Source organism: Magnolia sinica, chromosome 13, assembly GCF_029962835.1.
Source record: "Magnolia sinica isolate HGM2019 chromosome 13, MsV1, whole genome shotgun sequence".
In the NCBI taxonomy this organism is placed as follows: domain Eukaryota; kingdom Viridiplantae; phylum Streptophyta; class Magnoliopsida; order Magnoliales; family Magnoliaceae; genus Magnolia; species Magnolia sinica.
Window position 1 is genome coordinate 75,186,730 of NC_080585.1, and position 144,179 is coordinate 75,330,908.

General features: G+C 39.9%; 2 protein-coding genes and 1 non-coding gene across 5 annotated transcripts in view; 1 reads left to right on the forward strand and 2 right to left on the reverse strand.

Moving 5' to 3' along the window:
* The first annotated feature begins 3,283 nt into the window (after nucleotides 1-3,283).
* Nucleotides 3,284-3,390, forward strand: LOC131224452 (small nucleolar RNA R71). Its single transcript, XR_009160936.1, has one exon. It is a non-coding gene; the product is annotated as a small nucleolar RNA R71 (small nucleolar RNA).
* Nucleotides 3,391-34,079: 30,689 nt separating this feature from the next.
* On the reverse strand, nucleotides 34,080-115,781 carry LOC131223864 (ATP-dependent RNA helicase DBP2-like). 3 transcript variants are annotated; one of them, XM_058219393.1, is made up of 15 exons: nucleotides 107,799-108,397; nucleotides 107,524-107,616; nucleotides 106,852-107,016; nucleotides 106,602-106,697; nucleotides 103,122-103,196; nucleotides 102,256-102,417; nucleotides 78,561-78,641; nucleotides 75,836-75,934; nucleotides 74,644-74,739; nucleotides 73,447-73,578; nucleotides 73,249-73,323; nucleotides 66,899-66,988; nucleotides 66,716-66,790; nucleotides 47,888-48,142; nucleotides 34,080-34,535 (listed from the first exon to the last, which is right to left on the reverse strand). In XM_058219393.1, the coding sequence occupies exons 1-14, from the start codon at nucleotides 107,856-107,858 to the stop codon at nucleotides 47,966-47,968; spliced, it is 1,476 nt and encodes a 491-aa protein (XP_058075376.1). In that variant the 5' UTR covers nucleotides 107,859-108,397; the 3' UTR covers nucleotides 34,080-34,535; nucleotides 47,888-47,965. The 3 variants fall into 3 exon arrangements, with proteins under 3 accessions (XP_058075376.1, XP_058075374.1, XP_058075375.1); XM_058219391.1 differs by lacking the exon at nucleotides 107,799-108,397 and adding an exon at nucleotides 115,401-115,781 and having other exon boundaries at nucleotides 34,369-34,535; XM_058219392.1 differs by lacking the exons at nucleotides 34,080-34,535; nucleotides 107,799-108,397 and adding exons at nucleotides 47,712-47,801; nucleotides 115,401-115,781.
* A 23,949-nt stretch (nucleotides 115,782-139,730) lies between these two features.
* The window catches only part of LOC131223866 (trans-cinnamate 4-monooxygenase-like), an 8,157-nt gene continuing 3,708 nt past the window's right edge, over nucleotides 139,731-144,179 (reverse strand). The window contains exons 2-4 of the mRNA XM_058219394.1: nucleotides 143,606-144,056; nucleotides 141,505-141,641; nucleotides 139,731-140,886 (exon numbers count right to left, since the gene is read on the reverse strand). Coding sequence (XP_058075377.1) covers nucleotides 140,288-140,886; nucleotides 141,505-141,641; nucleotides 143,606-144,056 — 1,187 coding nt within the window. The 3' untranslated portion in view covers nucleotides 139,731-140,287. The remainder of the gene's footprint in view (nucleotides 140,887-141,504; nucleotides 141,642-143,605; nucleotides 144,057-144,179) is intronic.

Below are 144,179 nucleotides of genomic sequence, written 5' to 3' on the forward strand. Positions count from 1 at the left end.
GTTATGTTTACATTGCTTTCCTGATATGCATGTGCTATATTGAGATTTGTGTATTCTAAGTGTATTTATAAAGTACCGTATACGTATAAAATACGTACCTATGTTTGCCATGATTTTTGGTCATGTATGTATGCTAGATGCATGTATGACAACTCCTTGGAAGAAGGAATTGTCTAAGTGCACGTATTTCAACATGCGTCATGTATGTTGTTCCATGGATGCTAAGTGTTTGTAGAAATGCATGAATGATCTACGTGTAACTGATTACACTAAATGCAGGCGTTGAGAAGTGATTCTCAATACTTCTATGGATGCGCATGATTTCCCTTATGCATTTATATTCTAAGTTATTTAAATTCAAGCATTTCTATGCTTACATTTATGTTAAATTGATATTCTTCAGATGTGTATGCACCATGATTTGAGTGGTTGTTCCATTACTGTTTTACATTCCATATGAATATCTGTCGTAGTGTAGGATGTTTGGGACTATGCCTTAGTCCAAGAAATCGGTAATTGACCCTTTGGTCGTGGTTGAGATTGCTTTCGCCACGTGAGACGCATTAGACGAACCCGAGTCGTATTAGAGTTGGCGGCAGTGGTTTGGCCACGCGGAGTGTTTGCGCACTCTATGTCGTTCAATTCAACGTGCGCTCATGCTAGTCGAGTTCGTCAACTAACCCGATTGTCCAGTGTATGTTAACCATGTATGGACGCTACTGCTTGAATCTAGGGTACCGAACTTACCAGTGAAATCCTAATAACCATGGTACCTGATCCGCTAAGACTCATGAGCCGGACATGGTGGTATGGGACACCGTGGTCGAGCTGTCGGCCTACGCTGGGGTGACGAGCCTCCCCGTAGTGACCAGTGAGCAACTAAACTCGTGAGCCGATTATGGTGGTATGGGACACTATATTCGTGTTGTCGGCCTACATTGATTGGTGACGAGCCCTTTGTAGTGACCTCGAGCATACCCGGATACCGCAAGGAGGTGACGAGCCGATCGTGGTAGTAAGGGCATGAAAGGCGTGCATTGTTTGGTTACGAGCCCTTTGCTCCGACCTAAACTATATGATCGTATGAGTTTTCTTGGTTTGACGACCCTAGTATGGATCACTGTTGGATGGTGATATGAGGAAGGTATCTTAGCTTCCCAATCCTGCTGTATGAATTGGACTAATAACAACTTGGTAATCATATCCATGCACCGCATTTGCATGTGCTTTGTAGATGTGGCGCACTTTGAGGCGATGTCATGCGTAACGTAAGATGAAGACGCCGAGGGTGTACGCGTGAGGGCACGCATCATATTGCATTCATACCGCATTAACAAGAGTACTTAGGATTTATTTAATTGTCCTCCTTTATCATTACTGTTTGATTGACTGATAACATGTTAACCGGTGCCTTATTGTTCCACCGAGTTGATCACTCACTCCCACGTTTATGGGGCGGTGTTACAACCCACCAGACTCTGTCTTAGGCCCCGATGTTGCAGATGTGGATGCAACGTCTGAGGCAAGGGAGCTGGATGACGACGAGGCCGCCTTCTCCTATATGCAGCAGTTTTGAGACGGGTTCTAGCGAGCCTCGGTGCTGCGCGGGATCTATGGGATGATTATTTTGGGAACTGAAATGATGTAACTTGTACTTATAATTTTGATAAATAACACTTTTACACGATCTGGTTGTATGTGTAATTCAGGGACTTACACTTGTACACATATTTTACTATAAGTCTTCCGCTTGCTTTATTCACTTACCCATGAATCATATCTGCGTTTTGGCTTAATCTATCCCATGTTTATGCACTAATACAGTCAACATACATCTCTCATTAATTATGTTGCATAAGTGATGTTTTGGAACTCGGGAGCCGAGTTATGCTCGACCCCCGAATTTGTCAACCTAGACCAACACATCCTTAATCATCCCCCTCAGTACACAAACTGAGTAATCAGCAAGTTGTAATGTGGTCCATGTAGGTTTTAATTCTCCTAGACCCAGTTGTTCATAGACCGAGTAAGGGATCAGATTTATGCTTGCCCCTAATTAAGAAGTGCGTTCTCAATTTGGTGATTCCCAATTACACAAGTGATAGTTATGCTACTAAGATCTTTGTATTTTGTAGCACACTTTGCTTGAGGATGGCACTCACTTTCTTTATCAGGAAAATTTTCTTTTTGATACTTTACCGCCTCTTGGTTGTGCATAAGTCTTTTAGAAATTTGCCCTATGAAGGAATTTGTTTCACAGCATCCAGAAGAGGGATGTTAACATTCACTCATTTCAACACCTCTAGAATATCCTGAGAGTTAACTAGAGGTTTTGGTGCAATCAACCACTGGGGGAAATGGAGCGATCGGCTTATGTAGAGGTTCTGGTTCTAATCCATGTGGAGTAGTGCTAGGTCTATCATCTGTGTGTTCTTCCAGGTCCTTAGACTTTTCAGCCCTTACCGGAATAGATTTGTCATTTATTTTTTCATTCCTAAGAGTGATGATAGACTTGGCTTACTCCATTAGATTTGAAGAGCTTAGATCACTAACTCCGTATTGCGGTTTAGGATTGGGGATAGTTTGAGCTTGAAGGATCCCTTTCTTCATAACTGTAACACGTTAGTCTATCTTTTGTATAGCCATAGTGAGTTCTTATAAGACTTGGAGAGTACTTTGCTAGATAAGCTCTTGAGTTTGTGTGGGATTTTAAACCAATTTCTCTTGAAGTTTCCCTTGATTTAAGAATTAATTAGGGATTCCTTGAGGAGTAGCAGTTTGTCCATTCCTCCGACTGAAGTTTGGATGATTTCTCCAACTTAAATTGTATGTGTTTGAAGTGAGTCCTTTGAAAGACCTTTGGTACTTGTTTACGGCATTCGATTGCTTATTCAATATTTCTTGAAAAGAAACTATTGTTGGACAATTTTCAGTTGTATGAACATTGTAAGTACAAATACCGCAAACAGATTCCTTAGCCTTATCCTTCTTGAGCTTCATGGCCTCAAGTTTCCTTGTCAAACTAGCTACTTTAGCATTTATATCGTCTTCCTCTTTCAACAAGTATATTCCACCCCTCTCCTTTGATTGAGTAGGCTTAGACGTGGTGTTTGGTCTTGGGGAGATGTCCCATGATTGTGTGTTTTCAGTAAGTTTGTTAAAATAATCCCACACATCATTGACATCTTTATTCATGAATTCCCCATTGCACATTGTCTCAACCATTTGGCTCATGGAAGATGTCAGTCCATCGTAGAAGAAACTTGTTATGCACCACATTTCCAAACTGTGTTGTGGACATGAACTGACAAGATCCTTAAACCACTCCCAACATTGGAAGAATGTTTCATCTTTCTTTTGGGCGAAGTTCATGATCAACTTTCTAAGGGTGTTCGTTTTATGATATGGGAAGAATTTCTTTATGAACTCCCTTGTCATGTCATTCCATTTGCCAACAGATCGTGGACGTAGTGAGTGCAACCACGTCCTAACTTTTTCTTTTAAGGAGAAGGGCAAAAGTTTCAGCCTGACTGTGTCCTCAGACACATTAGGAAATATAAAGTGGCTATTATCTCATCAAACTCTTTCATGTGTAAATATGGACTTTCGTATTCAAATCCATGTAACTTTGGAAGGAGTTGGATCACTCCAGGCTTGATATCAATGTTTCCTGTATTTTCTAGAAAAACCATACAAGAGGGTGTGCTCACCCCCGCCGGTTGTAAATAATCTCATAAAGTATGAAGCGGGGGTGCTTAATGCACCTCATTCTCATCCTAAATTTCCTCAACCGGAGGTTGAGTTTGAATTACAGGTTGATTGGCAGCCATCACTTCAATTGTCTCTTAGGATCTCAAGTGGTGTCTAATCATCTGATGGATAAATAACCCCTCAATTAATCCTCATTCACTCAAGAGACGTGGAGTGTTATCACGGACCCACTTGGGCATGAAACACTCTCAGCCCTCAATTTCAAAAATTTTAACTTAAGATCCAAGAATTGAAAACTACAACAAATAGGAAGTAAGAAAGAGAGAGTTAGAACGAAGTTACCAGATAGGAGTTGCTAGGTCAGGATCCTACAAAACATAGAATCAAAGTTAGTTTCTAAAAACAAAGCAGAAAAATTTCTAACCTAAAAATAAAACATAAAGTTAACCCTAATCTTAATCTAATTCTAAAACTAATTAATTTCAGAAAAACACAACTATTAATCCCTAGCAACAGCGCAAAAAACTTTTTCACAACCACAAGTATAGGGTCGCGATGTAGTAATAATCTAAGTAAGACCGAGGTCAAATCCACAGGGACTAAACCTGAACATTTTCTAAAAGTAACTAGAACTAACTAGATTAAGATCTAATGCAAAAAATCTGAATTTAAAGGAGTATTTGTGAATAAGGTTTAAACTATCAATTGGAAGTGGGAACTAGGGTGCCAAGGATCCATTTATAGCTCTTAGGATGCTACCTTACTTGATTCAAGAGATCCAACTGGAATCAGAGTCCTATCTTATCCAATTAAAAGTGGAGATTATCAAATCTCTGAACTTCTCATTGATCCAATCTTAACAGAAGAGAATTATGAACACTTGGAAGGAATTCTGTCACCCGACCATGCCCTGAAGACGATTGCGAATAACAGGATTTACCAATCCATCAATCTCAAATAAGAAAAGAAGATACTCAAAGCTATCGCAGATCCACTATAATTTGAGTCACAACAAACCATTGAAAACTGAAAGTATTCCTTAAAATTAACTAGAAATCAATGAAGTTTAACATAAACATGAATCAAATCAAAGTAAACATATCAATCACGCTATAAGCTTCACCTCTTAGCCCTAGCTAAGAGGTTTAGCCAACCATAAACATGATTGAACTAAGAACTCTTAAGAAAAGCATAAAAATAACTAAGGAAGAAGAAGAAAAACTCTTGGTGGCAGCTCCCCACCCTTTTTCTCCACTCCTTAAACCCTATATGATGCCTAGGAACGTCTTAGGGACTCCTATTTATAGTTGTGAAGTTCTACTTATGTACCGACTTGGAATTTTTGCAATCCGTTGTGAAACCACCTCAATTTACGCAGTCCACAGCTTTTCCGCCTCACACTTCGGTTGGTCCGAATTTGGGTTCTGTCGGACCAAATTAAGATTGAAAATTGCACTTTCTCACTGGATAATTCTATACAATTTCGGTCGCACCGAAATTACCTTCGGATGCACCGAAATCGCATCTGAAGTTTATGTGCAGAGTACTTAGGTGGGACCAAAATTAGCTTAGGTGGGACCGAAGTTGCCTTCGATCGCACCGAAGTTGGCTTAGGTGGGACCGAATTAAGCCTAAAATTCTTGATTTCTTACTAGACTATTTTGTGCGATTTTGGTCGGACTGAAGTTAGCTTAGATGGGACCGAATTGTCTGATTTTTCTTCTATTTAACTTGTGCTTTTGCCAGTCTTTTCTCCATCCTTTGTACTTGGTTTCCTTGGATCTATAAATGTAAATTCTTTATTCTTGTTCTCCTAAGATCCATCTTTTGCCTTGGTGATTCTTGAGCATTAAATCCATGCTCGTAGCATTCCTTTCAATCCAAGCTCTCAGATTCACCTTGCAACATAAACATGTATAAAATATAACATTAAGCAGTATCATGTTTACAAAACCAAGATATAGGTAGGGGAAAATATGTAATATTTGACACTCAACAGCACCCTCTTTCAATTGAGTCTTCTCAGGGATCGAGAGAGGTGATGTCCATTGTTTGGTATTTTCCCTTTAGTGTCATCAAATCGCATTGTCAAGCTTCTTGTTGGTCTCCCCTAACTAGTCTGGTACCATATTTGGTGGGGAATTTCATCTCGAGGTGGTACTTCCGACGGCCCGAAGAGTGTTGAGTGAAGCTCGTCCAAGAATGACGTTGTAGATGGAGGGGCAGTCTACCACCAAGAAGTCAATCATGGTTGTTATCTAGTTCTACCCTTCTCCAGCTGTAACTGAGAGTTGAATTGATCCTTCTGATGTAACCTTGTCCCCTACAAATCCAAACAAGGGTGTTTTGATGGCTCGGAGTCGAAGTCGTCCAACTCCCATTTTGTCAAATACTTCAGCGAAGAGGATGTCTACTAAGCCACAGGTGTCCATTAGGAAATGAAATACTTTGCAGTTAGCTATAGCCATTGTTGCCACAAGTGCGTCATCATGGGGGTGGTGAACACCTCGGGCATCCTCTTCAGTGAAGGTTGGATCACAAGGTGTTATTTTCTACTCTTTCAGGAGTCTTTTCAGGGGTCTGTTAGTGACGAGGACCTAATGCACTAAGCAACTGATACTTCTGGCGTGGGCTTTCCGAGCTCGGTTTGAGTCGCCTCCCCTGACAAGCCTGCTGAAGATTGTGCGAATTTCTCCGGTTGGTTCATTGTTGATGGGTTGCTCATTCTTTGGGTCTGCTCGTGCTTCCTTTCTATTCACATATTTATGTAGGTGCCTGTTAAGGATGGGAGCCTCAATTTCTTCTTTCAGGTTGAAACAGTCACTAGTTGAATGGTCGTGGTCTCGGTGGAAGTGACAATATTTTCGTTTGTCTCGTATGTCTGCATCGAATTTCATCTTGTTGGCCATTTGAGGAGTCGCTTATCTCGAACATCCATAAAGAACTGTTCGAGCGTCGAACTGAACCTACTGTCAAGTCGCCTACTCAGACGATGGCTCCTTAGGAGCTCTTTGTCTTTCCTTCTCTTACTATCATTGGTTGAGACGGATTCTTCTTTAGGTCTCCTTTCTCTAACCGAGCTCCCTTTATTTCGAACAGCTTTCCACAGAGTAGTGATTTCCTCGGCGTTAGAGTATTTCTAGGCTCTATTGAGGAGGTCAACCATCATCATGGGAGGATTTTTGTCAAGCAAAAAAAGGAACTTTCCTTCCCTGAGGCCTCCCATCATAGAAATTAAAGAAATTTCTTCTAAGTGTGTATGTACTTGTAAGGGTTTATAGGTTGAAACGTTTGATGTAATCCTTTAGCAGCTCGCCCCTTTAGCAGCTCGCCCTCTTTCTGAACTATATTGAGGAGGTGGGAAGGGGGCTTAAGGCTTTCCTTCCCTCCAATGAAATTGGTGATGAAGGCTTTATCAAGCAACGTGAAAGAGTCGATTGATTGCAGCTTCAATTGTCGAAATCACTTCCAAGCTACTCCAGTCAAGGTCAGTGAAAATGTGCGGCACATGACAACGGTTGATGCACCGTGCAATTCTATCCAAGCCCTGAAGGATTCCAAGTGCTTGACTGGGTCGGTGGTTCCGGAGTATGGGGCGATCTAAAGCATATAAAACCTTGGCGGGAGCTGCGCATGCATAATATCAGTGGTGAATGAAGGCTTGGTTTCCTCCAGTGTTGCTTCCTCTGAGGTTGGGACGTTCGAACGGTTGGCTTGCCATATGTCATCGATCTAACCTCACAGGTCATTGAACTCGGCTTCCCAAGGGTCGCCGCTTTCAGCCATAACTAGAGTTGTGGCTTCAGGTATTTTGTCATGCTTCTTTCTATCCAACTCATGGCATAGGTTGGAAGCGGCCAGTGCAGCGGTTCCAGAGACGTGAGAAGGTGTTAGCCTGGACGATCTGAGTTGCTGGCTCCCGCAGGAGACAGCAAGCACATCAGATGGCTCTGAGAGCTCTCGAACCGTTGGTCCTGCCATAGGGTTGTAGCTATTCCAATAGTTGTTTCATGGAGCTCATGTTGTTGTTTAACATCTCAACTTATTGCTCGAGGGAGACAAATCATCCTCCCCTACTGCGAGATCATTGCATCGGACCTGCAGGCACGGAGTCATCCTGTAGCTAGGAGGAGAAATCCCAGTGGCTGGCAAACTACTCCTATAGTGTGAGATCGGGCACAACAAATGAGGCCGGTGCTTTCTTCTTCCTTGTCACCGTTTTTAAACTATAGTGTGATGAGAATGGCTTTCGATGTCATTCCCACAGATAGCACCAAACTGTTGATTCAAAAATCTAGTTAGCCCCCTTTAGACCTTCATGTACCTACACAAGGAACGGAAAAGGAAGACCCTGCCTCGTGCAAGGGACCCTCCGATGCTTGAGTCAAGAAAGGAATCCGGGTCTAGTCAAGTATTGATGGATTGGGGCTAAAAAATGTACGTACCTTTCACCATTAGAAGTATCTCTATTTATAGTTTGGGAGAGGTGGTGACGTAGAGGAAATCTTCTTACTTCGTAGGTGCGTATTGTAGAGGGATTTGGATCCTGAATGCGTGGTGAATCTCCCGAGATCCTCGGCAAAGATCTCGAGATCCCGAGCGTGTCGCGGATATCCTCCAAAGACCTTGGATGGATCTCTATTGCAATGGATTCCCCAGATCTTCAGCTTAAGATCTCGGGTGGATGTGGTTAAACGTTGATGGGAGGTAGGCTGAGCCGACATGAAGTGTCCCAACCTGGGACATGCTGACCTGGGCTAAGTCGACCTGGGTCATACCGTCCTAGGTCATGCCGTCTTGGGTGATGTCGACCTGGGTGATGCTGACCCGGGTGAGGCCGACCTGGGTGATGCCGACTTGCGTAATGCCGACCTATCTCCTTAGTCGAGCTAAGGGACGAAGCACTCCTAACTAACTCTGAAGATCTTGCAATCAACGGAGGTAATGCTCTTTTAGATGTTTGGGCAGGTCGGTAGGTGTTCCAACCTGGTGACGGGATGCCGAGCTCGATCTTACTTCTTGCTTAGGCTTAAAGTAGGGGATCGAACCTGCTGTCGTGTTTGACCTAGCGAAGTGTGCAAGGTCTCGACATAACCTTTCATCATTAGGTGGCATATTTTCCCTACAACAATTTTTCTCAGGAATTTCTCCAGAGATTTTCAAATTTTAAGTTTTTTCTCGGAATGTTGTAGTGAAAATCTTTATAAAATAAAAACTAAGAATAATCATAATAATTTAATAGACAATTAACAATTTTAATATATTGTTATTAATGAATTATTTAAATTTTAAATAATTTTCATATAAATATTGAGATATTTCCAATGATAAAATCATGAAAAATTAATAACTAGTAATATTTTGAAAAGATTGCAATATTCTATATTGATAATATCATTTAAAAAAATTCGATGCGAGCATATGGCAACATTTTCAAAATTTGGCCATATTGATTACACTCGCTTAGATATATGGTTTGCATGTGGCACTTACATGAAAGGAATCTCATTCACGGCTAACAAATGGCTGGCTAAAAGAAAACTAGCAACTGTTCCAAATTTGAAGGGAGAAATACATGGTTGACATTTTCCCATAGCTACATCCCCAATCAAATCTTTTTGGCCATCAATTCATGGTGCACGCGACAGTAGTTAGGCCATTCATCCGGTGGATGCCCTTGAACATGCCATAGTCCAATCTTGTCAGTCTACATCCAATTGGCTGAACCTTTGAGCACACTAACGTCTGTTTTTAAGTATTTGCATGGCCAAGAGCGTATTTAGTTGCACCGAATTTCAAGAATATTCAGGAAATTTATTGAAATTATGTTTTCCGCAAATAATATTGTTCTACTTTGTGACCCAGATGGCCACATAAAAGCATTTTTATTTATCATTCTAAATACAAGTTTGTAATAATTTTACCTTCTAATCATGTTAATTTTTATTTTCTGATATTTTATATAATCATGTAACACACGCTTTCTCTCTAACAATTGTTGGGCCCACGTGATGGATGGTCAAAGTTCACGTGGGTTTCAGTTTGGATACCAATAATAAGGGGGCTTAACATGATTGTGGTACCTAGCCTTTTGTAAAACATTAATCTAACAAAGACAGTTTTGAAAATCCACCGTTTGATTGGACAGAGATGTTGAAGTAGAAAGATTTGATGTTAGCCAGTGGTGTGATTGTGTAATACCCTTTAGTGAATTTGGGTACAAAACTTTTTCATAAATTCAACCAATTATCAATGTTGGTGGTTAAGTATTCACATATCTGCCTCTTAAAATTAAGACGCACCTCTTAATTCATGCACTTAGTTAATAACCATATCTATTCATATTGGTGTACGGTCTCTACTTCGTATAGTTTGTTGGGATTTGGTCTGCAGAATCACATAGATATAAATCTAAAACTAGCAATCCAAGATCACCAAGCAAACATAAGATAACACAAAGATTTAACATAAAAAACTCTTGCAGGAAAAAACCACAGCACAAAGTGACAGATATCCACAATGAAAGCACAGATTACAAAGAGAGAAGACTTACACGATTCAAACAACCTTGAATCTCACCCTTGTTACACCATTTGCAAACCCTAAAACCCTTTTAGAAACCGTTGGGATACCTTTAGAATCCTTAGCATTATTTTAGAAAGGCCGTAGGGACTCCTATTTATAGTTTAGGAAACTCCATGTTCACTGACTTGGAATAGTCCGAAAACCGCCTCAAATTTACGTAGTCTGCATAACCTTCGACTAGTCGAGCCAGAGCTTCGACTGGTCGAAGGACCCCTTCGATTGGTCAAGCATCCCGAAAATTCCAAATACATTATTGCTAGACTTTGAGCTTAACTTTCTTCGACTAGTCGAACTTTTTCAAAACTTTTCAGATTTAAGACATCTGTTAACAACAATCTCCACCATGTCTTCAATCTTCAAATGTGTAGCTTTTTAACCTCTTCTCTTATCTCTGCCTTGCATCATGGCTTCAATCAATGTTCCTCATGCATACTTCATCCTTCTTTTATGTCATCGCCAAGCCTAGAGAAGTTACACAGAACTTGAACTTCTCTGTAGGAACGACCTTGGTAAGCATGTCTGCCTGATTCATGCTGGTATGAATCTTCTCCAGTGTTACGTCTCCTTCCTCAAGCACTTGTCGGATAAAGTGGTGATGAACATCAATGTGTTTAATACGAGAATGGTAAACAAAATTTTTAGCCAAATTTATAGCGCTTTTACTGTCACAATTAACCAGCACGGCTTCTTACTGAAGCTCCAACTGATATATCATGCCTCTCAAGCAAATATCTTCCTTAAACGCTTCCATCGCTACCATATACTTTGCCTCGGTCGTAGAAAGAGCCATCACAAACTGAAGCTTTGACATTTAACTAATTGCCCCACCCACTAGTACAAACGAGTAACCTGAAGTCGACTTTCTGGAATCCACGCTATCTGTATAGTCTGAATCCCATAGCCTACCAATTTTATCCCTGTCTTTCCAAAAGTTAAGACGTAGTTTTTTATACCTCGAATGTATCGAAGTAGCCATTTCACTGCTTCCCAATGTTGTTTGCCGGGGTTTGACATGTATCTGGTCACAACACCGACTGCCTGAGAAATATCTGATCTCGTACAGACCATGGCATATATTAAAATGTCAACCGCATTCGAATAAGGCACATGAGACATAACTTGTTTTTTCTCATTTGATTTAGGACATTGTTCTAAGAAAAACTTGAAGTAAGCCGTGTGGGGAACGCTCATCAGCTTTACCTGGTATTCTGCATGTGATAACCAAAGCCTGCTCTTTTTCCCGTCTCTATGAATATCTATGTCGAGACCCCTCTTTGCGACCCCTGGATCTTTCATCATGAATATCCCTGATAATTGAGTCTTCTATACGTTGATTTTAGACATACAATGACTAGCAATCAATATATCATTAACATATAATACTAGGATGATGAATTTTCCATCACTCAGTGTCTCGTAATAGACACAGTGATCGTATTCAATCCGAGTAAATTTCTGACTCACCATAAAAGAATCAAATTTTTTATACCACTATCTAGGCGACTGTTTCAAGCCGTACAACAACCTCATTAACCTGCAAACTTTTTTCTGTACCCCTTTAACTTCGTAGCTCTCTGGTTGCTTCATGTAAATCTGTTCTTCCAATGCTCCGTGCAGGAATGCAGTCTTAATATCCATTTATTCCATCTCGAGATCGTATTGGGCAACCAGCGCCAACACAAATCTGATAAACACCTGCTTAACCACGGGCACGATTATCTCTGTGAAGTCGATTCCTTCTCTCTGGGCATAGCCCTTCGCTACCAGCCTTACTTTGTATCTATCATATTTCCTTTTGAATAACCACTTGCATCAATCGCTTTTCGGCTCACTGGCAGCTCCACCAGCTCCCATGTGTGGTTTTTGTGCAATGAGTTCATCTCATCGTCCATAGCCGCATTCTACTTTTCTACATCAAGCTCATCAAGAGCCTTCTGGATAGTAAATCGGTATCCCTCATCTGTAATGAGGGCATATGTAATATTAGAGTCATTCATGTACCTTGCTGGTAACCTGCGATCACAAGGTGGGTTTCTTCTCACAGGTGGCTGCTCTACCTAATTTTGTGCCTCTGTATGCGCATATGTCTTTGCCTGAGTATCATTTTTGTTAGTTTGGATGTCTAAGGTCAACATTTTTGGCTCCTTTTACTCCTCTTGATCATTCTTGTGGAATAAGGAGCTTTCATCAAATTTGACGTCACGGCTAGTGATGATCTTACGTGTGACCCTATTATATAACCTGTAACCTTTCACATCAACGCCATAGCCAAAATATATGTACTTTTTAGATCTATGGTCTAACTTATCTCTCTCATGACGGTATATGAGAGTAAGCATCACAATCAAATATGCGCAAATCTTATGACCACTCTATACTCCCTCTGAGATTTTACATTCAATTGCCGTTGAAGGAGATCGGTTCACCAAATAACAAGCCATGTTAACAGCATTTGTCCATAGGTCCTTACCCAACACAGCATTACTTAACATATATCTGGTCCTCTCCAAGAGTGTCCGATTCATTCGCTCAGCCACACCGTTTTGTTTGGGCGTGTGGTGCACTGTGTTGTGCTTGATGATCCCTTCATCATTGCAATATTCATTAAACTTAGTGGAAATAAATTCTCCACCATTATCAGTCCTTAAAACCTTTATTTCTCACCCTAACTGTTTTTTCACCATTGTCTTCCATTGTTTGAATATGGTGAAAACTTTGGATTCACGTTTCATGAAGTAAACCCAAACTTTCTTAGAGTAGTCGTCAATGAATGAAACAAACAATGACGACCTGCCAATGGAAATCTCTGGTGATGGCCCTCATACTTCAGAGTACACATAATCAAGCACTCCCTTACATACATTTTTTCCAAATTTAAAAGATAATCTAGATTATTTACCATATATACAATGCTCGCATATATCTAAATCAAAATTCTTAAAAGCTGGAATCAAACAACGATCAGATAGTACCTTCATGCCCCGCTCGCTCATGTGGCCTAAACGAGCATGCCAAATATGTACAAAAGTGGAATTTGCAATAGCTACTACCACTCCACTTACTGAAGTGTTTCCGATCAACCTGTAAAGGTTTTCGTGCCCTTACACTCTCAAAACCACGAGTACCCCCTTTGAAACTTTAAGAACACTATTAAGACCGGTGAACTTGCACCCTATAGTCTAAAGTGCACCGAGAGAAATCAAACTTTTCTTCATGTCAGGAACGTGTCTGAGATTAGTCAAGGTACGCTCCATCCCATTAAACATCTTGATGTTCACTGTACCAATAGCCATAATATTACAGGCATTGTCATTACCCATAAAAATTTATCCACCATCGCATTTGAAATGGCCAAGCTATATGTCCTAGAGGAGGGGTGAATAGGACTATGCCAAATTTAAAATAAATACAGTGAAAATAAAGAAAGAGAGATAGCCAAATAAATAAATCAATACACAATGCTGAATGCAATCTCAAAATATTGATTGTTATAAGGACAACCATGCACCATAAAAATGGCAGGGCAACCTTACTAAAACAAATAGAGAAACTGAAGCTCAAACTAATAAAGAGATAGTAAGAGATAAATTGTAGAAATATAAATCTAAACTATAACATTCCTCACTGATCTTGAAATAAAATGATAACAACATTCGCATCCACATATACATCCCACAAATGAATAATTAAAGATATGAAATATAAACCACACAACCACAAAACACGAGGGATTATAGTGCTTCGCCTGTGTGTACACCAACTATTAATAAACAGCCACACAGCTACTCCACTCCTAATATCCTCACACAGGGGATATCAGCGTTCACTATCAAAGATAGGTTTTCCAGGTTCACCCAAAACCTTCACAATTGTGTCTTTCTCTGTGGGCTTACACAATTAAAAAAATTCCTCTTCTGAGTTTTCCTGGGTCTCCTCAGATAACCAATACAATGAGATTTTTCTGGCAAATCCCAAAAGAAAACCAAATGAAAGTAAATTACATAAATGTAAAATACTTGAATTTCTCTTTCGTTGTAGCAGCCCAGAAGAACCAAGTCAGAGTAGAGATTTGAATGTCAAAGTTCTATGTCCAATACTCACTTTATAATGGTTCTAGGTTCTAATAGATTTTAAATTAAACCAAATGGGGCTAGCTCTAATTGATTTTGATTCCAGAAAAAGGAAAAATGAAACTTCCTCTTTTTCAGATCAGATTGGAATACAAGAAACAAAATCAATTTTAAAAGCTAAAGAAAGAGAATATTAAACATGCACACTTAGCTTAAATGGAGCACAGACTTATCTCTCAGAAGGCTAAATTAAATTAGCTTGAATTTCCTATTTTATTTTAAGATTCGTGCTCTATTCATAGGTGAGCAAATCACGTCTTCGACTGGTCTAAAGATCTCTACGACTGGTCGTAGAACCAACAGATATTTGAAAATTCAGGCGCGATAAGATCTCGCGATTTCATGACTGGTCATAGGTGGTCTACGACTGGTCGTAGGTCTCCTTCGACTGGTCATAGGTTGCTCACGACTAGTCGAAGCTAGCCGAATTTCAACACTGTACTTTGAGTCGTAGGACTACGACTAGTCGAAGAAATAGTCGACACTGTTCATACGACTAGCCGAACAGTCCCTAAGACTAGTCGAAGCCTAATAGAAAATTTTTAAATTTTGTAACAAACTTACGAATGATCCAGGAAATTCTTAGACTGGTAGAAGCAGTATTAGGACTAGTCGAACAAAGTCCAGGACTAGTCTTAGAACAAACTAAACTCACTTATATAAAACATATGAATTATGTATCCAAAATGGCCTACTCTAAAGGTCAACCTAAGGTCAATCATACCTCAATAGTGAGGTAAGGACATTAAAACTTAGAGACGAGTGACCTTTGAAAATAATGAAGCTTGAAGTCTTGATGTAGCTCAAACTTGAAAGCTTCTTGAGATCTTGAGGTTGAACTTGAAAGCTTCTTGAGATCTTGCATTATCCTTATCTTGAATTAAGTCGAACAATCTCACTTTCTCGAGTCTTGACTTGTGAACAGTACTTGTCAATTAAAGCTGATCTTGAGTAGAGCTTTGTTCTTCACATATGCAAGCTTCATAACAATGTCTTTGGCACCACAAATTTGATAACAAAAAGGGGCTATAAACTATAGCACTTACAATCTTCGTCTTTGTCAAATTAGTGACAAAACACACTTCCAAGATATGTTACATAACGCAGAATATCTGATTAAAGAATCATGCACTAGTTGTTATCAACCGGCATACTAACATGATCCTGCAAACCTGTAAATCAATATTCAACATAACATACAGTCCGCCTCTGTACATACTCCCCCTGAGTAACATACATCAAAAATGCAATGCAATGTTACTCCCTCCTCAATGCTACTCCCTCCTCATAACATAATCATTAGACACATCCATATCCATTCTTCCCCTTTTTGTCACAATAGGACAAAGGAAGCACAGAACAGATGGCTGAGGAGAAATAAGTAAAGAGATATATGAGAGGTAACAAGACAAGATATGAGTAACCAGCATAAACAACCCACATAATTCATAAACTGAGCTAAGTCAACTATAACTACAATCTCAAAACCAGTTAAGCTAGTGCAAGAGTAATAAAGTTATAACAGACTAGTAAACTTATAAGAACTAATCTGAACCAGATGAAGGATCAAGGATGGAAGGATCAAGTTGATGCATGCCCTTGATCAAGCGCCTAAGATATTTGCGCATATACTTGAATTGTAAATCATAGGCAACAGACATGTTTTCCATCTTAACATTCATATTCTCAACCTTATCTTTCAATGTACGCAAACGTACATCAAACTCAGAAGGCTCATAATCTAGATCATTTGCAGAATCAAATTCAAGTTCGTCAAAAATATCATCCATGTTAATATCATCAGGAGGAAGATCACTAGCTTCTTCCTCATGTTCAGCTTCAGCATTGCCAACACCAGCACTTTGGCCAGGAAGGAAATCAAGCTTCATCTTATTGATATTAGAATTGTTAAACATCAGATGATGGATAGGAATGCCCTTATCATTCACAGAAATTTCCATAAGAGCTGAAATCAAATGACGATCAACGTCAAATGGTCCTTCTCTTATGGCTACTTAAAAGATAAATTTTTCAATGAAAAAGTACTTATGCATGCGAACATGGACTGGGCAATGGACCGGTATGCTGGCCCACCCAATGCAATAAGTTATCCTAACATACTTCTTGGAGCATAGGAAGGATATCAAAAGGAGCAACATGACTAATATCAACAGGATGTTCAACAATAACGTTACGCAATCTGATGTCCCGAACATAAGATGGATCGTCCTCGGGAGCCCAAAGACGACGCTTAGTGATAGGGGCCGATCTAGAGGAAGAAGATGGACCACGGGATGTTGTCTTTCTCCCTTTAGATGCCATTTGCAACAAGGATTTTAAGAAAATAAAGAGTTGCAAAGGATTGAGAAGAGGGTTTTCTCAAATCAGATTTTACAAAAGAAATACCCCAAATCTCAACAAAAATTGAAATAGATAACTTCAAGAGTAAAATAGAAGTAATCTAGACACAAATCTACAAGAAAAATACAAATGGAGTACTAACCTTGAAGATTTTGAAGGAGGGGTTCGACTAGTCGGGCATCGGCTCGTTGGAGAGTGAAGAGGAAATGAAGAAGATGAAGCATTTTTCTCAATTTTAAGTGATTCATGCGATTCACGACCGGTCATGGATGTACATGACCGGTCGTAACACGACTGGTCGTGTATACTCATGACTGGTCGAGTACCGGCTAAAAATCTGATTTCCAGCATTATATACAAAAATTAAAATCTAATCAAGCAATTATATACAATATGATACAAATAGGCATAAATACTCATTTTAAAATGCACATGTCAAGATCAAATTTCATTTTGTTAAACCTGCTTTTGTCGAACGGTTCAGTGAAAATGTCAGCACATTGATTCTCGGTAGGGATATATTCCAAAGATATAACCTTTTCTTCTACTAATTCTCGAATATAATGAAATCTAATGTCAATGTGCCAGTACGAGAATGCTGAATTGAATTTTTCAAAATATTTATGGCACTGGAATTATCACAATATAATAACATAGAATCCTGTTTAATTCCATAATCACTTAGCATACGTTTCATTCAAACAAGTTGTGTACACGCATTACCAGCTGCGATATATTCAGCTTCAGCTATTGAAAATGATATAGAACTTTATTTCTTACTAAACCAAGAAACTAAACAGTTTCCAATATAAAAGCAACCACCACTGGTTGATTTTCTATCATCATGATTACTAGCCCAGTCAGCATCTGAGTACCTAGCTAATTGAATATTAGTCTCATGTGGATACCAGAGACCGAGATTAACAATACTTGTGACATATCGCCTAATCCGCTTGACAGCAGTCAAGTACGACTTTTTAGGATCAGACTGATATCTAGCGCAAATACCAACACTTAGAGCGATATTGGGTCTACTAGCAGTTAAATACAGTAAACTACTAATCATACTCCGATATAATTTCGGATCCACATTTTTATTTGTAGAATCTTTTAAGAGTTTCAAAGTTGTACTCATAGGAGTATCAAAATTCTTACCATTCTCAAATCCAAATCTCTTAATCAAATTCATAGCACATTTAGATTGAGAAATGAACATTCCATTAGGTTTTTGTTTTACTTGCAACCCAAGGAAAGAATTCAATTCCCCAACCATGCTCATTTCAAACTGAGATTTCATCAAATCTGCAAACTCAATAGTCATGTCAGTACAGGTAGATCCATAAATGATATCATCAACATAAATCTATACTATTAAAATGTGATCATTATATTTTTTAATAAATAGAGTCTTATCAACACATCCCATTTGAAAATTATGGCTTAATAGAAACTTTGTTAGTTTCTCGTACCATGCCCTAGGAGCTTGTTTTAAACCGTAAAGTGCCTTTTTAAGGCGATACACATGATCAGCATTTTTGGGGTCTTCAAAACTCATCAGTTGTTCAACATAGACTTCCTCATGCAGATCGCCATTTAAAAATGTACTTTTCACATCCATTTGATAAATCTTAAACTTTCTAAAACACGCAATGGATATAAAGAGTCTAATTGATTCAAGACGTGCTACTGGTGCGAAGGTTTCATCATAATCAATACCTTCAATTTGAGTGAAACCTTATACTACTAGCCTAGCCTTGTTTCTAATTATATTACCAAACTCGTCAGACTTGTTTTTGAAAATCCATTTGGTTCCAATGATGTGTTTATCATTAGGTCTAGGTACGAGATACCAAACATCATTTCTTACAAATTGGTTAAGTTCTTCTTACATCATAAGAATCCAGTTTTCATCAGCAAGAGCTTCTTTTACGTTAGATGGTTCTATCCGGGATGTAAAACATACGTAATTACATATATCCTCAAGTTGTCTATAGATACAAATACCAGTGAGAGGGTTTCCAAGAATCTGTGTGGTTGGATGATCTTTAACAGTCCTCAGTTCAGAATCAGTCTGATTAGATAAAGTATCAGATTTATCAATTACTAAAACTTCATCATTATCTGAACTTGAGATTAGTGTGTTTAAGTGATCATCAATGACTACATTGATAGACTCTTGAATCACACCGGTCTTTTTGTTCAGAACCCTATAAGCTCGACTGTTTATAGAGTATCCTAAAAAGATCCCTTCATCACTCTTCGTATCAAACTTTCTCAGATATTCACGATCTAGTAAAATATAGCACATGCTGCCAAAAACTCGAAAGTATTTGATAGTAGGCTTTTTATCGAACCACATTTCGTAAGCCGTTTTATTATTACTTTTACTAGTGTAAACCCGGTTAATGATATAGCAAGCTGTATTGATTGCTTCAGCCCAAAGATTCTTAGAGAGCTTCGTACTATTCAACATGACATTAGCTATTTCTTAAAGCACTCTATTTTTCCTTTCAACTATGCCATTTTGTTGTGGATTTTTGGGCGCTGAGAATTCATGAAATATTCCCTGGTCGCTACAGAACTTCTCAAAACCGCTATTCTCAAATTCAGATCTATGATCACAATGAATCTTACTGACTTGAGAACCTTTTTCAGTTTGAATCCTTTTGAGAACCTTTTTCACTTCTTCAAGGGCTTCTGATTTGTCCCTTAAGAAGACAACCCATGTATATCTGATAAAGTCATCTATTATTACCAAGATATATCTTTTGCCACCTCGACTTTCCGTCCTGGTAGGTCCTACAAGATCCATATGGAGAAGCTCGGATGGTCTTGATATGGTATTGGAATTCACCTTTTTGTGTGAGTTCCTCGTTTGTTTTCCAATCTAGCATTCACCACATATTTTATCTAATTTTTATATTTTGGGTAGACCTCTTATAAGTTCTCGTTTGCTCAGTCTATATAGATTTCAGTAATGTACATGTCCAAGACGTTTGTGCCACAAATCAATCTCGTCTGTATGGACCATGTAACATGATGATTAGATGAGCTAGATTCGCTAACAATATAGCAGTTTTCAGACGTTCTACGTCCAGTTAGTATTATTGAACCCTTGTTGTTTAGAATCTCACAGCTTTGATTAGAAAACCGTACACTATGGTTATTATCACAAATTTGAGATATGCTTAAAAGATTATGCTTCAGTCCTTCAACATACAAAACATTTTTAAACAAAGGAGGTTATAGAGTTGAACCATACCTTGGCCCATAATCTTGCAGTTGCTGCCATCACCAAATGTGATTGAACCATCAGTCATGTCTTTGAAATCGGTGAATAAACCTTTATCACCAATCATATGCCTTAAGCATCCGCTGTCTAGGTACCACTTAGAATGGCTTGTTGCTTTAAAAGTAGTGCGAGCAACCAAACAAGTGACCTTTGGAACCCATTTCATAACCATTTTGGATTTAGGTTGATAGTTGGTCTTCTTTCGTTTGTAAGAATTATAAGTATGACCTATTGAGTTAGACTTTAGAAGCTCCTTAAGTAAATCAACTATCTTTTCAGCCAAAAGATTTTGATTTTGCTTTTTATAGTTGATATAATTACTTTTAGGTTTTTGAAAAGATTTAGAGATTTTAGAAAACATTTGATCTTTCCTTTTTGAGTTTAAGGTCTCTCCCTTTACAAACTTGGGAGGAGTATTCTTTGGTTTAGGAGAAACATTCTTACCATAACCCAGACCAGATCAATCGCCACATTTTCTCGATCCTGATAAGAGTTTTTCTAATTTATGATCACCTTGGGCATATTTTCAGGTTTTCTTTAAACTCAAGAGAGGGAGACTTCATGTTTTAGTTGTTCATTTTCAGATTTAAGATTTTCAATTTGGGAGGTTTTAAAATCCAAGTCTTGTCTTTTCAAAACAGTCTGAAATGTGAGACTTTTCTAAAACAAGAGATTCATAAATTTCTGAGTTTAGAAATTTTCTCTTTTTAAAGTTTCAATTTCACAGCAATTTTACAACTTTCCTTGTATGGGGCATTGTAAGACCCGTGTCCTAGTTCGTACCATTCCGTCAGCTTCTGCGGTCCTTCCGGTCAAATTTCGGCAACCTTCGCACCTTATCCGACGTTTGCGTGTGATCTTAAGCCAGGTCCCGCACACCGACGTCGGCTCGATCCAAAACCTATGTCTTAGCGACCGCGTCGTCACCGCGGTTCCAACGCCGTGACTCACTCACTGAACCGATACTCAGGCAAGAAGATGTCGATCTGTGTTTATTCCGAAGAAACACCGCGCGTTGCGGATTTCGAGGGAATCTCTACAATTAGTCCCATCAATCAACCATAAATGCATCCCATACCTCAAGTACTACAACCCATTCCCTCCTTTTTCAAAAGTCCACCCTCTTACCACTTCACCACTCCTCTTTTTCCAAATTTCAACCTCAACCATACCACTTTTACAAATTTTCAACCCAACCCATCACCCATCACACCTCACCCATCCATATCATCTCTCTCTCTCTCTCTCTCATTTCTTAAATCTCTCAAGCAACCCAAGCCTCACACGTCCAAGCTTCCCTCTCCCTCCCAAGTGTGGTCCACCTCCTCATCTCTCATCTACACCCTCTCATCTCTCATCCATACCATTAATCTCCCATCATCCACCGTCCAAGGCAAAGGCAAGGAGCATTTGAAGCCAAGGGAGCAAGGAGGAGGCTTAAAGGTGGGTGATCCACCGTTGAAATCTTGATCTTTAGGGCCCACTTGTTGTGGGACCCATTTTGATGTATGTATTGTATCAATGGAGAGCCCATAGTGGCGGGGTCCCTCCTCTCTATCTCACCGTATATTTCTCTCTCTTTCGTTGTGATGGTGTGGATCCCACCAATATGTGTTACATCTACCCCGTCCATCTACATCAGACGGTGTGGCCCACTCTATTACTGGTGATGATCCACACCATCCACTGTTTGGATGGGCCCAATGCATCTTTATATATATATATATATATATATATATATATATATATATCTGTGTGTTACATTTTATATAATATATATATAATATATATAATATAATATGTATTTATATATATATATATAATATAAGATATATATTATATGTATATGCATATATATTGGTGGGCCACATCCACGTGGGACCCACCACAATGATGTGATTATGTAAGTCGTCCAGCGTCCCTGGACGCTGGACGTTGGCAAACAGAGAAGTGTTAACTGGCATGGGTGTGTACCAAAAAAAGAGAGAGAGAGAGAGAGAAAGAAGTGGTAGGCCTCTCATGCAAGCCCCACCCTGATGTATAAGTAAAATCCAAGCCGTCCATCCTCTTCCTCAGATCATTTTAGGCGTTGAGCCGAAAAATGATCTCAATCTGAGCTTATGGTGGGCCATAGCATAGCGAACAAGTTTTCTACCATTGAAATACATCCCGATGCTGCTGTACATTAGAAAACTATTCAATATTGGTCTCGATAGATCTGTATCGAGCCACAGGAGCCAATGAATGGTGTAGATCTTGCTGATGTGGGCCCCGCCTGTGGAAAACCACAGAAAAATGTTAATTTAAAAAAAAAAAAAAAAAACAAAAGACAACAGCAGCAACTGTTGCCGCCACTGACAGCAGGCGCAGGCAGCGCCTGCGCTGGACCGTCTGACGGACAGACGGGCTGGGGCTTACGGCCCCAGCTGTGGGCCCCACCTTGATGCCTTTCGACCATCAAAACCGTGCATTTAACGGGTCCCCACGGACCAACCGTCCATACCAAAAATTAGCCTTATACAGAACTCATGTGGGCCACACCATTTAAAATCATGTGAAGACATGCCAAAACATATAAAATCACTTGGTGGGTCCTACCTAAGTTTTGGATGTTGCTGAAACTTGGTTGGACTGTCAGCCAGATGGGACCCACATAATGGGTGGGCTAGATTTGTGAACCACATTTCGGTGGGTCCCACGTCCACCCCAAGGTCCAATGACCTTATCAACAGGTTGGACGTCGAAGAGCGTCACGGTGGGCTCCCTGCCCACGTGACCTCATCAACAGGTTGTATGGAAAATAAACATTACGGTGGGCCCCTCCCTGACCACGTGGCCCTGTGAACGGGTTGGGTGCAAATAAACATTTCCAGTGGGCCCCAGTCCAATGGGCCCTACCCCAGGTCCACGTGACCCTTTGAAGGGGTGGTGTGGCAAATAAATATGCAGTGGGCCCTACCTGGCCCAAGTGACCTTATGAATGGTTGGATGGCAACTAAACATTACATTGGGCTCAGGTCAGGTGGAAAATAAACATTGTGGTAGGCCCCACTTGGGACCCACTTAAGTATATATTGTGATCCACACCCTCCATTAGTATGGGTCCTACCATGATGCATATATTTCATCCAACCGTCCAATCATTTTAAGGCCGTGTGATAAGGCCCATCTTAGTGTACTTGTGGGCGGCCTGTTGAGGCCCACCTTGATGTATTGGTGGTCCTTGTTGAGGCCTACTTTGATTTGTATAAGGCCCATATTATGGGGCCCATTGTGATGTATGCAAGGCCCATGTGACTAGGCCCATGTTGACGCAATTGTGGCTCGTCATTAAGGCCCACCTTAATATGTATATATGAGACCCATGTATGGGGCCCATTTGATGTACTGGAGGCCCATAGGTCAAGGCCCAATAGGACATACATAAGGCCCACTGATAGGCCCATGCTTGTAGTGTAATTCCACCATGGTATATGTGTTGATTTTGTAACGGGCCACACCTAAGGAGCAATGCTGGTTTGACGTCCACATTGAATGGGTAATGTTGGTTAAATGTCCGCATTATAACTCTCCCTAAGGCCCACTGATAGGCCCATACTTGTGGTAAGTAGGCCGTCTAGGCCCATTTTCGTTACGCACAGAGCCCATCTCTTTACATATGTTTAGTATAGATCCATGATTTGTGATCATTCGCATCATATGTATGCCTGATGTGAGGAGTGACCGATCTTAGCATATGCCTTCGGGCAGACTGTTTATGGGCTCCCTGATAGGCGAAGTTGCCCCATATAAATGCATGGTACACGCAGGACTGTTGCATGACTGATAGAGTGATTCATGCACTTGCATTTGTGTGATTGTAGTTACTGTATGCCCTAGCGACATCAGGGCCATAGCCTCCACAGACACATCGTGGATGGCTGGTTTGGATACCGAAAATGTTTGGTTCTAGCATACGGGCACCATAGATGTCCCTGGGTGAAAATTTCTAAACCCGATGGTACCAGAGGATGACTCCAATGTCGAGACCGAGTGGATATATGAGCGCATGAGGGCCGAATACTAGGAGGCTGCGTCTCCCACTGTGTCGTGGTCGGTTGGGGAGTGTGGCCTTACTTGCCCGACCCGAGGGTAGGGGGCAATACTAGGCTGAGTTTGACCAGCTCGCGAATGGGTCCGCTATCGACGTGCTGGATAGGTATTGGCAGACTATTGGCCAGGTGGATAGTGAGGTTTCTTACGCTCACTTGGACTGTGCGGCTAGGAGAGCGACAATGCCATTTGGAGTGTATTGAACCCCAGTAATTATTCAGAACGAGAACTGTACTGATATATGATGAGGATTGGCATGCTTGAGTTGCATCTCGCATCGCATGGCCATGTTATGGCCGATGACATTCATATCTTGCACCACATAGCCTTAGTACAGCTGATTGCATTCATGTGCTCATCACCATGATTCCGCATTACTCTGACCTTGCATTTTGAGCACGTTTATATTACGCACACACTTACACCACCCTCTAAGCTTTCTATAAGCTTATGCACGATTGATGCGTGCAGGTAACGCCAAGACGCAGTCGCAGCTATAGTCTCGCCGTAGTTGGAGCGTGCAGCCGAGCTTCTGGAGTTTTGTTTCTTTTGTTACAATTGTATTTTCCCTTTCAATCGCATTGTACTCAAAAGTTTTTGATCATAGTGGATTTTTTGGTGGTGTTCTTGTGGTTATTGTTCGTGGGTTATGCTTTTTGTTATGCTCATTATGATTCAGACTAATAATTATAAATCCTCCTTGTAGTATCACAGGATCGGAATCTGGTGAATGGGTGTCGGGATTCGGGAATGGGGTTTTACGGAGGCTGTCGGTGCCGGATTCGGCGATCGAAAATTTTGTGAGCCCGGTTTTCGAGTTCGGGGCGTGACAAGCATTGTATGCATCTTGAAGATCATCTTCATTTTCACATTCACTATTCAGATTTTCTTCACTAGTCGAGTCATCATTATTTGAAAAAGTGAATTTGGCTAGAGTCATAAGGGCCTTAACATCACAACCCGACTCAGTTTCAGAATCTTCTAATTCAGAGGAGGCTTCAGAATTAGAGGACTCGTCCCAAGTAGTCATCATACTTTTCTTTCTTGACTTGCCCTTATTAGGACATTTGTTAGCCAAATGCCCATACTCATGGCAGTTGTAACATTGACTGTCTTTAATGATTTTCTTGATTTAGGTTTAGTTTTCTTTTTATCAAATGCCTTTTGAAGATCAATCCTCTTTTTACTTTTAAAAATTTTATAAAACCTTTTTACCAAAAGAGTCATATCATCTTCAGAGTTTTCTAAATTAGAGTTTAAATCATTTTCTTGAAAACCATTTTTAGAAGTTTTTAAGGCAATAGATTTACCTTTTGGAGCTTTAAAGGTTAACTCATAAGTCTGTAATGAGCCAACTAATTCCTCAACCTTCATATTGTCTGTATCACGAAGTTCCTGGATTGCGGTTACTTTAGAATTGAACCGTTCAGGAAGTGAGTGTAGTATTTTAGCACAAATCTTGCTTTCAGGGATTTTATCACCTAGACCCCACGTAGAGTTTACAATCTCATTCAATCTAGTATAGAAGTCCATAAACATTTCATTTTCTTCCATACGTATTTCCCCAAATTTAGTTGTGAGGATTTGTATCTTAGATTTCTTAACAATTGAAGTACCCTCGTGTGTCATTTCCAATATATCCCAAGCTTGTTTTGCAGAATCACAGGATATTATCCAGTGATAGTGCACAAGTAATTGCATTTAGTGCTTTAGCAGTTGCACTACTCTCATTTTTCTGAAGTGTGGTCCAAGAGAAATATGGTATAACTTTCATAGATTTTGAACCATCAATCCCGGTTACTTCAGTGGTAGGGGGATCCATTCATTCACTGTGGATAGCCACACACTTTCATCCATGGATTTAAGGAAGATCCTCATCCTGGCTTTCCAATAGGCATAATTGGTACCATCGAAAGGTGGAGGCCTAGTGACTGAAAGGCTATCAAAATTTGACATCTTATATAAAGCTTAGATCGTTATTATGCTTTGATACCACTTGAAATGGCCAAGCTATATGTCCTAGAAGGGGGGGTGAATAGGACTATGCCAAATTTAAACTAAATACAGTGAAAATAAAGAAAGAGGGACAACTAAATAAATAAATTAATGCACAATGCTGAATGCAATCTCAAAATATTGATTGTTCTAAGGACAACCATGCACCATAAAAATGGCAGGGTAACCTTACTAGAACAAATAGAGAAACTGAAGCTCAAACTAATAAAGAGATAGTAAGAGATAAATTGTAGAAATATAAATCTAAACTATTACAACATTTCCCACTGATCTTGAAATAAAATGATTACAACATTCGCATCCACATATACATCCCATAAATGAATAATTAAAGATATGAAATATAAACCACGCAACCACAAAACACAAGGGATTATAGTGGTTCGCCTGTGTGTACACCAACTGTTAATAAACAGCCACACAGCTACTCCACTCCTAATATCCTCACACAGGGGATATCAGCATTCACTATCAAAGATAGGTTTTCCAGGTTCACCCAAAACCTTCACAATTGTGTCTTTCTCTGTGGGCTTACACAATTAAAAAAACTCATCTTCTAAGTTTCATGGGTCTCCTCAGATAACCAATACAATGAGATTTTTTTGGCAAATCACAAAAGAAAACCAAATGAAAGTAAATTACATAAACGTAAAATACCTAAATTTCTCCTTCGTTGTAGCAGCCCAGAAGAACCAAGTCGGAGTAGAGATTTGAATGTCAAAGTTCTATGTCCAATACTCACTTTATAATGGTTCTAGGTTCTAATAGATTTTAAATTAAACCAAATGGGGCTAGCTCTAATTGATTTTGATTCCAGAAAAAGGAAAAATGAAACTTCCTCTTTTTCAGATCAGATTGGAATACAAGAAACAAAATCAATTTTAAAAGCTAAAGAAAAAGAATATTAAACATACACACTTAGCTTAAATGGAGCACAGACTTATCTCTCAGAAGGCTGAATTAAATTAGCTTGAATTTCCTATTTTATTCTGAGATTCGTGCTCTATTCATAGGTGAGCAAATCACGTCTTCGACTGGTCTAAAGATCTCTACGACTGGTCGTAAAACCAACAGATATTTGAAAATTTAAGTGCGATAAGATCTCGCGGTTTCACGACTGGTCGTAGGTCTCCTTCAACTGGTCATAGGTTGCTCACGACTAGTTAAAGCTAGCCGAATTTCAACACTGTACTTTGAGTCGTAGGACCACGACTAGTCGAAGAAATAGTCAACACTATTCATACGACTAGTCGAATAGTCCCTAAGACTAGTCGAAGCCTAACAAAAAAATTTTGAATTTTGCAACAAACTTACGACTAATCCTGAAAATTCTTAGACAGGTCGAAGCAGTGTTAGGACTAGTCGAACAAAGTCCAAGACTAGTCTTAGAACAAATTAAACTCACTTATATAAAACATATGAATTATGTATCCAAGGTGCCTACTCTAAAGGTCAACCTAAGGTCAGTCATACCTCAATAGTGAAGTAAGGAAATTGAAACTTAGAGACGAGTGACCTTTGAAAATAATGAAGCTTGAAGTCTTGATGTAGCTCAAATTTGAAAGCTTCTTGAGATCTTGCATTATCCTTGTCTTGAATTAAGTCGAACAATCTCACTTTCTCGAGTCTTAACTTGTGAACAGTGCTTGTCAATCAAAGCTGATCTTGAGTAGAGCTTTGTTCTTCACATATGCAAGCTTCATAAAGTGTCTTTGGTACCACAAATTTGACAATAAAAAGGGGCTATAAACTATAGCACTTACAGCATTCTCTTAACTAGTGAACCAACTCCGATGAGGAGTCATGTGATGTGACGTACTTGTGTCGAGGTTCTACTCATCTTCATGATTGTCGTGCAGGTGTCCGATCATGGACATAGACAGTACATCACCACCACTTATCTCTTCATCAGATGTGACAACATTGGTCTCTTTGGAAGAAGTCGATGAATTTTCTTTCTTCTCTTTAGGATTGGTACAATCCTCCTTCATGTGTCCAGCCATCCCACAAGTTCAGCACTTTAGTTTTCCGTCGCCCATACCCTTGGATTTGGATCTAAATCTTGAAGATCATGTACCTTACTCAGAATTCCTGTCACTCGTAATCAGTACATCAGAAAATGTCCCTATGTCGCCGTTTAGCTTTCTCATAAACTTCCCTTAAAGGGCTGAGATAACGGTGTCGACACTTAGGATTTTATTTGTGGTGCGCATCGCGTCCTTGAACAACTTCTGCGATGCCGGAACGGAATTCAACAATATACATGCTTGTTCCTCATCTTTGATCACTTCCTCCATATCCAGCAGTTTGCAAACCAATTTATTAAAAATGCTTATGTGGGCCTCCAGATCTCTACCCTCAGCCATCTTGAAGATATACTACTGTAACTTCAAATGTAGACGATTTTTAGAGGATTTTTTTGCATAGATATCCTCTAACTTTGCCCATAATTTAGCCGCAGTTTTCTCCCTTAAAACATTGTAAAAAACCTCATCCATAAGACACAAACGGATGGAGGCTAAAGCATTATTATCAAGAATATCCCATTCTTCATCTTTCATAGTCGATTTTCGCCCCTCAAGAGCCTTAACCGCTCCTTGCTTAGTTAATAGACTAATTATCTTAATCTTTCATAACTTAAAATTATTTTTGCCCGAGTACTTCTCAATATCAAACTGGTACTTCTCATTATTATTAATCCTACAGATTCAGATCTATGCTCCAACGATTACTCTAATACCACTTGTTGGGATCTGGTCTCCGAATCACACAGATATGAACTAGAACTAGCAATCCAAGATCACCAAGCAAACACAAGAGAACACAAAGATTTAACGTGGAAAACTATTGCGAGAAAAAACCACGGCACAAAGCAATAGAAATCCACTATGAAAGCACAGATTACAAAGAGAGAAGACTTACCTAATTTGAACAACCTCGAATCTCACCCTTGTTACACTCTTTACAAACCCTAGAACCCTTCTAGAAACCCTTGGAATACCTTTAGAACCCTTAGCATTGTTTTAGAAAGACCTTAGGGACTCCTATTTATAGTTTAGGAAACTCTACTTTCACACCGACTTGGAATAGTTTGAAAATCACCTCAAATTTACACAGTACACACACAGTCTGCATAGCCTTCGACTAGTCGAGTCAGAGCTTCGATTGGTCGAAGGACCCCTTCAACTGGTCGAGCCTATCCTTCAACTAGTCAAGCATCCCAAAAATTCCAAATATATTATTGCTGGACTTCGATCCGAACTTTGTTCGACTAGTTGAACTTTTCAGATTTAAGACATCTATTAACAACATGGTTAATGATTTTCTTTAGTGTAGGATGATTCTATTCTAAATGCGGAGATACAAAAATGGGACTAAGAAAACTTAGATTTCTAATATGACAGGATACATAATTTCAATAAGCCATAGAGCATATGTCCAGAGAAGACGTGATGATGCATAGGATGACACGTATCACTTAGTGTACGGTCTCTACATCTCATAGTTCTCTTATAAGTTTTAAGTCGTGGTGCACCTATTTCATCCAAGCCGATTTGAGTTGCAAACCAAAAATGTAGCCATGATCACTTGCATTAATGCTTCATTAAACTTGCAATCATTTCCCTTTTCAACCCCCTTGAATACCATTTCAATAATTTTTAAGGTCTTTAAAGGGTAAAAGGTAATGTGGTAGCTTGGGATTGGTAGAGGGGAAGGAGGTGCCACATGGCACTCTCACATGAGTTGAAAAGATTAGTAAAATGGTAAATAGGTGAAAGTACATAGGAGTTCGAGGTCCTAACACAGCCGTCTTCTATAGGAGAGCAGCAACTGTTCCTCTAAGTTCATTTTTGAGACGGGACAGTAATTAGATTATCGCCCCTTGGCTTTGCTTTGAACCTTGGTTGGTTGGCTCATTTGGCTTGAAAAGTTGTTTAGGCTTGGTTGTTGGATTGAGTAATGGCTAGTGTTTATACCTTATTCGATCGGATCCCATTTTGGTTGGATTCATGCAGATTACAAGTGTTTAAGGTTAATGGTGGAAAGATTCCAATGCGAATGAGCCACTAAATTTCAGGATATTACTATCACGTGTCTTACACATGACAAGTGATCATTGAGGCGTGACCGAGTAACCAAATGATTGGTTAGTCAATAGTCAAGTTACTACGAATACTAAACATGGGTTAAAGTCTCAAGAAGGACCAGATCGTGGGAAGAATCTGGAAGCTGAGCATGGACAAAGACCGTTGTGGTAACTGTTTTATCGTGAGAATGATCTAGAATGGCTGGATCAAAGTTATAAATAGAAGAAGATATGAACAAGAAAAAATGTCTCACACCAACCCAAATTATCCTCAAATTATCATTCAATTATCTTGTCAAATTTACATTCCATAGTGTAATCGCAGGCTATATCAAGTACTTTCTTTCCTTTAGAGTAATCATTTACTTATTGCAATTACTTTCTTTCCTTAGTATAATCTGTAACATAAATATAGTAGTCGATAGCTCTTCAGTATTTGAGTTTTCAATTATCACTTCACATTCCACCCTTCATGCATTAAGAAAGTCTTTTTGTACGGAAGGCAAAAGAAGAACCCATCATCAAAGGACGAACCACACCCTCTGACCATCGCCTAATTTATTTACACTTTAAGCGAGTGGCTGAATAGGCGACCGATCTCCTCAGACCTCGATCATACCCAGTGTTTGTCTGCTTTGGCGCTCAGGGTAATTGTTGTTCAATTTGAGTTGGGAATGCAATCCCAATTCTGGCACGCCCATGCACCTTTCACCAGTGCTAGGAAGAGGAATGTCGAAACAATGGTGAACAAATGGCTAGTTAAAAGTAAAACTAGCAACCGTTCCAATTATGAAGGGAGAAATACATGGTTGACATTTTCTCATAGCCACATTCCCAATCAAATCTTTTTGGCCATCAATTCATGGTGCACGCGACAACTTGAAACATGTGGGCAATAGTTAGGCCATTCATCTGGTGGATGCCCTTGAACATGCCATAGTCCAATCATGTCAGTCCACATCCATTTGGCTGAACCTTTGGGCACACTAACGTCTCTATTGGAGTTTATGCACGGCCAAGAGCGTATTTAGTTGCACCGAATTTCAAGAATATTTATGAAATTCATCGAAATTATGTTTTCCGCAGATAATATTGTTCTACTTCGTGACCCCCATATGGCTATATAAAAGCATTTCCATTTATCATTCTAAATAGAAGTATGTAATATTTTCACCTTCTAATCATGTTAATTTTTATTTTCTGATTTTTTATATAATCACATAACACTCTCTCTCTCTCTCTAACAATTATTGGGCCCACATGATAGATGGTCAAAGTTCACGTGGGTTTCAGTTTGGATACCAATAATAAGGGGGCTTAACATGATTGTGGTACCTAGCCTTTTGTAAATCATTTATCTAACAAAGACAGTTTTGAAAATCCACCACTTGATTGGAGCCCATCTTGACGTATGTGTTTTATCCAGGCTGTCCATCTATTTTTAAAGATCGTTTAAGGGAGTGGGCCCAAAAAGGAGGCAAATTTAAGACTCAAGTGGACCACACCAAGGAAATTATAGGTACGGAACACTTACCATTGAAACCTCTTGGGGTACATAAAGTTTTGGATCAGTTCCCTTCATCCAAGTCTGACTGACCTTATGAGCAGGTTGTATGGCAAACAAACATCATGGTGGACCCTAAGAAGGTTTTAATGATGGCATCATTGTCACCATTGTTTCATGTAGTGTGGTCTACTCAAGTCTTAGATCTTCCTCTTTTTGGGTAGGATGCCCTAAACTAATTGCTTAAAATGAAACGACGGCATGGATGAAACACATACATCATGGTGTAACCCACAAAGCCTCTGTTAGGACTGTCCGTCTCTAGCTAGGTCCCAGTGGAGGTAATAACCAATCAACGTCCTCTACAGCCGTTTTAAGGGGAAGCCAATTAGGTGAGACCTTGCCTCACCGAAGACCGTCTGGTCCTTTCCATGGGGCCTACCTTGATGTATGTATTCTATATCATTGCCCTCCATCCATTTTTCCATCAGATGAATGCCCTACCATTAAAAGCTTCTTGAGGCGTACCTTGATACCTTAATGTTTCCGTTGTGTTTATTTTCCATCTAATCTACTGATAAGATCACATAAGCATGGATTAAGGGAAAAAACAATATTAAGTTAATCCAAAACTTTTGTGGTCCATTAATGGCCAATCACTACTATTTCCTATGGTATGGTCCACCTGATAATTGGATATGTTTCATTTTTAGATAATGCCCTAAAATCATCTAGAAAATGGATGGACAGTGTGGATACAAAATATATACATCATGGCGGGTTCCACAGTGAGGGTCTCACCATCTTAATCAATACGTAATCTCACCTAATCCATTTTCATTTTAAGGGACTTCAACTTCTCTCTTTTTTCTACCCATACACCACAACGGGTAGTTGTTAGGCAATCTCAAGTGTAAGATTGCGTTGTGGTAATAAACTCGGTGAGATTGATATCGTCCACAAGGAATTGGTGAGAATACAACGAAGATAACCGATTGTTTGGGTTTTTAATCTAGCGAAAAAGTAATTAATGTTAGTACACTGTTTGTCAATCACGTGATTCATTGTGTCAAAAAATTGGTTGAGCCCTTGGAAGCTAAAAACTGAAAACCAGAATGGAGGTAAAGCATCAAGGAGCAAAGAACATGTAATTATGTTTATTGAATTTACTAAGTAGTTCACATCGACAGAAGAGTTTTATATCTCCCATCAAAATATTTGCCAATATTGTATTTTTATAGAAAGTGTCTTATAGAATCTTACGACTTTCCCCCATTTTTCCCTCCCCAAAATGCGTTCCCATAAAATAACATCCACAGAAAATGTACATTCTCTCCTTTTATTTTCCGAGCCTAAACGTTTTTCTCTCCATTGAAAATAAATTTAGAGTATCTTGGAAGTAGTGTTAATCTTTATGGGGGGCTATTTGTTTGTTTTTTTTTTTTTTTTTTTTCACCGAAAGTGATTTGATTTCCAGTACAGATGATATCTTGATTGTATCAAATAAAAGAGCTTGTGGTCCTACACATTTATGCAATCTGAAACATTTACCAAGTGGGCCCTAGTGGAGATATGCACAACCGAAGCCTCACCCCAATCAGGTAATCCAAGTCACTGATTGGTGAACTCTTTGGCGATGCAACTGAACTAGTAAAAACTGGACGTCGATTGCATGAACTTGCCACCCAACCTGGCGTGATTTGAGTGTCCACCAAACGTGGCATGATTGAAGTGAGCCACATGCTAGATGAAGGCTGCGCAAAGCATATTTGAAAGTTTTTATGCCGAGTGGGTGTATAGCTCCTCAACAAGATATCCCACCTGGCCTAATCAAATCATGCCATGTTAGGCTGCCACTGAGATCTGTGCCCAATGAATCGTTGCCACATCAGGTCACCGTGATGTATGGGTCTTAGGTGTTATCTACACTGTCCATCCATTTTTTTTCATATCACGTCCTGTAAATTCAGCATGGGCAATCCAAATTGGTAAACAGTATAGGATGCAGACTAGCATACAAACGACTGTAGGTTAACCCTTTTTTTACAACCAGTTTGCCCCCGTTATGTGATGATATTTTTAATGGAAAAAATCAAAACAAGAAACTTCTGACAGCTTAACGTTAGTAGCATACTATCGTTTGTTGGTGATGGGGCACCATCCAGGGCACACATGAAATTTTGACCCTCTTGTTCACATGGGGCCGTTGCATGCCAGTGCAGCCAGATCCAAGGGCCCCACATCCATTTCTGAATTCATATTCATGTTTCCATCCCACACTCCCAGTCTACCCAGAAGATCGACACATGAACAATGGAGTTCTTTTGATATGGATAGGTAATCAAGTTACAAATCTTACCATTGTTTCCATGACAGGTTAACATCTCCGGATAATTTCATAGACGATTGGGGGACATTATTAGCCCATCAACCATCCATGTGGAGCTGGAAGGCATGTAAACAATCTAGGACCTTTGGAAGGTAGTCCCTGGCTGAATGGAGTGCTGGACGGAACAGAGATTGCTTGTTCGACCCCAATCACCGTACAGTACCTCTAAACTACGAAGGTGCTGATTCAAGATTCTGAAAGGGATCATCAAGCAACCAATCTTTTGCTAGAAAGGGCGCAACATCAACAGAGTAACTGTAATTAGAGGCACAAAAGGGCTGTATATTAATGCACTTACAACATGTCATCAAAAGCCCCCATGTCTCAACGCCATGCACCTTCCAAAGACACCTTCCACTTTCAACAGTCTGCAACAAAATGGACCCAAATTTATGTCATGAGCATATATCAGAACCCCGCCAGTATGCATGAAGATGACATGTATCATAACAGATTTCTGAAATTCAGCAGACATACTGTTTGGCAATGCTCCTGATTCAATAAATCTATGCAGAGCCCATGGTTCAGCTGGCCAGAGTATTGAACTGATGAACCCACATGAATGAGGGATGCCTCCTGGAAAATCCGACCCTTTGGTTGGTGACCTAACCTACTAATAAAGAATCGGAAAAAAAAAGTAGTCCACAATGCACCAAAGAAGTCTGGTATCGATGGTTCAGAATAATTCTTGTCTGAAAATGTTTCAGGCCACCTCCATCCATGGCGGAGCCCATCCAATCAATAGTGTGGATGAATCCCTGAACCATGTGCCTCACATGTACAAAATCTCAAACTTTTGGACAGGAAACAAAACGACAGAAAACAAAAATGTTGCAGTAATTACAAAGAGTAAACATAAAATGCCTTGCACGAGCCAGTACTCCATGCATGTTGGGACTGCCTCCCTCCCTCCCTAAAATGCCTTGCACGAGCCAGTACTACATGCAGGTTGGGACGAGCCACTACTCCATGCAGATTGGGACTGCCTCCCTCCCTCTGACTGGTAAATAGTGGTGTAATTTCTAAAAGGGTATTTCTGTAATTTCCATATACGAGATTGAACATTGCACGCCCGCTGCTATAGAAAATGCAACTTACTAATTCTAAAGCACTCCTAGCAACTTTCTACAGTACTTGGACTTTTCTAAGCTCATTACATCTCAGAAGTATTACTTTATTTTCAGCAAAAATCCCTACAATAAAGATCATCTATATATCAAACAATAAAGATCATCTATATATCAAAATTGAAAACAAAAACAATCTACAACCGTGCAAACTAAATTGCTAGCCAAGATAGCTTAGAAAGTAATTTTCGCTTGATTTCAGATATCAAACCTTTAACTAATCTTGGTTGATTTGAAAATTCATCCAATAAACTTGGTTCTAAGTTGTATCGGTTTTGTCCCAAACCAGGACAGTACACAGACCCCTAGAAATGCCCCTAGCTCATTCTGACTCATCCATAATTGGTCTGACTCACTTCCATTTCATCCAAGGCACAGGTGTTGTGACCAACACTTTTACCACTTTTTTTAAAATTCATTTCAACTTCTTGAATTTGCTGCTTATGAACTGATAGCAAGGTTTGGCAATCATCCAAAACCACTGTATCATTGAATACAAACCGTTTTTGGTACCCAACAAGATGGTGCACCATACTTGTGCATAATATTAGGGGGTGAATCAGGCCGAATCTCACTGAATTGGCCATATCAGGCTGGCTCAAACGAGTTGGGGCAATTTGGACCAAGTCACCCTGTGCGACTCACAGAATAAACAAGGGTAGTTGTGTGGGGCCCACAATTGTTATCTAAAATCCACCCTGTCCATCAGGTGTGCTGCAAAATGTTTTGCCCTGGGCCCAAAAATCAGGCCAATCCATAACTCAGGTGGGCCATAAAACAAGGAACAATGGAGGAGGATGCCCAACATAGAAATGAAAATATATTATGTGGGACCACTGTGGTGTGTATATGATATCCAACATGTTCATGGGGTCTGCCTAACAAAGATTAAGGGACACCACAAATATCAAGCCAATCCAAAAAAAAAAGGTGGGCCACACAACTAGAATTTGAAGGTTTCGGAATATTTTTACATTTTGTGGTGTGACCCACATGAATTTTGGATCAGGACTTTTGAAGCATCCCTTCTTCATGCTGGACACATCAATAGGCCCAAAAAAATACTCCATGCTATGGCTCCCAATACCATAGGAGCGAGTTTGCTGCAATAACTGACACCTTCCTTTTTTAACGAAGGAGAATTATATGACACTTCGCTAGAGTATGAAGCTTGATATGCAAATAGTATGCAATTGTACACACGACACACATTACCTCAATTTATGCAGGATAAATTGTCGAACCAACTGTTGTTAAGTCACAATTCCAAAATCAGATTGGTTCCTAACTCTCTACTTGGTGGACACTTGTTTGGTGCTACAGAACCATTAGGTATTATGCAATTTCTCAGTAATTTCTAAACATCTGTGTATCATCCATCACATGCTGCCATAGTATCAAACTTTTTTCCTTGTGCCAGAGATGTATTGGCTTAGGTGGGGACTAATACAGGTACATTGAAACTGATTTTTAATCCTTGGCTGATAGGGCTATTTATGAGCTGAAGAATGTGCAAAGGTAGAGGGGGAGAGGGAGAGAGAAGGCTTTTTTGTTTAAAAGGAGTGCAACCCATATTTATGAGCTAGTGGGTGTATGCATGAGTTTATTGGGTGAAAAGGTCGACTCCTTGCGAAAATAGGCCCATCCCTTCATAATTAAATATGGAAATGCCATAATTTCATTAATGTGAGGTATTGGGCAATTCTCAGGCCAAATTTTTATACAGCTCCCTCAAGGGTTCTCAGATTGTATGAGTGGGATCCAACATTCCATTATCTAAATCATTCTTAACAATACTATTTTCCCTGATTCTTCCTTTTTCTTATAGTTTTTGTCTAGTTTTCTTGATTTTTGTAGATTTTATATATATATATATATATATATATATATATATATATATATATATATATATATATATATATTCTAGTATCAGTTTCTTGAAATTTTATATTTCTTTTTCTATCTCATCTATTTGCTCATGGGATTTGTAGGCATGTCTTTTGTCCTTATACTCAACAAAATGGAATTGTCGAGCACAAAGATCAACATAGCACAAGATGGGGTTGATCCTTATTTTCATATTAAGGTCCCTTCTTTGCTTTTGGCTGAAGCCTTTCTCTACTGCTGCTTTCCTCATTAACCATCTTCCTACCCATATTTATAAGTTATAACAATGATTATCATATAATATTCTTTTTCACCAACTTCCTAATTATCCTTGTATTATGGTCTTTGGGTGCCTCTACTTTCCTAAGCTCTCATCTTTCCTAGAAGATCAAATTCTGTTCCAAGTCTCTTCCGAAAGTTTTTCATGGGTTTAGTAATTAAAAAAAAAAAAAAAAAAAGGGTATCATTTTTGTCATCCATAAACTGGGTATGTGTCTCTCACGTCACGCTTTGTTTTCCTTAGGTTGATGGTCACTCTAAACTCCCATCTCAAGGGGAGGTATGAGTTTAGTCACCCATTTTTGTCTCCTTTGTAACTTGATTTTTCTTCCTCCACTTTAGGGGAGATTCTCTCCTCCCTAATTGGTGAAGAGTGATCTTCGATTTTTGTGTCTTCTCCATACCATCCTCTCAAGGTATATCATTATCGACCCAAGATTACTCGCCCCCTCCCCACCTCTTCCTCCATTAATCCAATGACCATCCACCTATATGCTCGCCATGCACAGTCCCATCTTCCACTTATTCATCTGCTTGCTCATTCTAATCCATTATGCTCTTCTTACCTCTCTTCAAGCTGAATCTGAACCTTCTCGCTACATTGTTGCCTCTAGGTTGCCTCATTGGTGACGGGCTATGATGGATGGGATGTCTACTCTCCAAGAAATGGATAATGGACTCATATTCACCAACATCCAACATGAATGTTGTTGGCAATTGCTGGGTCTATTGAACTTACTATTGATGGTTCAATCGAACGTTACAAGGCTCAACTTGTAGCCAAAGGCTATAATCAGTAGTAAAGACTTGGTGAATATAAAGTGTAGAAGACAAGAGTTTTAACTCTATCTCCGGTGATATGAGCAATTGGATTCTGCAAATCTCAACAGAGAAAAGGAGCGCAGAATGGCCTATTCTCTATGTTTGCAGAACATCCCATCTCCCTCTCTTCAACTGATCTACGCCAGGGGTTTGAGAATCTAAGCCATGTATCTAATATGTTCGTCCCTAAGGCCAAGCCATCCGGTGCAGCAAGGGATTCATCCTTGTAGGATTCTGGCGTGAAGGCAAAGCTAGTGCTGCATGATTAAGGTACTAAATGGGGCCCATGTAGCTAGTAGGGTGATTGAGGTTCTGCAGCTAAAGATGTTGATAGTCACATTGACCTCTCAAGTCCCTTGAAATTTTAAAAGGTGAATCCTGTTTGGTTGCCTAATTGGGAGAGCTCTATTACAATTCGTGCCCCTCGTTTAGAGATGCTCCCGTGCTCAAGGAAAATAGATGAGATCATGGAAGTCGAGTCCCAAATCAATCTCCCAACACGTCCCAGGAGCTGAGAAATAGTGTTGTTATCTACTACAGGGAGTGGCTGAGTTGCATGATCCTTCTAATCAGGTGTGACTCCTTAATGTGGACATAACACCACCACTCCGTACATATCAAAGACATAGGCGTTGACGGGCTACATCGACAGTTTCATTTTGGCTAGGCGAGTAATGGTGATCACCAGTGGTCATCGGCGAGCATTAGAAAAGCATGGATGGCATGGATCATATTTGGAGATCACCTCATCGTTGATCTTGGTCTACATGATTGTCCATCCGTTGGATCGTCTTATGTCCCATCATGGGGCCATCCGATGGTTGGATTATGTTGGACCCTTTTGTCAGTTAGTTCTTTTATGTTACTTGATGATTTGGACATTTTAGTTTGTGATTGGACAGTGGACATTTATTTGCTATATAAGATATTTTTTGGGAGAGTAGATTACACTTTTTACCATTTAGGACATAATAGTATTTTGCTTTTGTTACTGAAGGGGTAGAATTGTCGTTTCAACAAATTTTTGCTATAAAATAAAACAAGAGGGGTGGGGAGGTCCAACCCTATTGTGAATTTGGAGAAAAATCTAAGAAGGCCTTGTAGGAGTTCCTTTATTCTTCCTTCATCGCTATGAAGGCTAGATCTTTAGATAGAAGCCTAAAGAGTGTAAAGTCACTCTATCCTTCGTCCCTAAAATCCTTCCTCTTCCACTTCATGTTTGATGGATCGTAGGTGGTAGATCCCTTTGAATTTTCAAATCCAAATATAAGATTTTATCTTTCATTATCCTCACTTGAAACTTATTTTACTTGTATCCTAAGGGCCACCTCAACCATCTTCCATTATTATCGGACCCAACTCATGCATGGATCGCAAACTTTCACCTATTGAACCCGGATTTCCTATGCTAGTAGGAAGATCTTTATCTTCCTTGGGCCCAATTTTCTTAGTGCTTTGTTTGGTCAAAGGGCTGATGACTATGATTTGGCCTCGAATCATCCTCGTCATCTCTTGGGCTTCACGTTATTTGCATGTGCATCACACTTTAGCTTGGTTATTTTTATATATTCCTTTGATTTTAAATTAGATCTCAGTCACATAGCTCGATTTGCATCATTCTACATCACTCCTGCTTCGAATCATGCTTCAGAATTGCGCTCACACTCCACTTCCTAGTCGTTTATACTTGCCAACATTTTAAAACAGACACTTTCCCACACTCGTACCCGAATTTGTGTTGCTTCTCTTCACGCTTGATGCAACTATAGGTGAGTCTTCTCCATGTTGGGCCTTACTGGTGGAATCCTTAAAGTAGTCACAGTTCAACAAGTCCAAAGTCAAAGTGGCAAAGGATTTCCCTTTGAAGCTTCCTTCTGTCCTTCTAGTCATAAGATGTCCAGGAGTTCTCAAACAATGAATCCATGAAGGTCTTGGGCTTCAACTCAGTTGAACCATGTGCCCATTGGCAGTATCCCTTAATGGAGGATCCTAGATCATAATATGTGGAGCTCTAACCCATGCTTGGACGGCTCAAATCCTAGTCGAGGAAGGGTCCTAGACATTGACCCCGAGGTGCTCCGATGGGGTCTCGAGCAGATCTGGTGGTGGCCGGTTCATCGTTCCCAGTTTGCATGGTGATCTCGACCTCGACAGTTTTCCGTTTACCCTGTGAGATTGTCAGAAGCAAAGGACGACGATCTAGGTCGAGAACCACCTCTTGGTTTGACAGATGATAAGGGATAGGTGTGGCTTGTTAACATTTTGATTCCATCCATCAGTCAGTTTGCCCTGCGATGCAGCAAGGGCTAAGAAGGTGCCTTCAACAAAGTGGATGGTCATCATGGTGTAGCTAGTTGGCCATGTGCTTTGCAGTCAAATTCATTCAAGATACATGCAATTATGAAAGTCTAAGGATGGGGGCAATGTTTTAAATATCAACGATATTGGCCGATGTATCCCACGATATATATTGTATCATACCTGTGCGATACGAAACACACAGGTAGTGCCGATATATCCCACATGTTTGATCCGGTGAGCATTTTCAATTTCCAATCCCTTTGTTTTTGTTGAAATTATGTTAAATCAGCGTCCAATGGTTACAAATCCATTGGTTCTTCACGTTTTGCATGAAAAATCATAGAGTTGGAGCTTTAATTTCGATATCCATTGGTTCTTCATGTTATTTTTCAAATTTTTCCTTCAACCAGCTATCAATTGAGACTAATTTTGAAGTATTTAGGAGTATTTGATGAAATTATCATCACATACACTAATTTCAAAATTTGAGTGTAGGTGGTCCAATTTGGGGAAAATTGGGGGAAATTCAAAATTTCCCCAATTTCTCCCAAAATACTTGCAATGTTGCACTCCAAACATGAAATCAAGAATGTATGAGGGTTGATCTACTGATTTGTTAAGTCCTTATCAATTTTCAGAAAATAAAATTCATTTTTTAATTAAAAATTATTAAAATATTATTTTTTTCTCGAAATTTTCCTTCAACTAGCTGTCAATTGAGACTAATTTCGAAGTATTTAGGAGTGTTTGATTAAATGATCATCACATACACTCTAAATGTTATGCATTTAATTTTACTATAGCTGCATTAGTTCAGTCAAACAGCGCATAGCTTAAGACCCTATACAGAGGAAACCTATTATGTGCACTTCTTTTTTAAGATGTTATGATTTGAAAGTGTGTATTAAGGATGCGATATGTAACATGTGATGGATGATACACAGATTTTTCCCCATGTTTCCCAAGAAGTGCGATAAATTACCCGATACAAACGATATATCATGTGCAATAACCGATACATATTTGTATCCTAAGGATGCGATATGTAACATGAGACCTATATTTTGAACATTGGATAGGGGTGGAGGCTCGAGAGAGAGGAATGTAGCACCAGATAATGAGTCCTCTCAGGTGTTAGGCTCGAGAGGAGAATGGTTCGCAGCTTGGTGGGATGGGTTGCAGGAGTTGACGCAGTTTGGTAGTTTGAACGGCTCTAATTTAGTTGTGGGTGGGCCACTACCAAGAGGGATGGGCATGATCAGGAACCATGTAGTTTGCTTGTGAGTCATTCCGCAAGTGCTACTCTCAAGAGGGGAAAAACCAGCAAACAAACTGAGTTGCAGAAGCTTTCATTTGATGGAAAATCGAACCATTACAATTGGGCCAACTGTCACCCAATTCAAAAAAGTTTCAAATTCACCATATGATCCTTCCATGGAAAAGATATTTTCCTTTCTTAATATAGTTTTGAGCATTGACATGGAATTGCCTAAAGTGGTTAATAAGGAGCAACCTTTGCTATCCAAAGTATTGACAGTAGTTTCCATGTCTCTAGTGGTTGCCCCATCCCAAGGCCACCTATCTAAGTTCAATCAAGCGGTTGCTTAATTCAGTGCAGTGTAGTTACATGTGTTGGTCGCACCTGTCCTTGTAGCAACCAAAACACTTAAGCACACGCCTGAAGAATCCATGCACAATTTTTAAATTATATATAATAAATATTTATATTTAGCTATATATATATTTATATATATATATATATATATATATATATATATATATATATTTATATATATATATATATATATATATATATATATATATATATATCAGATGGTTTTTTTAATAATCAAAGTGAATGCCATTCAATTACTCTTTAGACCAAAACCCCATTAACCTAAATTCCCTAGTTCTATATCCTAATTTCCGATTCTCGAAATCCCAACCCTAACATTTCCCACTTTCCCTAAATTCGCCAATCTAAAACCCAATTTTTTCCATAAATTTTCCGAACCCTATAATCCAATTTTTCAAAATCCTCTAACCTAAAATTTCCATTTCCTCCAAAATCCCCAATTCACCTTAGGGCGTGTTTGATTTTACGGTGAAATGGTAAATGCCGTGTAGAAAAGTAATAATTACTTCCCCATAAATTTACAACTTACCTGATTTGACCACTTACTTTTTACACGAAAATCGAAAATATTACAAAATATCTGTCGGTCCCATTGTGATGCATTTCGCTTATCCACACCGTTCATCCATTATTCTAATTGAATTCATAGCATGAGTAAAAAATTGAGGTATATCCAATATTCAATTGGACCACGTCATACAAAAAAGGCAATCCAATACTTACCGTTAAAAACTTTGTAGGGCCACTGTTTCTTTTGGTGTGGGCCACTTGAGTGTTGGATCCACTTCATTTTTTGTCTCATGCTCCAAAATATTGTAATAAAACAGACTGACGGAATGGATATATCATATGCATTACCTTGCAGTTCAAAAAATAAAATTACATCTTTTGAACCAATTTCACAGGCACAAAGCCCTATGAATTTTCAGACGCAGTGAAATCGTAATAATTACCATTTCCCTGTATTTCCCATTTCTTTGAAAAAACAAAAAGGCCCTTAGATCTCTTCTATGACACCAACAAAAGCTCAAATTTGTTTCAAGAAGTCTAATGTGATGACCTTAACACACTAGTAGAAGAAAGAAATAGAGAAGAAAAAAAAAATGAAAAAATAAAAAATGTTGTTGAAATATTTTTTTTCAAAGATAACGAGCTCAAATTTGTTTCAAAGATTTTTTTTTTTTTTAAAAATGTTGTTGAAATTGGGGGAAGAATATCTCAAACTTAATCTCGAAAGGAATGAGAAAAAGTTGTTGAAATAGGCTCAAATCCCTTTCTTATCTATTTACACCATTATTGGGTGGTAAAACAACCCCCCACCCCCCCACAAAAAAAAAAAAAAAAACATCATGTATCATATGCATACCTAAGCACTCCCAAGCGCTAGGCACAAACCCAAGACAAACACCTTGCCTAGATCCTGGATGAGGGGCAACAAGCCCATAACAAGGCAGGAAAAAGGGATTAAGTGTGATGAACCTCACATTACTGGGGAAATAGTTATGGTGATTCGGCATGGAGGGAAAATGTGGAGAGAGATCATTGCAAAAAAGTATGAGGTAAAGCAGGATGGTGGGTGGAAAGCAGTTTCTCGTGTGACTTGTAAGTTGATAAAGGGTATCTCCTTTGTGATCAATAATGGAGAAAGAATTTGGAAAGACGCTTGGCTAGGCGAGAGATTGCTTCAGTCAATATTCCCTTGGCTTGCTTGGCTTTCCCCGATTAAAAATATCGCAATGGCAAAATGTTTTTCACTATGGCGAAGCGATGGTTTGGTCTCCTCCTTGCCGAAGGAACATGTTGAACGAGGAAGTGATCAAATTTGCTAAGCTCTTGGAATGCCTTCAAGGTTGCTACCCATCTACAGGGGAAAGGAGGCGTTGATGTGGAATACAAACAAGTCGGGCCAATTCACAGTTCGATCTTTTTATAAGATGCTCAGGGGAACCGCATCGATAGTGGAACGAGAGGTTGCATCCTTCACGTGGCATTATAGTGCCCCTCCAAAACTTGCAGCATTCGTGTGGCTTGTAGGGTGGGAAGGGTACTCCAAGTGGACAATTCGCAAAGAAGGTTGATGGTGCTTCTAAATGTACATGTCTTGTGCATAAAGAATGAGGAATCGGTCAACCACCTCGTTGTGCATTGTGCTTTCTCCAAAGATGTGTGGGCATCATTCCTTGAAGCCCATAGCACTATGAGAATGATGCCGGCCAATGTTTTAAATATCGACGATATCGGCCGATATATCCCACAATATATCTTGTATCCCAACTGTGCGATACGAAACGTATAGGTAGTGCCGATATATCCAAGGTGTTCGATTCGATGAGCATTTTTAATTTCCAATCCCCCTTTTTTTTTTGAAATTATGTTAAATCAGTGTCAAATGGTTAGAAATCCATTGGTTTTTCATGTTTTGCATGAAAAATCATAGAGTTTGAGCTTTGACTTCAATATCCATTAGTTCTTCATGTTCTTCATTTTCTTTTTCGAAATTTTCCTTCAACCAATTGTCAATTGAGACTAATGTATTTAGGAGTATTTGATGAAATGATCATCACATACATTCTAATTTTGAAATTTGAGTGTAGGTGGTCAAATTTGAGAAAATTTGGACAAAATTCAAACTTTCCCCAATTTCTCCCAAATTACTAGCAATGTTGCACTCCAAAAATGAAATCAGGCATGTACGAGGACTGATCTACTGATTCGTTAAGTCCTGGTCAATTTTTGAAAAATGGAAATCATTTATTAAATAAAAATTAATTTAAATTTTTATTAAAAAAAAATTAATCGAAATTTCCCTTCAACCAGCTGTCAATTGAGACTAATTTCGAAGTATTTAGAAGTGTTCGATGAAATGATCATCACATACATTCTAAATGTTATGCATTCAATTTGAATATAGTTGTGTTAGTTCAGTTAGACAACACATAGCTTAGGACCTTATACAGAGGAAAGCTATTATGTGCACTTCTTTTTTGAGATGTTACGATTTAATAGGGTGTATTAAGGTATTTTCTAACAATCCCTAAAGTTTCATTGAAAAATTCAACCATTTTCCCAATGTTTCCCCATGTTTTCCAAAAAGCGCGATAAATTATCCGATACAAATGATATATCCCGTGCAATAACTGATACGTATCTGTATCCCAAGGATGCGATACATAATGCGATATCAATATTTCGAACACTGATGCCAGCGTCAATTGAAGTCTCCTTTGCTCTTGGCATGGAGGGTTCAGAGATAGGAAGGTTTTGAGGCTAAGACTCATGTTAGTCTTGTGAGCCATTTGGAGGGAGAGGAACAATCGATGCTTCTGAAATATTAGTCAGTAGTAGAGGTGGTGAGAAGGGCGAAATGGGATGTTGTTGAATGGGCCTCTGCTTAGAGGTTGTTGATATTTTTGAAGTTTCGGTTGCTTTGGGCATGTAAATATTTTTTTCGCCTGAAGGTCCACCTTTGGCACTTTTCTAATAAAAGTTCGTTACCTTTCAAAAAAAAAGGCCCCTATGGCATACACCTAAGCGTTCGCCTAGGTCGCCTTTCGACTACACTGATTCGGTGGGCACGAAATCAGTTTCTTCATGATCAATACTTCCTAAAACATCTTGTTGAAGACCTTTTGTGTAGAATGGATGCCCTTCTCCTGAGATAGCGGCAGTGCTCTGGGAAGGGATCCAAAGTGTTGACGTGTTGGAAGGCAGCCCAATTTTCTTCTCTCAAACGATTTGATTTCAATCAGAGGGGTGCCTAAACTGCTTGGGGGTTGACTCACTGTCAGGACACATGCCTCGAGTCCCTGCTCTCTCAGTTTCAGACTATTGAATTCAAGCAGATGCTTTGGCTTTGCAACTACTGCTCTCAGCCTCTCCTCTCACAAATGATCGTGACGTGTCTGGTTCATGGTCTTAGTGGGTTGAGGAGGCAGAAGCTGCTGTGAACTGTATAGGGGAGGATAGTATCTTGCCAGAGTCATACCCAGTTGTCTCATAAAAGCATATTATTTGGTTTTTGAAAGGCACTCCTTATATCCTTCACATTCCTCCAATTGCCTCCCTCCTAACTTGATGCTGACTGAGCTGGATCTCCCAATGACTGACAATCTACCTCTAGCCACTGTGCATTTCCAACACACTCCAATTCCTTGGTATGCCAAGAAAAATCCCACTATTTCTCATTCCAGCTTTGAAGTTGTATCGTGCTATGGCATCTTCAGCTACTGAGTTGACTTTGCTACAGTTTCTATTCCATGATTGCAATATTTCAGGCTGGCCTTTCTAATCTGTTGCTGTGATCATATCAATGCTAAATGTATGGGGGCAGTTATTGTCTTTCATGCATGCACAAAGCTATAGTTGCACAAAGCATGAAGGAAAGTGACAACAAATTCAGATGTGGGAGCAGGAAACCGTCTCTTTCAAAATGTAGACAAGAATGAATAGGTAGGAAGTGGGAGCGAGAGCGAGAAGCCAAAGTGGGGATTCAAAAAGGGAGAGGCAGCTAGTTAGAAGGATCCTGTAACAATGTACAAAACACATCAATCATTCTCTTCGTGAGAAAGTTGCTTCATGGCACATTTGAACCATCCTATTTATTTTTTTCTCAACAGCTGAATGATATTTGAACTAGGCCACTTCCTGAAGATTATCATCACTGGATGCTTAGCAAATTAGGTCTCCAGCTTTTGCCCACACACGATTTGAGAATATCAAGAAATAGTGTGCAACTTCTATGAGGGTATTCTGGTCATTTCCACACAATGAGGTAATTATAGTAATCTTAAAACATTTAGATAGGCTTAAGAGGATCTTTATGATCTCTCTAGAAAGATTGAGAGGATCTCTGTAATTTTCGTAGATAAACTTGAGAAGCCTATCAATATGATACTTTGGATTCATTCAACACTGCAAAAAGCTCCTATGGACAATCCTAGCCATCTAGTTTGCCTGCAAATGGATGGTTAAGAATACAATATACCAAATGGTCCACAGAAGAAGTCCACAGATAGGATGAGTAAGATTAGTCAATGGAGGAGATTTTCAGTCTGTTCTATATCAATGAAGTGGCCCACTAGATGAATAATCTGTAGCAATGAAAGGTAAGCACCCACTTTTACCTAATTCTAGCTTGAAAAAGAAACACCACTAATTCAGGCTGATCATAATTAATCAGGGAATATACGGTTCTTCTAATCAATAGATACGTAGATGATGCACAGGATTCCATATGCAGAACCTTTTTCAGTAATCCAATCTGTTGATCAGATGAGCCTCACCATGGAATGAAGATCCTTGAAAATCTTTCAAATTTATAGACAGTTAAGGAGAAGAAATAGTACATATTCAACATAAAATAGTACAATAATCAAAGGCCCGTGCTCTTCCAATATGGGCAATTTTTGGGGAATCCCCGTCCACATTGATGCCCATAAGCTCGACAGATTGGATGAGCTAACTGCTGCCCCACATGCACGCAGCCCACACACTAGCAAACAGTATGTTTACTGATAAGCACAACCCAATAATTCCTCCACCATAAAACTAGGCCATAAGTTCCATAAAACTGGGCAGTAAACCTACGAAGTTAAAGGATAGATAGATGAGGTACTAATAAGAGAAGATAGACAACATTAAAAGAACAGATGCAAGATTAAGAACTTACCCTTTGTGATGACTGCTGGAACCCTGAAAGTAAAATCAGACATATCTTCGATATGAGAGAGTGGAAGAAATTGGTTGCTCAGTCATCCCAAGCATCATCAGCAGCACCCTCTCTCTTGACACTTGTGGGTGTGAGCATGTACTTGTACTTGTCCTCAATGTTTATCGACGTGGGACCGTTCACCGAGAGCTTAGAAAGCGAAACCCTTGCTTCTCTCTGGGCAGCAGCTGCTTCTCTTTCCTTCCTCCGGGCGACCTGGCAGATATCAACACTTGTAAGGTTTCACCAAGCCCACCTTTGGCGATCCTGACCATTCATATGGTGGTCCACATGGTGGATGGCAGACACCAAGAGAACTAGCAGACCCCCCACAAAAACAAAAACAAAAACAAAACAAAAAAAAACAAAAAAAAAAAAAAAAAAAGAGGTGATCCTACATATTCGGGACACTATTAAACGCAGAACATTGACTGTAATTGTCCATTATCATTAGATGGTTAGAACCATCTCCTAAGGAAGATGGTACAGAATGGCACATCCAATGGTTCAGGTAATTGAAAGGTGGGCGCCAACTTTACCGTTGTTGTGTGAAATAAAATGACATTGTTTTTCAATTGACCAACATATAATGCCTCTTTTAGAAATGGCCAGGTCTCAATGAGTTCTAGAGGAGGCCATTTAGATTTCAATGCTTTTTCTTTTCTTTTCTTTTTTCTTCTTTTATGAAAGGAAACCATATTTTATTACGAAGTGCCGAGATGGTTCAACAAGCTACAAATGAAACATACAGGTTAAAATTGAACTCTTCAAGGGATTAAATACACGAGGTCCATCCCATTAAAAAAAACCAAAAAAACAAAAAAAAACAAAAAACAAAAAAAAACAAAAAAAAAAAAAAAAACCAAAAAACAAAAAACCAAAAAACAAAAACAAAAAAATAAAAACCAAAAAAGACAAAAACAAAAACAAAAACAAAAAAAACAAAAAAAAAAAAAAAAAATACTAATACCCCAAATCCCTGTTGCGGCTACCCATCTCTCTCGTCGGTCCTCTCTCTGTCGCCGATCCTCTCTCTCCCTCTCTTGTTGCTCCTCTCTCTCACACAATTGGGCTGGATTATAAATAGCCCAAAATAGTGGAACCAATCCGGAACCAAACTGATTTTAACAGTCCGGTTCCAGTTCGGTTCTAGGGTGCTAACAGTCCAGTTCGAGTTCCGAAAATCCTAGAACCATTAAGAACGGTTCGATTCTGGTTTAACCCCAAAACCGAACTGAACTGACCCGTGTGTACCCCTAATACATAGACCTATCAGTTATCACATGGGATATATCATTTGTATCATGTAATTTATCATTGTTGTTGGTAAACATGGAGAAACGTTGGGAAATTGGTCAAATTTTTCAATGAAACTTTAGGGATTGTTAAAAAAGACACTAATACATAGAAATAAAACTTAAAAAGATCATAAAAGGAAGTGTACATAATAGATTTCCTTTGTATAAGGTCATAATTTATGCGCAGTCTGACTGAACAAACACAACTATATTCAAAGTCAATTCATAAAATTTATAAATGTAAGAAGACATGTATGGAAAGACAACCATTACATTCAAAAGAAAAAGAAGTAGAAAATTAAAAATATAACTGTGGATTTTAATAAAATATATTTTTTAAAACATTTTTTAACTATTTTTTACTTAAAAATTAAATTTGTTTTCCAAAAACTCCCAAAACTGCCAAGAATGTGTAGATCAACTTATCTACATGTTTGATTTCGTGTTTGGACACTAAGATTGCAACCGATTTGGGAAAAAAATTTCGATTTTTCCCCAATTTTATGTAACTCGACTCATCTCCACCAAATCTCGAAATCAAAGCTCCAAATCCATATTTTTCATGCAAAACATGAAGAATCATGGATTTCTTACCATTTGACGCTAAAAAAGGAATCAATACTCAAAAGTACACCCATTTTAAAATCCGGCCCTAAGAACCTTCCAACCACGATTTTGAAGAAATTTCAAAGATTTTCTTCCAACAAATTAGAGTGGACTAATCGAAATCACCTTACAATGTACTAGAAAGAATTTTTTTTGGAAAAAAAAAAAAAATTAAATTTAAAAAATTTAAAAAATTTAAAAAAAAAAAAAAAAAAGAGAGGAGAGAGAGATCGATTTTCGAAATTTTTTACGATTTTCCAGACAAAACAGCATCTGTTTCCTTTTATCCCTTTCAACATCTCACTCGGTATCAATATATCGCACGACATATTAAGAATTTATACAGGGCGAGTGAGAATATATCGCACGATATCGCGAAACCATGAAAAATGGATTTGAAGTCGGGTTTTGTATCGTCTTGTTATGATCCCCCATTGTTAGAGAGAAGCATTGAAGGTAGCTCTGGAGCAACACAAACTCCCCAATTTCTCCTCAGTTAATTTCCTAAGATAAGGAAGTGTCCACATCACTGCGTCTTCAGAAATAGAGAAGCATCTAGATACCGTGATATGGCTTTTTGGAGAGGCGCAAATCTGAAAATGCCAATTGAAGAGAGGTCTAACCTGCCCACACATCTTCCTAGAATCGGATTTTCTCCCCATTACTGAGGGAAAAACACAATCCCCTCTTTAAACTTCAACTTTAAACTTGAGACCCTAATGCCTAGTGTAAAGAGGAATCCCCCACCCATACTTATATGCGATGGTCTCTCTCCGAAGAGAATCCTCCTCCCCAAATCTCCACAACCACTTTCCTAACAACAAAAGAATCAAGTAAGAGTTCAAACTCAAAGGCAAGAATTTACGTTCTACAAGAGCAATAAGAGTAGAAGACTACAAGTCTACAACATTCAACAGTGCAGACTCAAGATTGAAGACAAGAAGTGAAGAATATATTTCCGAATTCATGGTGTAAATCACGCCCCCCCCTTCTCTTCCACTGCAAGTGCAACTCTCTCTCTCTCTCTCTCTCTCTCTCTCTCTCTCTCTCTCTCTCTCTCTCCTCTTTAGACTTTACTTTAGTTCTTTAGTTTTTACTAGTTTACAACTTACAAGTTATAACAAGAAGAATCAATACACACACCACTCCATGTCTTCTTCCCAATCTTCCTCTTTAAAACCCAAGTCAAATGACCCGGGTTGGAAGTATGGGCACTATCGTAATGCTACGGATAAGACTCACATAGTATGTGAGTTATATGGGTATGTGGGTTCCAGTAGCATTGCGCGGCACAAGCAATACCTTGTACATTTATCGAGGTTAAATACAAAAGCATGCGACAAAATTACTCCAGAAATCCGAAGGGAGATTGTTGAGTATATGGATAAACAATCGAGAAAGAGATGCGATAGTGCCCTACATCATGAGGAATATATGGAACAAGATGCGTATGAAGACCAAGTCGTTGAACTTCTTTTGCTTAAGAATAGGGAAAGCCGAGGGGCGAGTAGTAGCAGTCAACCCGTTGAACAGATTGAGGAGATAGAAGGAGATGATGATGATGATTAAGCTAAAGATCCACCATTGGATGTTGATGAAATATTAGTATATACAGATGATGAAGAAACGGAAGAAGTGTATGTGGAAGAACGAGATGACTTGGATGATGATGGTGATGATGACGATGGTGGTGGTGATCAAATGCCACAATGGCAAATAGATCAATGTATATAGTAGTATTTAGCCATTTACCATTTACTATTATTTTGTTAGAAACTTATAATAGATCAATAATAAGTAAATAGCTTCTTCATTTCGTTTACTAAGTGTTAATGTTGACTATTGATTGATATTTGTTAACTATATTGTTGAATGTTGATGATTTAATGTTTAATTGGTTTTATTTTACTCAAATGTATTGCAAGGGCATATAAAATTATTTATCTATTAACTTAGGAAAGTTCCTCCTACTTTCTTATAATTTTTCATTTTTTTTTATTTTCCACCTAATTTTTCTGATTTTTTAAAATTTTTCAAAAAAATTTAAATAAATATATATATATATATGCGACCACATAATATGCGATTGTGCTATCACATATGCGCACAAGCATATACGATCACACACAATCGCATATAAGATATGACAACATTGGTTAGGATGGACTGATCTTGTTGCCTTTTACTAGACTCACATGATCTTGCTACCTTTTATTGGACTCCCCCATGCTCCTCCACGAATTGAAATAGAGCATAAAAATCATCGTCGTAGTCGCCAAAACTGATGCCAATCAACTTCCCCACAAGAGACATTGTCTTTCCTTATCCACTAATTCCCTGTTGCCATTGAAACAAGGCATGACACTCTATCAACAAACATTAGGATGGACTCATCTTGTTGCCTTTTACTAGACTCGCTTGATCTTGTTGCCTTCTACTGGACCCTACTCACCACTATAAATGTCCACACCCACCTCCACATCCTCTTAAGCAACAACCATCATCTCATTGAGCTCCCCTTCAACCATGCATTGATCTCTAATGACCGCAATGATTTTGGTTGCTTGTCAATCCTCCACTTCCTTCAATAGAATCATCTCTAGCGCTAAAGACCCCTTCGAAAGGTGATGCGAAATGGCTTCTATATATAAATCAGTGTTTCAAATAGTGCCCGTAGCGTACGCTACGTAGCGTCCTAAATAGCGTAAATCTCTTGTAGTGTACGCTACAACTACATAGCGTATAGCATATGTAGCGTAAGCTACAAAACTATTTTATTTTTTTATTACTTTTTTCATGTTTTCTTTGTATCTAATGTGAGGAATGTGACACTTGTATTGTACTTGATACTTTTAACAGATTTTTATTTCTTTTCATAATTGTGACTTGTGGCTTCAATTAGACATTATTAATTAAAGTGGTTTGTTTAGAAAGTTGTTGATGTGATAATTATTTGATTTGGCTTATAAATGTGGATTGGCTTTTGATAAATGATAACTAATTAATAAATCGTTTGAACATGCTTATAATTAATGAAATGAATAATCTTTTAGGCATTTTTATATATTTTTTTCCTTTTTTCCATTATTTATTATATTTGTCCTATTTTTAAATTCAAAAATAGAAGTATCGTGTAGCTTACGCTACACTCTACGTATTTACACTACACGCTATAGAGGGTTGAGCGCTACGCATCACGCTACTGCTATTTAAAAAACTGATATAAATAACCATCTCTTATCAAAACAAGAAGATAAACCATCACTTCTTTGCTAATCACATGTGAGAGAATGAGGAAACCAACAGATGTGGCAAGGGAGACACATGCGTAAAATTCTCGGTACAAGCGATGCTAGGGGTATGTGGCGGGCTCTCAGTGACCCTACTGCCCAACATTAAGGCCGAGTTCATAGCCATAAGACGCATGTCACACATACTTGCTTCCACCGTCCCAAACCGACTTTCCAAAGCACCACCTAGCAGCTAAAATGCCACCTCCTCCCAAGCCTCTCCTCTAAACCCAACCCCTCTACCGAAGCTTGAAACCCACCGCCTCTCCATGCGTAGCCACATCACCTTGAATAGCAAGTGAGACGATGTCTACCACCCCAATAGATGTGACAACTAACCCACCACGTGTCTCCACTCATGTTGCAAGAACACTCATCTCATGTTGGCTAATGGGCACTGGACACGGATGCCCTCCCTCAACTAGTAACCTTTAGTCCATCTTCTCCCATGCTCTCCTACCCTACATTAGTCCAGTTTCCACCTCCCCTTACCATCGAGACCTCCCTGTTTCCTGCCCCATCCCCTCCACCACCCTAATTAAGACTATCCTCCCCCACCACAACAAAGATCCTTTCTAGCACTGCTACAAATTTCTTCTTCCGGGCATAGATTCCCGCCATCCCCACCCACCATTGCACCTCATTCCGTCACCGAATCCACCACAAACACCTCCCCATACATTGGCCCATCATTACGAATGCTACCATGAACCAAAGTTAGAGAGAACACTCCTAAAGTTGGTACCATGCCTCCTCCCATCTGAACGGAAACCAATCCTCCCATTTGCATATCCGCAAAGTTGGCCCATCGTTGAAGAGAACCAAGAGAGTCCCCGCAACAATAACTCTGTCCACCTCAACTTGCGGCCTAAAAGAAATCCATATTTCTTCCTCCATGAGGTGTTCGAGGATGCAGAAGACCTCTTACACACCCCTGCACTCGGATAGTTATAGCTTCACTTTGTCGATGGCTATAGCTTCACCACCAAACTCCATTAGAACATACCCCAAGCATTTTCTACCACCTTCATGTGGACTTTGATCCCCAGATCATCAGTGGACTCCTCCCCCCAAAGCCACCTCTTCCACCTTCTATTCCTACTCCTCAGTTGCTTCTCCTCCCCCCCTACTCCGCCCCAGCAATGCCTAAAGTCACCTCACCCTCATAGGACCTTACATCCTTCTTTCCCCACCCCCTTCTTCCCTTCTCTTGTTTCATGGTCCCTCCATGCCTCCCTCTTAACTCTACCCCCCCCCCCCCCCCTCACTGTTGAGGGTCAAATATTGCATATTAGACCCCAGTTATCACCTAGATTTACGAACATGGTACTGTTTAACGGCCTCATTTAATCGTGTTTGTGATGCAGGGTGTATTTACGAGCTTGGATCACAATAGGGTGCTAAAAGCTGAGAAATAACGCTCAGAATTCAACAAAGCATGGGACGGACCCTAGGAGACCAAGATCGAGGGATTTACACACCAGAGAACCGAGAAAATCGAGAAATTGAAACTCAGGTGGCCTGAAAGTCAGCCAGAATGCAAGATCATGGGGTTTACACCATTTGTTCGGCTTGAAACTTCATACATGGCCTGAGGACCATAAATTAACCGTACACATCAAATTTCAGCCATTAGATCCTTGTGAAAGTGGCCCAACTGACAGATCAGCCCCTAAAACAGTGATTTGGGGCTCACCTGATCGCTGGAAATGCTTCAATTTTGGTTTCAACCCCTTAATCTACATTGGGAAAGGAATGGATGGAGCGGATTCGTCATATACATCAAGGAGGGACCCACCTTACATGGTGCATGTGCACAACACGCACAACCTTCGTGCACTAGATGGGCAGCCCGGTCAAAGACGGGCTGACCTGTCTTTCTTCTTGCGCGGGGACAGCGGACGGATGACCGTCTGCCGTTTCTTATTTGTGGGCCCCACCTATCACCCATTCGGATAATCCGAGCCGTCCATTGTGTCCGTGGGGCAGCCACAACCCACGCCTAGGTGTCCCTTCTCCACCATACAAGCATACGTGTGAAGATCTCAGCCGCATGCAAGATGAACGGTAGCATAGAAGATCTTGTGGGATACACCGAATCCAATCTGAAACCAACCATTTCTTGCTGGTTTTTTGAGAGGATCATAATGAACAGAGCGGATTTCTCCGTCGAAGCCGATAAAGGGGCCCACCATCGTCACAGTGTCAACTACGCTGCTCTGTTTCGCAGTCCGGAAGAACCGGACGTTCCGAATCGTCCTGGGCCACCAGCGATGATCGGATGTCCAATCTGAACCGTCCATCATATAGAGGGACTCAATCTGGTCAAAACGATTCTAACCGTTTTCATCCATACATGCATACATGTCCGCTACAGCGATCACAAGAGGACCATTCAAACACCGTTGCAGCAGGAATTCTTCCCTGGGCCACATCAACGGACAATCAAAACAGACCATCTCCGGTCGAAATTCCGAGGAGAAGCTGATGGACAGCATGGATCTCTCAAATGACAGCTAAAGTGGGCCCCACCAATCATCCTTACGTAGGAAGCCCTATTGTTGCGCGATACATAGTCCGGCCCTATTGCAAACAGCCTGCGAAAGGCAGGTCAATGCTCTACACACATCCACCATCTTCAACGCCTATAAAGGGACGTCAGAGAGAGAGAGAGCAATTGATTTTTCCATCGGAAACGTGAACGTGCGAGCAGAGAGACGGGGAGTATTTTTTTGGTTTTTATTTTAAGGTATAGTGCAATCATGTCCATGGGTTACTAAACCACTTAACTAGGGCTAAGTCCAGTTGAGTTCTTGAAGCAGGCATAAGATCTCCTTAATCTCTACAAGTGGATCCTCTGAATCCCTAGTTTCCTACCTCTGATTTCTCTAAATTTTAGATTAATATTTCACCATTATTCCCTCAAATTCAATCGATTTAGATTTCATCTTAGTCTAGTTCTATTTCTACTTAGTTTCAAATTACGTACAAGTTTCAGTCCCTTGGGATTCGACCTCGGTCTCACCGAGTTTATTACTACATCACAACCCTATACTTGGGGAGTGAACACTCACCTCCTTAAATGGCCTATAGTTCACCACCCCAAGCCCATATCATACCCTTTGAACTATCAACTTTCTCGCTTCATAGTTTTTTACCATATAGCGCTAAAAACACCTTGGAGACCTCTTCCATCTACTCTAGTCACATGAATGCAAAGCCTCGAGCCTTCCAGGAGCCCTTCACCCGAGGAGTCAAAGAGTTGAGGCTTCCTACTCTCGCTCTCCCTTTTCCAATGTAAAAGCTATATATTTGAAAAATTCAACTTGCTCTTCTCGATTAACGTATGATAAGCTATGAATATTGCATAGATTCTTCTAAACAAGATACGTACATACAAATTTTGACACTCAAATTCAGGTGTGGCTTCCTTCTCAATTACTATTTTATTTTAGTGGTATCCATCTTGGAAGACTTTTCTATGGGAACTGACGATACACTTATATTCTAATTAATAACTCTATTTTTTTTTAACAATGACAACTTTATTCAACAAAGGCCATAGCAAAAAGAACGCAGAGAAAGAAAAGAAGAACAACTACAACTCAAGCCAACTATCAAGGAATTGAGCAATAATCCTTGATGAGATTGCCCAATCCATTACATTCATTTTGGCCCTACTGAAGACCTCTGGAACTCGCCTTGCCTGATTTCTAAAGCACTGATTGTTCCTTTCTAGCCAAAGAAATCCCCACTACTAGACAAAGTCCCTGACCTTTTTCCCCACCTTCCCTATACTACCACCATGCCACAACAAGAAGAATTGATCGATAGACCTTGGCATGACCCTAACTATTCCAAACAGGTTGAAAAGGCAATTCCACAACCTAATTGCAAAGGAATAATGAATGAAAAATCCATCGACTCCTCTTGATAACACATTACACAAACATTCGGAAGAATCATCTTTCACTTGTGAAGGTTGTCCACCCTTTGCACCTTATTACATCTCACTAGCCAGGCTAGCGCCGCCACCTTTGGAGGACCACCATACCGCCATACATAAGCTGACTGACTAAACCCTCCCCTTCTACCTCCATTGAGCATAATGAAAAAGGACTTCACTGAGAATCTACCAAACTTTCCTTTTAACCAAACCAACGAGTCCTTTGATAACACTGGACACATCTTGGAGAGCAGAACCAACAAGTTAACTAACTCCTTAAATTCTTCATCATCTAAATTCCCCCTATAAGGTGGGGCCCAAAAACTTCCTCACCTTGCATACTAAAACATCTTTCAACTAATAAATTACCCTCTAAAGACATCCTTGCCAAAACAAGGGAAAAGAGCACTTAACTTTTACTCCCCCACTCAAATATCCTCCAAAAAACTAATTCTATTGCCATTACCCAAAAGAAAAACTATCCCTTCTCACACTATTTTTTAGCAACGCCACCGACTTCCACATAAATGAAGCCCAATACAATGAAGAGGACCAAATCCACCTACCCCCTTCTTCCACCCCATATTTCCTACCCACCATCTCTATCCACAAACTACCTTTCTCCACCCCATATTTCCTACCCACTATCTCTATCCACAAACTACCCTCTTCTACCCCAAATCTCCAAACCCACTTGCCTAATAAAGCAAGATTCATTACTTCCAACTTTCTAAGACTAGCTCCCCCTTGATCCCAAGATTTCCAAACATCTTCCCATTTCATAAGATGGAATATGTGTTTTTCTTCCACCCCCTTCCACAAGAAGTCCCACCTAATTTTTTCCTAATTTATCGAACACTTAAACAAAGACATATAGTAAACCGCGAGATTTGACATTGTTGCCTTAATTAGAGTTAGCCTTCCTCCCAAAAATAAATGCCTACTCTTCCTTTTAGATAACTTACATTCGAATCTCTCTATTACTTTATCCCAAAGGTGCTTGGTAGACTTTCCAATACATAGGGGAAGAGCGAGATACGACGCCGGAAAGGATCCTTCCTTACAGCTGAAAATACTCACGAATAAACCCACCTCCTCCCGTGAAATACAAACCCCCAATAGCTTGATGTTACCAATATTAACCTTCCAACCCAAGACTACTTCAAACCAAACTATAATCATTCTCAAAATGTCTACTAATGATTCCTTAGCTTCACACAATAGAAAAGTATTATATCTACATACTGAAGATGAGTTATCTAGAGATCCAAATTATTGACCCAAAATACTCCCACAAGACCCACCACTGCTCCTCTATCAATCATTCTACTAAAAGCTTCCATCACTGCCACAAATAAATATGGGGACAAAGGATCTGCTTGCCCCAACCCTCTAGAAGCACAGAAATATCCGTTCGAAGAACCATTAACCAATATAGAGAATTTACCCAAACTCACAAATATTCAAATGCAATTAATAACTCTTATCACTTGTGCATATATAATATTCATTAAAACTAATGAAAAATACATTGTGGAATCCACGAATCCTTTCTTCAGGGTTGGCTTGATATAATACTTTGTGCTCATATCAAATTCCACCGTTTATACATATAGCTCTGTAACATAGCCTAAGGTAGTTTTGAGAATAACAAAGGAATTTATAAAGTGATAGGATATGAGAACAAAATTAGAATAAAAACCAATGGAAAGAGACTAGTTTGAATAAAATATAAAATCGCATTCCAAATGTATAGATTTGTTAGGGTAAGGATTTGTTTGTAATTTTGTTATTGCTATTTTTGGATTGTTACGATCTTGTATTGGGTTAGGCTTATCTTAAGTTAATTATATACTCAAGATATTCCGTATCGATATCGGTTGGCGTAACAGTGCCCACCGATACCGATACGGATACGGGGGCATAACAGTGATACGGGGGCGTAACAGCCCGTAATGGTGCAATTTTTATTTTTTTTGCCAAAAAAATATGAAAAAATATGAATTAAATCCGAAATATTCCAAATATACATTCATTTATAATTTGGAACATGTTTGTAGTGGTGTAACAGTCCACTCTTTGGTGAGAAGTTGTATCGGTCTGCCTAATGAATTTATGAACCTAACAACCTAGTATTGGCTATAGATCTTTTATATTTAATTATCTAACTATATAATATCAATATAAATTAATTAGAATGAATCTAATACCAAAATATCTCATATTTCATATTTGTAGGTATTGGTATATTACATACCTTGTGACTTGTGTACGTTTTATTTCAACATACAATCTAGAGACTTTTATGTCCAATTATGTAATTCATATATCTAACAAATTAATATAATTCTTCACAATAAATCTTAAGAAAAAATTTGAAATTATATTCAAGTAAATATAGTGTTGTCGATTTAGAGCTGATTTAGTGAATCATTCGATACCCCAAATCAACGTTAAATTCATGCAATCTATTGGCACTTATCTCACTAATGGATTGGTGGATATTTATTGAACAGTGAAGAATGAGAAATATCAAATGATCACATTTCAAAAAAACAAGTGTTTGCAAATTAACAGTGAGAATCATTTAAACAATTTAATTTTGGAATTGTGACTTGGCAACAATAGTGCCATAATTTAATTTATTAATTTTGAGTTAATGTATGCCTCATGGACAATTTTTACGGCCATGTACATAGGGCCCACCATGATGTATGCAGTATGTATTGTATATCAATGACATCCATCTGTTTTATCAAATTATTTTAAGGCATGTTCCAAAAATGAGGTAGATCCAGATCTAAGGTGGACCACTAGTGGGTGAGGCCTTGAAATTAGGGTCCACCTTGATGTATTTGTATATCCATGCCATCAATCTATTTTGCCAACTCATTTTAAAGCATGATCCAAAAAATCAGGTAGATTTAAATCTTAGGTGGACCACTAGTGAATGATGCCCTGAACATAGGACCCACCTTGATGCATTTGTTGTTTATCCATGTTGTCCATCCTTTTTGCCAACTCATTCTAGGGCATGGTCCAAAAAATGAGGCAAATCCAAATCTTTGGTGGACCACACAATAGGGATTGAATTCCCACAATTAAAACTTATATTTTTTTTTTTTTTTGTTAATATTATTTTTTAAGTTGCGACTTGTGTTTTCCTTGATCCATGTCCATGCAACCTTATCAACAGTTTCAATGGTAAATAAACATTACAGTGGGTCATAATAAGTTTTTAGCGGGCATTCAATCCCACTGTGCGGTCCACTTAAGATCCGGATCTGCTTCATTTTAGGGACCATGCCTTGAAATGATCAAGAAAAACTGATGGGTGGCATGGATATATAATATAACACATAAATCAAAGTGGACCACATGCACAAAAACTATGCAAGTGCACGGTGGACATTCAATCCTACTGTGCGGGCCACTTGAGATCTGGATCTGCTTCCTTTTAGGGACTATGCCTTGAAATGATCAGGAAAAACTGATGGGTGGCATGAATATATAATACAACACATAAATCAAGGTGGGCCGCATGCACTAAAATAGTGCAAGTGCACTAAGCGGCATGCGCCGTAGACTACCGATAAAATAAGGTGCGTGGCGGGCGCGGATTAGCTACCTACAGGTTGAGTAGCGAGACACGCTACTGAAGTGACGTCACCAAGTTCCGTGGGCCCCACCATAATGTATGTTTTGTATCCACACCTTCCATCCATTTGTAGAGATCATTTTAGGGCAATATCCAAAGAATGAGTTAAATCCAAAGCTTCAGTGGACCCCAGCACAGAAAACTGTGGGGACAGTGACACCCACCCTTAAAAACTTCTAAAGGCCACGGAAGTTTTAGATCAAGCTTATATCTGTGTTTTACCTTATTTCATGTCTTTTTTAACTTTTGAACGGGTTGGATTTCAAATAAAAATTATGGTGGGCCTTGGGATAGTTTCAATGGTGGGAATCACTCTCCCCACTGTTTTCTGTGGTGGGGTCTACTACATCTTTTTATCTGGCTCATTCTTTGGCTCATGCCCTAAATAATATCTCAAAATGGATGGACGGTGTGGATACAACACATACATCATAGTGGGGCCCACAGAACTTGGTGACGTCACTTCAATAGCCGACTTGTTACTAACCTGTCAGTATCTAATCCGGGTCCGGCCACGCCCCCTATTCATTTTTTTTGAGACTGCGACAAAGGGAGAGAAATGAGAGGGAAAAATAAAAATAAAAATAAAAATAAATGAGAAGGAAAGAAAGGGAAAATGAGAGAGAAGGAGAAAACAAGAGGGAAAAAGAAAGGGTGGAGAGGGAGTTGCACCAGAGGGGAAAGAAGAAGAAGAAGCAGGAGGAGGAATTGCAGCGCACTGCGATGAATTGCAGCAGCGCCGCGAAGAAGAAGAAGAAGAAGAAGAAGAAGAAGAAGCGAGAATAAGGTTAGTTTTTTTTTTTTTTTTTCGGTTTTTCTTTTCATTTCTTTTCTTTTTTCGTTTTTTCTTTTCTTTCCTTTTTTTTTCGTATTGTCTTCTAGGGTTATTGCCCGTAACAACTGTTACGGGCTCGTAACGGTCGTTATGCCTTGTAACGACCGTTAGGGCCCCGTAACGGCCGTTTCGGTTCCATTTTCTGCACCTCTCCGTTTCAGCCCCGTATTGTGTAATGGTAACTGCCGTTACCGTTACGTATTGGCCATTACAGCCGAAACGTAACCGATTTGGGATACCCTGGTACTCATCTATATATTGACTAATTGAATAATGAAAACCATGGACCAATTCACATTAACAATCCAATGTCTCGCACCAAGAGGTAGATCCCTCTCGACGAAGATCAAGCACTCATCCCAGCTCTTGAAGCAACAACCACATCATAAAGACCTAAGGTTGCTAATGGGACTAACATCTTAATATGGCTCTCCCTGCAAATACCCATGAGGCATGTCAATGCAAGGTCGGTCCATATTGGTGGAAAAGGAGGACCAAAAGATTTGTCTCCTTTAGTGTACCATACCTATAATTTATAAGCCAGACTTATTTTCAGCACTAATCACTAAATTTTGATATTTTCAGTGATTTTCACTTATTCAGATCGTTTGGCAAATCTAACTTTTTTTTTTCTTTTTTTCTTTTTTTTTTTTGAAGATTGAAATTTTATTAAAAGGGAGCCGAAGCAACCTAAAGAAAACAAAAACACGGAAACAAAACTAACATAAAGTAGCTACACAACTCAAGAACCCAAGAAACAAAAAACCCAAAGCAGCACGTAGGACAACAAAACAAAGAAACATAAAGGAAGCAAGAGGAGAGCCTGAGAGGACCCTGGGAAGAGCCCAGCTCACGAGGGGAGGGAGTTAAATGTAAATGAGTTTGCCAGGTTGAAAGAAGAGGACTAGAACTTTACATCCCTGATGACTTGTGCTGAGACTTTGGAGGGGGAAGAACTGGTCTCTGAAGCACCGAGAGTTTTTCTCTTTCCAGACGGCCCACAAGGTTGCCATTAGTGTGAGACGCCAAAGCAGGCTAAAGTCCTTCCCAGAGTGGAGGCCATGCCATGTGAAGAGAAAGGAAGAAATGTCACTTGGAATAACCCAAAGCATGTTGAAGGATCAGATGATGGTAGACCAAATTTGAGAAGAGAATCAACAATACATGAAGAGGTGGAGGACATATTCTGCGTCTGCTTCACACAGGGCACATGCTGGGCAGGATCAAGCCACAGCACCGCAAGTTGTCCAGAGTTAAAGGCTTCTGCCCCAAGCGAGGATCCAAACAAACCCATGAATCTAGGGGGATCTCTGTAGAACCAAAGAAAGGAATGGAGAGGATGTTGTGAAATTGGAACCATTCCGAGCTCTAATGAACTTCCAAAAGGAATTGGAGAACTGACCAAAGGGAGAGAGCATCCATCAAAGGCTATCTTCCTCGTCCGAGTTAGGTTAAATGCCTTGATGGAGCTTGAGCAAGTCCAGGAGCTCAGCCACCTCTACATCGGGGAGGTCTCTTATACGGAGGGGAACTGGGCACTTGAGCCCATAGAAGAGAAGCAATTAGCAATAGAAATTGAGGGATCAACTGAGACACTAACCAGAGCTGAAAAAAATTCAACTAGAGATCTAAAGAAAGCCAAGGATCGAGCCAAATCTAATCCCTGACCCATCTCCAAGGCTGAAAGAGATACCTTCCCAAAAGAGGGGCAAAGAAGAGTAGATGGCCTTCCAAACAGTGGAAGACCTATAAAAGGAGGAAGGTTTGGTGAACCAACCCCCTTCCGCCATGCCATATTTGCAGGAGATACCTTCCCTCCATCTTTGGCCTTTGTTACCAAAGCGCCAAAGCCATTTCACAAGCAAAGACTGGTTAACATCATATAAGACCTTGATCCCCCTTGTAAGGCCTACAAACCAGCTAAGGAGGTGAAATTTTTTTACAGTCAAGGCTATCATTCCAAAGAAAAAACATTCTTAGCTTGTCTATTCTAGTTACAATGGATTTAGGGTAGTGGAATAGACAGGTAATAGGAAGGCAGACTGGATAGAGAAGCCTAAATAAGGGTGAGATGACCTCCCATAGACAAACATCGGGACTTCCCATTGGAGCGTTTCCTCTCCATCCTTTCGATGATAACATCCCAAAGGTGAATAGGAGGTTTGCCAATGCACAAGGGAAACCCCAAGGAAGTGGAGGGGAAGCTTCCAATCTTACAACCGAAAGCCACAACCAGACTGGACAGCAATGGGTCTAAAATGTTAATACCAAGCATTTCCTTTTTGCAAGGTTGATCTTAAGCCCGAAGATGGCCTCAAAACACCTGACCACCTTCCTCAAATTAAGCACAACAAAAGGGGAGGCTTCACAAAACAGAAGGGTATCATTTGCAAATTGGATGTGGGAAATAGGGGAGCTAGCGGGGGAGACTTTGAAGCCATTGAATAGACCCAAATGCTCACCTTGGGAAAGCAATCAGCTTAACCCTTCAGAGGCAAGCACAAAAAAGGAATTGTCTAAGGCCTCTGGTCGAAGAGAAGAATCCTTTAGGGGAGCTATTGACAAGCACCAAGAAGAAAGCCAAAGAAAGTCAAGAGTGAATCCAACCGCGCCATTTTTTACCAAAACCAAATATGCTCAAAACTCAAAAGGTAATCAAGATATCCCCAGTCAATATGATCAAAAGCTTTCTCCAGATGTAGCTTGCACACCACACACCCCAGGACTTCTCTATTACGGAAATTGAGGCATTCATGAGCAAGAAGGGTAGAATCCACGATCTGCTGATTAGCTAGGAAAGCTCCTTGGGCTTCTAAAATGATCTTAGAAGCACTAGATAAAATCTAGCAGCTTAAATTTTAGCAAATCCAACTTATTAAGTGCTTAAATTAATTTTCACTAAAAATGTCTTTTTGTTTTTCAGCTCCCCTCCACTTAATGCTGAAGGCTGAATGCTGAAAGTAATGGTGCATTAAAATTTCTTTTCACTTTTGACTAAAATATCCCTAAAATTATTTCAAAATTATAATTCAACACTTTTAAGTTTTCAGCACTTAATTTTCAGAGCTTATTTTTCAGTTTATCAAACGGCACCTAACTAGTTTTCCTTAGGACTACCATACTTGGAGATCAGCTTTGCAATTAAAAGGGTAGCTGTAAGTTACGTTATTTGGTGTAATTTTGTATTATATGAGGAATACATCCTTCTTTTGGTCAGCAGAGCGGACTTCATTAGTCAGAAGCAATCATACAGCCATATAGAAACAGGGTAGTTAATGGATCTATTCAGTGAAACCATCTAGCAGGAGATAAGGCATAAGATTGAGGGAAAAAGAGGCTAGGATACTTTAGGAGATGAAAGAATGAATTCCATTACTTGAAGAAAACAGAGGAACGTATCCCTTCTTATAATACAAACTTACGACAAATAAGAAAGTTATAGACACCCTTTTAACTGCAAAGCTTATCTCTAAGGATGGTAGTCCACAGGAACACTAGTTAGCATGGCTTACAAAATACAGGTATCGTACACCAGAGGAGACATCTTTTGGTACTCCTTTCCCACGAATAGGCCGTGGACCAAAAAACAGGCAGGCAACACCACCAGGTGTATGCAGTGAACTGAAAAACAGGTGAGACAAACAAGCAACTTCAAGTTGGTTTTTTTTTTTTTTTTTTTTTTTTTTTGAAAGGCTACTTCAAGTGCAAAATGCCAGTCGATCCTTTTTAACTGGCCATTTCTTTGGTATGTGCAGATAGCCAATGACCAAACCAGACTGATTTTTGGGCCATGGGCCCATGACCCTGATGATGGGACACCTGATGAATGGCCTGACTCTCACCCAAAGCTTGTATATATATATATATATATATATATATATAGCATTGACATAAGAGAAATCATGGGTTGGCTAGGATTGTTTGATAGCTACGAGATAGTTCTGTTAGGGATGTGATTTGTAGAGTCATCTAATCGGTGTCATATTTGCATGGTAGCCCATGAAATGCGTGGTCAACAAATGGACAAGCAGGCATATTTGTCAAAATCCTACAATTTCTGATGCATGATTTATGAATTGAGTTGAATCATAGGCAAAATGATTTGAATCCCACCTTGAATCCCTTTTTAGATGAATCCTACAATTCTATGAATCCTACGATTCTATGATTTGAATCCTAGTACTTAAGATACCAACCCCAATTTACAATTCAAATTATACTTGTTCTTTTTCTCTAAAACTTTATTTGACTTTCATTTTTGTGTTTTCAAATTGGTGGGAGCTTTAAGAATCATTTAAAAAAGGTCAATTATTCTTTTATTTTATCTCTTATAAGAGAGGATATTTGGGGATTTTGATATTCAAATGCGCAAACCAAAGAAATCAAAATACCTTTTTCTACAGCCAACATAATCAGGTACCAATTTTCCCAACGTAATTCTACACTCAATATAGCTAAAAGTATTAAAGGACATTTTTTTATGTTTTTTAAGGTAAATTTCTTGAAAGAAAGATCATAATGGAAAAAGCAAGAGTCCTTTAACACTATCATGACAAGTCAAGATATTCAATAACGGTAACAGTAGCTGTACTGGCCATCATAATTACCATTATAGCCGACTAAAAAAAATCTGTATCAGCCCTAATACACTGTTACAGGGCCGTGATGGCCGTTACCGACCATTTTTCCCATAATGGCTGTTACAGCCCCATAACATGTAACGGTTCCCACTGTTAACGTTAACCATTTTTTAATACCTTGAGAAAAGTATATCATATACAAGCTCTCAATTGCCAATATCGTGAAATGTATTACTTTTCTTGGTGCAAATTGATGGGAAATGGATGACTGATGAATTTTTATCATTTCTGATTTATTTACATTTTCAGATTTTATATATATATATATATAGAAAAAAAAAATCTTCAGATTTATGATATGATTTGTGATTTATATGATTTGCAATATGATAACGATTTTGACAACATTGCAGTCAAGATCATTTGATTTGACCGTCCAAGAATCCCAGTGGAACTAGGATCCATATAACTTGGTGCTCTAAGAGCACCGGTTCATTTCTCTTTGTTTTATTTAACTGCATAACATACCTTGGTATTTGATGATTAAAAACTGAAAAGTGAAAAAAGCAAACATACTTTTCCAGTTGCATACGACACAGAATTTCCAGACTCTGCATCTGCAATTGCCTTCCTTATATGTGCCACAAGGAACTACAAAATGTCACCAACAAACCCGAATGAGAAAAAGAATTGATTATCATGTGAACATCAATACATAAAAATAAAAACCAAGAACCAAAAAACAGCAGAGGTAAGCACCATGTCCCGATCGGTATAAAATGAAGTAGCTTGGCCTGTTGATCCTGCACGCCCAGTCCTTCCAATCCGATGCACATAATCCTCCATTGTCTATCATCAGAGCATCCAAGTTAGAACTTTCAGGCATGGTGTTCCATATGCAGTTACTTGTAATTTTGATGATTCCTTCTGACTTTAATAACAGAACTGCTAATATGCTATATGCATCATAGAATCTCTATGAAGTGTCCTTTCCACTTTTCACAATGAAAACACAAATAGCCATTGGTGTTAGGGGCCTTGCACAAAACCTTAGGATCTAGCCTCCCAAAACAAACCAGAATTATGGGATAATAAAGCAATGAAATAAATCAAAGCACAAACCACACCACACAAGAGATTTTTTACGTGGAAAACCCTCAAAGAGGTAAAAACCACGGGACCTCGTCCAAATCAACAATCCACTATGAAGTAAAACGTTACAACCTTCTTCACTCACGCAGGAGTGAATAAACAGTAAGAGAATAAAAGAAAACCGAAGAGATCTCACCGATCACGAGGACGTAGCATAACCTCCCTTCCACAAGCTCTCTCTCTCTCTCTCTCTCTCTCTCTCTCTCTCTCTCTCTCACCTTTGACAGCCCTAAACCCTTTAGCAAACTCTTGCAAAGCTTTAGAAAACCCTCTTGCGTTACCTCTTTCATACCCTAGAAAAGCCCTAGGGACCCCTATTTATAGTTTAGGAAACTCCCTTTCACACCATGGCGAAACCGCCTCAAATTTCCGCAGTCCGCACAAGATCCGGACTCAAATCTGCGTAAGCTCGACTAGTCGTACAGAATCCTCGACTAGTCGAGTGGCACCTTTGACCGGTCGAGCACATCCCATGACTAGTCGAGTACCTCAGAAATTCAAAACTTCAACTCGCTGGAAAACGAGTCGAGCCAGTCCACGACTGGTCGTGCACCAGCCCTTGAACGGTCGAGTGAGGCTTACGACGGGTCGAGCTTGGGGAAAAAACCCCATCAAATCTCCTCCTTTTTGACCCAGGAAGGATTCACCTTCTTCAAGCAAGCCTGGTTTCTACAAACCTCAAACTTGCCCTTGAGCAAAGCCTTGGTCATCATGTCTAACCCATTATCGGTCGTGTGGACCTTCTTAAGCTGTAACACCTTTTGTTCCAAAGTATCCTTGATCCAGTGATACCGAATCTCTATGTGCTTCGACTTGGAGTGCTAACTTGGATTCTTGCTCAAGTATATAGCACTTTAACTATCGCAATAGACCACGTGCTGCTCCTGCTTCAAGCTAAGTTCCTGTAGGAATCTCTTCATCCAAAGCATCTCTTTACATGCCTCTGTGACTGCAATGTACTCGGCCTCTGTCGTCGACAATGCTACGACCTTTTGTAGCTTGCTCTGCCAAGAAACCGCTCCCCCTGCAAACGTGAACATGAACCCCGATGTAGAATTCCTGGAGTCTATGTCACCTGTCATATCTACATCTGTGTAACCCTCTAACACAGGTTTACCATCACCATATCATAGGCTCAACTTGGATGAGCCTCTTAGATACCGCAATATCCATTTCACCGCTGCCCAATGCTCTTTGCCAGGATTGGCAAGATACCGGCTGACAACACCAACCGCATATGCTATGTCTAGGCGTGTACACACCATATCATACATCCTACAGCTAACGCGTAGGGTACCTTCAGCATCTCTTCCACCTCTACCTTCATCTTGGGACACTGCCTGTCGCTCAATCTAAAGTGATCATCCAGTGGAGTACTGATCGGCTTCGCTACATTCATATTGAACCGCTCTAGGACTTTCTTAATATACCGCTTTTGTAACAGCCAAAGCTTCCTGCTGCTTCTGTCAAGGGTTATCTCCATTCCTAGGATCTATTTGCCGGGCCCAAGTCTTTCATCGCAAACGACTTACCCAGCTCCTGTTTCAACATGTCGATCTTCTTGATGTCTTTTCCCATGATGAGCATGTCATCAACGTATAATAGCAGAACTAAGAAATCATCATCTGAGAACTTGTGCGTGAACACACAGTGGTCCAACTTCATTCTGTCATACCCATGCTGTAACATGAATAAGTCGAACTTCTTGTACCATTGTCATGGAGCTTGTTTCAACCCATACAAGCTCTTCCTCAACCTACACACCATATGCTTCTTGCCCTTGACTTCGAACCCCTCTGGTTGATGCATGTAGATCTTTTCTTCCAGGTCACCATGGAGAAAGGCAGTTTTAACATCTAACTATTTTATCTCCAGATCCCTGCTAGCCGTCAACCCAAGCAACACCCGTATGGATGTCATCTTCACCACTGGTGAGAATCTCCTCGAAGTCTATACCTTTTCTCTAACCGAACCCTTTCACCACAAGTCTGGCCTTGAATCTCGTATGTGAATTCTTCTGCCCAACCTTCTTTCTGAACACCCACTTGTTTCTCAAAGCTTTCTTGCCCTCAGGCAATTTCACCATATCATAGGTGTGGTTCTTATGCAAGGATTCCTTCTCCTCTTATATAGCTTTCAACCACTCCCCTTTATGCTCGTCGGCTAGGGCCTCAGAATAATCTTCTGCCTCTTCCCCATCAGTCAGCATAATGTACTCATGCTGCGAGTACCTCTTGGATGGCTGTCTATCCCTAGATGACCTCCTCACCTATGGCTCAACAGGTGGATGAAGTGGGGGTTGCTCCCCTAGTTCATCTTCTGAAGGAACTCCCTCATCCTCTACACCTTGTTGTACTCCCCCATCATCAAGCACCACGAGAGGAATAATCGGATCCATGTCCTCTAGCTCACCTGAACTAGGCTGGTTCTTCTCTGGCTTACCAATGTCTTCTATACATTGATCTTCAAAGAAAACCGCATTTCTGCTCCTAACGAGTTTCTTCTCGGTCGGATCCCACAATCTGTAACCGAATTTTTTATCACCGTACCCCAAGAACACGCACTGCCTGATCTTCATATCAAGCTTGGACCTCTCGTCCTTTGGTACGTGAACGGATACACTGCATCCAAACACCCTGAGATGACTGTACAATAGATCCTGTCCAGTCTACACCTTCTCAAGCACTTCTCCATTCAACGGGGCTGATGGAGACCTGTTTATCAGATACACTGCTGTGTATTGCTTCTCCACAGAACATCTTGGGCAATTTCGCATGGGATAACATGCATCTGATTCTCTCTACAATGGTGCGATTCATTCGCTCAGCTACACCATTATGTTGGGGGGTTTTGAGAACCGTCTGTTCATGCCGTATACCTAAGGACTTACAATATTCGTGGAAGTCACCGATATATTCCCCACCATTGTCAGTGCGGATGCACTTCAATGATCCACCTGTCTCTCCCTCGACCATAGCATGAAATAATTTAAACACACGAAAAACCTCGTCCTTGGATTTCAAAGCATAAACTCAAACCCTCCTAGATGCATCATCTATAATAGTAACAAAATACAATGCCCCACCCAAGGTTTTTATCCTCATAGGACCACAAACATCAGAATAAACCAAATCTAATGCATGCACTTTATTAACATGAGAAGCAGATTTAACGAATGAAACTCTATGCTGTTTCCCTGATAAACAATCAATACAGGTTTTGAGAGGTATACCTGTCACGTCTGGAAGGAGTCACTTCCTCGCTAGTAGCTGAAGCCATTTTTCACTCATGTGGCCTAGACGCCTGTGCCAGATGTCAATAGCTGAATCTTCCACTGCGTTCAACCCACCCTTGCACACACTGACACTTGCCTTGTAAAGGGTGCAACACTTCTTTCCTCTGGCTGCGATCAACGAACCCTTAATGAGCTTCCAGCGCCCACCAGCAAACCGGCTTTCATAGCCATCATCATCCAATCTTCCCGTCGACATCAAGTTGAGGCGAAGGTCTGGGATATGCCTCACACCTTAAGAACCAATGTACAGCCCACATCGGTCTTCACACAAATATCACCGACCCCTACGATCTTCGATATGCCAAAATTTCTCATCTTCACGGTCCCATATTCACCTGACTTGTAGCTTGTGAAGAAATCCCTGCGTAAAGTCGCATGAAACGAGGCCCTGAGTCTATCACCCAATCGATGTCCTGACTCGTAGCCATGAGACATACATCATGATCTGCTGAAAGAATAACTATAACGTTGCCATCTGAAGCGACCGCAGTGGAATCTGATTCATCTTCCTTCTCCTTTCCTTTTACTTTCTTGTCGTTCTTATTCTTACGACATTCATGCTTATAGTGGCCCTTCTTGCCACAATTCCAGTATTCAACATCCTTTCTGTTACTCGACTTGCCTCTTGATTTATCTCGGGCCTTCCCGCCCTTCCTGTTCTTTCATCTCCCCCGTTCCTTGTCACAAGGGCCTCTTGCTGAGTAGTCCCCTGAGACTTCCTCCTTGTCTCCTCATTGAAGAGACAGCTAGTTACATATTCCATGGATATCTTTCCGTCTGGCGCGGAGTTACTTAGAGGCACCACCAATGTCTCTCAATTGTCAGGCAACGAACTAAGCAATAACAAAGCCTGCAGTTCATCATCCAGGACCATCTTCATAGCGGAGAGCTGGTTCACTATATTGCTGACCTCATTCATGTGCTCGGCCACAGAACCACCATATTTGAACTTGAGATTCACAAGTCGCCTTATCAAAAAAATCTTATTACCGGCTGTCTTCCTCTCATACAACCCTTGTAATTCCAGCCATAGGCTAGCGGCTGAGGTCTCCGTAGACACATGGTGGAATACGAAATCGTCCAACCATTGTCTAATAAACCCCACCACCTTCCGGTTCACTTCTTTCAATCATCATCAGACATATCCTTAGATTTTGCTGATATGCCTAAAAGATTGGAAAATATAGGTCCTTACAATAAAGCAAGTCCTCCATCTTAGCCTTCCATGTGGTCTAGTTAGAACCATTAAGGCTGATCATCCTTGATAAGCCACCTTCCATAATTCAAAAACCGATCTCACTCCGTTCAATGAACTTAGCTCTGATACTACTTTGTTAGGGGCCTTCCACAAAACCTTAGGATCTAGCCTCCCAAAACAAACCAGAATTATGGGATAATAAAGCAATGAAATAAATCAAAGCACAAACCACACCACACAAGAGATTTTTTACGTGGAAAACCCTCAAAGAGGTAAAAACCACGGGACCTTGTCCAGATCAACAATCCACTATGAAGTAGAACGTTACAACCTTCTTCACTCACACAGGAGTGGATAAATAGTAAGAGAATAAAAGAAAACCGGAGAGATCTCACCGATCATGAGGACGTAGAAGCCCTGAGATGTCGAGTGCACAGTACATCACCTCTACGAGCATAACCTCCCTTCCACAAGCTTCCTCTCTTTCTCTCTCTGTCTCCACCTTTGATAGCCCTAAACCATTTCAAACCCTTGCAAAGCTTTAGGAAACCCTCTTGCATTACCTCTTTCATACCCTAGAAAAGCCTTAGGGACCCCTATTTATAGTTTAGGAAACTCCCTTTCGCACCATAGCGAAACCCCTCAAATTTCCGCAGTCCACACAAGATCCGGACTCAAATTTGCGTAAGCTCGACTAGTCGTGCAGAATCCTCGACCAGTCGAGCGGCACCTTCGAGTGGTCAAGCACATCCCACGACTGGTCAAGTACCTCGGAAATCCAAAACCTCAACTCGCTGGAAAACGAATCGAGCCACTCCACGACTGGTCGTGCACCAGCCCTCGACTGGTCGAGTGAGGCTTACGACTGGTCAAGCCTGGGGAAAAAACCCCATCAATTGGGATTATTCCGCTGGGCCACTAGATGGATGGGCCATAAGGCGAAACATCCGTGGTGATTGGACAACTCTTGACCATCCAACTGACGTGCGAGTTTCCCCAATTGAATCTAGACCATTGCTTTCTTTTAGTCAACAGGTCATTTTTTAGGCCACTGATCGGATGGATACCGTATTCCAATTGCATTATTTTTTGGACGATGCCCCATCCACATGGTGCACACAAAATCAGTTTTACTGATAACCATCACCAGTGGCACATGTACAGTAGAAAATGTCATGGACACTTCATGGAACTTCATGAAGTGCATGCACAATAAGAATTTCTCTTCTAGTTAAATATACTTGTTTTGAAAAGAAAAGAGATGCAGAAAAGCCAACAAATCCCAGACAGGAGATGTGATAATCTTCAATAACGTGACCCCCAAAAATGGAGTGTAAGCCACAAACGGACTGAACTCAATGAAATTTTGTACTCTTAGTTACTGGGATTTAAATGATGAGCCTCTATATGGCAAATGACTGTCATTCGATGGTGTTGATTGGTCCTACTTGCAGCCAGACGTACCTTTGGAAGATCCAGGTTAACAACATGAGCAACTCCTGTAACATCCAGACCACGAGAGGCAACATCCGTCGCGACCTACATACGAAGCCCACACAAAATAAGATATTGATTGAATCATCTTTACAGATCTCAAGTCATTTATATGCGAGTCCTTTTTAGATGGAATAAAGACAGGAAAAGGATATGTAGACAAAATACCAAGATGTTGGTAGAACCATTCCTAAAATCACGAAGAGCAGCTTCTCTTTCACTTTGACTACGACCTCCATGAAGAGCAACTGCATGTAGACCTTGTGCCACTAAAGCTTCAGCCACTTCATCACACCTAGTCTGAAAGAGCATTTAGCTTCCCACTTTAGGATTTTTCTTAAAAGAATTAGAAGATGGAAATAATCACAATAATCATCATAGCCTTGTCCCAGCTAGTTGGGATCGGCTCAATGGATCATATATATGAAGGGAACTACAGGATTCTATGCATTAATCAAGAAAGTAGCGGTGTGAATACTGCATACAGAATTATCAGATCCTCAGAACAAGGCTTTAAAGAGCATATTGAGTTGCCAAGTGCAGTTCAGTTGAATCTGGAACACCAAAAATATATATATATCCTAGATTTAAATATCTGATCCACCAATCATGGGACTCTTTTCAGTTGAATCCAGACACTAACTGTATTACTCTTCTCAATCATGTATTTGTGGACCACAATCCCACAGGTTAAGATTGTCCTATCAAACAGAATTTTGGAACAAGGTCCATAGTACATGGTCATATGCAACACACCAAAGGTCTAGATTACAGAAAAATGGTCCCCCACTTGTCAAATTTGAAAACTGGAGTATATTATTCAGTAACACAGGTTGAGAATCCTGTAATTCTTAATATATGAATGGGTTACAGTTTCGTGGCATGAATGAATATGCACATGAATGATATTGAAAATACATTATGCAAACCTTGAGTTGAGGACACATGGTATCCTAGGGTCCTTGGTAATTTTGGGCCCATGGTTGGACAATCAAGACCATGCCAATATGATGGAGACCCATAGTGCATGGACCATGATCTAGATCTTCTCAATGGGGACTATCCTAACACTTTGATTTGCGGCATGCAAATAAACAGCTAAGAAAAGCAATGCTGCAACAGTCAGCATTTCACTGAAAAAATGCCCGACTAGATGATTAGGATATTCTAATTCGAGAGGTTTTGGGGCACTCTGCACATATCAATACTCCCATCAGATTGACAGTCTAGATCACGAAACCATGGGCCCCGCATGTACAGAAGGCATCTTCTTGTTACATCAGTGTAAATGTAATTTTTGATGGATCATGATGAATTCTCTTTTGTAAGAAATGAAATTCAAATGCATCTATGCAACCTCAATACCTTCCTTTCAACAAAAACAATAGTTAGGGGAAGGGGATGGCCGGATCTTTCAGATTGACATGACTCCTCCACAAGCAAAGCCAGAAGCCGATCAATCTGAAACACCATATGAAACATTACAACCATATTGTGTTTGTCTAACAATCAATCAATTAAATCAGTCAAGATATACTAAATACATCAAGGATAAATGCTTGATTGCCGTGTAATGATGTAAGAGAATGGTATGGCCAAATTCATGCAAATATTCATAAATAACCACACCAAAGAACAGTCTAGACCCAAAAAGGTTATGTATTCGCTGCACCATGCACCATTGCTCCTTATCACGAGCTCCTACAAGAAAATGACAAATCAGAAAAATGGCTCATGATCCAGACACCTCATCAAGTGGGTCCCACCACATTTGACCATGATAGGAAAACCTCAGTAATCAGACGCTCTCTAACAGATCTGGGAGCTAGGAGCTACAAATGGACAGGAATGGCAGAGAAGAATATTGCAATGGTCAAGTATAAGAAAAAAAATCCACGAATCAGATGAGTAGAATCATCAACTCATGCAGTTTGCAGATAGTAATCCATCCAAAGCAAGACAAACCTAGTGAATGATCTGGATAATGGATCACTGAACCACGTGTTGACATTAGTCCAGCACACCAGATAAGGGAACTGGTGCACCGCACTCATCCAGAAACTATGGTCATTTTGAGCCCCCTGAAGAAATAATACCACAATTAATAACAATAATTTCCAATTTAGGAATTTAAAGCGAGTACCACCTCCCCAAGTGGAGATGGAGCTTCCGACACAACAGAACACATGGATACACGACCCACTCCCTATAAATTATCCTGAGCTTAGCGGAACTTCTCTCTGGTCACTATACGATGACTCACCTCACAGTTGGCAAAGGGACAGCAAAGCCCAGCACAGTATTCAACTTTACCACATACAAATTAAGGAGTGCAAAGAGCATTTAAGTTCTAATAATTGAAAAATAATCAAAGGGGCATATTGCTACAGATAGCACAAGCATAATAGAATTAACTAAGTTGCATAGATGAAATTGGAAACTAAAACTGATGCACCAATCTAGTCCCAAAATACGATTATCAATATTCAAGCACTAATTCAGAAAATAAAATTTCAAGCTTACGTTACTTTTCACATAAGTTTCCAGATAAGCTAACCTTCTCGCTTTCAGTAACCTTCTCCAAAATCTGAGATACGTTTGCTGTCGGGCTACTTACTTTTCCCACCTTTACTTGCACAGGATTGCTTAGATACTCCTTAATTACAATAAACAAAGGATAGTCAAAAAGAAGTTTGTGCGAAAATACTTCACAAGGCACAAAATCACTCACCTAAAGAATGAATAAAACCACAACGGCAGAACAGAGTTCTCAAATTGAAATGTAAGTATGGATAGATGATAGAATTGTTTGGCCATGAGCCAACATGCACCACACAAAGGTGATACTAACAACAATCTCCACACATTCTCATTCCATGAAGTTCACATGAGATCCAACAAACACTTTCCTCATAACCATTTTTCTAGGCATCATGTGTAAATGCAAGTACCCACTATCTGAGGGTGCATTTGAAAGTTCTGATTTTACCTGTGGATGCCTACCAATATCTCAATTGAATTAGGAATGGGACCTTCCCATTCCACTGCTACCCCATTGAGATATTTGGTATCGAAGGAGCAGGAAAATGGAGAAAATGGAACCCATTTAATGTCTTTCCCAGTTCCCCCACCACCCCAAATAGAAAGCCAATTAATTCTACTCAAATCATAGAACCAAACCAAATTTGAAAGACATGTAAAGCCAAAGGTCTCATATGACATTCGCCACAATAAATCATGTGGGGAAAAAAAACAGCAAGCAAAGAAAACAAAAAAAGAACCAAAAAGCTTTTCTATAAGGATCAGTTATAAGATGGAAGGAAACTTTTTTCTTTTTTAAGATGAAAGGAAACTTAATTCTAAATTGGAGAGCAGCCTCAATTCAGTCTTAGCAGAGAAAGCACTTAAATTCAATGCAGAAACTGACCGAGAAGTATTTGTACTCATGTATTTCTTTTAAAATGTGTGGTAATGGCTAGTGATTGTAGTCATGTATGGTAATGGGTAAAGTCAGAAATAAATAGAACTGTGCAACTATAATTTGCACCTGGAAGTAGGGCTGTCAACAGGCCGAGCCTGGGGTTGTCTTCAACCCTGATTCTAAATTGTTCGGGCTGGGTATTCAAAATTTGGATTTTGCTTGACCCATTGACAACCCTACTTGGAAGTTGCGCTGAAAATACCAACCTAGACCTAGTTGCATGTATATTAATGGGTGAAGTCAGAAATAAAATAGAACTGTGCAACTTTAATTTGCACCTGGAAGTAGGGTTGTCAACAGGCCGAGCCTGGGGTTGTCTTCAACCCTGATTCTAAATTGTTCGGGCTGGGTATTCAAAATTTGGATTTTTCTTGGCCCAAGCCGGGCCCATTGAGAACCCTACTTGGAAGTTGTGCTGAAAATACCAACCTAGACCTAATTGTATTAAATCTATCATAATATAACACAAATAGTGGCAGACATTTTTGCCGCTGCAACGGTGAATAGGTTTGCATATTTAAGGGACATGCAAAAGACATTTAAAATAAAGCTATGGGTATTTTAGGATTCAAAAATGTGTGCTCAACAACGTGCATTAAGATTTCACCTGCAAATGCCACTCAACAGTTTATGCACATGCCAAATTTCTCTCACCAAAGCCAACTATCACTAGCACTTGTCAAGTCGCAGCTAAGTACCCACCAGGGTTAATTTCATGAACAAAAAGCCACGTGGGTGGAACTTCCATGAGATGCACCTCGTCCATCAGGTACACGGCCCTATTCTAACCATTGAACCCAAAAATCATGATCGTCCAAAACTCAGTTAAGCCACACCATAGGAAACAGTTGGGAAGGAACACCCACACATAGTTTTGTGCAGAGGGCCTACCGTGGTGTTTATGTACCATCCAATCCATTCATCTGATGTGCCTCATCACGATAAAAGAATTACCCAAACATCATAGTATTGCAAGCTTTAGTTGGGCAATATCACGTAAATTCAGAGGTTTTAGGTGTAAGTTTATAGGGTGGCCCACATGAGAATTGAATCAGCCTAATTTTTCGAATCAAGACCAAACAAAGTGTAATTTACTTGACGGACAGCGTAGATTTTATGCACATTAATTCATTTACCCTATTGAAAGAAGCACCGGTGGGGTAACCAGGCAAGGTACCCAAGTGTTTTCCAAGTTTACCTCTGCCCGATCTCTCTTTTCGTTCCTCTCACCATGTGCATCACACGTCAAACAGCCTAGTATGCATTATACTCAAAGCAATATACCAATTCAGAAGATGTTTTAACAATTAAACATACACATGCTGAAAATATAACTGAAAATGGTGCAGTCAATTCATCTAGTGACAAAACTGAATTGGAAAGAATCCATATCTCATAACCAGGAATCCAAGACTACCAAGTAGATCCCAGAGAAGGTTATATGTGAAATGAGGACTGAGAAGCCTCTTAAAAGCAGACTGAAGGGAGCAAATGCAGTGAGTTCTGGGTCCTCATGTGGGCCCCACCATGAACCCTGGCCCATAAATGGGTCTGTCAACTCATCAAGTAGGACATGAGAGTACGAAAAAATGGATCGTAAGAATTCGACTGACCAAAGGTCCATATCTAACAACAAACATACATGTGGCCAACCTGAAAAGAGAACCAGCCTGATTATTGGGCCAGGGGATGTTCACTGTGGGCTTGCTTGTAAGTGGCCTTGATCTCACATGCACCATGAAGAGAATACTAAATTCTCTTCTCAAGGATATACTTCACATTTATCTAGCAAGTATCATACCTGTGCAAGCGCTTCAATCTCCACTGGCATGGTTGCACTAAACAACAATGTTTGGTGCTTTTTAGGGAGATTTCGCATCACCTAAAACAAAAAACAAAAAAAACAAAAAAAAAAATCATTATCTACCAGATGTTGATTATCACAAGTAAAGAAAAGAACCACTTTCCCACTAACCATAAGGAATTCAATGGCTCAAATTATATCCATATCACAAAATCAATGTAATAGAAACCTGGTCCAAAATCTGAAGTTAGAGATACCAAGCATGTTCATTGTGTTGCAGGGGGCATATTCTCGAAAATCTCGCTAAAAATTTAAATAAAAAGAAATAGCAAAATAGATAAATTGGTAAAATATAAAGAGGAGATCAAAGATTTTGAATATTTGGACGCCATCAGGAAAATATCGGCATATATCGTTATGTTGGAGATATCTTGAATATCAAGATTCAGCCTAAAAACTGGCACCCAAATAGTCCCCCACAATCTGGCCACATTCAACCTAAAACAGGCACCCAACATCTATCCACCATCCAACCCAAATCAAGCTTATAACAGCCCCATCCCTAGCCCTACTTGATCCCAAAAATAGTCCATTAATCTGTCCAGCAGCTACTTCTCCCTAAATTTTTAGCCCATGACGTCTCCACATGAAGCACAAATTTCAACCCTTTTAAACAAAAAGAAAAAATCCGGATCTGCCCCTATTCCTGCCTACTGTTCACCAAATTTGGTGTCAAATTTTGATAGTAGAACATAATACAGTGGTAGGATGATACAGAATGAGATGTTGAGGGAGATGTTGCAGATGACGAGAAAACTTGGCAAACAAACAAGAAAATAAAAGAACAGCTACACGGCATCATTGACGGCCTCCACAGAAACAAAGGTCACAATGGATCTCATTACTTGGTTACATAGTAGAGTGAAAATACAACGACAATGAGTACTAAGCTCTTGCCTTGGTGAAGGAGCAATCTGAAAATCCAGAGAAAGACATGGATGACAGAAGCATCACAAATCACAATGCAAGATGATGAACATGAAGAATTCAGCATTGAATTGATTGATGACTGAACAGATGGATCGACGGTTGGATCCACCGATGGAATGACTCTAGTATATATCAATGAATCAACTGATGGATCAATCTTGAGCAATCCATTGATGAATCACCTAGCAGATCCATTGATAAATATACTGATGTATCAACGGTTAGATTAGAGATGGACCAAAAGATGAATCATCGGCTGAATTGAAGGAAAAGTGACTGGTAACTCAACAGTCAAATCGGTAAATTATGAAAAGGAGTGTTTTGAAGTTGAGATGGACATGCTATTCACATCCCAACACTTACAGCGGAAGATAGTTTGAAGATCAATGGTCAAATGAAATGCAGTGAAAATCTCAGCTTACAAGGCAGCGAGAGAAGAAAGAACACATACTAATATAGGATGCAGTGGCAATTAACCAATCTGAACCATACAATCGCATCACCAACTTCCATAGAAGTAGGGATGTCAATGGACTGGGTCGGTTCGTTGGGCTTCCGGGCCGGGCTTGAGCTGGAGTATCAAATTGCATCACCAATTTCCATATAAGTAGGGCTGTCAATGGGCTGGGTTGGCTCGTTGGGCTTCGAGGCCTGGCCCACCTCGGGCTGGACATGGGCTAGAGTATCAGCCCCAAGAGGCAGGCTCCTGCTTAAAATTCAAGCCCATTTCGGGCCGTCGGGCTTGAACTTATAAACTCCCTCCTTCCAACCAATAGAAAACCTAAGCTCTCCTTGTGCTTCTGAACTTGCATCTCTTCACCCTCTTCAATCCATTGCAATACCCACAGACGCTTACTCCCTGTTCCTCGCTAATTTGATCCACACTCACACGCCTTCCACGACACCGACTGTGGGGAAGACTCTTCATCCTCACTGTCTGCTTGACGTTCTTTCAATTGCCCCGAAAAGGGTCTTAAGCAAGGTGTTTTGTATCAATTATGATAGGGTTGTAAAGGCTAATACGCAGTGACCGTTACGCAATATGGGAGTGAAACGGAGCAGATCGTTTTTTGGAACTGTGTCGGCCGTTACAGGGTAACAGTCGAAAAATGGCCACTTTTTTCTTATTTAAATCCATGTTCCTCCTCATTTTTCCACTTTTTTCATTCCAAAACTCTCCTAAATCATTTTACAGTAGATTTTGACCACTCTTACTATAGTTTTTAAGATTAAAACTGTAGATTTAAGCAATTTGAATGAATTGAAGCTCCAAGGGTGGTATTTATGCTTTTTTTCCGATTTTGTTCTAATGCTTGATTGTGATGTGCAAACATTAGAGACATATAACCATATTCATAAATTCACCAGACAGCCCGGTACAACACTGTCACCAAAGAGTGGACTGTTACGCTACCATAAACATGTTCAAAAAAAAAAAAAAAAAACCGAATACATATTTGGAATATTTACATTATTCTTGATTTTCTACATATTTTTCCAAAAACTTTCAGGCAAAAAAATAAATCCAACCGTTACGGGGGTCATAACAGTCATTACAGTCGTTGCGGCCGATACCCATATTAATAATGGTGGTGACCGTTACGGCCACCGCTACCGATACAGAATACCTTAGTCTTTAGATAAACATTAGAACTATGATCATCCCCTTTCGAAGAAACACTTTTATCTTTTCACTTACAATGATTGGTGGATGTTACCATTTTATGTTTAGCTTTTCCCTTTAGTTCTGTGGGCATTGTTTCGAGCTCAAGCCGAGCTTTGGCCTAGCCCTATATAGACATTCTGGGTCAGGTTCAAGCTGGACTATTTTGGCCCATCATGAGCCCGAGCCCGAGCCGAGCTTTGGCCTAGCCCTATATAAACATTCTGGGTCGGGTTCAAGCTGGACTATTTTGGCCCATCACGAGCCCGAGCCGGGTTTGTGCTTAAGTTGAACAATGCAAGCTGAGCTTGGACAGAGTTTGGCCCGACCCATTGACACCCCTACATAAAAGAATGGGGGGGAAAAGCATGATACATAGGAAAATCCGAATTCTAGGCAATGACCAACACTAGCCCAAAAACTAGAGGTTAGCTTCTGTCCAAGCTGAGGGAATGGTGCATCCAAGCATTCCATCCATCCAACCACTTGCTGCTAATTGAGGGTTAAGCTAAGGCATTTGATGGGAATACATGCCCACAAATCCAATCAAATATTCCATAAACACGAATATATGTCATTATGGGGCCCACAAATCCAGTGGGAAGCTTTTTTAAAGGCTTTAAATACAAATTGTATAAAAGAAGATTTACACAAACTGCATGTTGACTTATCTAGCCTTGGAAGCCAATCAATCACCTACTTGACCTAAAAGTCTCACACTCTATGTTAATGGCATACCCAGCTTTCTACATCATATGAGTTGTATTATGATAGATGGATTAGCTTTTCTAAATGGTCCACAAACCGACATTGTAACTGGCCAAGGTGTAATGGTTCTAAGACATCCACACATAGAGACCTGATGTGTAGTGCCCAAGGTGTTCCATTGTAGTAAAGGTTGGTGTAACAATGCCCACCGTTACTGATACGTTGAATCGATGTAAGGCTGATACAGGGGGTGCAACAGCCGATATGCCCCTGTATCGGTTGATTTTTTTTTATTTTTTCTTCAAAAATTCATTTATAATTTTGAACATGTTTATGGTAGTATAATAGTCCGGTCTTTGGTGAGAATGTTAAATCGGGCTGTTGATAAATTTATGGACCTAATAACCTAGAACTGACTACAAACCTTTTATATTTAATTTTCTAACTATATAATATCAATATAAATTTATTAGAATGAATGTAATACCAAAACATCTCATATTTGTAGGTTTTACTATTATTTATAGTATCGGTCTATTACATAGCTTGTGACTCACGTGTATTTCATTTCAACATTCGGAGTCTAGAGACCTTTGTGTCCTATTATATAATCCATACACCTAACAATTTGATATTATTTCCCCCAATAGATCTCAAGAAAAAATTAAAATTAGATTCGGATGAATAGTGTTGCTGATTTGGGATTGATTTGGCAGACCACTCGTGCCCCAAATCAACCTTAAATTCATGCAATCTATTTGCAGATATCCCATTAATGGATCAGTGGACATTCATTGGACAGTGAAGAATGAAAAATATCAACTGGTCCTATTTCAAAAAACAAGTGTCTGCAAATTAATGTTTAAAATCGTTCAAACAATTTGATTTTGGTAGTGTGACTTAGCAACAATGATTCCATAACTTAATTGGTTAACTTTCAGTTAATATATGTGTTGACATTTTGAGCCCTCAACAAACCCAGATCAGCCCTAGGTATTAGAAATTCGAATTTAATACCACCGTTAATCTGTGCGCTGTGCAAACGGAAGCTCAACGAAGATAGAACAATCGAATAAACCAAAATAAAGCAAGCAACCACAAAACACAAGATATTTTACGTAGAAAACCATTGTGGGAAAAAACCACAACACAAAGCGACAGAGATCGACTACAATAAAAAACTTATTTACACCACGCACCTTCTTCTATTACAAAAGCACCCGATCTCCCCTTGTGATTTGCAACCCTAGGAAAACCCTAGTCTCATGAGAAAATCATTTCCCAAGCTCTTACAAGTGTTTAAAAACCCCTCTCACCTCGTAAACTCTTGCCTTTAGAGAGAAAACACTTGTTATCACAAGCCCTAATCGCGATTGGATTTAAATACCCCGATTTGCGCTAATTTACATGACCCGTTCGATCGGACCGAATGTGACCTTCGGTCGGACCGAACCAAACCGATTACAGCTTTCGGTCAAACCAAAATCATGTAAATCTTCACAGCGTGCAACCTGAGAAACCACCCAATTTTTTGTGGGACCGAAAATAGATCTGGTCGAACCGAGACAGGACTTCTCTGCACAACAAATTGGCAAAATCCAAGGCATCCTACATAACAATCTCCACCTTGACTTGCATTCTACCAAGTCACCCTGAATACCTCATGAGCAACATCTACCTTGAGCGTAGACTGCTCCATACATTCTCCACCTGGAACGCAGCTCCATCCGCAACCCTGTGCAAGTGATGGGGACACCATGCGCGCGCCCCCCACCCTACGCACGTATTCGAGGAAGCAAGCCCCAATTTCGATTTGGATCGACGATGACATCTTTGGAGGGCCTTATAGTTAAGGGTTGCGCTATGGAGCATTAGAGTGAACTCGATTATCATATAGATTCTACCATCGGATCTCATGATCATGACCCACTACCTTAAATGATCTAGGAACCCAATGCGGGTATTCTGAATGAAGTTTATGAATTAAAAAATTCTACGTTTTCTTCTTCTCTCTTTGGGTTGAAGAATCGAATTGCGTGCGAAACCCTCCCTTCCTCGAAGGACTAACTACCGTAGTGCGAAGCCACAACCATCCCAAATCATCCCCACTTCATTACGCCCCACATCCATCATCCTTTACATCCCTTCCACTTTCAGATTCACCCTCTTTCGTATCCAAGTTCTATCCTATAACAGTACACAAATAGATTTTCAGATTCTTGCCCATCAGAGGGGCTGAAACTTCGACGGAGTACCACGCACAAACCGTGCATCAGATCGACATGAAATTTAGCATGGAGGCAATCCTACCTTGGCCAATCCTAGCCTAGGAGTCGGTTTCCAACTTTGTGGGCCCCACACACATGCAGACGAGTGGTCACGCACGTGCGCCCAGGGCCAGCTGATGTCCACGCACGTGGCTCATCTCAGGTTCTATCTTTCCTTTATTTTCCTCCTCTTTAGCCTTAAATCCAGATCCTTAACCCTAAAGAATCCCAAATCCCAATTATCCCCAAATTTGCAAACCCTAGATTTTCCCCTAAATTGAAACATGGTGAATCTCTTGAACTAGGAACATTCCTTTGCAAGAATAGATGAATCTTACACTCCTTTGGGCTTGTTTGGTTTATAATTTTATTTGATCTAGCCTTAAACTTGTGTAGGCTTAGACCCCCATCGATTCCCCTTTTTGAATGTTTGATAGTATGTAGGATGTGGAATTTTGTGACTATTTAAATTGGTATAATCATGAGCTTGATTTCTTGCATTCCACATTTAATTTCATGTCTTGGATCAAATTTGGTATCAGAGCTTAGGTTTTTATAGGGGAATGCATTGCATGTTTAGGGTTCAGTTTGTTTATGTCCATTATGCATCAAGTCTCCTCATATAGGGTTGTTTAGGACCCATAATTCACAACATGGGCTGTTGAATTTTCTATTGTCAGAAAATCCACAAATTTCATGGCTGAATTTTCTGTTAACAAATTATTTGGGTAGTTATATTGCTGAAATTTTAGTAGCGTTGTGTAATTTCCTTCACATAGAATCTTATAGGATCATTTAGTCCTACTTAGACACATATAGTTGCATTAAAGGGTCTTTGAGTTGAGTGAGTGGTTGTATGCCTACACGTACTGGTCATGGTTTTGGTTTGCACCCTACGCTAAACATGGAGCAATTGCAAGAGTCCATGAATAACATAACCCGGCAGTTTGAGTCTTTGGGAAGGCGCTTGGAACAACGTATTGACCAACGCCTTGATCAGATTAATGTGCGCGTAACCCAACTAGAGACCTCCACCTGGGCAAACCCCGTCATTGGGGAAGATGCCCAATCTCAGGCAGGTGGTCAAGAAGATAGACAAGGGAATGGGGGTGGCCAAGGAAATAGTCATGGGCGCGCACCGGTGCACCTACTCCGCGAAGGGCATTATAATCATTATGACTCAGATGCGTAACTCCTCAAGGGAGTTAGAGTAGACGCCCCTACGTTTAATCGCCACTTGGACTCTAAAGCTTTTCTGGATTGGTTGGCGGATATGAACCATTATTTTGAATAGTACGACAAGACGAATGCTCGTCAAGTTTGATTTGTCAAGATGAAGCTTGTGGGCCAAGCAAAGAGGTTTTGGACTACTGTGGATCGAAAGAAAAAAAGGTTGAGGGAGCCCCCAATAGTCCATTGGGGAGAAATGAAAGAAATTCTAAAGGAGAAATATCTTTCTTTCTCTTATTACTTGAGGTTGGTTGAATATTGGCAGTCTCTTCGACAAGGTTCCATGAGTGTGGCTGAATACATTGAGAAGTTCGAAGAGTACTTGACCCGGTGTGAAGTTGAAGAGGATCCCATACTCACTCTTACTCGATTTAAGACGAGCCTCCGTTCTAACATTAGGGGAAAGTTGCTCGCCAAGGACATAGACACTCTTGAACAGATGTATCAAGTAGCGTTAGAGGTCGAGCAATACCTTAAAGCATCTGTGGGAAAGCGGTTTGAGTCTCATGATTTTGGCGCTAAGGCCAACCCTTCTGGGGCTAAGCCTAGCACTAGATATCAATACAAGTCTTCCAATAGTTCTCAGTCTAGGCCCAAGGATGACAAGGGTAAAGAAGTTGTTAGGTCTAGCTCGCGCAAAAGCGATGCGACTAGGTGTTTTAAATGTCAGGGGTTGGTAACTTTGCCCACCTGTGTGGCACAAAAGAGGGCACCAAGGTGTTCCTTATTAAAGGGCAAGTAGAAGTAATGCCCCCAAAAAGTGACGGTGAGGAGGAAGTATATGAGCCAGCAGAGATCCCTAGTGATGAGGAAGAGGGAGCGCAAGAATCTGCGACCCTTGCAGTTGTGTGTTGCGCCTTTGCCCAAGCAAAGAATACCTACGATTGGCGCCACAACACGATCTTCTATACCTACACAAAATGTGGTGATACGAGTTGCAAGATAATGGATAGTAGTAGTTGTGCCAATGTGGCATCAACTGGCACCGTGAGCCGTTTGGGCTTGAAGCTTGAAGCCTATCCTCAACCCTATAGAGTGTCTTGGGTTGATGAGACTTTCATTCCAATCTCGCACCGTTGTCTTGTTCTTATTCAGTTTGGATCATATAAAGACACTCTGGTGTGATGTTGTTTCCATGGATGTTGACCATATCATTTTGGGTAGGCCCTGCCTCTGTGACAGCGATGTCACCATATTTGGTCGTTCGAATGTGTGTACATTCTGGTTTGAGGGCAAGAAAGTCAAGCTAAATCCTCTCCCAGCCAAGAACACGACTAGAAAGGAGTCCACCACAAAGTGTGGTGTGAGCGGCTCAAAGGAATTGAAGGAATCGAAGTCCAAGTCTAAGCCTCTCCATATTTTAAATGCGAAAGACTTTGAGCGAGAGACTGAGTCGGACTCGACGGTATACACCCTTGTGGCTAGGGAGAGTGCACCAGAGTCTAGTGTAGAGTAACCAATTGAGGCCATTCCAGTAGTGGATGAGTTTCGTGATGTCTTTCCTGATGATCTACCGGATGAGCTTCCCCCTTTGAGGGATATATAGCATGCTATTGATTTAGTCCCTGGGGCGACTCTACCAAACCTCCCTCATTACAGAATAAACCCAAAAGAGAATGCAGAGTTAAAGAGGCGGGTTGATGAGTTCCTAGAAAAGGGTTTCATTCGAGAGAGCATGAGCCCGTGTGTCGTGCCCGCCCTTACACCTAAGAAGGATGGCACATGGAGGATGTGTGTTGATAGTAGGGTCATCAACAAAATCACAATCAAGTATCGGTTTCCCATGCTGCGTCTTGATGACATATTGGATATAATGGCCAACGCTACTATCTTCTCAAAAATTGACATCAAAAGTGGTTATCACCAAATTCGTGTACGCCCTAGCGACGAGTGGAAGACGGCCTTCAAGATGAAGGATGGGCTATACGAGTGGCTAGCCATGCCTTTTGGACTGACTACCTCAAGTACCTTCATGCGTGTGATGACCCACATGTTGAGGCCCTTCATGGGGAAGTTTTTGGTCATCTACTTTGATGATATCCTGATTTATAGCATGACCAAGGAACAATACCTCAACCATTTGAGGCAGGTTTCTGAGATCCTTAGAGCCAAAATTGTACGCCAACCTAAAGAAGTGTGCGTTTATGTCTAGCAGTGTGATCTTCTTATGTTTCGTTGTGTCAGCTGAGGGTGTGTCGGCGGATCCCGAGAAGGTCAAAGTCATTATCAATTGGCCTGAACCCCGCAATATTCACAAGGTGCGCAGCTTTCACTGCTTGGTCACCTTCTATAGACGGTTCATTCGAGGCTTCAGTTCCATCATGGATCCCATCACAGATTGCATTTAAAAAATTTAAATTAAAAAAAAAAAGAGAGAGAGTTTCAATGGACGAAGACAGCCTCGAAGGCCTTCAAGGAGATAAAGGTCAAGATGACTAAAGCTCCAGTCACGCAACTTCTGGATTTTTTGAAAGTTTTTGAAGTCGAATGCGACGCGTCAGGAGTCGGCATAAGAGGAGTACTTAGTCAGAAAGTGCACCCTGTCGCCTATTTTAGTGAGAAACTGAATGAGGCGAAACAAAAACACTCCACCTACGACAAAGAATTCTATGTGATAGTGCAATCGTTGCACCACTGGCATCATTATCTATTGCCACAAGAATTCGTCTTGTTCTCAGATCACGAGGCCTTGAGATATCTAAACTCTCAAAAAAAAATTAAACCCTGAGCACGCCAAGTGGGTCCAGTTCCTTCAAGAGTATACTTTTGTGCTTAAGCACAAGGCCGGTGTAGAGAATAAGCTTATCGACACGTTGAGTCGTCGAGTCACGTTACTCAATTCCATGTGTTAAAGTCACAGGGCTCAAGCGTGTCAGAGAGGATTATTTTGAGTGCCCAGATTTTGGAGTTGTGTACGCATCGTTGTTAGAGAATCCGTCAGGAGCTAGCAGTAAGTATTTGATATTGGACGGATATTTGTTTAGGAGTGACCGTTTGTGCATACCTCGCACCTCCCTCTGCGATTTTCTTGTTTAGGAGTTATATTCAGGAGAGGTCGCAGGTCATTCTGGTCGAGACAAGACCATTGCCTTAGTGGAGGATGATTCTATTGGCCAAGTCTCAAGCGAGACGTGGCCAAAATTATAGGGCAATGTCGTACTTGTCAACTGGCAAAGCAAAAGAAACAGAATACAGGATACGGGGGCGTAACGGTGATACGGGGGCGTAACGGCGCAAAATTTTTTTTTTGCCAAAAAAATATGAAAAAATATTGATTAAATCCGAAATATTCTAAGCATTCCAAATATGCATTCATTTATAAATTGGAACATGTTTATGGTGGTGTAACGGTCCACTATTTGGTGAGAAGTTGTATCGAACCTGTCTGATTAATTTTTAACCAGGTAACTTGAATTTGACTACAAAATTCATATATTTAATTTTTTTTTAAATATGTAATTTATATACTTAACAACTTGATATTATTTCTCCCTATAGTTCTTTAAAAAAAAATGAAATTAAATTTAGGTAGATGGCGTTACCAATTTGGGGCTGACTTGGAGGACCAATCTATTCTCCAAATCAGCCTCAAATTCATGTTATTTATTGTCATTATCCCACTTATAAATTGGTGGACATTTATTGGATAGTGAATCATAAAAAAATAAAATAAAATCAAAAGGTCCTATTTTAAAAAATAAAAACTCACAAATTAATAATTAAAACTATTTAAGTAATTTGATTTTGGCATTGTGAATTAGCAATTGCAGAGTCCATAATTTAATTGTCAAATTTTAAGTTAATATATGTCTCGTGTACAATTATTTAAGGCTTGAATTAGGAGGGACTCAGATGTAAAGTGCAACACGTGTCAAAGTTTTTTGGGCCCCACCCGTGATGAATGTGTTATATCCATAACGTCCATTCATTTTGCCAAATAATTTTAGGGCATGAGCCCAAAAATGAGGCACATCCAAAGCTCAGTGGACTGCACCATTAAAAACAACAATAATTAAATGTTCACCGTTAAAAATTTATTGAGGGCTAGAAAAGTTTTAGATCAAGCTGACATGTGTGTTTTCCCTTCATCCACATCAATGTGACCCACTTAATAAGTTAGATTGAAAATAAACGTTACAGTGGACTTTAAGAAAATTTTAATAGTGAGCATTCTATAACCATTTTTTCCTATGGTGTGGTCCACCTAAGATTTGAATATTACTAATTTTTTGAATCCTAACATAAAATGACGTGGCAAAATGGATGGACGATATGGATAGAAAATATACATCATAGTGGGCCCCACTTGGGTCTGATCACATTGGATGGAAAATAAACGCTACCGTGCGCGTACGAATTATTTAACGTGAAAATCATTATCTTTGTTGCTATTTTTGGTGTGGTCCAGATGAACTCTGGATATAAGTCATTTTTTGGGCGGTGCTCTAAAATGATCTCTGAAAATAGACGAACGGTGTAGATGTAATAAATACATCACTGTGGAGCCCATATAACTTTGATCTCCTTTGAACCGTTCGTACAACTCGGAGCTCGAGGAGTGTCAGCGCTCGTCTTTGCGTGACACGTACCTACAGCAGTATTAAAAAAAATGGGGAGAGAGAGAAACGAAAAGAAAAAAAGAGGGAAAGAAGAGAAAAGAAAAAAAGAGGGAAAGGGGGAGAGGAGATTGAGAGAGAGAGAGAGAGAGAGAGAGAGAGAGAGAGGAAGAAGAAGAAGAAGAAGAGGAAGAAGCAGCTGCAGTAGCAGCCGCAGCTGCTCGAGAAGAAGAAGAAGAAGAAGAAGAAAGAGAAGAAGAAAAGAAACGAAAAAAAGGTGAGTTTTTTTTTTTTTTAGGGCCCGTCACAGCCGTTACGGGTCCGTAACGGCCGTTATGGCCCGTAACGGCCCCGTAACGGCCGTTACGGTCACAGAATTCCGTAACGGCCGTTTCGACCCCGTATCGCGTAACGGGTCCCACCGTTACCGTTACGTCTATTGGCCAAGTCTCAAGCGAGACGTGGCCAAAATTATAGGGCAATGTCGTACTTGTCAACTGGCAAAGCAGAAAAGGCAAAATACAGGGCTATACACACCTTTGCCGGTTCCATTCGCCCCTTGGCAGTACATCAATATGGACTTCGTGCTTGGGCTCCCCAAGACTATTCGGAAATACAATTCCATATTTGTTGTCGTGGACCGTTTTTCTAAAATGATCCACTTCATCCCTTGTTCGAAGACCTCTGACGCATCTCATGTTGCCAAGTTGTTCTTTAGTGAGGTTGTCGAGCTTCGTGGGTTACCCAAAACCATAGTGTCTGACCGTGACGTGTGATTCATGAGTTATTTTTGGAAGACACTATGGCATATGATGAGTACTAGGCTCCAATTTGCTTCTGCCTACCACCCTTAAACCGATGGTCAAACTAAGGTGGTCAATAGGAGCTTAGGAAATTTGCTCAGGTGTTTAGTGGGGGAGCATAACAAGACGTGGAGCGCTGCACTACCTATCGCCGAGTTTGCATATAATAGTTTTATCAATAGATCCACAGGTTTAAGTCCTTTTGAAGTCATTACTACTTATAAACCTAGAAAGTCTATTGATCTTGTCCCTATGTCCCTGTCCCATAGGCCATCAGAGTCTGCAGAGTCCTTTGCACATTATATTCATTCATTGCATCAAGAAATCAGGTGAAAGATCAATACTAGTAATGAACATTACAAAATTTCTGCAGACCAACATAAACGATTCAAGGAATTCAATGTAAAAGACTCTTTGATCGTCCGCATCAGGCCAGAGCGGTACCCTCAGGGAACCGTTCGTAAATTACACACGCGTAGCGCTGGACCATTCAAAATTATAAAACGAAACGGTCCCAATGCGTATGTGGTAAATCTTCCACCTTCCATGGGAATTAGTTCCACATTCAATGTGAAGGATCAAGTTGCATTTTAGGGGACCATTGATACATTGTCCAGCTTTCACCTAACCATCCTGATTCCCCAGACCTTTCCCTTGATCCATGGCCCCTTTCCAACCTATCTTCCCAACCTCTACCCCCCATACCTACCCTTCTCACACCCAAAGAGGAGATAGAGGATATTCTAGACCATTAGATAGTATCGCCATTGGACGGCGGCTTTCAAAAGTTCTTTGTCAAGTGGAAGTCACGCCCAGCTTCAGACAGTACGTGGCTCACTGAAGAGGAGCTTCAAAGACTTAATCCAAATATCTTGAAGCAGTTCAGGAGCTTTGTTCCGCCAGTGGCGAAACCTTCACAGTCGGGGAGAGTTGATGGGGACATTCATGCGCACGCCCCCCACCCTATGCACGTATACAAGGAGGCGAGCCCCAATTTCGATTTGGATCAACGACGACATCTTTGGAGGGCCTTACAGTTAGGGGCTGCGCTATGGAGCATTGGAGTGGACCCGATCATCATATAGATTCTACTATCGAATCTCATGATCGTGGCCCACTACCTTAGATGATCTAGGATTTTGAGTTTTGATTATTCTCATTATTAGAAATATCATGAACAACTTTGATTGCTTAGATTAGTTATTAGTTTATTTATTTCAGCTTTAAGTATTAGTGTGCGCACATGGTGCGAGGGTAAAATTGTCTTTTGGGGTTTAGGGTTTTCTTATAAATAAGCAACTCCATGTAGGTATTCTGAATGCAGTTTATGAATAAAAAAAATTCTGCGTTTTCTTCTTCTATAAACCCTCCCTTCCTCAAAGGGCTAACTACCGAGGTGCGAAGCCACAACCATCCCAAATCATCCCCACTTCATTACGGCCCACATCCATCATCCTTTACATCCCTTCCACCTTCAGATTCACCCTCTTTCGTATCCAAGTTCTATCCTATAATAGTGCACAAACAGATTTTCAGATTCTGGCCCATCAGAGGGGCTGAAACTTCGGCAGAGCACTACACACAAACCATGCATCGGATCAACATGAAATTTGGCATGGAGGCAGTCCTACCCTGGCCGATCCTAACGTGGGAGTCGGTTTCCGACTTCGTGGACCCCACACACATGCGGACGAGTGGTCACGCACGTGCGCCCAGGGCCAGCTATTGTCCACGCACGTGGCTCATCTTAGGTTCTATCTTTCCTCTATTTTCCTCCTCTTTAGCCTTAAATCCAGATCCTTAACCCTAAAGAATCCCAAATCCCAATTATCCCCCGAATTTGCAGACCCTAGATTTTCCTCCGAATTGAAACATGATGAATCTCTTGAATTGGGGAACAATCCTTTGCAAGAATAGATGAATCTTACACTCCTTTAGGCTTGTTTGGTTTATAATTTTATTTGATCCAGCCCTAAACTTGTGTAGGCTTGGACCCCCATAGATTCCCCTTTTTGAATGTTTGATATTATGTAGGACGTGGAATTTTTTTACTATTTAAATCGGTATAATCATGAGCTTGATTTCTTGCATTCCACATTTAATTTCATGTCCTGCATCAGCAAGGATGCCCAATCTCATCAAGATTAATCAAGCCCAAGATGTGCTTGAAGTTCTCTGCAGTCATCGGCTTTGTCTACATGTCTGTGGGATTCTCGTCCGTGTGAATTTTCTGAAAGAGAACCTCCTGAAGAAATGAGATCCCGTTATCTTATGGAACCTCACGTCGATGTTCTTGGTTCGTGCATGATACACCTAATTCATTGCCAGATGGATAACACTCTGACTATCACGGTGCAAACAAATCGCCTACTACTTCAACTCGAGTTCTCCTATCAGACCTTTCAACCACAATGCCTCCTTTGACGCCTCGGTCACAGTCATATATTCCGCCTCGATTGTAAACAACACTATCGTAGACTGTAGCATAAATCTCCAACATTCCGATTCGCCTGCTAATGTGAAAACAAATCCCGTATTGGACCTCATGTTGTCTAAATCACCTGCATAATCCGAATTCACGTAACCTACAACTCCACTTGAAGCTCCATGTCCCCTGAACATGATCCCAATGTCAATTGTGCCCTTGAGATATCTGAGAATCCACTTAACAGCATTCCAATACTCATTCCCTAGATTCGCCATATATTTGGAAACCACACTAACTGCCTGTGAGATATCCGATCTCGTGCAAACCATTGCATACATGAGACTCTCCACTGCACTCGCATACAGCACCCGTAACATTTCTGAAATTTTATGTTCTATACTTGGACACAACCTGGCTGACAACTTAAAGTGACCTGCAAGAGGCATGCTAACTGGCTTAGTACCTTTCATGTAGAACCTCTCTAGCAGCTTTTGCACATATCCCTTCTAAGAAAGCCACAACTTCCCAGACTATGTCTCTGTGTATCTCCATGCCTAGGATATTCTTCGCAACACCCAGATCCTTCATGTCAAACTCATTGCTTAACAGAGACTTAAGCGAGAGTATCTCCTTTTTGTCCATTGCAACCATCAGCATCCCTATAGCCCTCTGACCTTTTGGAAGTTCCACCAACTCCCATGTCTGATTCCTATGTAGAGATCATCTCTTCCACTATGGCCGACATCCACTTGTTGCCATCTTTTCCAGATTTTGCCTCTTGAAAAGTTGAGGGATCTCTACTCCCTGTGAACAATGCAAAAGAAATCATATCCTCGAACCCATACCGAACTAGGGCTCTAATGGTTCTTTTTTCCCTGTTCTTAGCTATACTTTCTTAAGTATCATGCTAATTATTTTGCTCAGTTTCTTACTCCTATTAAATTTCACCTTCAGTAATCGGCTCTACTCCACTTGCACCGACAATTTTTCGGCATCACTATGTTTTTCAGACTTCCCTGCAGCGTCCTTGTTGGCTTTCAACATTAATGCCTCATCAAAGATGACATCTCTACTAATGACCACATTCTGAGAGTCTGCATCGCAAAGCTTATAGCCCTTAGTAGTTTTCTCATACCCGATAAAGATACACTTCTTGGATTTGGGATCCAACTTCGACCTTTGTCCACTCTGCACGTAGGCGTATGCTGGACACCCAAAGATCCTCATCCCCGAGTAATTGACATCCTTGCCTGTCCAAACTTCCTCTGCAACCTTGGAATCTAGAGTTGTAAATTATAACCAATTTACAATATAGCATGTTATGTTAACCGCTTCTGCCCAAAAGCTTTTAGGCAGCCCCGCATGTAACCGCATACTTCTCGCCCTCTCCAATATATTTTTGTTCATCCTCTCTACCACCCCGTTCTACTGTGGGGTCCCTAGAGTTGAGAAATGCCTTGTGATGCCTTATTCCTTGCAGAATTCCATGAATCTTGCCCCTGTACTCCAAACCGTTATCTGACCTGAGACACTTAACCTGTCTCTCGGTTACCTCAGAGTCGTATTTTAAGAAGTAGACCCAAACCTTTCTCGAGTAATCCTCTATGAAGCTCACAAAGCATCATGCTCCTCCCTTAGAAGATACTGTCACTGGCCCCCAGCCATTTGAATGAATATAGTCGAGCACCACGCTACTAGTGTGTGTAGCAATCTTGAACCTTACCCTGCACTATTTCTCATAAATGCGATGCTCACGGAAATCCACCTTGCATGCCTTAACTCCTTTCAACAGTTTACATTTATGGAGTTCCATCATGCCCCTCTCGCTCATATGTCCTAACCGCATATGCCACAGATTAGTGTCATCAGTGTCGGATTCTGCGTGTGAGGTGGTAGCAGCCTCGCGTATAACCGTGCTCCCAACCAACTTGTACAGATTTCCTATCTTATGTCCCTTCATTAACACCATTGCACCTCTGATGACCTTGATTCCACCACTAGATGCAGTGAACGTGCAACCATTCGTATCTAAAACCCTAAGGGCTTGTTTGGCCAGGCAGATTGGATGGGATTGGATGGTATTAGAGTGGATTGCACGGATTTCAAGGTAATGATAATTGCGTCAGTGGATTGGTGCAAGATCTATGGGATTGCTATATCGGGTCTGTTTGGCACGCCCGACCAATCCCGGGATTAAACCTTCCAATCCCTTTCAATCCCTCGAACCAAACACGTCCCAGGCAATTTTGAAGGGATTAGGGTGGATTGGATGGGATTTAAAGGTAATGATGGTGATGTCAGTGGATTGTCTTAAGATACATGGGATTGATATATCCCGGGATCAGGATCCCGTGCCTGTTTGGCATGCCTGGCCAATCCCGGGATCTATCTTCCAATCCCATCCAATCTGCCCGGCCAAACAGGCCTTAAGGATATTAAGTTTTTCTTCAGATCTGTGACATGCCTGGCATCACCTAGAGCCTGTATGACTCCATCAAACATCCTTACCTTGATGGTCCATATTCTAATGGCCTTACATGCTGCATCATTCCCCATCAGAACACTTCCACCATCATAGGACTTGTAAGAACTTAACCAAGTCCTATCCATGCACATGTAATACGAACATCCTGAATCGAGTATCCATGTATCTGAGAGACAGCTCATACCTGAGGAGACAAAGAAGTCTCCTTCTGAGCTCTTTTTCACTACACTAGCCGATTCACCTGTGTTATTTTTACCCTTGCTTTCTAGGTCATCCATCTATTTCTGGCAGTCTCTCTTGAAGTGCCCATTTATACCACAATAGAAGCATCCGTCCTTAGCCTTTGTTTTCGATCTAGACCTTTTCTTCTTCTCAGATTAAGTCTCTGACCCCCTTTTGCAACTAACCCTTCCGCCTGAGAGCATCATCGCTCGACTTCTTCCTCATCTCATTCGAAACGAGAGTTACGGTGATGTCTTCCGGCTTCACTATATTCTTCCCATACAACAGAATAGTGACGAGATGGTCGTATGATGTGGGAAGCGATGCTAGAAGTAGCAACGCTCTCTTCTTCCTCGATTGTCACTCTGAGCCTTAAAAAACTTGCTACACACATTTGTAAACAAGTTCACATGCTCCAAGAGATCGGATCCTTCCTTCATCCGTAGTCCGAATAGTTGTTTCTTCACAAACAACTTGTGAGGGACTTCGTCATGTATAGGTCTAGTTTTTTCCACATCTTCAGGAAAGATTCCTCATCCAGAATGTTATACATGACTTCATCTAATAGACATAGACGATGGTGCTCATAGCCTTCTCCCCAAGTTCACTCCAATCATCATCCGACATTTTCTCCTGTTTAGTCTCCAACAACACCTTGCTCAACCATTGTGATACCAGAATATCCTTAACATTCCGTTGCCACAAAATGAAATTGTTCTTCCCATCAAATTTCTGTATATCGAATTTGACCCTAATATATTTGCTATATTCTCGAACATCCTTAAACATGACGCTCTGATACCACTTTGTTGATATTCTAAGCCCTCAACAAACCCAGATCAACCCTAGGTATTAGAAATTCGAATCTAGTACCATCATTAAATTATGCACTTTGTGGAAGCACACTCAATAAAGATAGAATAATCAAATAAAGCAGAATAACCAAACAATAAAGCAAGCAACCAAAGAACACAAGATATTTTACATGGTAAACCCTTGCGGGAAAAAACCACAGCACAAAGCAACAGAGATCAACTATAATATTTGGAAAAAAAAAATTAAGAGTTTACACCACTCACCTTCTTCAATTACGAAAGCACCCGATCTCCCCTTGCAATGCGCAACCCTGGGAAAACCCTAATCCCTTAAGAAAATCCATTCCCAAGCCCTTACAAGTGTTTAGAAACCCCTCTCACCTCACAAACCCTTACCCTTAGAAAGAAAACACTCGTTATCACAAGCCCTAATTGCGATCAGACTTAAATAACCCGATTTGCGCTAATCTGCACAACCCATTCGGTCGGGTCGAATGTGACCTTTGGTCGGACCGAACTAAACCAATTACAATTTTCGATCAAACCGAAAATGTGCAAATCTTTACAACGTGCAACTTGAGAAACCACCCAATTTTCAGTGAGACCAAAATTAGATCTAGTCGAATTAAGACAGGACTTCTCTGCACAACAGATTGGCATAATCCAAGGCATCCTACACAACAAGTGGACCACACCACAAGAAACATGTGGAATTGAATGCCTACCGTTAATAGTTAAAATGAGCTTATAGAGCCCACAAGGATGTGTACCTGCCATCCAACCTGTTCATAACGTCACACAGACATGGATGAAGGGAAAACACAAAAATAAGCTTGATCCAAAACTTATGATGGCCCCATAGAAGAAATAAATGGTAAGCTTTCAATTCCCCCTGTTTCATGTAGTGTGGTCCACCTAAGCTTTTTGGATTTGCCTCATTTTTGGGCTCATGCACTAAAATGATAGGGAAAAACGAATGGACGGCACGGATCAAGTACATGCATAACAATGGGGCCCCCACTAAAATATCCTCCTTTCCTCGGTTTCAACCCACTATCAACATCAAGTCACCATCAAAAGGCTACTGCAGAAGGTAAATGCAGGGGTAAATAATAATTGCCCATTTACACCTTATTTACCCCATGAATTGAAAAACAAACAAGCCCTTAAGCTTTCGGCACCTTCAATTTTAGGGATAATCGCTATGAAGGAAGCCCCTAACTCAGACGGAAGCTGACCTTCTTCAAAAAATTCTTTGACAAAAGCAATCACATTCACACTTACTAGTCTCCAAAATACTTGGAAGAAAGCAAGAGGAAACCTTTCGGCTCGGGAACTTTGTCTCTACCCAAGCCGTCCACTACCGCCTTAATCTCGGATTCCAACACCAGCCTTTTCAAGGATACAGTTTGGTCAGCCGTAAGGCTGTCAAAGGAAAGATAATCTAACCACAGCTGACACCAATTCTCTTTTGAAAGAAGCTTCTAATAATACCCCACAATCGTCTCCACAAACATGCTCCTTCTCAAGTATTGAACGATTGATGAGAGGGGAAGAAATTATGCTGCTTCTAGCTCCCGCCGATGCAATGTTGTGGAAGAAGTGTGTATTCTTATCCTATTCTTTCAACCATAGGGCCCTCAACCGTTGTCTCCACTTTATCTCCTCCATTAAGAAGGTGGAACAGCCATGTATGTTGTGCAAAGATAGGGACCATAAAATTCCTTGTGTGGATAAGAGACGTTTGAATGGATCGAGTAGACTTCAAAACCTACTTTGCATGTCCCGTAAATCATCATGGAGGAATCAAAGGATGTTTGATTATAGGAAGCACAAATGGAACATGATGCGTGTGTGAGAGACGTGGTGTTTTCTATTTTAAAATAACTGGAAATTTTATTAGAAGGGCAAAGGAAAGAGGATACAAATTACAAAGAGGATGATGAGATCCGGCTAATACAAGCCTCCAATGGGCAACCCGCAAAGGATTTATCAGCCCACCCATTCGATGACCAATCATTTTAGCCTCATAGAACAATTGGCATTTATTGGGCTAGTCAATGACCGACTGGCGAAAATGCAAAAAATTAGTTCGTCTAATAGCCAGGCGGGCCACACCTGTATGTTTGATTGGTGGACCATTAGTCAATTTATTTTAATAATCGATTTTATGATGCACATGTGATCAACCGGATGAGCATACATGACATATTTCTAGGAACTTGCTTCTTCACAGGTGGCAACACAAACTGAAGGACCATGTAATGAGCATTGAGATCCTGCACATGTGTTCTTCTTACCAAATGTGCAGCAAGTTCCAAAGAAGCACTTTCTCACTTGGCCACCTTTTCGCACAAGTTACATTTCATGTGCACAATTTTGGGAAGAGAGGGGGCAGGAGGGGAGAGAGAGAGAGAGAGAGAGAGAGAGAGAGTATATGAATGTGGGAAAAAAAAAATGACACGTTTATGTGTCTCAGCCAATGTCTCTATCAGCCAATGTCTCTATCAGCCAATGGCCCAATGCAAACTGATATGCCTGCCAGAGTACCCAAAAGAGCGATACACCCCCATATTATATCTCAAGTAGGGCGGATACGTTCTATACGAGACAGATTCTTTGAACCTTGATCGACATGAAGGAAAACTTATTTTCACCACGCCTGCCCACTTGGCACATGAGCTCGAGAGTATAGAGATTGGTTCATACATGCGCATGGGATTGGCAAGCATTTCAGAGCAAAGGTGACATGTGGAGAAAGGAAATGGTTTGTAGATCATGGGAGAAAGGGAAGGGGAAGCAGTTGCAAAAAGTATATTTCATTTGGAGCAAAACTCCTATAACAATTAACAACCACTTTAGTGGTGGTGACTATTCAACCATACACATGGGGAAGTTCTACAAACATCAAATAACGGTATCAATTGGCATATCAGACGATATGGGTCCATATCAACCGAAATTTTTCTTTGCCCAAAAAAATCAGGAAAACAGGAAAAAATGAAAAACAAAGGAATCTATCATTTTTTTTTCTCTTTTTTTTAATTGTTTTAAACATCCATTCAATGGTGTAACAAGCCATTCTTTGATAAGAACAAATTCAGGAAAACAGGAAACAAAAATGAAAACCAAAGGAATCTATCAGTTTTTTTTCTTTTTTACTTTTTAATGTTTTCAACATTCATTCCATGGTGTACCAAACCATTATTTGATAAGAATGTTGTTTATCGGCTTGATCTATGAAAGTCAACCAAAAGAGGCCCTAGTGAAGCACAAATTAAGCATGGTTTTATACATTAGGGCTGGTGTTTTATATGACAAATAGGTGTGGCATAGCATTCACTCCTAAGCGTGAGACATAAGCTACAAAGCGTGTAGAGTAAGACATAAGCTACATTAGGGCCAGTGTTTTAAGTAGTGAATAGGTGTAGTATAGCATTCACTCCTAAGCGTAAGACATAAGCTACAGAGCGTGTAGCGTAAGTTACAGGCTAATTTTAGATTTTAAATAAAGGTTGCACTTTGTTGCACAAAATATAATGAAATTTCATGATATTTTGCACCAAATTGGATTGATTAGAAATGAAATTTCATGATATCTAGCACCACCAAACACCACCTAAAATAATAGGGAAAATAGGACAAAGATTAACTATGAAGATGTAGGAGCAACAGACCAGATTTAATACTATTGCTTTTATTATTTTAGTAAAATAGCTGAAAAGATTAACTATTTTTTATTGAAAAATAGAAAAATGTAACAAATCATTGAATCGTTAATTGATTTTTTGTTTTAGCGAAAATAACTCATAGTTTAAGCTATGTAGCATGTAGGGTAGGTAAATTATCATGTAGCGTAGGCTACATGCGACTTAAGCTATTTTCATGAGTTACGTGGCATTAAGGCTAAGTTACACTGAAGCGTAAGCTAGTTAAAACACTGATTAGCATACATTATATTGAAATACAACAAAAAGAAAATGAAAAAAAAAAAAAAAAAAAATGTAACAAATCATTGAATCGTTAATTGATTTTTTGTTTTAGCGAAAATAAATCATAGTTTAAGCTATGTAGCATGTAGGGTAGGTAAATTATCATGTAGCATAGGCTACATGCGACTTAAGCTATTTTCATGAGTTATATGGCATTAAGGCTAAGTTACACTATGTAGCGTAAGCTAGTTAAAACACTGATTAGCATACATTATATTGAAATACAACAAAAAGAAAATGAAAAAAAAAAAAAAAAGATAGTTGTCCCCTTATAATTTTTCCCAAAGTGATTCCCTCATCAAATATCACTCAAGTCCCGTGTTTTGATCCCCAAAATAAGCCTATATCTAGTATAGAGTGTCCAAGTTTCCTCCATGGTGGAAATTAATAAACAAGTGAAAAAACTAGAGAAGTTTCAAAAAAAAAAACCATAGAAATGGGCCCTTTATGGTTGGACCGGTCACGTATCGGTGCCAATACAAGGTGTATTGGATGCATCAGTTGATACTTGATATGCACCCCTGCCCCGGACTATTCGCCCCTGCATTGTGTAACAGGGGTGGTCGATACATACAGCCATAAACCATGAAAGACATAGGCCAGCCAAATTATTGATCTAATTGTCGATGGTGCAGCCTAAAATTACACTGCGAAGGTTGCAACTAATTTTGTGATTGAAATTTGAACCACTCACTATTTTACTCCTAAGCATTTATTTGATAGCCATCAATTGGATGAGCAGGATCAGTATGATTTTAGAGATATGTTCCCTCCACAATTTGGCTGGTGCGAATAGCCGTACATGAGTGCCGTATTGGACCATATGAATCACCACCATTTTCGAAACTAGTAATGAACCATTATGGTAGGAGTCTAGCCTCTTTTGTGAAGAAAGGAGGTGAATTTGTTGAGGATAGGTTCACCTGAATTACCTAAATGCCCATTCTTTTTGTTAAAAACCCTTTTCATGCCCTTTAATAATGCGTAGTTGATTCATCTAGAAAGACTAATTGCAAGCAAAATTCTGTCCCTGACAACTAACATTGTATATAATAGAGATTATACAAACATATAAAAATCTACTTACTGCACCTAACATATAAAAATCTACTTTGCACCTGCGACATTTTTTGCAAGGATACTCCCAAAAGTGAAAAAGAAAAGGATCTCAATCAAGGTGTGCCGTAACGGCTGTTACGGGCCATATCGGCCGTTACGTAACAGTAATGGCACCAACCATTATGCATTACAAAGTCGTAACGGCCGTTATGGAAAAAAAAAAAAAAAAAGACCCATATTGGCCCTGTAACGGCCCGTTACGAGACCGATACAGTTTTTTTTTTTTTTTTAACATAGAACAAAACGGCCATTATGGCCCTTATCGTAATGGTAACGATGGTGACCATTACGGCCCCCATTACCGTTACGGCACACCTTGGTCTCAATAGAAAGAAAAAGTCAGTAAAGGAGGTCAACTGGTGAAGGCATTGAATAAAGAGTCTAACAACCAGAAGCATGTTAATGTCGTATCACCTCTCTTATTTGTGGTTCAAAACCCATATCTAGCATTCTGTCCGCCTCGTCTAGAACAACAAATGAGATCCTTGAGAGAGATGTATTTCCTTGTTGTAGATGATCGATAAATCTTCCAGGTGTAGCAACCACAATATGTACTCCTGCTCGTAGTTCGGATCTCTGCAATAGTATCACCAGCAGAAGTTATTTTCAATGAAATGCAGGAAATAACAAAATGTAAGGCCTGAAAAGAGACGACAAAGGACCAGGAGATAACACCTTTATCTAAGTTAGCTAGCAAGCACACTAGCAAATACACGACACACATTCTTACTCCAAGACCAAAAAATACATCAATTAATTGTAATGTTTGGGATCCACGACCTATCCATAAAAGGAACCATTTTAACCGTCTGAGGCATAAAAACATGATTCTAGTACATGCCAACAGCATAAACCCGCAGGGACTCAGCCACCCAATTACATTCCCTGAAGATATGAACCAATACTAGATGGGCCATACCCCCAAAATTCACAGTGGCTGATGGTCCTAGCCATGATTGGATGACTTTTGATGATCACAAATAGATGGTTAGAATCAAGTCCAAGTGTCAACATTCAATGTACAAAAATCCTCCAATAAGTAGCTAGACTTGTCCAACCATCGTGAACTCTGGGGTATGGTACATCCACAGAAGGGAGATAAGAGTGTCCCACGTATAAGAAGAATATTTGCTTGATAGCTCTGATATCAGTCCAACCACAGATTCCTTGTATATGAATACAACATCCAGGAAAAACAACTAGAATGAAAGTGAACAGAAGAGACTGACAATCCATGGAACAGCTCCTTAGCAATATTAACCAATACCAGAATTAGTTACCTGTTCTGACATGTTCGTTCCTCCCACAACAATAGCAGTTCTGAACGATTCCAGTGACCGACTAAACGCCTTAACCTGCAATAGATAGCAAATCAGTGCGCACTGAGATAGGTATGAAGAATTGAAGCAAACCTCAACTCATTTCCGATTTCAAATAAAAAGAAAATCAGAAGGCACCAGACTGTTCCAAGCAAAGCTAGAGAAAAAAATTTTAAAAAGAAAAAGAATAAGAAAAAAAAAAAAAAAGGGAAACCTTGACTGCCTAATTGCAAACTTCAACAACTGGAGTTAAGAACTCCAAACCGCTAGAAACAAAGTTCTGTTTTCTTCTTTTTCTTTTTCTAAATGGCAACGGAAAAGTTTATAAAGCCAAACAAAAGGAATACAAAAGAAGAAAAAGGGAGGAGGGATGATGAGGAATCAACCCACTTCACCTGCAAGGACAGAAATACATTGGTAACCCCATATGCCCAGAATATTTTTCCCATTTACAATCCTTCTGTTTTTTCTTTTTCCTTTTTTCTTTTTTGGTTGGGGGGGATAGGTTTCCCATTTACAAGCTTAAACAAAGGATCAACAATGCCTACAGGTTATCAGCCTCCCTTTAGCCCTATGAACCACTTCGACACTATCCAATTTGTTGTTGAAAATTTTATCGTTCCACTCAATGTTTGTCAACCCCCCTACGTCTTTTGCTCCGGATCATGCAATCCAGATTATGGGTCATTTGTGATCACTATTTTGCCATTTATGATTCTATACTATTATCACCAATCAATTATTCCTTGATTTATGCAATAGTGGGCACATAATACGATGCATGCAGGATGATAACATTAATCGTTTCATATATAAATAATAATATTAGAATATTAGTTTGTTCATAGAACTAGATGTTGCATGCTTCGCATTATGCGTGGGAGCGACCCACATGATCCTACCCCTAGTGTAGCACATATTCGAGAAAGTACCATACTGCGTATCCATTCCCTTTACGTACCCAAGCGCTTCATGATCCAGGTAACCTTGGTTCCGTTCTCTCTAGATGACCAGCAACTGGATAGCAGAGATAGGCACTATAGGATTGTTTTCCTTTTTTTCCTTCAAAGCCACATAGCCATGCTAGTGACACAACCTCAATTAAACCAGGCACAACCCACTGCATTCCAAAAAACTTAAGAAGCACCTCCATAGATTCAGGGGAACTCACAGTGAATAAATAGGCAGTTTACTGGTTCTGCATCCTTGAGGCAGAGAGAACAGAGTTCGCAATAATCATGTTCCTCCCCTGAAGATGATCGATGGTTAGCATTTTTCTTTTGCAACTAGCAATCAAATGCAACCACTCTCGGTGGATCAGAGAATCGCTATAAAATAAGCCCATTGGACAATATGATTGTCCACCTCACAATTTGTAAGTAACCAATAATAGGATTTTTACCATGGATGTCCCTGATTCCACATCCTTGAGGCAGAGAGAGAGAGAGAGAGAGAGAGAGAGAGAGAGAGAGAGAGAGAGCAGAGTTCGTAAAATCATGTTTACCCAAAGATAATTGATAGTTAGCACTGTCTTTCGCAACTAGCCAACAAAATGCAACCCTAGCCTTCAGATCCAGTTCAACCCTATCCTTCTGATCTGCCTCTTCTGCAATATTCCCCCTCTCATCCGGCCCCTTTAGTCAATTCCTCCCTCCTTCGTGTTCTCCACGTCCAGCCAAACTTAGCTGACATGACTTCCCTCTCTTGCGCACTTTTTTTTGAAGGATAATGTTTTAATTTTTTGAAGGATAATGTTTTAATTTTATTAAAAACAGCTTGAGAAGAACAAGCCAAAAACAATACACAGCAGCATCTAACTACAATCGAATATAGAACGCACAACCATATCGTCAAAACTACAAGAAATAGCTGCCCATTCTATAACATCCCTCTTAATTTTCCAATAAACTTCTTCCCAAGGGCCCCACTTGTTACGAAAGCATCAAGAATTTCGCTCTCCCCAAATGTTCCAAAGAACGGCTAGCATAGATAAGCACCAAAGCATCCAACTGTTCTTAGTGAGTTGCACGCCATGCCACATCTCGAACAATTGAACTATCGAAGAGGGCATTGCCCAATCCAAACCAAAGGATATGAGCAATGCTGAACATAGCTACGATGAACAAATAAGTGGTTAATAGACTCAGCATCTCTCATGCAAATAAGGCATACATTGGGGAGAATCATGGCTCTTTTCTGCAGGTTACCGACGGTAAGAATATGCTTCCAGCTCACCAACCAAGCAAAAGAAGTCACTTTGGGGGGAGCACCATAGAACCAAAAGCCCCTAAATTTTATTCCATACACGGCACACCTGGGAGGTTGCTGCATTTGTTTCGTCCTGCTTTCCGAATCTGACAAAAGCAAAACCCCATGTTTCCCCCGTGAACAAGTCCCTAGCATTAAACCAGTCTCAAATGGCTCCCACCCCTTGAAACGGGCTGTACAACACAAAAATTGCAACCCCATATGGAATGTTAGAACCAAAGAGAGAAACACGCCCTCTATGATCCATTGCCCCTAATTTAATCAACTTCAATAGGCAAAGATCAGTGCCAGGACCTCCAATTTTGGACAATTACACAGCCTCAGAGTAGTCATCACTGGCGCCAGATTAAGGTTTTGCTGGTTGCAGCAGGTCTTTGTTATACTACTTAAACAATACCCCCAATAAACAATTAAATCTCCAAACTAAAATTTCTTGGCAGCTATCGCCATCCATCCATATCTGGAATCCTTACCCCAATCATATATTAAAAACCTTTCCAAAAAAGCCAGTTTTATGACCAGGATGCTTATATCAGAAGGAACTTTCTTTTTGGGACGATTGACCTTATATTAAAGGGAGCCTAGGGCAACCCAAGAAACAAAACAAAGCCGAAGCCAAAAACAAAACCAGCTATACAACATAAAACCAAAACAAAAGGAAAACACAGAAAAAAAGCAAACCTACAAAACCAACCATACAACTCAGGACAGAAGAGACCCAAAGCTGACTAGACGGGCCAGCACCACCACAAGCCAAGAAGGGAAGAAATGATACAGTGGTCTGAAGGATTAAGACTAAGTGACCAGTCACCCACATCCTGAAAAATCAGATCCAACACCACAGATGACGGAGAGGAAATATCCCGAAAGCAGCAGCTGTTCCTCTCTCCATATAACCCACAGAGTCACCAACGCAGCCAAGAAGGAACTGTTGCTGAAGTCAGCCAGCCTCCAATCACTGTGCTCAGTCCCCAGTGCTGCTGTTTCGAAATCCCTCTAGATGCATTCTTCTAACATTCAAATCTGGCCAAATCTGGCCCTTTTTTTCAATCTTCCAAGCCTTGTCCCAGCTCCCAAAAAATTGGGTCTGGCTTTTTCAATCATCTAAAGTAATGAGACTGTTCATTCTTTCCAAAAAGTAAAAAATAAAAATAATATAAAAACATTTCACACCTCTTTCTCTATTTGCTGGGCAAGTTCTCTTGTAGGAGCCAAGACCAATGCTAAAGGTCCATCACCACGCCGAATAGGTGGTTGAGCCAAGCAATGCTGTGATAGAAATTCACCACACCAGAATATATATATATCAATTGAATAATCAACAGAGCTAAACCAAAAGTCATATGCTGGGTGTTCAGCTTATGATGGAATATGAGAATAGTTTTTTAAATAAAGACATGAGGAGAATAAAGACTCTGTAGACCTGAATCATGGGGATGGAAAAAGCAGCAGTTTTCCCACTCCCAGTCTCCGCGCAACCCAAAAGATCCCTCCCACTAAGAGCAACTGGCATGGCTTGCGCCTGAATAGAAGTCGGTCTGGTGTATTCATGAAAAGCAATATCCTTCATGATGCTTGGGTGCAAACACTGAAAGACAAGCATTATGTATTACTAAAAGCTGACATGAAAAGACTTGTGCCGACAAGGAATTATGGGGTCCCAATGCATCAAAAAGATTATAGATTCTGATACATCTCAGTCGATACAAGTGTGCCCATGGTTCAGTGATTCAGACCATTGATCTGACAGTGACAGGTCCCACCATGGCTAAGTTATGCTTGAAACTCTCCATACTTGAAGGACCTGACCATATAATCTTTGGCCTTTTCCGCGGACCTTTGCAGCATTCTTCTTATTAACCATATATTCGAAAGCTGCTGTTCGAAGAGCTAGGATCTTCCAATCTGGCAGATTTTTGGGCATCCCTTATTGATTGAGCCGTAAGATCAAAAGCCTAGATCACAACACCATGGTCAATGCTTGTATGGACTGAACGCATAGGGGTACTGTACATGTTATGATGCACCACAACCCTGTAATTACTATGTGCTGTCTTTTGGAAGATGATACACTGTCCTAAACATATAAATGTACCATATCTGTAAATGATTCAATAGGTGGAGGTGCAGGAGGGGAATCTGGAGCAGCTGTAACATCAACATTTAACCGCAAGCGAACCTCTTCAATCTGCAAAAGAACATGCGTGATGACAAGTTCACTGCATCTACCCTGAGGAATCAATTATTTGAGCTTTTATGCTAAGCTAAACCTCACATTTGCTGGACAATAAATGAAGATTGAATTGAATAAATACAAAACTAACATTTACAATAGATAACAAGCACTGAAGTTATGGGTGGTGTCCCAACCTCTAAGCCACAGGATGTTTTTACAGATAGGCAACAGGGACACTGAGCACTTTTTGGCATCCAACACAAACACAAGGTGTCAAACAGACAAAATCAGCCAATATTTTCAGTACCACTGGTCAGTGTTACAATTCCTGGAACACAGAGAAAACAAATGTATCGTCGATGCATGCTAATATATCAGGATAGTTTCAATATTTCCCACAACCTCTGCAATGTTAGTCCCTAATATTTCCCTTATCTTCCGCTTAGACCACTTAATGAAGTTGGCCTCTTGATTAATCTTCTCTACTTCACACCTCATCTTCTTTGTGTCTTTCAGTCATGGAACCGACTTTTAATCACTTATTCAATACAACTCCCTTGCAATGTATTCAAAAACGGTGCTGTAACCGCTACGCACTACGGGGCCATAAAGGCTGTTATGGAAATAAAAACGGCATGTCCTGTAACAAGGTGTGACAGCCCTATAACAGCCGTTATGGAGCAGATACAGGTTTTTTCAGAAAAAGTAAAAGGGGACATAACAGCTATTATGGCCCATATCGTAATAGTCAAGATGGTGGTCATTACGGCCATTATTACCATTATTGAGAACCTTGCTCCCTTGTAACTTCCTTAGAAGATTTTGTTCTTTTACTTACCTACTAATAGTGCTCTTAATGCTCAAGTCTCTATTCAGTTTTCGCCATTCCTTAATTGCTTTCTACTGTTTCTAATAATGGACCATCTAATTCATAACCAAACTCCCCCACTAATTCCTGCACCCCCTCCTCACCTAACCAAACACCTAAAGCTTGTTTTTTGCAGATTAACCTTCCAACTTGATACTGCTTCAGAACACATCCACATCTCCCTCAAATAAGCCACTTAAACTCTGTTTGCTTCGCATAGAGAAGCATGTCATACACAAATTGAAGATAGAAAACTTGAAAGCATGGTTCTGAATATTGGTATCGGCGGGCGTATCGGCCCGGCCAAAAAATGATACGATACAGCGTCGCGTATCGGTATTGGGCCTGTATTGGTTAGAATTGTTTTTAAGCAAAAAATTATGGAAAATATTTGAAAAATAAGAAAATTGAGATATCTAAGAATCTATCTTTTTTTTTGTGTGTTTTGACCATGTATTCAATGTTGTATCGGACCATTCTTTGGTAAGAATGTTGTCACGATGGGTTTACCTATTGTAAGGCGTGGTGTTGATTTTTATTGGTATAGAATATCGATATATGCCAGATTTTATTTTTTTTAAGAACATGAAAATTTTATTAAAAAACCCCAGCAAGCAACAGCACGCCGAGAAAAGAATACAACAAAAACTGCCAACGCAAAGAGAGAGCAGCAAAGACAACAGCTATATGGAGGTCGACCACTCGAAAACCAACATTTTAATGACCTCCACAATAGACTCAACTGAATCGGACAAATTTCAAGATCATCTTTTGTTCCTCTCGCCCCAAACACACCACCATATCACTGGCAGCGTCAAGAGCCAACTAGCCTTGTCCTTCATACCACCACTTCCCCCATGCTACACCCACAACAGGTCCTTGACCAAACCTGGCATCACCCACTGCTCCCCAAAGATGGCAATGAATTGCACCCAAATATTTTGCGTAAAGAGGCAGAAAATGAAAAGGAACGGTTTCAGCATCTTGCTTGCACAAATAGCAAATATTAGGGATAATCAATGATTGCTTCTGAAGATTGTCAATCATGAGGACCCTTTTTCAACCCACTAACCAAGTGAAAACGGCTACCTTGGCTGTGCTCCATAGAACCAAAAGTGGTAGGCGTGACCCCCTTGATTGACGCTATCATCAGGCCAAATCAACTTGTAGAACGACTTCACAGAGAATCAAACCGAACTGTGCACACTCCATACCAACAACCTCCCCCCCCCCCCCCCCCAAGGTGAACTGAAGACGGTCGAGAAGGGAAATGAGCAATGCAATTTCACAATCTGATAGGTTTCTTCTGCACGGAGGAAACCAACAAACTGAAGAACTGCTAACAGAAAAACAATCCACTACTCTCAACCCCTCATTTGGGGTTGGGCGGGCTAAACTAGGAAAGTCGATGTGCAAGGGAGAGTCCCCACACCAAATGTCTTTCCAAAACTTAATCTTGGAACCGCCCCCCACCAAATTTGATACTCCTCTTACAAAATATTCCCTTAGGGTCTCCACTAACTTCCAAATATGGGAAGCTTTATACAAGGAAGACCTCCTGATCCCCTCAAGGTCGTACTTACAAGCTATGATTTCCTGCCAAAAATGGCCTTCTTTGGTACCAAATTGCCATAGCCATTTGCCAAGAAGAGTTAAGTTCATGCCTAACAAGTCCCATAAGCCTTCATCGCCTTAGAATACTGGCCTACGCACTTCCTCCCATCTTAGAAGTTGGAACTTTTTACTTGTTACTTTCCACTAACCCCAAATTTGACACTCCTCTCACAAAATATTCCCTTAGGGTCTCCACTAACTTCCAAATATGGGAAGCTTTGTACGAGGAAGACCTCCTGATCCCCTCAAGGTCGTACTTACAAGCTATGATTTCCTACCAAAAATGGTCTTCTTTGGTACCAAATTGCCATAGCCATTTGCCAAGAAGAGTTAAGTTCATGCCTAACAAGTCCCATAAGCCTGCGTCGCCTTAGAATATTGGCCTACGCACTTCCTCCCATCTTAGAAGGCAGAACTTGTTAGTTGTTACTTTCCGCTAACCCTCTCCATGAGAAATCCCTCAACTTGTCCAATCTAGCTTAGACTACTTGAGGGCACTTGAAGAGAGACATAAAATATAACAGCATATTAGATAAGGGAGAGTCCCCCAGGGAGAGTCCCCCACACCAAATGTCTTTCCAAATCAGACCAAGCATGTATGAGGGCTCATCTACTGATTTGTTAAGTCTTTATCAATTTTCAAAAAATAAAAATCATTTTTTAATTGAAAATTATTAAATTATTAACTTTTTTTCAAAATTTCCCTTCAACCAGTTGTCAATTAAGACTAATTCCGAAGTATTTAAGAGTGTTTAATGAAATGAACATCACATACACTCTAAATGTTATGCATTCAATTTGAATACAGTTACATATTTCACTTAGACAGTGCATAGCTTAGGACCCTATTCAAAGGAAACCTATTATGTGCACTTCTTTTTTGAAATGTTATGATTTAAAAGTGTGTATTGAGCTCTTTTTTAACAATCCCTGAAGAAATTCAACAATTTTCCAAATGATTCCCCATGTTTTCCAAAAGGTGCGATAAATTACCCAATACAAACGATATATCCCGTGCGATAACCGATGCGTATCTGTATCCCAAGGATGTGATATGTAACGCAATACTGATATTTCAAACACTGCTTGTTACTTTCCACTAATCCCTTCCATAGGAAATCCCTCAACTTGTCCAATCTAGCTCAAACTGCTTGAGGGCATTTGAACAAAGACAAAATATAACAGCATATTAGATAAGGTTCTTTACTTATTTTAATCAAGGTTAACCTGCCACCTAGGGATAGGTAGCGGCTCTTCCACTTGGATAATTTTCTTTCAATCTGCTCGATAACCTTACCCCAAGGATGAATAGCAGCTTCCCTACGCACAATGGGAGCCCCAAATAAGTGGAGGGAAAGGAGCCTACCTTACACCCAAAAAAGTGAAGCCAAATTGGATACCTCTTCTTTAGATAAATGGATACCTAACATTTCACTTTTCTCACATATTACTTTAGACCTGAAACCACCTTGAGCATAACACCACTTTCCTCAAATCATTAACCAAATCCTCATCAGCTTCACAAGATGATCATATTGACGGCAAAGTGGAGGTGGGAGATCCGATCCCCCGAAGAGGCAACCCCAAAGCCACTAATAAGATCGGATCCTTGAGCTTTAGCTAACATACGGCTAAAAGCTTTCGCAACCACAAAGAATAGATGTGGGGAAAGCATGTCTCCTTGCCTAAGGCCCCTAGACAGCTTGAAGAAGCCATGAAGGGATCCATTTATTAGCACTAAAAAAGTGGGAGATCTCACACAAGCCTACATCCACATTCTCCATTTGACTCCATAACCCGATCTTCAAAGCATGCAATCCATAAAATCTCGGCCGAGAATCTATGCACTCTTGGGCCATGAGAGCAGTATCGATAATCTCTCTCCCCTCAACAACGGTCCCCTGGTTTAGAGAGATGATGGTACCCAACCCACCTTTAAATCGCGAGGCAAGCACCTTGGCCCAAATTTTATAGGGGCTCCCAATCAGACTTATAGATCTGAAATCTTTAAGGCCCTCCATTCCTTCAATCTTTGGAATTATCACGATGAGTAAAGCTCTAGTTATGATGGAAGCCTCCCCTTCTCAGAAAATTCCTTGACAAATTCAACAACACTAGCTTTGACCATGGTCCAAAACACTTGAAAGAGAGCAAGGGGGGAGCCATTGGGACCCGGAGCTTTATCACACCCCAAAAAATCCACAGCTTCCTTAATTTTTGTTTTGTAGTTAGGCTTTTCCAATGACTCAATTGTCTCCTCTGAAAGGCAATCAAAATGCAAATGATCTAACCGTGGCCTGACCCCAGGATTCTTTGGATAGGAGATAGTATCCCACGACCACCTTGCACATCTCCTCTTTCTTATCAAGTCGAGCACCGTCCACGACTAGCGAGCAAATTCTATTGTTTCTATCTCTAGCCAAGGCTATGATGTGCAAAAACCACACATTCTTGCCACCTTCCTTTAGTCATAGGGCCCATGAGCATTGCTTCCATTTAATTTCATCCTCCTTGAGAAACTAGGAGTAATCGGCAATGAGAGATGATTGCCTCTCTTTGTCCATCCATATATCTTCCCAGAAGCGGATCTTTCTCCCATTTCCCACCAAGAAAGTCACACCCTCTTTGAAGGCATCCTTCATGTTGTGAATACCTTTCCAAATCGCTAACACCTTATATAAAGAGGACTCCTTAATCCACCATCCCCCTGGTGAGCATCCATACTAGCTAACAATGACCTTTTTCCACAAAGCCCCACTCTCCACCACAAACCGCCGCCGCCATTCACCCAAAAGAGGCAAATTCATAGTGTCCAAGGAACAGATGTTAGCACCACCTTCGTCATAGGGCTTATAAACCTCACGTCATCCAAGCAAATGGATCTTTTCTTTTCAACTTAGTCTCCCCACAAGAAATCACATCTGAGCTTCTCTAAATGATTAAGGACCATTGTCATGCATCTGAAAAGCGACATGAAGTAGAACGGAAATTGGATAAAAGCTGCTTTGATGGGGGTGATTCGCCCACCAAGAGAAAGGTAGTGCCCCTTCCAACCTATTAGCCTTCTCTCAAATCTTTCCAACATTTTATCCCAAAGGTGCTTGGTCGGATTGCCAATACAGAGAGGGAACCCCAGATAGAATGGCAGAAAAGATCCCGCCTTGCAACCAACGGACTTTGCAACGAGCGCGATTTCTTCCTTTTCCATATGAACTCCAAGCATTTCGCATTTAGCTAGATTAACCTTTTGCCCCAACGATGCTTCGAAACACATGACAATCATACTCAGATTATCAACCTTCACGTCATCAGCATCACAAAAAAAAAGAGTATCAGCCCGCAAACTAGATATGTGAATTCAAGGGTTGAGAGAACCAGCTTTGAAACCTTCGAAAATGCTCACTTCCTGACCTTTGGAGACCATTCTTCCCAAAGCTTTGGCAATGACAACAAAAAGAAAAGGGGAGAGAGAGGGTCACCTTTTATGATCAAGCTCATATTCATAAAAAACAAAATGCAATAGGCAAAACCTTTCCACTCTCCCAACAACAGTAGGGCACTTATAAATCATGCATCTAAATACACAAGTCAGAACCACTTATCACCATCTCTAGTTATGTAACCGTGTTTCCGAGTAATGGCATAAACATCTATATATTGTTTTTTCCCCATTTTTATCAATAAGAGCCCAAGGAACCTGGAAAAAATGGAAAAACAACTTGGACACAATTAAAACTATGTCTACTCTATCTAAGACCAGAGCCTAATGTAACAAACATGAATCTTCAACAGTGTTTCTTTCTTTTCTACTTCTACATAGGTGTTATTGTTTCCCAAAACAACAACAATCCAACAAAAACATTAGGTTGTCTTATGCCCGGGGATGAGCAAGGTTCTCACGATTGACCATTTAAGAAGTAGACAAATGATCATTCCTAAGGTGTGTATCACGCATCTTCGAGATGCAGAACCAGTGGAATGCTATTTATGCAATGTTGGTTCTAAAAGGATATTTGAGGAAATGGAAATGAAACGGAAATGACTTTCACGAAAATGGGAAATCTCCACACGCACAGAAAATGAACCTGTACCGTTTCCATGACAATGCATTTCCATAGAAGCATTTCAAAGCTCCGAAATTGACCCATGTCGTGAGTCACATGCATGCTTCCCAAGGCACGCACATGTAGAACCAGATATCATTTTACTAGTAGAGTCAACTCATCTACGGGAACCCTTCAGCCCCTAGACATGGGTTTTGTGGGACACACATATCTGACCACATAAAACCCTTAATCAGCGAAAAACTCATTGACATTGTCCAACCAAAATCAAAACCCAAGAAGGAAAGCGAAAAGCCTTGATTTCCAAAACTTCACAAACCCAAATACAAGAACAAGCATCAAGGGAATCATACAACGCTTGGCCCCATCTTCTAGCTTTTTCCATCCAAGACAGCATTTTGCAAAGGTGATGCAAGTAGATCTTGAGTCTGACATGCATAACCCACCTGATCGCAAGTGTGAATCCCACGTGAGCCCAACGTGGGTCTACATGAAGGAGCTTGTTTTTTTTTTTTTTTCATTTTAGTTTTATGTCTTAAAATTAATATAATAAGGTCTAAACTACCCTCCCTTAAGGGCTGATAAGACCAATACTCAAATAACAGTGTTTAGGCATTTGGCTTTATTAGGTTTTTACTTGTCCTTTCTTTTTCATGAGTTCAGTCATGGCATGAGTTGCCACCTGATTCTTTGCATGTGTTGCGTATTCAATCTGGTAGGTTGTATCTTAGTTTTGCAATTGGTTTCAATTTATTTTTATTCTATTTTCATTAAAAGGCTGGGTCCACCCTTCGGCAATCCAGACTGCTCACCTGGCGGGACTCGCTGCAAGTGAGCAACAGACCGAAATCGATAGAACAGTCGCAGCAATCTGATCAGGGGACTTCTTCCTGCTGCATAAAGACAACCACCCATGTTTTCTTTATAAACTGTTCGTTTACAGGCCAACAACCAGACAGCAAGGGCTGCGTGAAAGGAGTTCTATGCAACATGCCCAATCAAAATGAGGCCCACCAGATGAACGATCCGAATCACCCGAACGAGCAGTGGCAGCTAGCTAGGGCCGAGCACCGTATATTTCCGAATTCAAGAAACATTATATGAGAGAGAGAAAGATTGGCAGTGGACGGGAACTCTAGTCATCAAGCTGCCATTGGCAGAAGACTGGGGGTTTCCGAAGTCCGCACGGACAATAACTCGCGCGGTCTACCATACCAAGGCTCTGCAAGAAATGGGAATCGGATACTTACCTGTTCGGGCTTGAGTCGAAACACGCGGTCGGAGGGCTTCCATTGCTCGAAGACGGGCTCTGGGACTGGTAGAGCTCGGGAATTGGGAACACTAGTGGTCCGGCGGGGGGCATTTGAGAAGGTGGAGCTCTTGGAGAGAGTTGGAGGGAGAGAGTTCTGGGGGGAGAGCTTGCTGGGATTGAATTCTAGGGTTTGGGAGGTAGGGTTTTGGAGATGAGAGGAGAGAGTGTGAGGAGGAGCAACGGAAGTTCGGAGGTGCGGGGGTACATACGACATTTTCCCTCTCTCTGCTCTCTCTCTCTCTCTCTATTTCTTTTCTTCTCTCGGGGGTAAGAGAACGGAGGGGAGTTGCGAAAAAGATCTTCGAAAGGATCACGAAACAACGACGGACGCTGATTGGGTACTACTCCCGCCCATACCTAGCTAATAACGGAGAGAGGCTTTGAGGGGCCACCGTAATGTAGGGGTTTTATCCATACCGTCCATTCATTTTGCCATCTCATTTTAGTTAAAAAACCAAAAAAGTGGAGCAGTTCAAGGCTCAAATCGACCCCACAGTGGGGATTAAACACCTGCCGTTGAAAACTTTTTGACGGCCACGGAAGTTTTAGACCAAGCTGATACTTGTCTTGTACCCTCATCCAGGTCTACAAAGACCTTGTGAATAACCATTAGTAAACCCACATCAGCCAGGTTGGTGGTGCGTGGAACTCCAATCCACTTCCCTGGCGAACGGATCGGTGCTCTATGGAGCCCACGTATGTGTTTTATCATATCATTCATCCTTTTTTTTTCCGATTATTTCATATTTATAACCCTCAGCCTAAAATTGTAGCACATTCAAATCTCAGGTAAAGCACACTATAGGAAATAAAGGTGATTGAGCGCCCACCATTAGAGAAAAATTTGAGGGCTACAAAAGTTTAGGACCATTCCTGATATTTGTGTTTCCCTTCGTATAGGTGTGTGACCAGATCAACAGGTTGGTGAACATTAGTGGCCCATGAAGCTTTTAAAGATCGGCGTTCGATCACCACAAATTTCATGTGATGTGTCCACCTAAGATTTATATCAGCCTAAGTTTGGGGCTCACACCCTAAAATGACATGAACAAGTGGATAGAAGGCGTGGATAAAACACATACATTATGACAGGCCCATTGCATCCAACAACAACACTTCATAGTTTATCACCCCCTCCAAAATGGTGGTGACTCACCCTGTGGCACACATGTTCGCCCATCCAAACTGTCCAACACATGTTTCCAATGAGGCATATCTCAAAAAATATCACTGAAAGAAAGTTGAATAGGATGTGATTTTTGAGATTATGCTTGACGGAGTTAATTTTATGGGTTTCAGTGAAAGAGAGTTTCAAGAGAATATTTAACATTATTAAGGATACATTAATGAATAAGTAAACTATGTAAATGCTACTTGTAGAAAGATAAGTGAATTCTCAATTACTATAGGCTTACATCATGGGTTAGCACTGAGCCATTACTTTCACATTACCTATGGACGAGTTAACAAAGCATTTACAATAAGAGATCTCGTGATGTATGTTGTCTTCAAGAGATAATTTTAATTGACAAGATGGGGAGGACGTAAACACAAGCTAAATGTTATCTACGTGTCTTCAATTTATATATGAAATGGGGGTCTCATTCGATCAACCGGACCGATCGATCAATCGAGCGAACCCTGGATTATACATATTAGTCTTTGTACAGTTTTCAACAAGTTCAATCAATCGACCTGGGAGGTACGAGCGATCGAATATTTTCGTATAATACCTGTAAACTCTCATGACCCTTTTGAGCATGTTCAAGCAATCGAACATGTGACTGTTGATCGATCGAGGGTTGCTTGATCGATGTCGATCAATCAATGCTTATATCGACGGTGCGCACAGTTTTGTGTACTTGTGCAATTTGTTTCATATTTAAGGTGAAACATTATATGTGCATGTGTGTGGTGTAATGTGAGATTAAGGTAGGATTAAGAGAGCTTAAACATTTATAAGAAGGTTTTGAAGGGAGGCTAGGGTTTTCTAAAGGGTTTTACATCAGAAAGTGATTCAATCTCTTATAATTCATTATTCATATTAAGTATTCATATTAGGTTTTGTCGTTGCTGTGTCGTGATTTTTTCCCATAAGGGTATTTCACGTAAAATCGTGTGTTCATATGGATGCTTTGCTGCATTTATCTTTCGCTTATTTGATTTGAATTCGGAGTTTTCTTCCGTGGTCCCCCAAGAAAGTGGTATCAGAGCTACACATTGGGATTTTAGTTTGAATCTACGGCATGACGATGAAGGGATCTAACTTTAAGTATGAGATAAATAAGTTCACCAAAAAAAAAAAAAAAAATTTGAATTATGGAAAGTGAAGATGAAAGGCATTATAATTCAACAAATATTGCAACAAGCACTCCTTGGGGTAGCGAACTGTCCTATGACTATGAGCAATGAAGAGTAGGAAGAACTAAATGAGAGAGTGTTCACTTGTACCCCAAGTGCAAGGTTGCGAAGTAGTAATAATCTCGATGACACTGAAGTCGAACCCACAGGGACTGAATGTGTTGTGATTTTCTGAACTATTTTATAATTATAATCAGAAACTAAACTAAATCTAAAAATTAAGAAAAATATTGTGATGGAGTAAAACTATCAATGTAATGGAAAACTAGAGTGCCAAGTATTCACATGTAGTAATCTTAATGTCATCTTACTTCATACAATTAATATTTCAACTAGAAGTGAAGTCTTAATTTATTCAGTCGAATGATAGAGTGGTTAAAACATCATAAATGTTGTGTGTCAAATATTGCATATTCTCTCCTATTTATATCTTGGTTTTATTCTCCCCTATTTATATCTTGGGTTTATGAACATGATAATGCTTAATGATATATTTTATACATGTTTGTGCTGCAAGGTGAATCTAAGAGTTTGGATTGAAATGAATGTTAAAAACACGGATTTGATGCTCAAGAATCACCAAGGCAAGAGACGGATCTTACGAGACCAAGATTGGAGAATTCACATGCCAAATATCCAAGAAAATCAAATAAGGAATGAAGAGAATCGAAGACTTAAAGTGAAGAAAAGGAATCCTAAAAATTCAAGTGAAATTTAACTAGCCTGAAAAAATTTGGCTCGAACTCCAACAACATTATCTTTTAAATTCGTGCGAAATTCGACTAGTCAAAAATTTGACTAATTAGAGATTACGCAAATTTTTCGTAGACTGTGTAAATTTGAGGCGGTTTCCAGACTCTTTCAACTCAGTGCGAAAGTTGGAGTTCCCCAGCTATAAATAGGAGTTCCTAAGATGCTCCAAAGCATCTTCTAGGGTTTAAGGAGTGGAGCAAAAGGGTGGAAAGCCACCGCCAAGAGTTTTCTTCTTATTCCTTAGTTTGTTTTTATGCTTTTCTTATGAGATTTTTGTTTAATCATGTATATGGTAAACTAAACCTCTTTTCTAGGGCTAAGAGGTGAAGCTTGTAGCGTGATTGGGATGTTTACTTTACTTTGATTCATGTTTATATTGAATTTCATTGATTTCTAGTTGATTTTAAGGAATATTTTCAAATTTATATGGTTTGTTATGACTTAAATTACAAAAGACACTGCGATAACTTTGAATATCTTATTTTCTTATCTGAGATTGTGGGATTGGTAAATCTTATTGTTTGCCATCGTATCCTAGGCATGGTTGGGTGACGGAATCCCTTCCAAATCTTCACAATTCTCATCTCTTGAGACTGATTCAATGAAAGTTTAGAAATTTGATCATCTCTTCTTCCAACTGGATAAGATATGACTTTGATTCCAGTTGTGTCTCTTGAATCAAGTAAGGTAGCATCTTAATAGCTACAAGTGAATCCTTGGCACCCTAATTTCCACCTTTAAATTCACAACTTTCAATCTACAATATTCATAATTACTCTATTTATTTCAGATTTCTAATTTAGATATTCTTCTAGCTCTAGTTCTAATTACTTTTAGAAATGTACAAGATTAGTCCCTATAGATTCGACCTCGGTCTCACCGAGATTATTATACATTGCGACCCTACACCTAGGGTTGTGAACAATAAACAGATTATGAACATTCATAGTAATAATTCCTTATATAACAGTTTTATTTTATTGATTGTATAGAGTTTAAAGCATCTACCATGCCCTTAGCCAATGGTAGATCAGATAATTTTGCAGATCAAACAATCACAAATCAAAGAAGAGAGCATTCAGGAAGTTCCTAAGCATCCACCGTGCCCGAGGTCAACAATAGATCAAAGTATATTAAAAAATATTTCTTTATTCAAACCATAAACTGTGAAATATCCAACATGAAGATCATAAACTTGAACCAAAGTAAGAAATACATTAAAATAAACTACATGCTTCACCTCTTAGCTCTAGTTAAGAGAATAGTTAATCATAAGCATGATTAAACTAAAACTCTCAAGGAAAAACATGAAAAAATAATTAGAAGAACAAGATTGGAGGAGAAGAACTCCTTGAAGCACCACAACTCCTTGGTCTGCTCTTTATAACTTATTCATACTTAGAAGAACTCAGAAAATCCCTTTATGTAGGCTTTCTTTGGACAGACTTTAGAACCGTCTTAAATTTATGCAGCTTCGATAGGACCTCAATGGTATCGAAGACTGGTCGACAAGTTCGATTAGAATTTGGAAACTGTCAACAATCATCTACGTAAGTCCTTCGATGGCATCGAATTGGCTTCAATGTCATTAAACATGTTCTCGATTGAATCGAAAAACGTCCAAAACTATCCAACGAGTTAATCCCAAAATTCATGATTTTTTCGATGTCATCAAACTAGTTGTCGATGGGATCGAAGAGGTCTTCAATGGCATCAAGAATTGCACCTATATGTCCAGCAACCAAACTTAATTTTTCTAATTTTTCCGATGGGATCGAGCTTCCTTCAATGGCATCGAACACTTATTTCGATGGCATCGAACTATTAAGTTTAGCAGTTCCAGATTTTTACAATTTGTAATCTCGAATTTCTTCCTTATTCACTTGGTTTCTTAGATCTTAGACCATTGAATTCTTCAATCTTGACCTCCAAAGATCCACTCCTAACTCTGGCAATCTTTCGAGCATCAAATTATCTCTTTTAATATCCTTTTCACCTTAAGCTCTCAAAATCATCCTACAAGACAAGACATGTATAAATAAATCGATTAAGCATTATCATGTTCATAAAACTAAGGTATAACTAGGGAAAAATATGTAATATTTTACACTCAACATACCCCCCTACCAACATTTTGCTAGTTTCGAGCAAAACATTTGAACATCAATTTTCAAAATTCAAATTCCAACTCTCCCTTAAACAGTAATTTTCTGTGCAAGCTTGATACATGTGAGTGGTAATCATAGTTATGAGAATAAAACAAGGGTAATCTAGGTTCTAATATCCATAACAAACAAATAAACTAAGGCCGTGTTTGTTAACGCTAGATTTTTACACTTAACATGGAATGGGGAAAATTTTTCGTGTTTAGTGGTGTTTGTTAATGCATTATTAACGCGGAAGACGGAAAGCGCTAAGTGATTTTTCACTGAATTCTTTCCGTGATAGGAGTCTGGTTTAATGGTGAATGCGGAATGCGCTCCGTGATTTTTCATTAAACACAAATTTTTGGTTTTCAAAAGTACCCCTTTCAAGTGACTACGAAATTTTTTTCTGTTAAATTGTTTACGCAATACAAAATCAACCTTTGTGAAACTTCTTTATGCCCCACTATGATTTTTGCGTTTGATCCACACAGTCCATCAACTTTTTCAGATAATTTAAGGTGTGATCTAATAAAAGAAGCAAGTCTAATGATTAATTGGACCATAAGGTGGGGATTGAACGTCCACTATTAAAAACTTCTTGAGAGCTAGAGAAGTTTCAGATCAAGCTAATATTTGTGTTTTCACTTCATCCATGTGTACATGACCTAATGAATAGGTTGGATGGTAAAAAAACATCACAGTTGCTCTTAGAAAGGTTCAACGATGGATGTCACTTCCGATTTCACGTCCTCTGTTACCGCATGCGGACGAGTTTCTTTTCTATATTGTTGTTAAAAATAAGTGAGGTCCACTTGTGATGATCTTCCGAAAAATCCACTCCATTCACCATCTTCAGTACCCCGTGCTAACCCATGGTCCCAAATTTGAAATAGATCCAATCTTCCGGTGGGCCGAAGGATCCGCCAATGCATGACCCGTAACATTAAAACTTCTTTACATAATGAATTATTCATGCGTGTGAAAACAGGGAAGTAATGTAAACTTGAATATTTTCGTGGAGTTCACTAGATTGTTTGAAGTGGTATAATCCACTCTGTTCACTGAGATTGGCACAACATGTTAGGACATAGGTCCGAAAATGGAGCAGGTATATTGATTGGGTGGGCCACGAAGTTCAGTAGAGTGTCAACGGTGGTATGTAATAGTAATGGACATTTACAACTTTGTCATCTACTTCTTAAGTAGCATCCAATGTCCGTTATGTCAAGGTGCGCCGTCCGAATGTCTTGAAATTTGTTGAACATTCCTTATTTTTCGTACTCTTTCCATCGGTCCAGTTTAGGCCTTGATCGACTATAGATGACCCACGTGCCTTTTTAAATGGACTAGCTTACTCGGTAATTCAAAATAATATTTGTGCATATTTATTTGACAAATTTCCAGGTAGTTTGGGTCTATACCCTAAGCTCTTAATGATGATCAATTTATCATGATATTCACGTGATCCAACCACGATGGACGGTCATATGACATGCTAAAACTAGGAAGACTTGATTGTTGGTATTCTAGTCATGTATCCAGGTGATTGTATTGTTAGTTTTGTAATTGGATGGGCATAAAGCGGGTTTATGAAGTGATTAGGGGTAAGACTGGTATATCGTTAGATTCGAGTGACTTTTTCACATGTCTAAGTTTCTTAGATTGTAATTCTAATGGTGAGTTAAGCATATTCATATGGTGTGAACAAGATGGACAGGTCATAATCTTGATCTGATAAGTGTACGAATGGATGTAAAGGTTAAGTAGCTAATTTACTACGATCTAAGGGCTGAAATTCGACGTGTATGGTTAATTTATGATCATTAGGCCTAGTATAAAATCTCACATGAGGCGGATTGTGGGAACCATGTGATCTGAAATTTAGGGGTCTAGGTCAATGGCATTTTTATACCATGTGATATTTTAATTTTCTATTAAGTACTTTATAGTTTATTTAAATTAAATAGAATAATTTTATTTTCATTTAATAAAAAATAATTTCTTTATAATGTAAAGCATTTCCAAACAGGAGATAGATAGGGGCAAATGTGTCAAAATAACATATTTCAGACATTTCAAATGTTTGTTAACAAACAGATTGTTTCAAATTCAGTACTTAATTTTCAAACTTTAGCCATAGTTACTATACAAGTTTTTTTACTTCAGATTTCAGATTCAAGTTTCAGATTTTAGATTCAGGCTTCAGATTTCAGATTTAGGCTTTAGACTTCAGATTTAAGAAACGGGGCCTAAGTCCTCATTCATCACTTAATCAATAGAAGAAGTCTAAATATCAAGTTCCTAGCGTGATTGGTGATCTATAACTTATAATTTCATGAAGTTAATATACTTTTCATAATGTTAGTCATATTCATTTCCTTAAAGTGAATAGCTTAACACAAGTATTAATTCCGATCTTATCTCTTTTTTTCCACTTATTTCCTATCTTTTAATTTTATATCGATGGCATTTACCTGTTTTCATTCTTTTATTCTTTCTTTTCATGAATTTTTCATTGAAACACATATAGTAGGTAGCCAATTTTGATCTCACTATTTTTTATCTGTTTCGTTTTTCTTCTTTTACCATTTTTTAGGTAGATAATGATCTCCAGACTTGGTTACCTAATCACTTTTAAGAAATTATCATGTTAACACTAGAAAGTAAGCAACTTTACAAAACATAAGTTAGATGTGGATTGATGTTTATAATTTTCTATTAATTAATTAATTAATTAATTAAGAAAACTTAGTCAAAAGTTTATTAACTAACTAGACTTTAGATTTTCAAAGTTTACTTCATATCTTATCATAATACTCATCATGCATTTATATTATATAGAAATTCACTTTCCAAAAGAGTTTTGAAATAGAAAATTTCAAAACTTTTAAAAATTTTTAGCTTGAAACTAGTAAAACACCGATTAGATCCATTTAATCTCACCCCTCGACCTGAAATTTACATTGTCTTCAATGTAAGAAATATGTAATTAACTCAACATGAGACAAAGATCATAAAAAAGGAATGAGATGCAATGATAATCAAAGTCTTTGATATGTAATAAATCAAATGTAATAAGCACGAATAAAACAAAAATATAACAATCCTAATTCTAATCCTAAGAAAGCAATAAATCTAATTACACCTCCATCAGATTAGAAGGTCAATCTTGATAAATAGGATTAATTAGATGAATTGACTTATCCTCTGAATCAAAATTCTCAACGAATGGTTTGAGTCGATGACTGTTCACTTTAAAAACATTACTATTTATTAGATTTTCTATCTTGACAGCCCCATGAGACTAGACTATTTTAACAACAAAGGGGCTGGTCCAATGAGATCTCAGTTTTTTCGAAAATAAATGAAGTTTGGAATTATACAAAAGGACTTTTTAATTTGGCTCAAATGTTTTTCGAAGGATGTTTCGGTCATGCAACTTCTTCATCATGTCCTTCTAAATTCTGGAACTCTCGTATGCATTGTTCTGGATCTCTTTAAGTTCATTAAGTTGCAATTTATGTAGCATGTCAGTGTTATCCAAATTGAAATTGAAATTCTTAATTGACCAGTAGGCCTTATGCTCCAGCTCCATAGGCAAGTAGCAAGCTTTTCCATAGATGAGTCTTTAGGGAGACATTCCTATAAGGATTTTAGATGCAGTATGGTATGCTCATAATGCACCGATCAATCGAATTAACCAATCTTTATGATCGGGGTTTATTGTCTTCTCCAAAATTTGTTTGATTTCCCTACTAGAAATCTCAGTTTGACCACTTGTCTGCGGGTGATAGAGAGCACTCCCTTTGTGCGATATGCCGTATTTCTTCATTGAAGTCTTGAATGACTTATTACAAAAGTGGGTTCCACCATCATTGATAATGATTCGAGGCATTCCAAATCAAAAAATGATGTATTCTTTTAGGAATTTAATGACAGTGCGATGGTCATTATTTCGGCACGGGATCGCTTTGTCCCATATAGTAACATAATACATTGCAAGCAATATATAAAGATTTTCGAATGATTGGGGGAATATACCCACGAAATTGATACCCTAGCAATCAAATGCTTCAATAGTAATAATGGGGTTTAATGATATCATATTTCGATGGGACAATCCACCCAATGTTTGACAACGCTCACAAGCTTTATAAAAATCATTAGCGTCATTGAACAAAGTGGGCCTGTAAAAAGCCACACTATAGAATTTTCATTGTGGTCTTCATCGCCGAAAAATGGCCACCATAGGCATGTGAATGATAGAAGGAGATTATGCTTTGATGTTCATCATCGGGAACACATTTCCTTATGATCTGATCTGGGCAATACTTGAACAAGGATCATCCCAGATATACTTACACACCTCGGTGAATAAATTCTTTTTGTCTTGCTTTGTCTAATATGTCGGTGTGATACATGTAGTGAGATAATTGACAATGTCAACAAACCAAGGTAGATAGGAGACTTTAAAAAGTTGTTCGTCAGGGAACATGTCGTTAATGTGATTCGTTTAAATGAAATCGGATAGGATTAGCTTGGAAAGATAATTAGCTACTACATTCTCTACTCCTTTCTTGTCGTGAATTTCTATGTCGAATTCCTAAAGTGGGAGGATCTATCTCAACAAGTAGGGTTTGATGTCCTTCTTAGAAAGAAGATATTTTAACGTCGAGTGGTCTATGAATACTATGATCTTGGATCTGATCAAGTAGGACCTAAACTTGTCCATAGCAAAGACTATAACTAAGAGTTCCTTCTTTGTAGTGGAATAATTCATCTGAGAAAATTTTAGAGTTTTACTTACGTAGTAGATTTCATATAGCTTTTTCTCTTTTCTTTCGCCTAACACCACCCCAATAGCATAATCGCTAGCGTCGCACATAATCTCAAAAGGCAAACTCCAGGGTGACTGTATAATCGGAGTGGTAGTCAACATGCCCTTAAGCTTATAAAAAGCTTTTTGGTATTCTTCAGACTACTCGAATGGGGTGTCCTTTTAAAGAAGATTGCATAAAGGACGAGATATGTGACTAAAGTCCTTAATGAATCTTCTATAAAAGTCGGCGTGTCCTGAAAAGGAATGCACCTCGTATATGCTTTTGGGTGGAGGTAGGTTAGAGATAAGATCAATTTTGGCTTTGTCCACCTCGATTCCATTGAATGATATGATATGTCCAAACACTATTTTCTTACGAATTGTAAAGTGACACTTCTACTAATTAAGTACAAGGTTCTTCTCTTCACATCTTTTCAACACATGTTTGAGATTTTCAATGCAATTGTTGAAAGATGAACCAAACATAGAGAAGTCGCCTATGAAGACCTTTAAAATTTGCCTCACCATGTCTGAGAAGATACTCAACATGCATCGCTGGAATGTGGCAAGAGCATTACATAGCCTGAATGGCATCATTCAGTATGCGAAAGTGCCATAAATTGATAACGAGGAGGGTTGTCATCTCTCAAGAGCGATGCCAAATGGGTAAAGTGGTCACTAAAAAAGTTTAAGCAAAAATAAAATGTCAATATAAGACGGACATCACCTAATCAATGTTAAAAGATAGAAGGGTAAAAGCTCACCTCAACCAATGGCCAAAAATCCGTAAAAGAGAGAGAACCTGGAGAGGTCTTATCAAGGCCATGAAACAATTGGGCCAACAATGTGGCATTCCAATTATAAGAGAAGGAAAGATCCTTTAAGAAATGAATCAGCCACAAGTTCACACGCTAATTGCCATGAGTAAAATTGGTCACACCTAAGGAAAAAAGGATCATAGCCCTGGCCTTGTAAATGGCCATCTAGTCGTCGATTGGGATGACACAAGAAAATGTGTAAGTTAACCGGTGAATTTTTAACTAATTGTAATGGAATTCATGGCCGGCAGGATAACACCAAGGAATCGCTCCTAATCATCATCAGCGACAGGATGGAGGGCTTAGGCAGAAGGAATAAGCAGGTCATGAAAAGAAAGACCCAAGTGTAGGAATACATCTAATAGTGTAATCCTCCATTCTCCACACGATAATTAGAAGGAGTGGGTTTCATCCCTTTAATGCTTACAGAGGGCTGCCATCAGGGATCGGTTACCGGGATTCTTCCTTAATCTCAAATCCAACGAACCAGAAAAGGGAGTGTCAACTAAGACAACATCCAAAAGGGGTTAACAGCCCAAAGGTTAACTTTGAAACCACTTGTTTATATGGCAAAGTCTCCTCCCAAAAATGAAATCCTACCATGTACACTTGACATACACGGGAAAACGACATTTGTACAAAATAGGAGAGAAAGTGATATGAAAAATGGAAGAGAGATGAAAAAAAGCTTCAACTTCATGTCCATGCACCACCATTATGTCTTGAAAAACAATTGCACTTGCTACACACTTGGTCTCCTTTGGTCAATTTGAACACCACCTATGGAGGAAGGAAAGAAAGAAGAAAAACATAAGAATAATAGAAAGAAAATGACAAGGAAAGAAAAAAAAGGAAAGGAATGAAAGGGGATAATGAAAAAGAAAGCTTACCCACAACCTTACTGTCCAAAATAGCCACCTTGAAAAAAAATCAAAAGCTAAGGAAGAGGAGAGAAGAATGAAGAAAAAGAAAGAGAAAATGAGAAAGGGAGAGGATTTTGAAACAAATGCTTGGAACGGCCACCCTTGGGCCACATGATATAGAAAAAGTTTATGCACACCATTAACTGGTGAATGAAAAAAAATAAATGGGCAAAGGGAGGATGAGCGGCGCATATTGGGCCGCTCCTTACTTTTCAAGTGATGAGATTGGGTACAACCCTCTCCCCTTGGGAATAGAAGAGCTTTGGGAAGGGTTTTTGTAAGAGAATCTTGCACAGATGGAAGAGAAAAGTGATGAAAGAGAGAAAGGAATGAATTTGAAAAAAGTAAGAAAATTTTAAAATAATTTTAAATTCAAATTTCTTATGAGAAATTGAGGAGAAGTTGTAAGGGAGAGAGACTTTTTAAATCTTTAAAAATCACAAAAATATTTCAATAAAAACTAGTATCAATCGCGACCGTCAGTTTTGCAATTCGATGGATTAGATTTATTAATGCACTCATTTTTGCACCTTTGTTTGTCAATCATGTGAGTTATTGTGTCCTTAGTTAGTTGAGCCTTTGAAAAGTGAAGACCAAAGACACGAGCGAAACAGAAGCATCAAGAAGCACATAAAGGTAAAAAAGATGCCTTGGTGACCCTAACCCTTAATCGAAAACAACCTTACACCTCTAGATGATCTTGACTTAATAAGAATACAAATTTGATCATCCCTTAGCCTTATGAGAGAAAGAAAAACATGATAAATAAGACTAGATGGGGTGTGAATCTGTTATGTAGAAGATAGCCCAAAATAGCATATTCGAAGTGATGTTTGATGGCATCGAGCAATTATTAAACAAGTTTTCGATGGCATTGAAGACTTGGTCGATGCAATCGATCGAGAGTTAGGGATGTCCAACAACCAAATTGTATTTTTAGTTGGAAATCTCGATGACATCGAGGACAATTCAATAGCATCAAAACTTAAGTTTTAATGGCATCCAGATCCCTCGATGACATCGATTTGAGATCCAGTTTGTCCAGCAAGATTTTTAGATTTTCCTTTGATTCTCTCATTGGCATCGAAGTATGATTTTCGAGGCAATCGAAATGAGTCCAGAATTGTTGAGCATGCAAACATGATTTTTGGTTGGAAATCTCGATGGCATCGAGGAACCCTTTGATGACATCAAAGGAATCCTCGATGGCATTAAAGACCCTTCGATGGCATATATAGGACCGAAATCTTCTCGTTATTTGACCACTGAAGCTCGAACTATTTATAAAGGGGATTCGTTCCTTGGGCTTTATTATGAGTTTTTGGAGCAACTAGAGGTAAGGTGATCCCATAGGCATACCCTTCACTCAATGCCTCTATTCCTTTGAGATTCAAGCACCTCCCTTGAGATTTCAACTCTAATGAGGATTCCAACCTCACTATTGGAGATGTGCTTGAACTCCTTCATTTTTTAGAGTTTGGATATAAGCTTATTGGTAGATCATTATCCAAGTCTTCTAGGAGACCTATTTTATTGAATTCCCTAGGATAATTAACTACCTACCGGTTGTAGGAGATTTAACCCACTCTCATCACTTTGGTAATCTCAACGGAGCGTTAACTGTAAGGCGATTGGTCGTGGAGCTGAAGTCGTAGCAAAGCAGCAACAACATGATCAGGGGAGCATTGGGTAGCTGATTGAAGCACTAGAGAGCAAAGATCAAGCAACGCAAGAAGCACATCAAAAGGGGCTCAATCCCACAAGTAAGTTGTTAATTATAGGAGTCTAAGTTTGTGCTCCGACCTTGTGTAGGTTGGAGTGTATGAGTTTATTTTCAAACTCACCTAAGTTCTTTTGTAGGACCTTGGCCTATGTGGCTTAAATCTGTGGTCCTTGTGTAGGACCTAGGTTGTTGGTTAGCCAAAGGAAAAACTAACTCAAGTCCTCGTGTAAACCTCTGACAGGAGAATATGTGTTGGAGTTCGGGAGTAGGACCTTTGCTCTTGTGTAGAGCATAAATCTTTAGTTCGGGATTAGAACCATAGCTTGTGTAGCCTAAATTGTCAGGTTTGAGATTAGGACCTTAGCCTACGTGGCTTAAATTGTCGGGTTCAGGATTAGGACCCTTGTCCTCATGTAGGACATAGAGTCTAGGTTCTTGTGTATGACCTTTGCTCTTGTATTGGGCACAAATTGTAGAGTCCTTGTGTAGGGCTGTAAAGGTTTAAGGTAAACTTGATTTAAAACCTCCTATAGTGAAATCTGGTATACTTTAAGAGAGTGTGAGACTGTCAGGAGTGGAGTAGGCACATAGCCGAACCACTATACATGACTGTGTTTGAGATTGTCATTTGAACATTTGCTTAATAATGCAATATGATTGACTATTTAATTATATGCTTGTATGATTAGATGAATGCTAGGATTGATGGGTAGCATATCCCATACTCACATGTTCACTATGCTATATGCTAGTTACTTAATTTGCATATCTTGAGTAGCTTATGTGATTAGACCCTCCATTGGCTTAGAAGCCTTTAGAGTGACATTGCTTAGTTTAGTTTAATTGGTAATTAGTTTAAACTAGGCAATTGTTGTTTTTAACAGGTATAATTTTTAATCAGTCCTAATTACCCTCCTCTAGGACTTAGCCTACATTCTATAACTCTGTCATATTTCCCCATTGGACGCATTGCGGCCCATTACTGCAATTTCAATTGGTATCAGAGATGGTTGCTCCTGAAAGGCTTAACCGCCTGGAGTTGATCCTAGGAGCTTAAGAATGTTGTCTAGTCAAGAGGGTCTTACCATCACACGATCATTGTGCTTTGATAAGTCTAACCACGCCTATTGGAAGGCTAAGATGAGGATATTTTTAATGTCCTTGGACCATTCTGTTTGGAAAGTTGTCAAAGAAGGATGGACAATTTCCATGGAAGATATCGTGGTTGATAGTAGAATGTGAGCGCTCCCAAACATAAATCCAAATGGAGTGCCACCAAAAGAGCTGGGTATGCCTATAATGCCAAAACTCTCAATGCTATTTATTGTGTAGTATCTCCCAATGAATTTAATCACATATGCACATGTACATCAGGTAAAGAAGCATGAGACATACTTGAAATCACCCATGAAGGTACTAGCACAGTAAAAAGATCGAAGCTTCAACTCTTAGTGCTTAAATTTGAAAATATTAAGATGGAAGAGTCTGAAACTTTTATGGAATTCTATTCCGAATTGAACAATATTTGTAATTCCATGTGACATTTAAGAGAGAGGATTCTGGAAGGACGCACATGTAGGAAAATTCTTAGATCCTTGCCAAATAGAGTCACTCCTAAAATAACCTCAATAGAAGAGTGTAGGAATATAAATGAGATGAAAGTAAAAGAACTTATAGGTTCTATACAAACATTTGAACTACACTTTAAGACCCCCTCTAAAGGTAAGAAATTAGCCGTCCTCAAATCATCATATAGGCATTTATACCAACATAAAGAATCTATATTAGAAAGTGATAGTGATCATGTGGATGAAGAAAAATTAGCTAATACACTTAAGAAATTCTTTAAATTTACTAGAGGGAAGAGTTGTGATAAGAAGGGTAAGAAGGTGGATAAGCACAAAGGAAAATCTACTAAACCATCTAAAAAGGTCCAATGTTACAATTATGAGGACTATGGATATTTTGCCCCTGATTGTTATTGTAAAACAAAATCTAAAGGTAAGGTAATGATGACGATATGGGGTAATACAGAGGAGTTCGAATCTGTTCAAAGTGACTCTTCTAGTAAGGAAGACTCGAGCCACATGTGTATATTATCGACTCATATCTCACCATCCCTCCCTAGAAATTTGGGAGACCATACTCCCACAAGGAGGTGACCCAAGTTGGTCTCTTTGGGCTGAAATGGTAAATATGAGGATTAAGCCTCTTTCATGTGCCCTAATGTTGAATTTGAGGATTTCAGCCTTATACATGAACTAATAGTTAAATCAGAGGAATCTAACCTCATTATGTGCTTTATTATAAAATATGAGGATTTAGCCTCATTTATTTGATAATTTAAACTTTAAATTTATTGTATTGCATATCACATATTTAGAGTTTAGATTATCTTTGGTCACTTTAGTTTTCATTGGTATATCTTTTGAATGACCATTTTTAGCATGATCCATGTCCTTCATGTTTACATGCATCCCTAACCCTTGTTAGTCTAGGTCTTATATTTACAAATCTTTTAGAGTTACTTCATATATGTTTTTATTGGCAATCTTGTTTGGACTAACCCTTAGTCAAATACTAACAAAAGGGGGGAGAAAAATCAAATCCCAACAAAATAATACATTCTCTTGTGTAGGGTTTTTTTGTTGTCGCAGGTTTGATTGGGGAAGCAACTTAGGGGGAACAATGCAAGCATTACATGTCTTAGTGTTTCGAGTTGTAAATTTTATATTTGAAATGTAATTATTTTTGGTATGTCATTGGTATGGACCATGACATGGTATAGGTTAGTTTTTTTGTCACGTAATTGACAAATGAGGAGCTTGTTAGTGCACTCATTTTTGCATCATTGACTGTCAATCAAATGAGCCGTTGTGTCCGTAGTCGGTTGAGCATTTGTAAAGTGAAGACTAAAGACACAAGTGGATCAAATGCATCAAGGAGCACATACAGGTAAAAGAGATGCCTTGGTGACTTGTCACGCCCCAGATTCGGAAACCGGACTCACAAGGAACCCGCAACAGCCTTCGCAGTACCCCATTCTTGGCTCTTGAGGCAGGTTCCGATCCTGTGATCTTATAAGAAGGATTTTCATAACCGTATATCCATTCCAACACGAGCATACCCAAGATCACAATAAGTAAATCTCACAAATAACAAAGGGACACATTTCCACTAAAGATTTGAACTTTAGATACAAGGCTGAAAGGAAATACATTAGACGACAAAAGAAGAAGGAAAGAAGATCTGCAACATTGGGTCCTCGACTCAACTCCTATCCAAGCTCTGCCGCTACGACGCTAACCTAGGATCTCCTGCACGCATCAATTGTGCATAAGCTTATAAAAAGCTTAGAGGGTGGTGAAAGTGTATTACAATGGTGCGCAGAAGAATAACAGGGGATGCAGAAGGGAAACGTGATCAAAGCCAATATCACTAGACTTACCAAGGCTAAGCCATGAATGCAGGAAGCTATACCTAGGCTATACAATGCAATAAGGCTTATACAGCCGATATCAATGCAATGCGAAGTAATGCTAATGCTCATAACCAGTCCACATATCCAATACAGTTCCATCATAAGGGATATCACCGAGGTCTAATGCACTATAGGATGACTGCCGCTCTCAAGACCGCACAGTCAACGAGCGTAAGAGACCATACTACCCGCCTGTGGACAACCAATCACCAGCAAGGCTCGAGGTAGCGGACCTACTCACGAGTTGGTTAGACTCAGCCTAGTAATGCCCACTCACTTGGGTGGATAAGGCCACATCCCATCTCAACCGACTTCACGACAGTGGGAGATGCGTCCTAACGGTGTAAGGCACTCGACGCTCATGATTTCCACTCGGTCACGGTGTTGAGGTGTCCTCTAGGTACCTTGAAGGTTTAGGGGCTTTCACCCAAGGATATCCTATGCACCCTAAATGTTTAAATAATATATTTTCGGTGTCCACATACGGCCGTCCACGAATACCCCTGTGGAGGCAAGGCCCTGATGAAGCAAGGGCAATAATATCCATAAGATGTGATGCCAAATGCATGAATCAGGCATACCAATGACATACTAGCTCTAAGCACTTAATGTGCATAAGAGGGGAAACTCCATCCCTCCATCACATCAACTCAATGATCACACACACAATACAATCCAATCATACCATGATGTATATGGGTCATGAGGGTGCGCTATATGGCGATAGAGACTTATAACGTACTCCTCCTTCCTAAAAGGGGAGAACAAGTCTAGGTATTTAGACAAGATTACTAAGGGGTCATCACCTAGTGGGGGCCCAATACTTTGAGGTAGACCACAAACTAAGAAGGGCCATATAAGCCTAAAGGAATAAGCGGTCCTATCAAAGGTCCAAGGTAGGCTTTCAGCCACCTATAACAACCCCATGGGCCTACCTTAGGGCCACCAATGAGGACATCTAACCTCAAATGGGTCCCAAAAGACAGCCCACTACTACTCGAATATGAGGTAAGGCCTAGGGCCTAAGGCAATCCATGACCTAGTGGGCTATACTCAAAGCCCAACTCATAGGCAATATGGTGGGCATTCAAGCAAGGTTTGAGCCCAACTATAAGGGTTACAAATCCATATATTGTGGTGGGCCTAGTGGGCAGCTCGGTAATTCAACCATGTGGGCAATTTCTATACTTTATCCAAGTGAGTTGGGCCTTACAGCTTGGCCCAAGTATAAGGTTATTTTGGTTGGCAACCAAGGGCCCAACCACTTGCACATTATGGCTCACAAACTCATCACAATAAGTAGTGAGATACAGACCTAAAGATCAAGGGACCTAACTAGAAGATTCTAAGATAAATGAGCCTACAAAGTCCAACCAAAACTATGAGCATAGATCTAAAATAAAAATCCAATTAAGGTGGGCCTCTTAGTGTGCACAAATGAAACTCAATTGTACCTCAGAAAATGTTAAGCTTATATGTGTAATTCATCCTTAAATCTAGTGGGCCATGCTGCCCCATATTTGGTTGTGGAGCTAAAGTCGCGGCGAAGCAGCAGCAATGTGATCGGGGGAGCATCGAGTAGCTGATTAAATCACTAAAGAGCGGATATCAAGCAATCCAAGTGACGCATCAAAAAGGGCTCAATCTGATAGGTAAGTTATCATATGTAGGTGTCTAAGTTTGTGCTCCGACCTTGTGTAGGTTGGAGTGTATGTGTTTGTTTCCAAACTCACTTAGGTTCTTTCGTAGGACCTTGGCCTGTGTGGCCTAAATCCGTAGTCCTTGTGTAGGACCTAGGTTATTGGTTACTCAAAGGAAAAACCAACTCAAGTTCTTGTGTAGGCCTCCGGTGGGAGAATACGTGTTGAGGGTTGGGAGTAGGACCTTTGCTCTTGTATATGGCATAAATCTTAGGTTCGGGATTAGGACCTTGACTTGTGTGGCTTAAATTGTTATGTTCGGGATTAGGACCTTGGCCCGTGTGGTCTAAATTTTCAGGTTCGGGATTAGAACCCTTATCCTTATGTAGGACATAAAGTCTAGGTTCTTGTGTAGGTCCTTTACTCTTGTGTAGGGCATAAATTGTAGAGTCATTATACAGGGCTGTAAATGTTTGAGGTAAACCTGCTTTAAAACCTCCCATAGTAAAATCCAGTACGCTCTATGAAAGAGTGAGTCCGCTGGGAGTGGAGTAGACACATAGCTGAACCATTATACATGACTGTGTTTGGGATTGTCATTTGAGCATTTGTTTAGTAATGAAATATGGTTGAATGTTTAATTATATGCTTGTATGATTAGATGATTGCTAGGACTGATAGGTAGCATATCCTATACTCACATGTTCACTATGCTATAGGCTAGTTACTTGATTTGCATATCTTGAGTAGCCTATGTGATTGGACCCTCTCTTGGCTTCGAAGCCTTTAGAGTTACATTGCTTAGTTTAGTTTAAACTATTGTTGTTTTTAATAGGTGTAATTTCTAATCGGTCTTAATCACTCCCCTCTAAGACTTAACCTACATTCTATAGCTCTGCCATACTTTTGCATTAGACGCATTGCAGTCCATTACTGTAATTTCAAGATCATTTTTAAAAAGCATACAAATATTCTAATAAAAACTAACATTGATCACATTTATTGATTTCATGATTTGATGGACTAGATCACCTTAAAAAATCATAAAAATATCCAAATAAAAACTAGCATTGATCGTGATCTTCGATTCCATGATCTGATAGATTGGACGATCTTTAAAAATCACAAAAACATCACAACAAAAAGCAGGATCAATCACGGTCATCGATTCTATGATCTAATAGACTAGATCATCTTTAAAAAGTACAAAAATATCCCAATAAAAACCAACATTAATCATGACCGTTGATTTCATGATATGATAGATTAGATCGACTTTAAAAAGCACAAAAATATTTTAATAAAAACCAGCATCAATCGTAACCATTGAGTTAATGATTCGATGGATTGGATCATCTTTAAAAATCACAAAAATATTTCAATAAAAATTGGTATAATCTCAACTATTATAGATCATTTAAAAAACTTTAAAAAATATACCCTTAATAGAGCACCCATGAAAGGTTCACTCTCCAACAAAGTTTAAAACCTTATTTATCCCTAATGAGTAACATTACAACATTGAAAATGATGAAACCAATTGACCATAGATAGGAATCTTGATCACCACTATTAAACTAATCTTGATCATGGCCGGGACAAGAGAAAGAAAAATGAATTATCATATCATAATTATCATCTCTAACAAATCTAACTCAGCTATCTGACCATGGGAAGACGGATCGGTCTCTTGCATGTTTTCAATAAAAAACTAGTTCGCTGAAGATCCCATAGGCATCTTTTAGTGGAGATAATTATGTAGCCTGGATCACATTTATAAAAATCATTTGCAATAAAAACCCCCATAGAGTATCACACCCTAGTGTGGGGCGACTTTTACTAGAAAACTTCAAAAAGAGCGCCCAACTTCCGAGGCACTAAGAGATCTTTCAAATCTCCGGGTGGGGCTAGTACAAAAGTAAATAAGATATGGCGATTTTCGGTTACCTCGGAACCATTGGATATGCATACACACAAAGTATGATTGATCTGAAACTCAGAGTGACAGAACTGTCATAGTAAATGTTAATGATATAAATAGATGATAGGCCAAATCCTTGTCAAAAGAAACCATTCGAAAATGTGGAAAAGATAAATTATAACCTAGCTAAGTATAAAAACCACCAGACTGTATGAAAAACAATCACTTGTTCATACCTAGTCCTGGATATTTGTATACCTTGATCAAGTCCAAGTCGGCGTAGCTAGATCCTCATAAGATCGCAGAAAGTGCAGGGCAAGCTAACCACTTTAACGATAAAATGAAACAAACACTCCTGAGGTGATCTTGGAAGTAACGAACATTCTATTTCTAGATAGTATCCTCGCAAGGCTACAGAAAGCGCAGTAGCTCTACTGTATTGGGTTCTTCCAATATAAGTATTTCTCATGAGTGAAAATGTTGCATTTGGTTGCCCATAAAGCTATAAAAAATCTAGGGACAATTGTAAAATTTTTCCTAAACCCTCGTGACATGTGCAACTCATCTAATTTTGAACAATCAATTGACTCAGATATAAAGGCAAACAACGAGTCTAGATCGCATTTTAATATGACTATAGAGGGTGGGGTGTCCTTTCGCTTTGGCATTCGGTTGCACAGAACCTCTACAAAAAAGGGGTATCTGTATACACCCCACCTTAGGATGATAAGCTTGATTGAACAGAAACTCTGACCTTCAACCCTGATCCAAATCCTAATCTATACCCTTAACTTGATCCAAATCCTAATCTACACCCTTAACTTTGATTCAAACCCTAATCCATACCCTTAACCCAAATCCATAACCTAACCCCAAGCTAAACTTGAATCCAAACCCTAAACCTTAAATCTAAATCCTAAAAACCTAGTTAACCTAGTCACAGTAACCCAATAGAACCCTAAAACCTGGTCCCGAACCTAAACCCTAGGAAAAACCTATCCTATAGAGTCAACCTTTGAGTCAACCCACTAAGTTAAGCTAACCAGTTAGTCCACATAGCCTACTCAGTCAACTCACATTGTCAAACCAAGTCCATAAATCCTTTTGGGCCAAGCCCTTTTCAAAGTTTAATTCAGAGGAAAGGGTAGATAACAAGGCAACTTTAGAGGACCAAAGTTGTCCATGTGTACAAGAGGAACTTCCCTCTGAAGCTGAAGCAAAAAGGATGGTTGAACCGTGGCACTGGTTATATTTTTGCTAGTTGCTCACTTGTGTGTAGGTAACCTCCCTACCTATTTCATGCATGTGCAAAATTTGAAAGTTACTGCGATGCCCCTCCCTGGAGCCAAAATTACACCTTATAACATCTAAACTAACATATGAGATTTTTTCGCATGACGATCTTAAATTTCAGCTATCCAAACCTTTTTTAAACTTAAGCTTTGCATGAAGTACTAGAAAACTAAGCTGGAGGGTTATAAACACCCTCATTCCCTTCACATTTCAATTATCTTAAAAAATTATCCATTACCATTTCTTAACAATCTAGAAGCCTTCTAGACCCCCTTAGCCATCCACCCCACCAAGGAGAGTGAGAGTGAGAGTGAGGAAGAGAGCCGAACCTATGTCCAACCTTAACACTAGCCTTTTGAGCCTAATCCAAGTTCAATCCAAGCCACTCGATATGATCCTTATGACACTATTGTTCACCCAACTATTTTCAATCAAGTTTCATCTAGCCATAACATTTGCATAGCGCAACATTCATCTCATCATTCAACATACTTTGCACTAAATTGGCTCAGAAGTATACTCTGAGGCTTGCCGATTTAATTAGATCTTGCTTAACAAAAAACCTTCTAATTACTTCACATTTTGTCATAAAAATTTCATACATTTATATACGAAAATTGAATCCTCACCCTCAAGAACAATCCCATCTTGTGAAGTAGAGAACGTATATTTGTATGTGAAGAGCGGGTGCCTAACACCTTTCCTCTTTATAACTGTGGTCTCTTATTTAGAATCTCTAATCGCATAACGAAAAATTTATTTTAGGGTAGCAAATCTTTAGATCCTACCCTAATATTTCTATAGAATCTAGCTAACTGTAGAGATGAAGAAATTGACTAGTGGAGACTTTGGTCAAACTTAATCGATCAATCATAGCACAAGGCCCTTGAAAGAGGCAACCCATGGAGGAAGCGGCCTTGAGTCGATTCAGGTCTAGGATGCCAATGTCCACACTGACCTACACCCGACTCAACCCAACCTTAACTCGAACCACACCCAACCTAACCCAACCCACACACAACTCAACCCAGCCCTAACTTGAACCACACGCGATCCAACCCAATCCCACCAAACATAGCCCAACCCTAACCCGACCCCAAAATCAAAGATTCAAAACTCCAAATCTCAATTTTGAAATTTGATTTTTTTCTATTTCAAAACAATTACATAAAAAAATCAAAAATTAGATTTAGAAGTACCTTGCTATTGCGAGAGAGAGAGAGAGAGAGAGAGAGAGAGAGAGAGAGTCTGGTGGGTGGGTGAGGGCTATATGGCTGAGACGTTGAGTCGAGTTTGGGCGAGTGACCAACTAGGGAGAGAGAGAGAGAGAGAGAGAGAGAGAGAGAGAGAGAGAGAGAGAGAGCTCAGGGGGGCGTAGCTGATTGGGTAAGGAAAGAAAAAGGTAAAACTGAGAGAGGTAGGGTAGGATTTATATATATATATATTATGAACCTAGTCAAGCCCTGCTTTGCTTGACATGGGTTGTTTTCAAAACGATTTGGGTTATATGAAACTTGACTGGCCTCAATTGCCAGATCAAATGAATTTTAGGGCCTGTTTGGCCAGCTGGATTAGATGGTCTTAGGTGGGATGGAATTGCATCTGGTCCTGTGCCAATTCCACTCCATGTTTGAGAAGAGTGGAAAAGCTTGGAAGTTGGCTGGATGGAATTGTATCGGGTCCTGTGCTAATATCACTCAATGTTAGTAAGTTGTTTAGGTCCCACCATGATGTGTGGGATATATCCACACCGTCCATCCATTTTTTGAGATCATTTTAGAGCATGAACCAAAAATTCAGGTAGATCTAAAGCTCAAGTGGACCCCACGATAGAAAGCAATGGGGATTGAATACTTACCGTTGAAAACTTCTTTGGGGCCACATAAGTTTTGGATCTGCCTCATTTTTAGGCCCATGCTATAAAATGAGGTTACAAAACAAATGAATGGTTTAGATATAACACATGTGTGTTATTGTCAATAGTTTCAAATGATGGTGGGTATATCCTTTCAATGTACCACCATATTACAAACTAAAAAAGGAATTAAGCTTATCCCACGGAAACAGGGACAGTCCCTGCCATGGGAAATAATGATTTTTTTTTTAATCCCATCCCACCTAATACCGTGGGATCGGTCCGGCCAAACAGGCCCTTACCAGCTAGATCTGCTCGTGTCCAGCCCTACTTACCGGTAAGCCATAGGCGATAGGCCATGGGTCATGTACATCCCTACTTACCGGTAAGCCATAGCCGATAGGCCATGGGTCCACGTTTGGCGGTCGAAGTTGTTATCAGAATGGCTAAATTATATAGCCAATCACTCCCGATGCTTAGTTCTCATCCAGGCCTAAACTAATCAACAATCCAGATCACTGTACCAGTTTGCCACATGTGCAGTTTTACATAGTGGCATATTTCTGCATCTTATTATAAAGCTGTAGTTTGCCCTTATTAAATCACACATTTACTGTCTTATCCCCACCGTTCCTCACAGATTAACAAGACAAGTGAAGAATGCTGATGGCACTGAAATCAAGTACACCTTTTGGCACTCGTCTCTCACACATCCCAACGTGGCAAACACGTTAAGGATCTAGCCGCTCATATAATGGGCCCCAACATCAGATGCATTAATGTCCCAGATATCTAACGTGATCTGATAAGATTGATGGTATATGTTGAAATGGAATGGATGGCAAACAGAAGCTAACCAACAACCCACATTCAACACAAGCGCCTGGCCCACCTGATCATCCAATCCGCCTAAATTTTGACATATGGCATCTAAACGATGGACCAGCCCTATGAGCGGCTTCAATATGGCACACGTGTGCCAAAAAGTGTGCAACTGTTGCAGTGAACTTAGCATTCCTCACGAAATTTAACAAAAAAAAAAAAAAAAAAAAAAAAAAAAAAACACACCAAGACACTAATCTTGGTTGCACTCAAAACACTCTAGGCTTTGCAACAATGGTGGAATGCTTGAAAATGTGGAGGCTGAATTGCCCGCCTTTCTCAGTCACGTCGAGTTTTTGCTGTCCAGGCGGCGGCAACAGTTCAAAGTTCTGCACCAGGCCTCCCAGTGTGATGCCCAGGATCGGCAGCGCAAGTATGATTCCAGGGCAACTCCTGCGTCCTGCACCGAACGGTAAGTAACGGAAATCGTTACCGCTGGCTTCAACCTTCGATTCTTCCTCCAAGAACCGCTCCGGCCGGAACTCTTCAGGGTTCTTCCAGTGCTTCGGGTTGTTAGCGAGCCACCACGCGTTAACAAGGATCTTGCTCTCGGCAGGGATGTCATAGCCTGAGAGCTTTTCATCGTTGAGGTTCATGTGTGGGACTAACAGAGGGATTGCCATCCGGAGGCGCAGTGTCTCCTTGATGATCGCCTGGAGGTATGGGAGCTTATGCATGTCAGGCTCAGTGATCTGGACACCTGGGCCGAGTACAGTGTCTAGCTCGACCCGGAGCTTCTGTTGTATCTCTGGATGGTTCACGAGCTCAGCGATGCCCCACTCAATCGACCACAGCGTTGTTTCGATGGCTGCATACGTTGCATGCATCGCATGCACAGTCTCATTAGTATAGTGAGAATCATAGTTTATTTTTTATAAAAAAACGCGAGAAACTTGAGTTGACTCGACTATATTTCACTAAGACATGAGATAACTCAATCTGCTCTTGACTCAGTCAAGACTCGAGAAAAACATGGAAAGAGTTGAGAGGGGATGCCCTCCCTTAATTATCCTGGGGGCCACAGAGTCCAGATACAGACCCTTCATTTGCCCTGGCTGAAAGGTCAGGACAAATCACGTTGTTACGCAACTCAGGTGGGCCCCAGGGCAACCATACTTTTTGATGTGGCAGCTGTTTTGCAATTCAGCTCTTCTTCTTGTGCTATGGACCATCATATGGTTTTGGATTGAGCTGATTTTCCCTCGGGCTCCCACCATAATCAAAATTGACTATTGACCACCATATTCAATTTTCCGAGCTCGGCCAACATCTATCCATTCATCAGAGGCCTTGGTTTGTCTAAGCAATCTGATTTTGGGCCCAAATACCATCTGCACTAGGCCCCACTATTTGGATGGTTTGGATCCAGGAACATGCATACTCAACAGTACTCTAGTTAGAAAAGGAAAGATAGAATTAGCTTTACCAGCAACGTTGATGTTTTCCACTATGAAAAGTACATTATCTTCGTTGATTTCTCCCTTCTGCTGGGCCTCGATGATGTGATCAATGGCACATTTTAGCCCTGACTCGCTTCTAGAGATTTTGGTGCTTGCAAGCTTCCTATAAAACATTAGTATATATGCATCGTATCAAAGATGGGATGGTCACATACACCCGTAAAAAAACTGATATTTCATCATAGATATTTGTAATGTCAAGCAAAAAGAGGAGACTGATATATCCAAACAAAGGATGGGATAGTCATCACCATGCAATCTTCCTGTGGGCCCCGCTGTTTATAGAATGTGGCTCGAAAACCACCTGAACTGGACAACTTAATCTTACGATTTTGTTCGAAGCTGCCTAGCTCCTTTTTGGCCGTCCATTTTATTTGTTATTAATTGGACGGTTGGGGTAACGTATTCGGCATTATCTCTCGGCCATGCTCCATCCATATCAGGGTCCAAGATTTCTTCTGTTGGGATTATTATCTTGAAAGCGTTGTGGTTGAGTTTCGACACCCACGTGAAGTGTATCTTGCCTAATTTTGCAATAACTTCTATTCCAAAACTGCCGTGGGAACTTCCCATGAGTTCGATCTGTGTGGGCCCCACCGTGATGCGTGTCGAACATCAACACCGTGCATTTGATGGGTCCCCTTTAAATTTAGGATATGCCAAAAATCAGCCGTATATGGAACTCAAGTGGGTGATGCCATCTAAAATCATGTGAAGACATGACTAAAACATATAAAATCACTTGGTGGGGCCTACCTAAAATTTGGATACGTCTGAAACTTGGTCTGACCACTCATCCAAGTGGGACACATATAATGGATGGGCTGGATTTGTGAATTACATCTCAGTGGCCAACAATTGATTATGAATGTTTTAATGGAAGGGTAATCTTCTCAACTTTTATATGTGGTGTGGCCCACAAAAGTCATGGATTGATTTGATTTTTAAGCCCCAGGCCCACCATGGAATGGTGCATCTGACTGATGGGGTAGATGTTAGACATGTATCCCGGTTCCCATGAGGTTGACCGCATGGAACCATTTCCATATATATATAAAGACATATATGAGTGCATGACACGTGTCCTCGCTTATAATGGCAGATGTTTAAATATTTTATAAATACCCAACCAGTTTCTAATATTTATATACCCTTCTACATATGGTGGTGATATTTTTAAATAGCTTCTAACCTGCTGTCAACAACTACGTACGGGGGAGGTGTTTATAACTATCAGTATTGGGGCCATATATATATATATATATATATATATATATATATATACACTAAAATGTTTTTAAGGTAGGGCCCATGGTGTGGTCCACCTTAAAAAAAAAAAAAAAAAAAACAAAAAAGTAGGGCCTGTGGTTAGGAAAACCAGACCACTGCTCATGGGCGCCGCTCGGTGGATCCCTGACTGTGGGGCCCACCATGATGCATGTGACTTACATCCACGCCGAATCCGTTTGGCAGATCATTTTAGGACATGATCCGAAAAATGAGGCAGATCCAAAACAGTGGTGATTGAATACCCACCGCTAAAAACTTCACAGGAAACCGTGGTGATTGAATACTCACCATTAAAAACTTCTTGCGGGCCACCCGAATGTGTTTTTACCATCCAATCTGTTGATAAGGTCACAAAGATCTGGATTAAGGGGCCACACAGATATCAGCTTGATCCAAGACTTTTGTGGCCCATAAGAAGTTTTTAATGGTCAATCACCACTATTTCCTGTGGTGTAGTCCACCTGAGATTTGGATCTGCTTCCCTTTTTTAGAATCATGAAGTAAAATGAGCTGTCAAAGCAGATGGACGGAGTGGATTTAAGGCACATACATCAAGGTGTGCCCCACAGATATACACCCACCCATTGCTGATATGTGTCCACTATGGATGATTGACCATTGCCTGACCCCAAGACCTTCCAGATTTGAAGTTACGAAGCTATCAATCTTGGGACCTTTTAATTTTCAGCAGATTGGAGCAAACCTGAAGGGGAGGTCCTCTATCAAAATCATTTAGTAAGAAAAGAGAAGAAAATAAGAAAAAGAAATTAAACTCACTTCCTTTCCTCAAGGAAATAGTCCTTAAACAACTGCAACCTCCTTTCTTTCACATCCTTGCAAATCTTCAAATACCCTCTCAAGAAGGGCCTCAGAATCGGTATGAAATCTCCGTAGTTATATTCGAAGCTTTGAGCCAGCCTACTCCTCTCCCCATTCAACACCCTCAGCTTCATGAACAACGGATCTTCTTCGCTCTCGAACCTCCGGTCGAACATTATCCTGTACATGTTGTTGTACATCATTAGCTGCAGCCTCCTTCTCAGCACTATCCCTCCTGTCGCCGCCTCTGGATTCTTCCTTACATCCTCCACCACTCGCGATATCTCGTCCTCCCACCCGTAACGGTACTGCTGGACAACCTTGTTCGTGAAGAATGGGACGGTCATGATCCGACGCATCTTGCGCCAGTGCTCACCATAGACGGTGAACACCATGTCTTGGCCCTTGTCTGCAATGTTCCAAATGAAAAACATCGTCACCTCAGATGGCCCATTGGAACTGAAAATGTGGGCCACTCTGGTACATTGATTCAGATCATTGGACTTTTTAGTAGGTGGGCCACTCTGGTACA

Coding starts and splice junctions, on each gene's coding strand:
- LOC131223864 (XM_058219391.1), bottom strand. CDS start 115,676: ATGTCGTATGTACCCCCGCACCTCCGAACTTCCGTTGCTCCTCCTCAC. Junction 107,017..107,523: donor TTGAATCATTTACAGATATG/GTACATTTATAT, acceptor CTTGTCTTTCAG/TGTTTGCACCCAAGCATCAT. Junction 73,324..73,446: donor ATGGTTCTACCAACATCTTG/GTATTTTGTCTA, acceptor CTTCGTATGTAG/GTCGCGACGGATGTTGCCTC.